We start from the raw sequence: 114,069 nt of genomic DNA, 5'->3' as shown, positions 1-114,069 counted from the left end.
AATGGTTCTGCTGCTGGAACGGGTCAGATGGAAGATGATGAGGAGGTAAAAACTCCTTACAGAGACGCAGAGACACACCTGGACACAGAGACACACCTGGACACCCCAAGACGCACCTGGACACGCAGAGACACACCTGGCCCAGAAGAGGCTGCTGGACTCAAAGCTTCTTGTAAAAACAGAAAAAATAGTTATTAATTAAATTCAAATATTTAAATAAATTCCTTATAAAACTGAATATTGGTTCCGACTCAGTGCTGAATAGAACCACCAGAACCAGCAGAACCACCAGAACCAGCAGAACCCACTCTAACCCTAACTTGGCAGGTGACAGTTTGTCTCCCCCTGCTGGCAGACATAGTCATTGCACCAATGCTGTGACGTCATCAGTTCCTCCATGTTTTCCTTTTATCAGATCTTCTTCTGTGGTTCTGATGATTTAATGTCTGTTTTTTCTTCCAGAACATTTTAGGCTGTTTGGTTTCATGATTCTTGTTTATTTCGGTTCTGTTGCCATCAGGTGATGATGGCGTCCAGCTGTCTGTCCATAGTTCATCCATCAGGGTTCTGGTTCAGTGATGCTAACACTGGCTATGCTAACATAAGTTATGCTAACACTGGCTATGCTAACACTAGCTATGCTAACATGAGTTATGCTAACACTAGCTATGCTAACATGAGTTTATGCTAACACTAGCTATGCTAACATGAGTTATGCTAACACTAGCTATGCTAACATGAGTTATGCTAACACTGCTCAGGTTGTCATGGCAACACATTGGACCAAAATGCCTCATCCTTTCAGTCTGTATATGTATTTAATACCAGAACTCTCTGGATGGTTTTTATCAAAATGTTCTTTATTATCTAGTTTTATTTTCATCTCCAGGTTTCGTTTCATTGCAGCTTCATGAACTTTTATTATTTTTATATTCTGGATGTTTTCTGTTCAGATTTCAGTAAAACTTTAATGTTTTAAACAGAACAAAGTTCACAGCAACATGAGACTAAAACTCATTTCATTGGATGATTCAGATGTTTATTCATTTATGTGCAAAACGTCTGAATGAAGCTTCATGAATATTTAATCTGCTTAGTTTTTATTGAACCTGTTGATCCTCAGAGACACTAAAGACTGAAAGATGGAGGAAATGGAGGTCAAGAGGTCACATGATCCAGACTGAGAGGTCAACACTGTATGTCTGTGTGTGTTATCTATCAGTGTGTGTATCAGTGTGTGTAGGTGTGTGTGTGTGTATCAGTGTGTGTATCAGTGTGTGTAGGTGTGTGTGTGTGTATCTATCAGTGTGTGTGTGTGTATCAGTGTGTGTAGGTGTGTGTGTGCCGGATGCTCCACACGTCTCCGTTCAGAGCGTTCGCCGCCCCCTGCAGGGTCCAGGTGAACAGAGCCAGCTGCCGTCTGAAGCGGTTCTCGTTGAAGTGTCCGGGGTCAGAGGTCAGCAGGGTCAGATGCTCGGTGAGCGCGCTCAGAGTGTGGTTGCCCCGCCCATGGATCACATGACGAAACGGCGTCTCCATGGCCGACACGTACTGAGACAGGAAGTAGTACTCCACCTGGAGGCAGAGGGGAAAGGTCAGAGGTCATACATCTGTTGTGATGAACTGCTGATAAACATGATGATGCTGATGTCATCATGCTGATGTCATCATGCTGAGTCGTCTGGGTAACGACTGATGCTGAGATTTCAGGTCTCATGATCACAATGAATTTCAGCCTTTAATCAGATCTGATTGATTTTGCTGCTGATGGAGCCTCAGATTCACCCAGAAACCTAACCCTGACCCCTGACCCCTAACCTTTACCCTAAACCTAACGCATTAATTTCTGTTGATCAGTATCACGATGCCTAAAGTCTGAGTCCTGGACGGTCGATCAATCGTTCTAATAGAGAGAAAGATAATCAATATTTTCATGTTTTGAAGGTCGTTGATCACAAGGAGTTAATTTTTTTAAAATGACCAAAAAAAGATTAAAGTGGATCAAATATCTGCACTAAAAACAGGAAGAGAAGAAACTAACAAAACTAGTTTGTAGATACTTTCTAATAGATAATGATCCATTGTTTAAATTGTATTTCCAGATATTTTATTAGATAATTACATAGAAAGACAAGAGTTCATATGTAAAATATTATTTTTATTCTCTAACGTTGCTTCAGCTGCACCTCCTAGAGCAGCCAAGGTGTTGAGGGGATCCGTTTTGGTGGTCTCAGGATTGCATCTCTGCTTTTTGCGGATGATGTGGTCCTATTGGCTTCATCAGGTCATGATCTGCAGCTCTCACTGGAGCGGTTCACAGCCGAGTGTGAAGCGGCCGGGATGAGGATCAGGGCCTCCAAGTCTGAGACTATGGTCTTGAGGAAAAGGTAGAGTGCCTTCTCTGGGTCGAGGGAGATGTCCTGCCTCAAGTGGAGGAGTTCAAGTATCTCAGGATCTTGTTCACGAATGAGGGAAGAAGGGAGTGGGAGATCGACAGGCTGATTGGTACAACGTCTGTAATGAAGCGGTGCTGTACCGGTCCATCATGGTGAAGAGAGAGCTGAGTCAAAAAGCGAAGCTCTTGATTTACCGGTCGATCTACGTTCCTACTCTCATCTATGGTCATGAGCTTTGGGTCATGACTAAAAGAACGAGATCGCGGATACAAGCGGCTGAAATGAGTTTCCTCTAAGGCACAAACAAACTCAGCAGCTGCTCAGGATCCCAAAGCCACTGAGGGCCCAGAGTGGAGCTGATTATTTTATTTAGTAATAATTTCTGTGATTATAATAACAACAATACACAATTTCATCATTCAGTGATTTGTTTTTACAATAATATAAATTTGATAATGTATGTAGAAATGCAGTTACAATCATCTCATCATCATCATCACATCATTGATAAAAAAATAAATAAATAAATTGCTCTTGGTTCCCCTGGTGGCCGCAGTAGGTACTGCATGCCTTGCTGGTATCATTAGCTGCAGCCAAACGACCAAAGGTCAGAGGTTAAGTTAGCAAAACTAAAAAAGGATTTATCCTTCAGGGAGGAAGAACAGAAAGAGCCAAGATAAGATTTGTTTAATAAGCCTTTATAATGTTATATAATGTATATAATATAATGTAATAGATTCGTGAAGATGCTAACAGAAATGACCTTGACGACCCGGACCGGTCCAGTCACTGAACCAGACCCGTCCAGTCACTGAACCAGACCCGTCCAGTTCTACAACATTTAAGCTGCATCTTTTAAACGTTAATGAGTTGATTCTCCTGGTGGATCTGAATATTTCTGAGCTATTTTGGCTCAAACTGTTTGATATGAATAATTAAAACTCATCATGTCTGATTTTGTCCAGCTGAATGTTGAGACGTCAGGCTGCAGCTGCTGCAGCCTGACGTCTCAACAGCAAACATTTGCTGTTTGCTGCTGAGAAAATCATTTGGAGGCTCAGAACCGACCCAGTACCAGAACCGACCCGGTACCGGTCCACATTCCAGGGCAGAAAGACTCTCCTGATATAAATGACATTTTAGCTATTGGAGCTGAAGAGAAATGAATTGAATGTGTTTCTGCAGCGATTGCAGTTTTCTGGCCGATTCCTGGTTCCGACCTTTGACCTGCTGATTTTGGCTCATATGAATTTATTGAGTCTGAAAAGTTTCTGAATGTAGCTGCAAAGTCTCTGAGTTGCTAACAGTGAATATTAGCTCTAAATGTTGAGACTGGCCTGGTCTGTCAGTCCAACTGTCTCTGCAGAAGGACAGAGATGATGGACATCATGATGGACATCAGATCAGCTTCAGATCAGCTTCACATGTCAGGATCTGCCGAACACGATGCCCCAAAATGAAGGAAATCGGCTCCCAGAAATCAACGGGTCCATAAATCAGATGGTCAATAAATATATCTCATTATCCATGTAATAAGTTTCAGACTGTTGATTGCAACACGTCCACATTATTAGCATAAGTAGACATTTAGCTTTGGGCTTCATGGAGGCTTGGACTGTATCTGCTGCAATAAGTCCATGGAAAACCAGATGCAGCTGAAATGCAGTTACAAACAACAAGATTCAGGTGAAGCTATGAAAACTGAGGAGGATCTATTGAGTTCCCACATCATCATCATTATCATCATCACCTCCAGCAGTTCATTTAACAAACTGAATCAGGAATAAATCAACATCATCACTCGGAGCATCACTTCTCAGGTTTACACCACATATTCAGTCTCATGCTGAGAAAGCAGCAAACTGAACCAGAACTATATTAAAATGCTCTCATGAGCTAAAACTCAGGCTTACATCACTTCCTAACCGATACTACAAAATAAAATACAGAAAATACAAAAATGTCACCAGTGACATTAACAAACAGAAATGTTTCCCAGTTGGAGACCTGAGAGCTGATTGGACGGTTATAGCGTCCGCCATGTTGAAAGAGGCTAATCTGCTAGCAAGCTAATAGAAATTAATGGACAGAAGTTCATAAAGTGCCGATCTGTGAAGGATTTTAAGTTAATAAATGTCACAATCGCTCACTATCACTATAACTATTAGATATATTAATGAAAAAAATAAAAAACTAAGGGTTAGGGTTATACCCTAGTACCCTAATACTTCAAACTGAGATATTTCACTTAAAATACACAAAATGTGAAAGTCAACAGAGTTTAGTTCATTATAAATGTATTTATATTATAATGGCAACAGAGAGACAGACCGGGGTTCAGTCTGCTGGTTGAACTGGGACCAGTTTGAGACGTCTGGTTAGCCACAGGCTAAAGCTAATGATGATCTAACAATAGAAATACATCCCTGATTCATTCATATTCAGAGAACAATATCTTCACCATATTGGGGCGACTTGGCATCTAAAGACATTGAGGAGATAAACTGTGAAACAAAAGAAAAATCTCTGCAGCTCTGATCTCTATTAACTGATATTATGCAGAGTTATGAATCCTGTCACTGGAGCATCGCTCTAAACTCATATTGATGAGGAAACGGACTGAAACTTTTAAAAATATTTGTAACATTATTATGTTTCTTAACCATGTAAGCCCTAAAACGGGTTTATTTAGCAGATTAATTGAAATAAATACAGTTTTTCAGTGTCTGATGAAAATGTTCTCTGATGGTTTGAAATTCCCAGATTTTTCTTTTAACACCATAAAAGCTTCAAGCTACAAAACAGAGGCTCGTTATGTAAAACATTTTATATCATCCTTAAACTTCTAGTCTACTAATGGTGGGAGATGCAATTTAATTTCTGAGCTTGATAATATTTGCATCTCCTGTCTATTGTCCTGTTGATATAAAACTTATTGCAGTAGCTTAGAGAACAAGAGTCATTATAAAAGGTGAAATCCCTCTAAACTTTTCATGTCTCCAAGTTATGCATATTAATTTCTGAGCATTTTAAAGCAGTATGAATTTTGAGCCTGATAATATTTGTGTAACTGGATCCGATTTGCGTTGTGCTGGTTTTAAATGATCAGGCCGTGATGAATTATAACAGAAGAGCAATTCAACCAGCTTACATTTTCCCAAATTATTCTCCTTCTGGTATGAAACAATACCAGAAGCTCAGAGATCAGGAATGATTGTGTAGAAAAGTGAAATCTTTCCAAACTCTTTATAATAATTTAATGCATTTGTTGTGCATATTTTGGCACAGGAAATTATGGGCTGCCAATATTTTCATGCCCTGTTTTATAAATGAATGATGTCACAACAAAGACAGCAATAAGTGGAACCATCATCAATGTGTCAAGAACCTCCAGCAGAGACAGATTGAACTACTAAAGAGTTAATCTGAGTAAAGTGGGTCTTATGAATATTTCTCACTGTGTTGTGAAATAATGAATGAATGAATGAGAACAAATAATCCACTAACAGGTGAGGAAGGTCCAGCAGTCGCCTCCAAATGATCCTTGTTAGAAAATGCATGTCCTGCAGTTTGAAGATTATGGATCATAATGTTTATATAATGATTATAATGTGTTATTAAATATTGTAGACAATGATATAAATCCTCTGAGCTACTAGAGTCTAGAGTGACTTTCATGTCAGTACGACACTTTGAGCTGATTATAGGTTTTCTCATTAGAAACTCCTTCATTATTAAAACAACACAACATTAAAAAAGTTAGTTTAGCTAAGAAAATGACCAGAGTTGTTAACAATGTTGTTACAAAGAGAATATTTCTCTGTTATTTATAAGTTTGTTTCAGCACTAAATATTCAGAACTGAACACAAAGTCAAGATATTCTGCTCCTAAATTTAACTTGTTATTATCATCTTTAATGTTACCAGTGAAAGTTAAAAGCAGAGGCTCCACTTTGTCCTGTAAAACTGTTTAAACTGCCACTATCAAGATGGCGGCGACTGAAGCAGGACTCAGTTTATATTGGAGCCAGACGTGTATTTCTGGTGTTTGGTCACTAGATGGGGCTGTGGCTCCAGAGTCATTGTTAACATTGTTGCTGTGAATCATGAATAAATGGATTTGTTCATAAATGATTCATCTGACTGGAACAAAGTTTGAATTTGGACAAGAAGAAAATCTTTGGGATCAACTTTATATACGATCAACAGGAAGAACATGAATCACTCAGAACTCATAACAATGGAGCAACGGAGCAACGTTTAACTAGTGCAACTAGTGCAACTAGTGGAGCATTAAAGTGGCTGATATAGAAAACATATTCATGCCTGTTGTCCAATCAGCGAGACATGTCTCACACTGAGACATGTCTCTTCTGTTTTGTTTTTGTAAGTTGTTGAAGTGGGAGAAGAACCTGCAGAAAACAGGAAGGGGCGGGGCTACTGTCAGACTCAGACCTTATATGGAAATGGGACCATTGCTCTCCGGAAGTGTAGGGGGCGCTGTTTCCTATATTATCATATTTTCTTTTGATATGTGTGATATTTTCCACCTTTAGGAAGGATTTTCTCTCTCAGCTGTTGAGACTCTAACTGTGTCTCCTTGCTGCCGGTACCTTCATGATCCTGGTGTTGTAGAACCGGGCCGTGTTCGGTCGTGCAGGTCGCTGTAGTCGACGGCTCTCTGCAGAGTCTCTGCTGCCCGACTGTAATCTCCTCTGGCGCTGAAGAGCCACTGAGGAGAGACGCCTCTGGACTGAGAGACAGACGGACAGGGGGACAGAGGGACAGAGAGACAGAGACAGAGGGACAGAGAGATGGAGGGACAGTGTAGGAGCTTTTTCTCAATTTTCAGTTCAATTTTACAATTTAGACTTTACCTCAAATGATTTAGTTCATTTTTATTTGCTTATTTTCTAGTTGATTTATAATTAGAATGTTTATGTAATTTTAAATACGTTCCTTGGTTAATAATTCACTAAATGAGTTAATTAATTTCAGTTTGGATGTGTTTCATAGTATAGATATGTAGGTTTAGTTAAGTCTTCAGGTTTTTCCTGTCACTAGAGAGAGAACAGTAACAACTGTAACTTGTTAACTTGTTTCTGTATCTGGAAAATGGAATAAAACAAACAAAGAGACACATTTTGACCTTTTTGACCCTTTGTTGGACCAACACAGTGCTCTATAGTGACTATTGGAGTTTATTTCATTTTGCTTTCATCACTTTGAAATTTTGATAGATTAATTTTATTACAAAGTCCAAATTTACATACAAAAGAAAACAAAAATGACTTGAGATTTTTGATTTTGGGAATTTTAGTTTTGGACAAATAGCCAATACAGACACAACCTGTCCTCTACCTGTCCATCTAAAGGACACCATCGTCCTCCTGTTTCTACCTGCAGCTCAGCTGAGTGCTTGTTGAGGTGAGCGCTGAACTGCAGCACCGTCTGAGCGTAGGAAGTGATGCGTAGCGGCAGGATGTGGTCATGGACCAATCGCAGCACCATCCCCCACCAGCTCCGCCAGGCTCCGCCCAGTGACCCCCAGACGACCCCCCAGCACCTCCTGGAGGCGAGGGACGGTGTCCAGCGGCGTGTTGAGGAACGGATAGGCTCTGTCCTGGAGGACGAGACGACAGAGCAGGACAGGTATGTAGACAGGTTCTAGTGGCTCTAGCTCTATGCTTCAGTGACCTGGCAGCCATTATGGTTCTGATGGACCAGAACCGGGCTGTTCTGGGTCCAACCGGTTACTGGACTTTACCTCAGTGAACCTCAGCTCCATGGCAGGAACTCCAGCAAATGCAGTGAAGCTGTAGGCGCCGCTGTTCAGGTAGAGCGGTTTGATGCTGAGGAGAGACGCAGCAGTTAGCCTCTAGCTAGCCTGGAGCTAGCCTGTCGGCCATCTTGTCTAGAGGACTAGAGCTCTGATTGGTTCCTCACATCCTCCAGCTGCCTCCGTCTCTCTCCGCCTGGCTGTAGATGGTCTGACCTGCATGTTTGGGATGCTCCACCTGCAGAGACCCAGGAACAGGAGACACCTGCTGGCTGGATGTGGAACTGCATGCTAGAGTATCTATAGATCAGAGGTGATCAAGTCCTGTAACTATTGATTAGCTGCATCTCTGCTGCAAATCAATCAAACACCTGAATCCCCTCAGCAGAACGAGCTCAGCTGGTAACAAGATGATCATTTGGTTCAGGAACATGCAGAGGGGGGAGGAAGGGGGCTTGAGCCCCTGAACCTCTAAAGGTCTCTGCACGGCCCTGATTGGGTCCAACTTTCAGGGACAAACAGGAAGTGACAGGAGAACTTAGTGCAGGTGAAACTCCTGCACTAAGTTATAATCCCAACATCGTCTGCAGGGAGGAGATGATGTTGAATGATTCTGAATTATAATAATGAATCAAAATAACATTTGTGATCTGAAAAGATCAAGAACTGAAGGAGTCCAGGTACAGATCTCTGTGGATCCCTGTGGATCCTTGTTTCTCGTCTGTAAACTTTTACTGCCTGGTTCACATGGTGAGAGTTTTATGCTTTTTCTCTTTCTGAGGATCTTAAGGATGATTATTGATTATAGATCAGATATCATTGTGTGATGATAATTCAGCTGAATGGAAGAAAACAGAGAGGAATCTACATGTTGATGAAACGGCGGCCATGACAGTCAGAGATTCTGGATCTTTAAATAATCTCATCGTTTCTCATCAGTTTGTTTTTTTCTGAGTTAAAGTTTGAGATTCACTGTCAGGTGAGTTTGAACCAAACACTGTAAAACCAAACCTGTTAGAACCAAAATCATTTATCGTCACGTTTCTGGTTTTTAATCTCTGCAGTTTGAAACGTTTCCTCACCTGTCTGATGGCGGCGTCCAGCAGGTCGACCAGCAGAGGACTGGTGGAGGCCGACAGGTGATCATCACCTGGTGAACAACACATCCTGTTAGCTCTGATTGGCTAAGAGGAACATGAAGCGCTCTGATTGGCTGAGAGCAGCACCAAGCCCTCTGATTGGCTCAGTTACCCATGATAGCCTGATCCAGACTGAAGTAGGCCACGACCTTCAGTGCAGCATGGACAGGTAACCCTGGGGGTCAAAGGTCACAGTCAGACAGAGTTCAGGTCAGCAACAGGCAGAAAGGGATTCTGGGAAAAACCTCGAGCCATTCCGTCGCTCCGACGTTCCCAAAGTCTCCGGCGTCCCAGCTGACGAAGAGGAGACTGCGGCGCGGACTGAAACCTGGAAGAACAGGAAGTTCACCTGGAAGTCCAAACAGGAAGTCCAAACAGGAAGTTCACCTGTCCAGGTGAGCCAGAAACAGGAAGTCCAGGTGAGTCTTACCGTTCTTCACCATGGAGGTGAAGGTTCTGGCCAGCTCCAGCAGGACGGCGGTTCCGACTCCAGACTTCACGGCTCCTGGACCCAGAGAGTCCGCTGGGCTCCCAGTATGACGTACTGGTCTGGGGTCAGAGGTCACTGGTTTACACCTGGGGGCGTCACCTGGCGGTGTGATGATGTCATACCTGGCTCTCGGCCCTCCAGGGAAGAGAAGATGTTGTTGAGCAGAACCGGAGTCATCAGGTTCTGGACCGACAGCCGGACTCTCCGACCAGAACCGAAGTCTGGACCGAGAACGCAGCGGACGTACGGCAGCCGCCCTCTCCAAGATGGCGGACAGGGAGGACCCGACAGCTGGCTGAGGGGGAGAGGAGGGCAGACAGGTAGCAGCTGATCACCTGAGGGGGCGGGGCCTTAATGAGGAGGCGTGTCCTACCTGAGCAGCTTGGCAGCTACAGTAGCGGTGATTGGCAGCGCCGGGATCAGCGGGAGGCCGGAAGACGGGATGGGAGGGAACCGGGAGAGATTGAAGGACGGGAAGCCGGGAGTGAAGGGGTCACCTGACCCCAGGTGCACCTGCAGGGAGAGGAGCTGATTGGTCAGCAGCTCAGGAGAGTCTCAGGTGTCTCTCTCTTACATGTTCAGACACGGCGGTGTGAGCGTTCAGTCCGAGGCGCCGGGGATCCTGCGGCAGGTCGGCGGGGTCAGGGTAGATCAGAGCTCCGCCTCCTCCGTTCCTCTCGGCCAATCGGACCTTCTCAGCGAAGCTGACTCCGCCCCCGACCCGCATCACCACCAGGTGACCGACCACCGACACGCCGACACTCCTCAGCCAGTTGAAATCCTCTGGACGGCCGTAGTGGGCGTAGACCACGCCCCCCTGTGGACAGACAGGTGAGTGGGACTGTGGTTACCATGGAAACCATCACTTCCTGTGCTCCTACCGTGTAATTTCCTGTGGCGCTGTACGGACAGTAATCAGACGGGTTCAGAGGAATCTGTTCAGAAACCAGACCTGCAGAATCCACCAGGTGGAGGGAACTGGTGACGGACCTGCAGAGTTAGGCACCAGGATTAAACCCAAGAAGAAGAAAATGTCCTGAGTCAGCAGATCCTCCACTGATCTCAGAACACCGGACTTTTAAATTATTAAATTTTTACCATTTAAAGTTTTACTTCAATTGATACCAATTTGAAGTTTGTGAAATTAAGATTCTTAAATCATATTTTATAAATAAGTTTAATGAAAGTTTCTGTTAAATATTTAGCTTCAGTTAGTTACAGGAGATAATTAGATGACAGTTTTAATACAATATTTAAAATGTTTCGATTCTAATTGTATAAAATATAAAGCTAATATTTTATTAATCAAAATGTTTCTGTAAAGTTTTTTTCTTTTATTATATGAAGATGTAATTTAATTTTACTGCAGTTTAATTTGTAAAAATTGTTGAGGTAAACTTATTGATTTAATTCAGATTTTATTAAAATAGAATAAATGTCTATTTTCTTATTTCTAACTTCATTTGCATATTAAAAATTTATTATTTATCATATTTTATCATTTTTTAGAAAACAGCAAAGTAACAGGAAATGTTTGTGAATTATCTGCTGCTTCTCCTCATCTGGTTCTGGTTCTGATACAGAGCCAGAACCAGAACCAGAGTGGTTGCTATGGCGACAGCAGGTCTTTAATGTGGTTCAATGATTTATAAGAGACTAAAGGTACACCATGTCATCAAACTCATTTTGACAGGTGCCACGCCCCTTTTACAGGAAGTCCCGCCTTACATTTACTAGGTTTTTTTTCTCACAATCTTTGACCTCTACCCCCCCCCCCGCCCTCACCGCCCTCATTCCCCCCCCCAACACACACACACACACACACACACCTTCCCCCTCCCTCCCTTCCAGATGTCAGGATGTACCCCTCCTTAAATGAACATTTCTTAGACATCTATTATTCTTTGTTTTCTTGAAAACTCCTATTGACTTCTTTTTAAGAGTAATACCAATACAACAACAGTTATTTAATCAAGAAAAATGTATATAATTATATACTATGCCTACTGAAGTTTAAAAAGATCTGGAATGGAGATGTTACTTCTGATTCTGTGCCTGGCCTACGACTGGGGTCTGAGCTGGGGGCTTGATCAATATAGGTACGGTCTATGGGTGCGGGGCCTGTGGGAGAAAACCCTTTGGGGTCGTTCTCAGCCACATCTGGTTTTTCTGTTTTCTGTCTGTTTATTTTTTAAGACAGAAGAAATGTTTTTAGAAAACACCCCCGCTCTCCTCCTGTCATACAATATTAAAACAGGCTTCTGATTTTTACAAGTAAAGCTCCCCAGCTGCACCGCAGGGGGTCAATGCAGAGGGGGAGTGCTAATTGCCTTGTTGTGTGTCTGGGGCAGTCGTGAGGGCAAAAAAAAAAGCCCCTGCCCCCTGCAAATACATACGTCTAAAGAAAACCTGCTATTTAACTACATTATTTATGGTAGTGACTACAAGTTTGTGATTTCTTTCATGCTTTCTCCAAAATAGTAAACGCCGGTTTAAACACATTTGAAACTCATAGATTTTTCTGTAACACTCACTAGTGTGATACATTTCAGTAAATGTTTCTCATTTGTACATGTACTTCTTAAGAATATGTGACTGTTTGTAAGCAGGCCAACGGGAGGTTATTCAAATTAGACTTTTAACTTTCCTTGGTTAAAGAATTTGTCCAGAATTTTCCAAAATTTATCCTCCCATCATTGTAAATGCTACTTTGGTTCCATTTTTTTCCTGCTGCTGAATCAACACTGATCTTCCCAGAGCTTCATGCTTTCTCCAAAATAGTAAACGCCGGTATAAACACATTTGAAACTCATACATTTTTCTCTGTAACACTCGCTAGTGTGAAACATGTCAGTAAGAGTTTCTCATTTGTAAATTTATTTCTTAAGAATATGTGACACTTATTAAACAGACCTTACTGAGACTACTCATATTTAAGTTTTAGCTTTCCCTAGAGTTGAAAGTTTTTTTTCTCTCTTTCTTTCTTTATTTTTTTAACACTGCACAACTACGCTCCGACATGGTAAATTATTTTGTTACCTTTATCATTATCCACTACTTTTGTCTCTAACTTATATGCTGTATGTTTCTCGGCCCAAATGATGCTTTTTTCCTCCATCCATCATTTTACACACTTGAGTGTGTTCAGTAACAAAATATAGTTGTTGAATTTTCCGTTACTGAAGCTTATAAATGATCAATGTAAACTTTCAGTCTGTATTCAGATAGTGAATACAATTTCTATTATCTAGATTGGATGTTTTAATGCATGCACTTGGATTTCTATCGATTTATTGAATAATAGTCTGCGTAAATATTTATCAAACTGAATGGCCATTCAGGTTTCATATAATTTTTTTAGTTTGGTTTTTGTTGCACAACTTCAAATATATGCTGGCTATCAACCAACCATTCAATCAGTGATTTTTTTTTCTTTTTTTTAAAATAACCCCTCTCACATCTTCTGACAACTAGCCCCAAGTTATAATAACATTAACTAAGTTTTGCTAATGGTGCACTTTACCTAAAAACAAATACTAAAAAAATAAAACATACTCACTACACAGCCCTTCTCCCAGAGCTGGTCACAACATGGTGATTGGTTTTATTACTGTTAAAATTATCTACAGCTTTTGTTCCTTGCTTCTCATGATGCTATCTGTTCACTAATGTTCACTAATGTTCACCTCTTGTAAATGATAAGCTTATTAACGAACAATATGAACCATCAGCATGCGTTAAAGAAGATCATATCAGTCAGATGAAGTAAAAATATCATGATACTCAAAGCAATCAAAAATATATTGATCTGAAAGGTAATTTCTCCTTTTCAGGGAGCTTAGACTGAATGAAAGGAATTATTGAAATATACGACAAAATATTTAATTTGCAGAATTCCGATAATAGAACTTCAACTATGAATTGAAAGATTACATTGTATTTATTAACTGAAGATCACTTAATAAATCAGCTGTTAATTAGTCATCATACTATGTAAATGACTAACAAATTTGAACAAACAAGAAACTTGACTACCTCAAGGGATTTCTCACATTGGAGAATCAACTGTCTGATTTTCTTTAGCCCACTAAATTTAACCTTACCAAAGCTCTACAGTAAAGCAAACGGGTACTTAGTTTGAAGCCTGAATCAGATGCCTTCAGACCTTCTGCTGAACCTGGACTTTGGCCGCTCTCAGTGTAAAATAAAACATCAGACTTTTTAAAAAAAAGTCCAAGTGAACATCACTTAATTATCATCAACTAGTTGTTTATACTCATCTTAAACCATTGGCAGGAATCTTTGGATAAAACACACAAACAATTAAAAAAAAAGCTTTATCAGTTAATCTATTTAAATTGAGTCCACGCAACAACTAAAATAAAATAAAAAGTGAACTATCTGAAAGTAGTGAGGATGTTGTGTGCTAAATGTTTAATATTTTAACACGCCCAGCAGACACCACACCATTTCTGCTCAAGCAAACCACAAGGTTTTGAAAAGGACAACTATGTCAAAAAAAAAAAAAAAAAAAAAAAAAATGAGACCGTGTATCTTATTGTATGTAGCAAATATATTGCTGCTGGTGCTGCTGCTGCTGTAGGTAGAAAATAAAAGAAGTTTTTTTGCAGAGAATAATATTCTGGATGAGTTTAAGAACATTCTTTGCCAAAATTACACAGTGTAACTACACTTGTATTTTATATGTTGCAGTAATTGAATCTTTTGAGGCAATTGGTTTGCATAAATTTAAGTAAATCCAACCTATTTTCCTGCTCTACATACTTAGCTAGCAATTTGCCAGTTAGCTTCCCAGTCTGAATTTCTGTGCAACGTCTTTATTCAGTCAACTCTTCTATCCTGTACTCCAATTCTATTCCTGAACTCCGATATTCTACATCCATTTTGTGAATGTTTTGCTTGCTTGTTGATCTTCAGCATGCTCTGAAGGCAGTATCGGGTTTCTCTTACTTTAAACCGCCCAACTTGCACCTGATTGGCACTTTAGCCTTTTGATTCCCTCCCAGTGAGGCGGTGCTTCACAAAGCAAATTGATTGTCAATCTGTTGCTCTCTGCCTGGTGGTTGTTTCAGAAGATGAGGAAACATGGTGACTGAGGTTTACACCCAACTAGCCAGATTATGCAGCTTTTTTTTTTGTAGATAGCGGTCCTAAAACTACATACCTTTAAAATATGAACAAATACGTTCAATTCCTTAATTATTTGATTCATGGTGATACAAGTTTGGTCATTTGGAATGCAACTCAAGGACTGTGGCTTCTTAATGTAAGTATTTCTGCTACTGGACAAGAAACAAGGTTAAAAGATGACAGTTGTATTTACTGAGAGCAAGACTATGTCTAGTTATCAGGACAGACTGAGAGACCTGTAAAACTGCTGGATCCATATGACACAATTATGATCTTAATATGACAGAGGAGGGAACCGGTTATCTGCTCCAACAATGTATTAGCCTTCAAGGAAATCATTTTGGATGCAAAGAGCAGAAATATCTCAACATCAGATTATTATTATTGTTTTTACTCTTATATCAGTGATTTAAAACATTTTTTAAATTTTTGATATCATGCAGTACCATGCAGTACCATGCGGTACCATGCAGTACCATGTGGTCGACCGCAAAGTTGTGCGTGAATGTAAAAGTCAATTATTTTTGTCACCCAAAGAAAATTGTAATGTGTTTATTATGAGTAGGATTAACCGAGCTGAAGGGAAAGAGAAAAGGAGAAATAAATATTCAACGATACAGAATTGACTCAGCAAATATGAACCTAGGAAACTATTGAAACCTTCAAGAATTTTATGTGGCGTAAGATATTTAAGAAAATAATTCTGATTCCATACTCATGAATTTCTTTATCTGGTTGTTATCTCTAAAATACGTTTTTATGTTGAACCCCAGACATCTCACCTCTTTCCCACAGTTTTTTTACACTTTGTTCCACTACTTATAGTCAATGTTTTTAAAAAAAATAAAAAACCCAGTACAGAGTTTGAAGCGATGGAGGAAATTTACGTCAATATGGAACCTGTTGAACAAAGTGCATCTCATCCCACAGGTAAGAACAAAGTTACAGAGAAATATAGTATGTATTTAATTTAATTACATTTTGCTAAGGCTCAGGTTTCTGTTCAGGTTTCTGTTCAGGTTTCTGTTCAGGTAGCAGCAGCTCCAAAGAGAGGCTCTGCCTCGGTGTGGCCGTATCTTTGGGAATCCTGAACGTTTTCCTTTTGACCGAACTCATCGCCCTCAGTGTACACAATGAGTCTTGTTATAGTCATCTTAAAGATGTAAAATGAGTACGTTTTATGTTTCTGTTATAAAAAAAATGTCATTGATTCCTTTCTGAAATCGAACTGATGAATTAGCAAGGGTATAAAAAGAATAAAGCTTGGTGACTCAAAGTGATGCAGAGAGCTGAAACATTACACGATGTTACATGAGTTTGAATTATTTTCAGCAATGCTTGCATTTGCAGCATTTAGGGTAGAATGTCTCCTCTTTTTTTTTTTTCAAACGATTTTCTGTTCAGCGTTACCTCAGTTTAAATTCTACAGCAGATTTTACACCTGATTGGCACTTTTGCCAAAATCATGAAATTATTTTGTAAGTCTTAAGTGAAAATACGATGCAACTTGTTTTTGCAAACACGTTTGTTGATTTTATTTATTTATTTTGTTTCCAGCTCATGACATGACAGCAGATTTTTCTGACATCAGCAACATTCTGACTGAGCAGAACAGCAACAAGTTTCCCTCCGTGAACGCTAACTTCACTGATAACTTCACTGCTAACTTCACTGCTAACTTCACTGATAACTTCACTGCTAACTTCACTGCTAACTTCACTGATAACTTCACTGCTAACTTCACTGCTAACTTCACTGATAACTTCACTGCTAACTTCACTGCTAACTTCACTGATAACTTCACTGCTAACTTCACTGCTAACTTCACTGATAACTTCACTGCTAACTTCACTGCTAACTTCACTGATAACTTCACTGCTAACTTCACTGATAACTTCACTGATAACTTCACTGCTAACTTCACTGCTAACTTCACTGCTAACTTCACTGCTAACTTCACTGATAACTTCACTGCTAACTTCACTGCTAACTTCACTGCTAACTTCACTGCTAACTTCACTGCTAACTTCACTGCTAACTTCACTGATAACTTCACTGCTAACTTCACTGCTAACTTCACTGCTAACTTCACTGATAACTTCACTGATAACTTCACTGCTAACTTCACTGCTAACTTCACTGATAACTTCACTGCTAACTTCACTGCTAACTTCACTGCTAACTTCACTGCTAACTTCACTGATAACTTCACTGCTAACTTCACTGCACTGATAACTTCACTGAAACGGATCTTCCACGAGCTGAAAAGACTTTAAGGTTTGTCAAAACTTTTAAAAACTTTTCCCTTTTGAATTGTAGAGTATAACTACGTAATAACTTTCCTTTTTGGTCTAAACAAATATAATATAATATATCTAAATGAAGACTTTTATTAAAATTTATTAAGTACTCTATCATTTGTGTGCGCTAAAATCCTTCTGTTTTAGACTTTTTAGACTTTGTATACTGTAAATTATGTTGTACAAGATAGTGTGACTCATATCTTTTGCTTCGTAAATAAAAATTAAGATCGTAATTTTTGACAACTGCTTCTTAATATTGCAAGGGATGACCTTTACCAGCTCAGACACCAGGCAATGGTATATGGGAAAATGCACAGTAAATTTTGTAAAGTGTAAATTTTGATGTTACAAAGAAAAACACCAATCTCTGCTTTCATCAACCCCTAAAACATTGCTCATCATTTCTCTTCAGTTGTACAAATTGTAACCTTTCTTAATGTAATTCAGTTGATTTTAAAATGCAAATTTTACGATAGATAATCTAAAGACAGTTTACAAAAAAAAAACCAAAAGTAATTTTCCATTCTACTTATCAAACAGCGCAGCAATTTAAATGTATTATTTAAGTCAGTAAAAAACAAACAAAAGGTTCGGTCAAAAGGAAAACGTTCAGGATTCCCAAAGATACGGCCACACCGAGGCAGAGCCTCTCTTTGGAGCTGCTGCTACCTGAACAGAAACCTGAACAGAAACCTGAACAGAAACCTGAGCCTTAGCAAAATGTAATTAAATTAAATACATACTATATTTCTCTGTAACTTTGTTCTTACCTGTGGGATGAGATGCACTTTGTTCAACAGGTTCCATATTGACGTAAATTTCCTCCATCGCTTCAAAACTCTGTACTGGGTTTTTTTTTTTTTTTTTTTTTTTTTTTTTTTTTAACATTGACTATAAGTAGTGGAGCAAAATGAAAAACTGTGGGAAAGAGGTGAGATGTCTGGGGTTCAACATAAAAACGTATTTTAGAGATAACAGCCAGATAAAGAAATTAATGAGTATGGAATCAGGATTATTTTCTTAATATCTTACGCCACATAAAATTCTTGAAGGTTTCAATAATTTCCTAGGTTCATATTTGCTAACCCTAAACAAGGAACAAAAGCTGTAGATAATTTTAACGGTAAAAAAAAACAATCACCATGTTGTGACCAGCTCTGGGAGAAGGGCTGTGTAGTGAGTATGTTTTATTTTTTTAATATTTGTTTTTAGGTAAAGTGCACCATTAGCAAACTTAGTTAATGTTATTATAACTTGGGGCTAGTTGTCAGAAGATGTGAGAGGGGTTATTTAAAAAAAAAGAAAAAAAAATCACTGATTGAATGGTTGGTTGATAGCCAGCATATATTTGAAGTTGTGCAAAAAAAACCAAACTAAAAAAATTATATGAAACCTGAATGGCCATTCAGTTTGATAAATATTTACGCAGACTATTATTCAATAAATCGATAGAAATCCAAGTGCATGCATTAAAACATCCAATCTAAATATAATTGTATTCACTATCTGAATACAGACTGAAAGTTTACATTGATCATTTATAAGCTTCAGTAACGGAAAATTCAACAACTATATTTTGTTACTGAACACACTCAAGTGTATAAAATGATGGATGGAGGAAAAAAGCATCATTTGGGCCGAGAAACATACAGCATATAAGTTAGAGACAAAAGTAGTGGATAATGATAAAGGTAACAAAATAATTTACCATGTCGGAGCGTAGTTGTGCAGTGTTAAAAAAATAAAGAAAGAAAGAGAGAAAAAAAAAACTTTCAACTCTGGGGAAAGCTAAAACTTAAATATGTAGTCTCAGTAAGGTCTGTTTAATAAGTGTCACATATTCTTAAGAAATAAATTTACAAATGAGAAACTCTTACTGACATGTTTCACACTAGCGAGTGTTACAGAGAAAAATGTATGAGTTTCAAATGTGTTTATACCGGCGTTTACTATTTTGGAGAAAGCATGAAGCTCTGGGAAGATCAGTGTTGATTCAGCAGCAGGAAAAAAATGGAACCAAAGTAGCATTTACAATGATGGGAGGATAAATTTTGGAAAATTCTGGACAAATTCTTTAACCAAGGAAAGTTAAAAGTCTAATTTGAATAACCTCCCGTTGGCCTGCTTACAAACAGTCACATATTCTTAAGAAGTACATGTACAAATGAGAAACATTTACTGAAATGTATCACACTAGTGAGTGTTACAGAAAAATCTATGAGTTTCAAATGTGTTTAAACCGGCGTTTACTATTTTGGAGAAAGCATGAAAGAAATCACAAACTTGTAGTCACTACCATAAATAATGTAGTTAAATAGCAGGTTTTCTTTAGACGTATGTATTTGCAGGGGGCAGGGGCTTTTTTTTTTTGCCCTCACGACTGCCCCAGACACACAACAAGGCAATTAGCACTCCCCCTCTGCATTGACCCCCTGCGGTGCAGCTGGGGAGCTTTACTTGTAAAAAATCAGAAGCCTGTTTTAATATTGTATGACAGGAGGAGAGCGGGGGTGTTTTCTAAAAACATTTCTTCTGTCTTAAAAAAATAAACAGACAGAAAACAGAAAAACCAGATGTGGCTGAGAACGACCCCCAAAGGGTTTTCTCCCACAGGCCCCGCACCCATAGACCGTACCTATATTGATCAAGCCCCCAGCTCAGACCCCAGTCGTAGGCCAGGCACAGAATCAGAAGTAACATCTCCATTCCAGATCTTTTTAAACTTCAGTAGGCATAGTATATAATTATATACATTTTTCTTGATTAAATAACTGTTGTTGTATTGGTATTACTCTTAAAAAGAAGTCAATAGGAGTTTTCAAGAAAACAAAGAATAATAGATGTCTAAGAAATGTTCATTTAAGGAGAGGTACATCCTGACATCTGGAAGGGAGGGAGGGGGAAGGTGTGCGTGTGTGTGTGTGTTGGGGGGGGGGAATGAGGGCGGTGAGGGCGGGGGGGGGGGTAGAGGGCAAAGATTGTGAGAAAAAAAACCTAGTAAATGTAAGGCGGGACTTCCTGTAAAAGGGGCGTGGCACCTGTCAAAATGAGTTTGATGACATGGTGTACCTTTAGTCTCTTTTATAAACTAAAATGATTTAAAGTTTATTTTTGATTCATTTCCATATTTCTCTCATACCTGCAGAGTTTCATGTTCTCTATAGTTCAACCTGCTGCTTTGATCTTACATTCATAAACTTTTTTTCTGGATCATGGAAAATTATACTGAGGTCATGGAGAATCCTGGGAAAGTCCTAGAATGTTTTTATAAATACCAGAACCTCAGTGATCCATCTAGATCAGGGGTGGGCACTCCAGGTCCTCAAGATTCTCCTGCAACTTTTACATGTATCTCTACTTCAACAGACCTGAGTCAAATAATGAGGTGATTAGCAGAACTCTGCAGAACTTGACTGCATTTAGGAGGTGAGTCAGGTGTTGGATTCAGGTGTTGGATCAGGGAGACAAGCAAGAGTTGCAGGACACCGGCCCTCGAAGACCAGGAGTGCCCACCCCTGGTTTAGAGTCTGATGGCCACTGTACCGGATCCAGAGGACCGGTTCTGTTGTTGTAAAAACTTTAAACTGGTGAATATTTTCTGTTCTGAATTTAGTTTCATGGAAACAGGGACCAGGAAGTTATTAATTTATTCTGGATGAGTTTCTACTGGATCGGACCGGTTCTGGTTTTAGACGTGTAAAAGGTTCTGTTTGTCCTTTTGGGTCCAGTTTCAGTCTCTAAGGGAACCTGAAACTCATCCTGTTGGTTCTGATTGGTTCTGATCCAGTTGTGACTCTCTGGTTCTGATCCAGCGGGTCATAAAGTTGAACCTGATGCAGGATCTGGATCAGTCCGGTTCTGTCTCACCTGTCTGGTACCTGCAGCGTAGCGAACAGCGACTCGGTCCAGGTCCGATCCATCTGCAGCTTCCTGAACCGAGCCAGAACCTCTGAGGCCAGAACCGTTCCCTCTGAGGATCCGGGAGGATGATCGGTTCTGCTGACCCGGCTGCAGCAGAGACAGCCAATCAGAGGGCAGGAAGTACTGGTTACCATGGTAACGGCGTCTACCTGACGGTGCTGAGCAGATCTTCATCCTGCAGCATCTTCCTCATCATCGCCCTCAGCTCCCCCAGGTAAAGCTCCGCCCCTCCGTCTGCAGGTCTGTTGGCCCCGCCCCCAGGCTGCTGTAGCCCCGCCTCCTGGGAGCAGAGGCCCCGCCCCCTGAGCACAGCGAGGGCCAATAGGAACGCTGGTAGAGGATGACATGTCAGTCACATGACCAGGTATTGATTTGATCAGGTGATCAATCTGATCTCACCTGCAGTGAAGGCCACGCCCCCACACACACCTAGCAACACACAGCTGCTCCTGTTACCATGGAGACGCCTCAGCAGCCACCCTCTGACGTCACCAACAGGCCCCGCCCCCTCCAGACTAAACTCCTCCCTCTGGGGCGGAGCTTCCTGTTCATCAGACTAGAGAGAGACATTACCATGGTTACAGGACAGAGGGGGCGGGGCTATGCAGGGAGTTACCTGAGTCAGGTGAGCCGTCAGAGTTCCCATGATGCACTGCAGGGAGGAGAACAGAACAGATGGTCCTGATCAGGTCCTTCATGGTTCACCTGCTGAACTGTCAGGTCAACCATGAATCTGTCTCAGTCTCCTGCTGGTTCTGTAGGTGGAGGCTCAGGCATGCTGTGGGTCGGATCTGAACCAGAACCTGCTGGTCTCCATCAGAAGAACCCGGTTCTGGTTCTGGTTCTGGTTCTGGTCCCTCCTGGTCCAATCTGTTCAGGTGGTTCTGATCCATCAGCTGATCATCTTTATGTCAGATCAATAATCATAGATTATCTGATATTCTGTCAGCAGGTCAAAGGTCATAATGTAACCTGTTCTACTAGAGAAACTGATATTGATTATTGATCAGGTATTGATCTGATAAAATCAAGTAGAACCTGCAGAGATCAGAACCTGATTCCATATCAATAGATCTATTATAAAAGTCTATAGATCATCAATCAGAGACAAACTGACCATCAGACTGAGACCTGGTTCTGGTTCTGGTTCTGGTAGAATTTTATAATATGTCCTCTGTTGGTCCAAAACGGTTCTGATCCAGTTCATCTCTGTGTCTACAGAACCACAGCAGAATCAGTCAACAGACTGTCAGGGTCCAGTCTGACCGGTTCTGGTTCTGGTCCAGATCTGAGCAGCAGTTTCTCCTCCTGACCAGCAGGGGGAAATGTTCTGAAACGTCTCAGTCGGTTCTTACCTTCAGATTGGACCCGGCTGCTCTGATCAGAACCAGAAGTGCTCTGATCGGGTCAGGCTGAGTTCTGCAGGGTGACCCGGTTCAGTCTGCTGTGATTGGCTGCTCAGAAGGTCAAAGGTCAGCAGAGAGTTTATCAGTTAACTTTATTAACAGATCAGTAAACAGAAGCTGAGCGGGTCCAGTCTGAGGTTCTGGAGTCTGAACAGGAACAGTTCTGATTGGACTGGAGAAACCTGGACCCGTTCTACAGAACCAGAACCAGAGGAAGAGTTCTGCTGAATCAGCTCTGTAATGGACCGGTTCTGGTCTGGTTCTGTTAGTTCTCATCAGGTTTTATTTCGGGTCACAGTTTAAGTTTCTGTTGAAAAGATGAACTAGAATCATCATCATATCAATAAATATTCACTGGTTTATCATTTTCTCTTTGTCTCCAGCAGCTGAGGGTCAAAGGTCATGTTTTCCATGATGATGTCATAGCATTAAATGAAATTCATGATTCAGGTTCAAATAACTAAATAATTAATAATTAATGATGTTTTAACAATTTAACTTCTACAAACTCTGTTAGACTCAGAGACAGAACCAGAACCTCCAGGCCTCATGTTGGACCTTCAGAACCAGCAGAACTTCCTGTTTGGATTCCTGTCTTGATCCGGTCAGGAGATCCAGTTGATCTGATTGATTCCTCTCTAGTTCAGCAGATGTTTCTGTCCTCTACCTGGTAACTGATGACATCATCACCAGCTGCTCTGTGATTGGCTGGTCTGAAGCTAAACCAGGTTAATTCTGATTGGTTCTCTGATCCAGCTCAGAGTGGGCGTGTCTCGTGTCACATGACCCTGTTGCAGCAAACAGACCAAGACGGCTCCGCCCACCTGCTACAGATGTTACCCAACTGTTGCAGCAGGGGGCGCCTGAGTCCCTGTGTCTGTGATGATGAACAGAGAGAAACTAATGATGTTTCTGATCTTTATAATGTTTATAATGTTAGAATGTTTATAATATTCATCTCAATCAGCTGGTATGATGTAAACAATGAAGCTAAAGATTCAGCAGCACTGAGATCAGTGGCTCACAGACACACAAAGCATGTTTGACTTTCTGCATGAATAAACACAACATGATGATTGTTCTACTGAGATGAGGAGAGATGAGGTAGTCAAACAATTCTCCCCTCCTCATTAAGTCGAAAACTGAAAATATGAACATCATGGTCTCATGAATCAGTCAGCTGCTGCACCATCATCTTCTCTGCTATGATCTCCATGACCTGCCTGGCCGGCTCCTCCTGGCCGGCTCTTGGCCAGATTCTCTTGGGCGCCTCCTGGCCGGCGCCTCCTGGCCGGCGCCTCCTGGCCGGCTCTTGGCCGGATCCTGGCCGGCTCCTCCTGGCTGGCTACTGGCCGGTTCCTGTTCCTGGCTGGTTCCAGGATCATGATATTCTATTAAATCGATTAGAAACTTGAGTTGGTGTTTCCGGTGTCGTACTCAGCTGGATTAAATCTTTCCTGTGTGACAGAATCTTTTGTGTTTCTACAGGCATCTTTAGATCCAAACTGAATGAAATTACCTCTGGAGTTCCCCAAGGCTCCATCCTGGTGCTCCTTCTTTTTAATATCTATCTGCTTCCATTACTTCAAATTATACAAAATAATAACTATGCTGACGACACACAACTGTACATTAGTTTTACAGTCAGGTTCAAATCCTCACAACATGTATTGACCAGATTAATGTTTGGATGAGACATAACTTTCTCATAAAAACAAAACTGAAATATTAGTGTTTGGACCAAAAGAGCACAGATTAAAAATAATCAGCCACCTTCAATCTGTTGGATTGAAAAGCTCTTAAGTTCAGATCATGGATCCTGATCTGAACTTCAATAACCAAATATATCATAAAAACATCAAACTACCATCTAAACAATATAAAATATAAAATCAGACGACTCATGTAATTTCATCTGAGAAATTAGTTCATGCTTTCATTTTTACTGCATTTTTACTGGATTATCATAAAAAGCAATCAGAGCTCCAGCTCCTCCAGAATGCTGCTGCAAGAGTCCTGACTAAAACAAAAAGAGATCAGCACATCAGTCCAGTTCTCAGATCTCTGCAATGGCTGCCTGTTGCTCAAAGAACTAAATTTAAAATTAATAGTTTATAAAGCCAGACTACTTTTCTGATCTTCTACAACCATATAAACCACTGAGACCTTTAAGATCATCAGAATCAAACATATTAACTATTTATAGAGTCAGAACTAAAAACTATTCCAACACTTTAGAATAAACTTCCTGCTCATTGTCAGACTGACCCTGAGTTTATTTAAAACAAGGTTAAAAACCTTCTTATTTACAGTGGCCTATTCTTACATTTTTAATACTTTGTCTATTTTTAATCTGCTTGATCTTTTATTATTTACTATCTTCTTGTTTTATATTGTTTTTAACTCTTGTAGAAACACTTTGAATTGTCTTTATGCTATATAAATCAAGTTTTCTTATTGACTTCCTGTGGACGGCAGCAGCTACAGCAGCAGAGAACTGAACCTCCATCATCCTGGAGTTTGATGGTAAAACTAGAAACATGGAGAGAAAAATTAATTTATAGTAAATAAATCAAACCACAGATTATATTAAAGTTATTATTGGGAACAGAAGGTGGACCATCTTGAATCCAGAGGTTCTGCTGTTGGTTCTGGTTCTGAACTGAATGAATAACAATAAACTGATAGAAATAATTGATCATTTATTAACTGAAACAGTCGATCCAGTTACATAAAAACCATCAGATTAAAGTTTCATGTTTTTATGAATGAAAAGATTTAAACTTTCAAAATAGTTTATATTAAATTTACATCAATAAAGAAAATGATTAAAGTGAAAAAACAGTTTGAAAATGAACATAAATCAGATAAACCATCAACCAATCAGCTTAACCAATCAGCTTCAGCCAATCAGCTCCAACCAGCCAATCAGCTTCAGCCAATCAGCTTTAACCAATCAGCTTCAGCCAATCAGCATCAGCCAATCAGCTGCACTCGTTCCCTTTGATCAGGAAGAAAGTTCCCACAGCGACTCCCAGCAGGCCGATGGTCAGACCGACTCCACAGAAGATGGCCGGACCGGAACCGGACTGAGGATTGTCCATCTCCACATCTGGAGACACAAGAAACATCTGGATGTTTAGATCAATCAGGATCAATCAGGTTCATCAATACATTAAAGGTTCCTGTTGATGCTGGTGGTCTAGTCAAAGTCTCCTCACCCCAGGTTGTGGTCTTTGGTTCTTTCAGGGCCAGATGTTCCACTGAACAGCTGTAAATGTCTCCCAGCTGAGGGACAAAGTGCAGCCTGGAGATCTGGGTGAAGGTCGAGTCTTTACTGGGAAAAGGAACATTGATGCTGGTTCCTTCAGTCACTTTGTCTCCATTTCTGGTCCAGGAGACGTTGACCGGAGGCGGATAGAAACCAGAGACGTGACAGATCAGGATGTTCTTCTCTCCCAGCTCCACATCGTCTCTGGGGTAAATAACCAGACCAGAGGGGCATCTGGGGAGAAACCAGGCAGAAAGCAGGAGAGAAAGCAGGGGAGAAACCAGGGGTTAACTGGAGGAACAAGACCAGATGGAGGAACTGGATCAGAACCTCCCTCTGATCAGAGATCAGATCTATAATGTCAGAGAAGAAGAACTGATTATCTGCTGGAATATAAATCAATAATAGAGGAATGAACTGGTCCAAGGTTAACCCAGTGGTTCTGGTCCAGTTGGCAGCAGAACCAGCAGAACCACCTGAAAGTCCATATTTTGTTACTTTAAGCTGAATTACCTGGTTAAATGTTTCTAGAAGTTTCTCACTTTAATCTAAATCTGTTTCTCCTGCTGAACTGATTCACTATTGGCTGATGACACGGCTGCTGCTTTCTGATTGGTCGGGGGGCGGGGCTAACCTGTTATATTTCTCTCTTCCATCACTGAGGAAAAGAGTTATGAGTTATAATAATACTGCATTCTACTTCTAGTCCAGATTAGACTAGAATTTAATCTGGACTACCCAGAGTCTAATCCAAACTGGACTCTGGATTACAGCCCAGTTTGACTTTAATCTGTTTGTCTAGACAGTCTGATTCTTGGAAAATATTAATGTTAATTTTAATTCCAAAATGAACTAAAAAGTGAATTCTGGTCGTCTAACATCGTTGGTCTCGGTCCAGTTGAAGTGAGAATAAAAACCACAGCAGCTGGAAATGAATCAAATGTTTTTAGTTCCCTGTTAAATTGGTTCCTATGGAAACATGACTGAACAGTTTCCATAGGAACCAACAGAACCGGGTCAGAACCGGGTCCAATCAGCTCTGATGGTCGACTGACAGCATTTATATGATTTGGTTCTGTAAAATTCAGTTGATTTAAAGAAGAATATATTTAAACTCAATATGTCGCAGAATCAGGTAAAATATGTTAAATCATTTAATTTGATAAGAAAATAAATTTGTAGGTTTTTAGCAACAATAATTCCTTTAAAAACCACAATATTAAGAAATAATAAGTATTTATAATAAATAATAAATAGATCAGTAACCAAAACTCCCTCAAAAATAATAATTCTGGGTCAGATTTAAATCTCTCAGATTATGTTGACAAAAAAACAACTAAATAATTAAATGTCCAAAATTTCCTTTTCTTGTTTAAAGTCCCTTTTTCTCACAAAACAAAACAAAAAGTCCTGGAAGTATTTCTCTGTTTTAATCCAAATGAAAAATTATAATTTTTTTACTAGTTTGAAACTTTTGATCAAATTTACTCTGCATTGATGAGATGATCAATGTTTGGTTTTTCTGTTTTCTTTGCTCACCAGTTTTATTTATTTTATTTATTCATTTCAGTCTAAAACCAGTTTGATGCACAAAACCAGTTTAACCAGTGAAATATCAGAAACTGCTGCATGAATCAATTTGATACATTTAATGTTTAATTTATGCAGAACAAAACAAACATTTTGGTGGTTATGTTACATTATGATGTTATAATAATTATTATCATCTTTACTGGGAGCAGTTATTGTTTATTAATTATGTAAAGATGAAACTTTAAATTCCTGTTTTATTTCTAATTATCCTCTTCGACTGGATATTTTATTATTTATTATCATTTTCTTTTATTATTTAATGAATTAGATTAATCAAATGAAAACAGAGATATTAATATTAATTATTTCACATGAAATAAAATGTTTAATTGAACTGAAATATATAAAATCAGATTTTATTTTATCTGCTGTCACATATTAATAAAGCTCTGCATGTTATTAATGATTAAGAAACAGTTAATAGTTATAATATTAGACAAATATAAACTGTAATAAACTGGAGCAAATTTAATTATCATCACATCTCAGATTTTAAACATGATTCCTCATAAACTGGATTTAATTTATTAAACTATTTTAATTTATTAATAATAAACAGTTAATTAATAAATAATCATCTGATCAAAGATGAAAATAAATCAGTTTAAATGATTTTTGATCTTTACCGTTTTCATCTGGAATGTCCTTCATACCAATACGATCATTCTTCAGGTTTGATCTGCAGACCTGTTGATTCGCCACAGCTGATTCATAACCTCCTGGGTAGCTCACATGACCAACAAAAGGAGGTTGAGGTTCGACTCCTTGTTTCTTCTTGAAGTCAGCGAACCACATCTCTTCTCCATCCAGAGCGAACAGCTTCTCTCCATCAGAGTCTGAACATCCATCGATAGCAATGTCCTCATGAAGAACTAGAGACACAGAGACACTGATCAACAACCAGAACCAGAACCTGCACAACCCACTGGGTCCATCAGAACCAGGTCAGAACCAGTCTGGACCCATCAGAACCGGGTCAGAACCAGTGTAACTCACCATCAGCAGAGACCCAGAGGACCCCGCAGAGGAAGAGGAGCAGCTTCATCTTCATCATGTGTGAGACTCAGAGACTCTGAGAGAAACTGAAGCTGCTGCTGGAACCAAACGCTGGCAGCAGCCAATCAGAGGGCAGCAGGGCTCTGATGTCATCAGTAGCCAGGTAGAGGAAGGCTGGAGCTGAGAGCTGCTGGAGAGACCAGGAACTGGTTCTGGAGGAAACCAGTAGAACCAGCAGAACCAACTGATGGTTCTGTATTAATAAACTTTGATTATTTATGAATTATTAAATGTATTAGATCCAGTTCTGATCTGGTTCTGACCCGGTTTTGAACAGAATCAGGTTGTTCTGTCAGTAGATCCAGTTGTTCTTGTAAATTACTTTTTATTTAGTTTCTCTCTGTAGAACCAGAACCGGTCCATTGGACCAGCAGAGACCTGGTGCTGGAACAGAAACAGAACCAGAACCAGAACAGATCCAGTGTCTCTGATCTCTGGTCTCCAGCTTGAGTCTCTTCTACCTGGCAACCAGTGAGTCAGAGGTCATGTGACTCTGTTCTGGTTTTTACAGCAGTTCCCATCAGAACCAGTTAGTTCCTCTGACTGGGAGACACAGAGAGACAGAGAGACACAGAAAGACACAGAGAGACACAGAGAGACACAGAGAGACATAGACATGGTCCATCACTGCTCTGCTGGCTGCTGGTCATCATCACCGTCCACTCTGCAGGTATGATCAATAACTGATAATCACTGTTATCATGATCAATACTCTGGTAGCAACTGATAATCACTGATCAATAAGTTATTATATGGATCAATAGTCAGGATTTAAACTGCTTCAGTCTGTAGAGCAATAAGGATCAATAATGTAATACTAATCAATACTGATCAATACTTTAACTGCTTATCAATCTGTAAATCAGGCTGGATCAATAATCTGATCTCTGATCAATACTATAGCTAATATGTGGATCAATAATCTCCTATTAATCAGTTCTGCTGGAGAATCAATGATCCATAACTGATAAACTGATCAATATTCTGATTAATTATTGATCATTAATATACTAATCAATACATCAATCAATTCAAACGTATTGATTGGTAATCAATGTGAAGTTGATGAAATGAACATATCAGCTACGATCAATAACTGATAGTAAATCAATACTGAGGTTCTGTTCTAGTTCCAGATGGATTCAGAGAAATTGTTGTGACTCGTTGCATCTTTAACTCCACTGATCTGAATGACATCGAGTTCATCAGATCCTACATTTACAACAAGAAGGAATGGGCCCGGTTTGACAGCAACCTGGAGAAATATGTTGGATACACGGAGTTTGGAGTGAAGAACGCAGAACGATTCAACAAAGATCCTTCAATTATAGGATCAAGGAAAGCTCAGAAGGAAGCCTACTGCCTACACAACATTGGTAACGACTACCGGAACGCTCTGGATAAATCAGGTGAGTTGATTGATCATTTCCTCATTGATCCTCTGATCAGTTCTGACTGATGATCAATAAACTGGATCAATCAGTCATCACTTATTGATTAAACATTCAACTCTGATGTCATCAAATGATCAATATTTATCTATCATGGATCTGATCAGCTGATCTATAAGTTATTGCTAAATTATTTACTATTAGAGTTAATCAATATGAAACATTTTACAGTAATAAATTCATCAATATTAAATATATAGAAACATTTTATTTCTATCTGGAAAAAAACAAAAAAAAGAAAATAATTTTCTGTTAATTGATCATAAATATAAAATTTATTAAAGAAATTAAATATAGAAGTTTCGTCTAATTATAGATGAACCAATCTATAACATCCAGATCTATCTGGATTATTATTGATCTGTGATTATCTACAATAATAACTTTAGTTAATCTGGTTTGTTTATGATTATTGAATAATTATAACTATATAAACCTGATATAATCTGTTTGGATCAATAACCTGAATAAACTTTCATTTCCTCCAGTTCTGGTTAAACTGGTTTCATCATCAATAATCAATGATCATATTGATATAATCATAGAAATAATTCCTGTTACATTCAGACATCATGTATGGATTTCTATCCATCCATTCATCCTCTGACCTTTGACCCCAGTGGGGTCAGTACGTTCTACCTCTCAGCAAAGTTCTGGGTGAGAGGCAGGTCACCTGGACAGGTCACCAGTCTGTCACATGTATAGATTTCAATTAATAATAAATCAATAACCTGTTATTGATCTCCCAGTCCCTCCCACCGTCAAGCTTCACTCCAGGTCGCCCTGGTGGCCACCATCCCTCCATGCTGGTCTGCAGAGTTTATGATTCTATCCTAAAACCATCAAAGTTCGTTGGCTGAGAGACGGACAGGAAGTGACATCAGACGTCACGACCACTGACGAGATGGAGGACGGAGACTGGTACTACCAGGTCCACTCTACTCTGGAGTACACGCCCAGGTGGGTCACAACCAGAACCAGAACCAGTAGAATCAGAACCAGTAGAACCATTAAAACCGCTGGGACCATTAGAACCAGAAACACTAGAACCAGAACCACTGGTACTACCAGGTCCACTCTACTCTGGAGTACACACCCAGGTGGGTCAGAACCAGAACCAGTGACAACACTGGGATCATTAAAAGCAGAACCACTAAAAACACTACAACCAGAACCAGAACCTCTGAAGTCTGACCCGGTTCAAGTGTGATCCAGTTTCCTGCTGGTTCTGACCCGGTTCTGTTGGTTCTGACCCGGTTTTGTTGGTGTCTCTCTCTTCAGGTCTGGAGAGCAGATCTCCTGCAGGGTGGAACATGTCAGCCTGAAGGAACCTCTGATCACCAACTGGGGTAAGAAGGACTGGAGCACCTGGAGGAGACAGAGGAGAGACACCTGGAGGAGACAGCTGCTGTCTCACCTGTCTCTACCTGTCTCACCTGTCCCCCTCCTGTCCTAACATGTCCTCGTGTCTCCATGTCCCTCCAGACCCGTCCATGCCGGAGTCAGAGAGGAACAAACTGGCCATCGGAGCTTCAGGACTGATCCTGGGTCTGATTCTGTCTCTGGCTGGATTCATCTACTACAAGAGGAAGGTCAAAGGTCAGAACCTGATCCAGAACCAGAACTGGTTTAGAACCAGACCAGTTCAGGTGTATTTAGAGATGATTTAAAACCAGCTGCTCTCATTTACTGAAAGAGGAAGGTCAAAGGTCAGAATCAGTTTAAAGCCAGTTTAGACAGGCCCATTATAGAACCAGAACACATTTAGGCCCGGTCCAAATCCTCTCTGTCCCTTGTTCATGTTGGAGGTTAAAGGTCACAGTGTGACCTTTAACCTCTGTTCATCCATCTTGGATCCTGTTTCCTCCCTTAAGCATTTTTAGACTTCAGAGAACTGCATTACCCACAATGCATTGCTGCATGTGATGTTTTTTGAGTTAAGTTTATGTTGTTTAGTTTTTTCCATCCAAAATTAAAAGAAAATATTAAGACATTAATATTAAAAACATTTGATTTGATAAACTGATCAGAAAAAGAATAAAAATAATCACAAATTGAGGAAAATAAAACAAAATGTCAGAAATGCAAAACAAATTTCAAAACTTAAATTAAGATATTAACATATTATAAAGACTGGGATTTTATAATTTTACTTAAACACTTTCTAAAAGTAAATGATTTCACTTTAAAACCAAAGGATTAAATATCATAATTTAATTCATCCTGTTAGAATAAATTATATTAAAACTTAAATATAGAATAAATTTATTACACAACATCCACTTTTAAAAACTTTCTAAAACTTCAATAAGTTTTTAATAAAGTCGCAATTGAAAAAATGTTTATTGTCACAAAATGTGTCACAAAAACACAGAAAATTATATTAATTTAGCAGAAAGTCATTACAGGGAAAACTTTATATAGAATTATGAAATTAATTTGTTTTTTGTTGGACTGGAATAGAAAGATGTTTGGTTTTATTATCATGATTTTAAACAAATATTTTCTTCTCAAACTGGAGCAGAAAATGATAAATTTATTGTAATATTTTTGGTTCATAAAGTCAAAACATTCATAGTTTATTTTAGTTTTATGTCGTTGTTAGTCAAATAAATTGATAAACTGATTATTAGAACATTTTAATGTTTAATATCTTGGAAATATGGAAAGATTCAGAGCGATCTGTCTCACAAAAATAGAATAAATTTTTAAAAGGTATAGAAATAATTTTGTTTCTCTATTAAACATGATTATATTGAATTTTCTGTATTTAATAAATCATAATTATCAGCAAAAACTGAGGAAAACAGAAAAATCTTTAAAATGAAATGTTTAGTTTTCAGTTTTTATCAGCAGGATGGATCAACAGGAACCAGTCGGCCATCTTGGATGTGACCTCTGACCCCTGATGAGACTTTGACTGAGCCGCTCTTCACAGGCCGCTGAGTTTTGGACTAGAACAGAACCTGAACAGAACCAGCAGAGAACTGGTTTAAATCCAGTTCAGATCCAGTACCTGGTTCTGACCCGGTCCATTGTTTCTCTTCCAGGTCGTATTCTGGTACCGTCCAGCTGAGCCCGGATGGAGGTTCTGGTTCCGGTTCTTCCTGCTTCCTGCTGAACTGGACCATCTGATCCAGAACCAGAACCAGAGGAGGTTCCAGTTCTCCATGTGGCCCGGTTCTGTGGGTCGGTTCTGGTTCTGGTGGCCCGGCTGCTTCTCTTCATCTTCCTCTAATCATCTTCATCAATAATCAGATTTTAATCTTTGAAATAAAATCAATAAACCATCAGAACCTCTACTGTCTTTATGAACTGGATCAGAACCAGCAGGCCCGGTTCTGATCCAGTGAAACCTGCAGTAACACTTTATACCTGATGGTGGCGCTGTGAGCGACCCAGACTGGATGAAAAACTGGTTCTGATGGTTGAGGAGGATCCAGTGGATCAGAACCAGAACCTCTCAGGTCCGGTTGGATCCTGTGAAGAAGAACCAGAGTTCAGACAGAACCGGGTTCTGAAGGTGGATCTGCCCCCTGCTGGCTGAACCTGCAGCATCAACTGATGACCCGGTTCTGACCCGGTTCTGTTCTCAGAGACCCGACCCGGTTCCATCAAGGGCTGAATCAGAACCAATGAACCAGTGAGTTAGATTCACCTGGTTCCTCTGAGATTCTCATCATGGAGGTTCTGTTCCGACCCGGTTCTGTTCTGCAGCCTTTTGGACCCGATCATGTTAATCAGCTGTGATATATAATTACCTTGTTGCTATGGTTACTCACCATAACAACCGTATCCATGTGAAGCTAAACTATAAATATTTAAAGAACAATTCAGAGAAAATAAAGTTTTAATGAACAGAGAAAATCCAACATGTCGCCTCAGACGGCCTAGTCAAAGACCTGCAGCCTGACAGACCTGATGATATTCAGCCACTGGACCAAGAGCAGTTGGTCACCTGTCCAGGTTTCTGTTTGACTGAGATCTGATATTAAACATCCAGGCGAACTGGTTCAGCAGGTGAACAGGTTCAGCAGGTGAACTGGTTCAGCAGGTGAACAGGTTCAGCAGGTGAACTGGTTCAGTAGGTGAACTGGTTCAGTAGGTGAACAGGTTCAGTAGGTGAACAGGTTCAGCAGGTGAACTGGTTCAGTAGGTGAACAGGTTCAGTGAACAGGTTCAGCGGGTGAACAGGGGTGAACAGGTTCAGCAGGTGAACAGGTTCAGCAGGTGAACTGGTTCAGCAGGTGAACAGGTTCAGCAGGTGAACAGGTTCAACAGGTGAACAGGTTCAGCAGGTGAACAGGTTCAGCAGGTGAACTGGTTCAGCGGGTGAACTGGTTCAGCGGGTGAACTGGTTCAGCGGGTGAACAGGTTCAGGGTGAACAGGTTCAGTGGGTGAACAGGTTCAGCGGGTGAACAGGTTCAGCGGGTGAACAGGTTCAGCAGGTGAACAGGTTCAGCGGGTGAACAGGTTCAGCGGGTGAACAGGTTCAGCCGGTGAACTGGTTCAGGTGAACAGGTTCAGCAGGTGAACAGGTTCAGCAGGTGAACAGGTTCAGCGGGTGAACAGGTTCAGCGGGTGAACTGGTTCAGCAGGTGAACAGGTTCAACAGGTGAACAGGTTCAGCAGGTGAACAGGTTCAGCAGGTGAACAGGAAGTCTGATGTCCATTCCCTCCAGGTGAGTCCGGATCGGATCAGGGTTCTGACTCGGTTCTTCATGAATCCTCCAGCAGCTCCAGGTGAGACAGGTGAGCTGCAGGGGGCGGAGCCTCCTGGTCAGGAAGTCTCTGTCTCCTCGGCTGAAGCGTCTCACCTCTGATGGAGACAGAACCGGATCAGAACCGGGTCGGTCCTCTGGACTGGGTCCAGCAGGTTCTGCTGAGCGTTCCTACCTGCTGATCTCTGATTGGTCGGCTTCCTGCAGGTGAGGGTCATCTGCTGCCCGATGACATCACCGCTGCAGAGGGACAGCAGGAAGTGCAGCAGGACGTCCTCAGTGTCTCCGTCTGTCCTCTGGAAGAGACGCACCAATCAGATCAGAGACTCACCCGACAGCCAATCAGAGAGCAGGCAGCTACTGACCAGGCTCCGCCCCCCAGGGAACACCTGGACGTGACCTCTGACCCTGACCGCCCTCTGGAGCCCCGCCCACTGGGAGCCAATCCCAGCACAGCCTGGACCAGTTGCCCCGACAACCAGACATGAGCTTCAGCCGACCCGTCATCGACCACCAACCTGGAGTCAGAACCAGAACCACGGGTCAGAACCAGAACCAGGACCACGGGTCAGAACCAGAACCAGGACCGGAACCACGGGTCAGAACCAGAACCAGGACCAGAACCGGAACCACGGGGTCAGAACCAGAACCAGAACCAGGACCAGAACCGGAACCACGGGTCAGAACCAGGACCGGAACCGGAACCAGGACCTGAACCATGGGTCAGAACCAGAACCAGAACCAGGACTGGAACTGGAACCACCGGTCAGATGGTTCTGTACTGAGTTCTAACTGGAACCAGAACCAGAATCTCTGGGTCAGAACCAGAACCAGGGGTCAGATGGTGCCGGGTTCTACCAGCATTATAGCCAGAACCAGGAGATTGGGTCGGTACCAGCTGGTTCTCAGGTTCTCACCTGGCTGAGGCCCGGAAAGCGGCTGATCCACACTGAGAGCTGCAGACCTGAGGAAGAGGAGGAGGAGGAAGAGGTTAGTGGTACCACAGCAGGCCAGGGGGCGACAGAGACCAGCTGGTGAACCAGGAGCCAATCAGAGAGCAGGAGTCAAAGTTCACCAGGTCAACATGAGGCTGAGAGCAGAACCAGAACCAGAACCAGAACCCTGATCAGGAAACTGATGATGAAGATATTGATGATGATTGATTAGTAAATCAATAATCCATGAATCAGCTGGAGGATCAGCATTCAGCTTCTATCTACCACAGATCTAGAACAAACTGCAGAAAAACTGATGAAACACTGAGATCCTAAAGCTGGAAATCCTAATCCTGCTGCGTAGAAACATAATAAATTAAAAATTAATCATATTCATGTTTGATTAAACTAAATGTTCAACTGGCTGGAGATTTATTGAAAACTTGATCATTTTATGATTTTATGTTGAAAAGAGAAACTAATAAACTGAAGCTTGTAATATTAATGTTGGCCATAAAAGCTCAAATCCTCCAGATTCATCCAGAGATTATTTATTAATGTTCTCTATCAATAGATCAAATCGTCTCCAGTTTGAGTTCTGAACTGGTTCAGCGTCTGATTCCAGTTTGTTTCTCTGCCTCCATCAATACAAGACGACGGTCTAGTTAAATCATCAAATGATCTTTTTTAATGTATTCTCCATCTCCACCCAACTGGTACCAACCTGACAAAGAATCAAGCGCTCCATCAGCAGCTTCATTTATAAAGTTAATTGATCTTAATGATCAGTTTTAAGAACCTCAAAGATCATGATAGAAATTATTCAGTTTATTTCATTCAAATTGTTTTCAGAAAACAAAAATGGATTTATTGTTTGATCTTTTTATGTGTTTGGAAACAAATTAATTAGACTGTTTGGAGTTTATTTAATTATCTACTAGTAAATTATTAAATCATTAATTGAGAATCTAGTTAAACTTAAAATGAACTTATTGTGATCTGTAATTAATATTTCTCCTATTTATTGGTGGATTTTCAACCTGATGACGTGAACAATGTTTGTTCATAAACTGCTGATGAGATTCAACTAAAGACAAGAAAAAGAAGAAATAAATAAAACGAGATGATCTTGTCTCTTTGAAGGAATCAGGTTTTGGGCAAAAGCTGAATTTAGGTTTAATGTGACAGAAAAACAGAACAAAGATCCTCAGTGTCAGAACATCCTGACTGAGGAGATTCAGGATGATATCAGATTATAATATCAGGCTGTAATCTGATCAATGTTACAGTAGTGAGGGAGTCATTGGTTCATTTGGGTTTTTCTATAATACATTTATAGTTTTTAACCTGAAATTCATATTATATCTACACATCAGAAGCACGCCACGCGCTTGGAGCCCTCAGTCCTCGGTGCAGATGTCGCCGGTTCAACTCCTGGTCCCGGCGACCTTTGCCACATGTCTTCTGTTTGCCCTCTTTCCTCTCTGCCTACTGTGGAAAATATGAGCCACTAGCGCCGGAAAAACTCTTCAGAGAAAAAAAAGAAATCTACACATCTGATTCTCATTTATAGAAAAATTCCTTCAGTCTAAAAGATCCTGGTTATTAAAGAGCCTCAGATTATTATTATCAGTGAGAATAAATTAATGTATTATATATTAATGTCTTCATGTATTCTCACTGATAGTGTTTCTGTTCCTCTTTTATTATTCCAACTTCTGTACATTTTACTCCATTCTACTGTACAACCCACATATGGAGGCTTTAGTCCTTGATGCAGCGGTCGCAGGTTCAATTCCTGGTTTTGGATTAGGCCTGTCACGATAACAGATTTTGCTGGGCGATAAATTGTCTCAAAAATTATTGCGATAAACGATAATATTGTTTGAAGACCTTTTTACATTGATTTAATGGAAATTACTTAATAATACATGTGATTTCCTGCCAAAGATGATACACTTACTTTCAAAAGACACTTGACACTGGGACTGATACACAAAATAAATAAAACAACCAAAACTAAAATAGATTCTCAGTCTCCATTAACAATAAATGTACTTGAATAAAAACTAAACAACATGAAGCCAAAGTGGAAATAAATACTGCATTCAACCAAAAGAGTGCAGATTATGAAGTCTGTATAGTTTATTGGCCTTCAGTAATAATTAGATTTAAATAGAGAAGAATCCGACTGAATGATGCAATAGTTCAAACTACAGGATTTTCTACCCAGAACGACAATCTGAGAACGTTCTTCGTTCTGAGATTGTCCCTTGTGTGTTACAGTAGATAGTTGTGTGTTACAGTAGATCGTTGTGTGTTACGGTAGATAGTTGTGTGTTACAGTAGATCGTGTGTTTTGGTAGATCGTTGTGTGTTATGGTAGATCGTTGTGTGTTACAGTAGATCGTTGTGTGTTATGGTAGATCGTTGTGTGTTACGGTAGATCGTTGTGTGTTACAGTAGATCGTTGTGTGTTACAGTAGATCGTTGTGTGTTACAGTAGATCGTTGTGTGTTACGGTAGATCGTTGCTCCGATCTAAATCAAGGATTTATCCAGACTGGGAGAGTGACGCAGCCTGTTGAATGTGACCGGTAGCCAATCAGAAAGCGCGGATTCTCCTCCTGCTTTCTGAGGGGAAACACGGAGGGAATCCCGAACAGCTGACACGATGCAACCCGAAGTCCAGCAGACATCGGAAACAACATGAATGTTTATTCAACAATTAGTGCAAAGAAAATGTAAATAACTAGGGGAAGAGTTTTTCCTTCCTCACAGACATGAACCAGGAAGGAAAAACATTATTTTGTACCAAAGTATCTTAACCTGCTGGAAAAAGAAGAAACTCATAAACTCTGATCATATTTTCAGATTCACCCTCATTATTATGTCTAAGCAAAGTTACCAGAAAACCTGGTAACTTTTCAGCTGTTCTTCGTTAAGGTGACATAAATAGGTTATAATGATTTTCATTCAGTCAGACTGACACTAGCCGCATGCATTGCAGGTAGATTATAGTAAGGAATTGATTAATGTCTGGTTTCAAAGTTAGTGAACTGGACTTATTATGTTGTGTCCATTGTTGGACACAACACGGTTCGATCGAACCGTTATAGCGAGGATTTCTGTCGGCTAATGTGTTTTGATAAAGGGCGACAATCGGCGACATTAGATGGTGCAGCGCGCTGGCATTACACTAAGAAATAAGGAAGGGAGGGTCAGTGGAGTTGAGCCTTTTTTCATTCAGTGTCATCAACAGTAAGAGAAAAAGGCAGGAAGAAACGAGATAGACGATAATTAAAATGACGTTGATAGTTTTAACTTATTGTGCGATTAATTGATTTATCGTTTATCGTGACAGGCCTAATTGTGATCTTTGGTGTATGTCTTCCCTTCTCTCATTACCTGCTTTCCTGTGAATTAACTATCAAATAAAGGTCACTAGAGCCAATAAAACCTTAAAAAAAAAAGTCTCAGCTTTCTGATGTCTTAGTTTTTCCACAGTTGTGATTTAAGTTTTATGCAGATTTTTGATGGTTTTCAGGTTTAATCCTCTAATTGTTGTCAGTTGTTAGATTTCACTCTAGTAACTGATGCTTTTTGACAAAAGTTTTACTTCTTTGAATAGATATGTTTATTAATTTTGTTTAATAACAACAAGACAGAACAAAAGCTCAGCGATGCAGAAGAGACACAAAGAAAAGATAAGATATGGAGATACATATTTCCATCATTATATCGTCCACATCATTTCTATAAATGCTGGAGACAAGATGGGAGACACGTGTCCTTCAGCATCGTCCAAGAAGGACATCCAATTGGGTCCAAAAGTGTCAGTCTTAGAAGGGATGACACATGTTATAGTTGAGAGGAATATATCCAAAAAAAATCTTCTATCAAGAAATAGTAGGAGATTTATTAGAAATCCTTTGCAACAAAATATTCTTCAAACACAGAAAATAAGGACATTATACAACTTACCCTTATTTTGATTTTGGATATGTTTATTTGGTAGAGCAAGCAGAAGAGAAACTGGATCAAGATCAATATTAGTTTGGATCATTTTCCTACTTTCAGCCAGAATAGATTCTCAGTAAAACTGGATCTTAAGTTTTACGTTTGAACTTTTTCCAGCTGTTTCAGGTTCTGATGTTTGTTCGGCTTTTTCTTGCATTTCTGCAGATCTGAAGAATAATAACAGATGATAAAAACCTTAACCCTTTCACTGCTGTTTCACTTGGATCAGGAATTTTATAGTTTAAATTCAACTTCTTGGCGTCAAACTGCAGATATTCATCAGACCAGATCATTTCTCCAATGATCTCATATTCTACTATGTGTGTTTCCTGTATGTGTGTTACCTGTGTGTATGTGTGTTATGTGTGTGTGTTACCTGTGTATGTGTGTTACCTGTGTGTGTTGCCCCCCCTGGTGGCTGCAGCTCCACTGCAGCTGCAGGTGAAGGACACAGACCACATGACCTTTGACCTGGGCCTCAACATTTGTGCTGGAGGCCCAGTGGGCCAGGTGCATGCTGGGAAGAGGGGGTGGGGCCAACCTGTAACCAGGAGCAACAGAAGGTCAGCAGCAGGTGAGTCCAGGTGAGTCCAGGTGAGTTTATGTTTACCTGCTGGAGGCTCCCAGTGATGTCACTGTGACACAGCCGACAGGTGAGAGAGAGCAGTAAACACCACCTGACCTGAGACACAGGTTAGAGGTTAAAGGTCAGGCTGCAGGTTAAAGGTCAGCTTCAGGGATCATGTGATCTACCTGGAGATCTTCCTGAGGAATCCTGACAGCAGCACCTGGTTACCTGGCAACAGACCAGGTGGGTAGGGGGCGTGGCTTAGGTCCAGGTACACACAGAGGCTCCGCCCACTCCGGTCACACACCGTGAGACGAACACCTGGAAACACCTGGTTACCAATGGATACCTGCTTCACCTGGACAGGTGAGTCTAGTTGTTTTTACCTGAAGCTCTTCCCCTCCTGTCCATCAGACTGACCCTCTCTGTGACCTGACCCTGGAAGGTCACAACCTCTGACCTGCAACACAGAGACCAGGTGAAGAAGCTGCTGCAGTTCCTCTGGTGGCCACAGGGGGCGACGCTGATACCTGCAGTCCAACACCTGGGAGACCGAGAGGATGGAGGGGGGCGGAGCCTGGAGAGAGAGAGACATCAGAACCAGATCCAGAACCTGAGCTTTACCTGCCCACAGTGACCCCCTGCTGCTCTCTAGTGGTTTGCCGATTGATTGGCCATCGATCAATCAGCTGATTTTATGTGTAACTATTTATTTCAAACAGCAGCATCACAGACATGAACCAGGAAGGAAAAACATTATTCTGTATCAAAGTATCTTAACCTGCTGGAAAAGGAAGAAACTCATAAACTCTGATCATATTTTCAGATTCACCCTCAATATTATGTCTAATACAATAAATATTAATTAATTTTACATTTTATCTGGGTTTACATATCTAACTATATACATCCACACACATTCATATGCGTTAGCCTCAGTTTACAGAAACACATTAGTGCCATCAAACATATTTCTGTCTTGTGGAAATTATCTCTTTGTAGTTCCTTTTAAATTGTATTAATTTTTTATTTTAACTTTTCATTTAACTTGTTCCATAATTTTACCCCATGAATTTAAATACAAAAGCTCTTCCTGTTCATGAACCACAAACCTTTAAGTTTTATGTCTTATAAAAACATGTTCTGTCTGAGATCAGGCAGCAGTTTTTTAAATGGCTTAAACATTTAAATACAGAAGCCCTTCAAATTCAAATTCATCCATCCATCCATTTATCTGAGGTCAAGTTACAGGTTCAGCAGCTTCATTGTCCCTCCAGCGTGTCCTGGTCTTCCTCTCCTCCCGGTGGGACATGCCCGGAACACCTCACCAGGAGGCATCCTGACCAGATGCCCGAACCTCAACTGGCTCCTCTCCATGTGGAGAAGCAGCGGCTCTACTCTGAGTCCCTCCTGGATGACTGACCTTCTCTCTCAGGGAGAGCCCAGCCACTCTACAGACGCTGTTTCTGTGATCTCGTTCTTTCAGTCATGACCCAAACCTCATAACCATAGACGAGGGTAGGAACGTAGATCGACCCGTAAATCGAGAGCTTCGCTTTTTGACTCAGCTCTCTCTTCACCACGACGGACCGGTCCAGTGCCCGCTTCACCGCGGACGCTGGACCAATCCGCCTGTCGATCTCCCGCTCCCTTCTTCCCTCATTCGTGAACAAGATCCCGATACTTGAACTCCTCCACTTGGGGCAGGACATCTCCCCCGACCCGGAGAAGGCACTCTACCCTTTTCTGGGTCAAGACCATGGTCTCGGACTTGGAGGCACTGATCCTCATCCCGGCTGCTTCACACTCGGCTGAGAACCGCTCCAGTGAGAGCTGCAGATCATGACCTGATGAAGCCAATAGGACCACATCATCCGCAAAAAGCAGAGATGCAATCCTAAGGTCACCAAAACGGATCCCCTCAACACCCTGGCTGCACCTAGAAATTCTGTCCATGAAAGTAATGAACAGAATAGTGGACAAAGGGCAGCCCTGGTGGAGTCCAACCCTCACCGGGAACGAGCCCAACTTATTGTTGGCAATGCGGACCAGACTCTGACACCGGTCATACAGGGACCTGACAGCCCGTATCAAAGGGCCCGGTACCCCATACTCCCAGAGAACCACCCATAGGGACACGGTCGAACGCCTTCCCCAAGTCCACAAAGCACATGTAGACTGGTTGGGCAAACTCCCAGAACCCTCCAGGACCCTGCTGAGGGTGTAGAGCTGGTCCAGTGTTCCAGAACCAGAACCACACTGCTCTTCTAAAATCCAAGGTTCGACTATCCGATGGACTCTCCTCTCCAGTATCCCCGAATAGATCAGAATCACCTCGAAGCCGTGAGGAAGTTTTTCTCCATGGCCTCTCCGAACCAAGTTTTTACCTCAGCAACCACCCAAGCCGCACGCTACTTCGCCTGCCGGTACCCATCAGCTGCTTCTGAAATCCCACAGGCCAAAAAGACCCGATAGGACTCCTTCTTCAGCCTGACAGCTTCCCTCACCAAAGGTGTCCACCAACAAGTTTGATGGTTGCCGCCACGACAATGGAGGCACGGAACATGGTCCATTCAGACTCAATGCTCCCCACTTCCCCAGAATGTGTTCAAAGCTCTGCCAGAGATGGGAGTTAAAGCCCCGCCTCACAGGGGATTCCGCCAGACATTTCCAGCAGATGCTCACAACATGTTTGGACCTGCCAGGTCTGACCGGCATCCTCCCCCACCACCGGAGCCAACTCACCACCAGGTAGTGGTCAGTGGGAAGCTCTGCGCCTCTTCACCCGAGTGTCCAAGACATACGGCCCAAATCCGATGAAACGATGACAAAATCGATCATCGAACTGCAGCCTAGGGTGTCCTGGTGCCAAGTGCAGATATGGACACCCTTATGCCAGAACATGGTGTTGGTTATGGACAATCCATGACGAGCACAGAAGTCCAGCAACAGAACACCACTGGAGTTCAGATTGGGGGGAGAGTTTCTCCCAACCACGCCCCTCCAGGTCTCACTGTCATTGCCCACGTGAGCATTGAAGTCCCCCAGTAGAACGAGGGAGTCCCCAGTAGGGGCACTCTCCAGTATCCCATCTAAGGACTCCAAGAACGGCAGGTAATCTGAACTGTTGTTTGGCCCGTAAGCACAAACAACAGTCAGAACCCATCCCCCCACATGTAGGCGGAGGGAGGCTACCCTCTCGTTCACCGGGGTAAACCCCAACGTACAGGCGCCGAGATGGGGAGCAACAAGTTGCCCACTTCTGTCCAATACCTCTCACCGTGGGCAACTCCAGAGTGGAAATACATCCAGCCCCTCTAAAGGAGACTGGTTCCAGAACCAAAGCTATGCGTCGAGGTGAGACCGACTATTTCTAGCAGGAACCTCTCAGCCTCACACACCAGAGAGATGATGACATTCCACGTCCCAAGAGCCAGTTTCTGTAACCGAGGATCGGACCACCAGGATCCCCTCCCTCGGCCGCCACCCGTCACACACTGCACCCGACCTGTTTGACTGCTCCCACAGGTGGTGGGTCCTTGGGAGGAGGGACCCATGTTTCCTCTTCAGGCTCAGCTCAGCCGGGCTCCATGGGTAAAAGCCCGGCCACCAGGCGCTCGCCATCATGCCCCACCTCCAGGCCTGTCTCCAGAGCGGGGCCCCGGTGACCCGTGTCCGGGCGAGGGAACACGAGATCTAATCTTCTTATTCATCATCAGTGACTCCAATCCAGTGTATTTCTTTATATGTGTAAACATCACACTGGTGACGAGATTTGAAAACTGAGACAAAGAAAGAAAGGCAGACGTCTCCCCAGACAGCAGCTACACATCAACAAGCTAAGTACCAGCTAGCAGCTAGCTAACCAGCTAATGCTAATGACACAAGCTAATGACCCTGGTGTAGTTGTATGTAAACACCATGTTGATTACAACTACACCAGCCCTTCCACCGTTTGATAACAACACAGAACCCAGTTCAGTCGGACTGCACTGGACAAAATGGATACAGAGGTTTGAGAACTACACAGCTGCTTTCAACATTTCGGGTGACGGGCGGCTGAAAGCTCTACTGTTGCACTTACCTAGTGAATGTGTACATATTTACTACACCTTCGCAGCGAGCTCAGATAGATGTAAAATGTGAAAACGAAGCTCGAAACGTATTTTACACCGAAGAAAAAAGCAGTTCAACATCCAAGTGAAAACCTAGACACATGCTGCACAACTATCCGAGCAACACGCATGGAACAAGGAGCACTTGTGTCTGTGAACGCCATACAGCCAAAAGGTCAACTGAACAAAACCTATAAAGTTACAACCACCAACAAATCAAACAACCAGTGCAGATATTGTGGTAGGAAATATCCACATGAATGGGATTGCCCTGCACGAGGAAAAGCAGGGCAATCCCATTCATGTGGGAATGGGATTACCCATTCCCACATGAATGGGCAAAACCACAAACCCTAACCACAGGCTTTGTGGTTTAGCTTACCACAAAGCCTGTGGTAAGCTAAACCATTTTCCCAGACAATGTCGATCGAAACAAAACCTCCTGTCCAAAGCTATGACACAAAGCCCAAAGTGTAGCTTAAGCATTACAAAACCTCTAAGAAAGTGTTCTCCAGCTCAACACAAGGTAACAAAAACGATTCATCTAGCAGAGGTGATGAATATGCATTTATCACAACTGCTGTAGATAAGAAAACAGCAAAGTCTCATATTAACTATGAGGCTTTAAGATCTCAGTGATACTGGATTCAGGCGCCACAGTGAACATCATCAGTGACTCTGTCCTAAACCTCATCACCATAACCACAATCAGTCCCACCTGATGCTAATGTTTTTTCCTATGGCTGTTCTACTCCGCTACAACTAGCTGGTATGTTTGTATGTGAAGCAGAAGCAAACAACAAAAAGACCAAATGCTAATTCTATGTGAAAGCAGGTTGTGTCATGTCCTATTCCCTGTTAGGAAATGACACAGCTAATCCATTAGGCCTCATCAAAGTGGTAAACAGTGTCTCAGCTACACCAGAACCCACAGTGGCAGAAAGACTCAGACAGCCACCCAGAACCTTTTCAAGTCAAGCTGAAGGACTTTCAAGTCAACCTCCACATGGACACTAATGTTCAGCCAACATGTTAGACACACAGATGTGGCCCGTTTCACATCCGTCAGAGAGTAGAACATGGCTGGCTACCAACAGCTAGAGCTCCACCCTGACAGCAGGTACGTTACAACATTCAGCATAAAGGTCTGAGGAGATACAAGCTTCTGCAGTTTGGCATATCTCAGCGGCAGAGGTATCTCAAAATGCCGTCTGCCAGGCTCTAAAAGGAGCGAAGGTGTGAAGAACCTCAGCGATGACATCATCATGCATAGAAAGACACAAGCAGATCATGACAAAAACCTCACATCAGTGATCCAGAGGCTCTTACTCTTAATAAAGATAAGAGCTCAACAAAAGATTAATTTTTTGGATTCATCTTCCAAGCTGGTGGTATGTCTGCTGACCCAAAGAAAGTCACTGCAATCCAGGAAGCTAGCGCACCGCAGTGAGAAGCCTGCTAGGCATGGCGACATGCAGCTCATGTTTTATTAAACACTTTGCTTCTATTTCAGCAACACTTCATGAACTGACCAAGAAAGACACACAATGGTGCTGGGAATCCAATCCAAGCAAAAGCCCAGAAAAACCTGAAAGACAAACAGTTTAACCATTGAGATTGATGTGATATATTGACCCTAACAAAGATACAGAACTGGCTGAAGACAGAAGCCCTGTTTGCATAAGAGCTATTCTTTATCAACTTGGAAAGGAGACACTGTAGCATAAGCTAGCCTAGTTTGTGAGAGACACTCATAAACAGAATGAGAAGCATTGGCAGTAGTGTGGAGCTGTGAACATTTACATCTCTAAAGACGCCCTTTCACTTTAGTTGCTGGAAGTTATATGGAACAATCCTCATTCAGAACCACCAGCAAGAATTGAACGATGGTGACCAAGGCTTCAACCATACGACCAGTGAGTAGACTACAGGAAAGGAACGGATAACCCAGCTGACTACATGTCCAGATGTTGCTCAGGTCTAAAGTATGGTTCCCTAACAAGGACCAATAAGCAGAGCTTGTAGTTGAGAACTGTTCATCCTGCAGGCCAACATCCCAGTAACTCACCTTAAGCCGCTCCAAATGCCAGAACTATCAGAATCACCGTGGAGTTCAGTCAGTCAGCGCTGATTTCTATGACCCACTACCATCTGGAGAGAACTTGCTAGTTACAGTGGATGAGTGGATACACTATCCAATAGCTCAGGCTGTTAGCTCTATTATTCTTGTCCTGGACAAAATGTTTTCAATGATTATTGAAATTCCCAGACGTCTCTAAACAGACGATGGACCTTCCTTCAACAGTGAACATTTTCCAAGGTTCCTGACAGTCCTGGGCTGATAACACCATAAGGCCTCAAGCAGACAGAACAGCAGAGCGATTCATGTGTTCATTGGGAAAAGCAGTCAGAGTGTCACACTGCCAGGGCGTCGCCTGGCAGCAGACATTAAACTCATTCCTCTGTGAGTACCACTCTACCCCACATAGCACCACCTGCAGCAGATCTCATGTTCCAGCAGAAGATCTACATTCAAATCTGTAACGTTGTGGAAAACACCAGTGATCAGAAACTGGACTGCAAAGGCAAAAATGAATCTTAATGCAGATGTAAATCATCATGCCAAGCCCAATGCTCTCCAACTGGCGACATCGAACCGGCAACCAAAACGCAGCAACCTGGCAACATCCAGCAGCAATGGACATTCGATCAGAAGAAACTCCTTCTTCAAAAAGATCAGTGCAAATTTTCTTCACCTGATTCTGGAAATAAAGATACAGACATTATTGTTCCATCATCACTACGGGTCCAAACGGCACCACAGGCCCACAGAACTGAAATACATAAGAGCTGGAAATGATATAAGGACTAAAACTTTATCAATGAGTTACTTCAACAGTTTGTGTTCGACAGTAATTATGGACTAATTTACATTTTGATTTAACAGTTCACACCAAATAACACTTGGATTAGTTTAATCTCAGCTGCTGCTTTGTGTTGATTGTTAGGAAATATTGATGTTTTGATCCTGTGATGCATTTCATCACTGAATGACATCAAGTTTGTTTTAAAAGGAGAAGTTAAAAAAAGAGTGATGTAATTTATACAGTGGTGCTTATGCATTTATGTTACAGACTGTCAGTGAACGCACCAGGAGAAAGACTGATCTCTGTGTTATAGAAAACAGATTGTAACCATGTATTGATCTATCAGAACCATTTCCTATAATTGATTAGTAAAGCTTCATCGACTCCAGTTTATTTCTTCATAAATGTAAACATGAGTTTTGTCTTCATTCATTTGGAAAACATCAGATCTACAGTTACAGGATGTGTTGAAACAAGGAGCTTCTGGAGACCGTTATGGCAGATCTGAACTTTGACCTCAATATGAGAAACTTCAGCCTGACAGGAAGAACCACAGAGCTGTGAGGTTAAAGGTCATCTTGTGAAGTTGGGATGTTTTTTCCAACAGGATCCAGAAGAATCAGCTCAGATGTTGGACTGGATTTCATTTCAGTGTCTTTAGTGAATGTTGCTCCTCATTTCAACAGTGGAGATAAAAAGGCTTTTATTTTGGAGAAACTTTCATCAACATCAATATTTCAGCTAAATAAACATGTTTGATGAAGGAAAAGCATCTCAGACTCAAAGCAAGATGGCAGAGAACTAAACTTATTAAATATTAGACAATTTAAATTCACATAATCATGGTGGTAGAAACCATTTGTTTATTAAAACTTAATCAGTGTATTTGTCTTATTTGATGTTTGTTGTGACGTTTACTGCAAACAAACGAGGTCATCAGTAATTAGTCCAAGTTTATTGTTTATTGATCGTTCAGAAAATCCAGCAGCTGTAATGAACCACAACAAAGGTCAACAAGGTGAAACAACTTAAACAGGTGATGAACTCAAAACCACTCGCACCTTTTTATTCTCCGTCTCTCTATCCTTAAACACACCCGTTGCCATGGCAGCCGCCTGCGCCCCGCAACCCGAGCAGAGATTAGATTAAAACATTCAGTCGTTATGATATCAGGTTTCCAGGCTTGATATTTAATGACTGATTATTGATTAGCCTCTCATGAACACGGCGGCGTCTGATTGGTTCATTTAAACTCCTGTTGCTCTTTGAGTCGCTTTTTATTGTTAATGGAACCGAAACGCACTTTAACAATAATTACTGAGAATATTGATTTGAACATGTTTTTTATTCTTTAATAAAGTTTAAAACGTTTTGGATCTTTTGATAAGTACATCAGAACAGGAAGTGCTGGTCTCAGTTTATCACCCCCTGCTGAGATTTAAAGTGTTAAAAACGTTACATAATATCTGTCAGCCGTTCTTATCTTATGTTGAAAGTTTCAGCAGATAAATTTATGCAAAGGTCAAATGTTGGTTTTTCATTTATGCACAAACCTGAACTTTACATCGACTGACGTATGAAGACAAGCTGGATTAGATCTGGTGCAGGAGGGGAGGGAGGGATTTCTGTTGTGTGTGTGTTTCATTAGGTCTATGTGAAAAAAAACAATAATGAGACTTTCATCAAAAAAAACAAAAAAAAACTGTTTTATGTCCCAACATAAAAAACAGTCGTGTGTTTTGTTTTACACTTTTTAAAATCTATTTATTTTAAATTAAAGTTTGTTTAATGTCCTTCCTTTCCCCCCAAAAATCAGCCATTGCCCCCCGGGCAACACTCCCCTGGAGCCGGTCCAACCAGAACCAGAACCAGGTTACCTGAGTCCAGGTGTGCGGCAGCAGCAGGGGGCGGGTCAGAGTGTGGAACCTCCAATCAGATCGCACCTGGAGGGAGGAGTCAGCATGAAGCTCCACCCCCTTCTGCCCAGCAACACTGCAACCAATCAGAACGCTGGGATCCTGTTGGACACACAGAGGACCAATCAGCTGCAGGGGGACGGAAGTAGATACCTGATACCTGTCCATCAGAGGACAGGCTGACCTGGACCAGAGTGAGTGAACCATGAAGAGCTCCAGAACCAGAACCAGTAGAACCGGTAGGACGAGTAGAACCAGTACATCCGGTCCAGAGGTAACTATGCACCAGTGACATCATCAAGGTGTTTTACCTGAGTGTTTGGTGCTGTGAGTCTGTAGACAGATCCAGACTGGAGGAGAGGAAACCATCGACAGGAAACACCTGAGAACTGCAGCAACACCTGGAGACACAGAGAGCAGAGACAGGGACACCTGGTGGTCAGGGTAACCATCAGGTAACTTCCTGTTTCTCCTCACCTTTTCCTTCCTCTCTGGCTCCGCCTCCTTCTCCCTCATTGGCTGGTTCTTTGGGTCCCGCCCCCAGCTGACCACTGGACCAATCAGCAGAGCCGTAGCAGAGAAGCCCAGCTGAAGCCCCGCCCCCTCATCACTGCCACCAATCACAGCGTTCCTCCAGGCCACGCCCCCTTTGGACTCCATCCTGATCACCATGGAAACGCAGGGATGGGGGGGCTCATGAGCTGTTACCATGGCAACGGAGGAGGAGAGCTCTTCATCACATGAGCCTTCACCCTCCTCATCCTCCTTCTGGTTCCTCTGGATGTCGTCACTTCCTGGCTCCGCCCCCCTCATCCTCAGGTGTGTTGCCATGGTAACAGAGGGGCTGAGGATGAGCAGGTGATCCAGAGAGAACTGCAGGTAAACTCTGCAGAAACACAGGAAGTCAGATTCCCCTGCAGCTCTGAGCATGCTCAGTAGAGCCCCTGATGGTTCTGGTTCTGGTACCAGACTGGAACTGGGTCAGAACCAGCTGGTTCCAGTACCTGCTGGTTCTGTTGGAGAGGAAACTGTTCTGGTGTCGGCAGGACGAGAACTCTGATTGGAGGAACCGCTCCGTTACCATGGTGAAGCTCTGTACACACACCAGGCTGCCTGAAACACACACACACAGTAACACACACACACACACACACACATGTTTATGCGGCTGTCTTTGTGGGGACTTTCCATTGACTTCAATACATTAAAGATCTGCTGTTGTTGTATCAACCTTCCAGACTCTCAGGTTCTGGTTCTGGTTCTGATCTGCATCCAGAACCAGAACCAAGAGAGAAGAAACAGCTTTTAGCATCTATGCACCAAACATCTGGAACAAACTTCCAGAAAACTGTAAAACAGCAGAAACCCTGACTTCCTTCAAATCTCAACTAAAAACCAGCTGATTAGAGTTTTAATATGTAACAATGTTTTGTTTATTATATGACTTTGTGTTTATGATGTAAAGCACTTTGAAATGTCTTGCTGCTGAAATGAGCTATACTAATAAAATTTGATTTTGTTTTGATTCATTTCTACATCCTAACCTTTAACCTTTACCCTTATCCAAACCAAAACTCAATTCACCCCTTAGTCCTAACCCTGACCCCTGACCCCAAAACAACCTTCCCCTTGTGGGACCACAGGGAGCAGCAGGTCTCCACAATGTATTCGTTCTGGATCTCCACAGTGAATGACCCGGTTCTGGTTCTGGTTCTGGTTCTGGTTCTGTTCTCCATGGTGGTTGGATTCACTCAGCAGTTCATCATCTTCATCATCATCATCATCATCATCATCTGGTAGCTTATTAATAAACAGTAAAATGTTTTAATGTCTAATGAAGCAGCTCTACAGGTTTGATCTCCATCAGAGGATCAATGATGCTGATCAGCTGATAATCTGACAGATTAATTTATTATGACAGGATTAATAATCTGCTTCTGATTTAATGCAGAACTGGAACCAGGTCTGAGTTGGGAGCTTGGATTTCAAGTCCTTTGAAGTCATTTTTATAAATAATAAACCAAACGATGCTCTCATTGTAATGAAGCCCAGTGGTTTTGAATTTGGATGAGATGGTAGAATAAATATCTGTCAGTTAAATCTAAAGCCAATTTCACATCTCAGTGTTGATGTGCTGCTGTCAGAGGAGGGGAGTAAAACTACATGCCAGAGCCGCGGGGGCAGGTGGGAAAGAAACTGTAGGTAAAAACTGTTTCACTCAATTTTTACCCTCCATCCTGTGATGGACCCGGTTCATCTTTATGATGGGACAGAGAGAATCTCCTGAGTTCAGGTCCAGAACCTGGTTTCTGATTTGGACCCGGCTCACGAACACGCTGCACATTAACATGGATACGACTGAACCACCAGATTTATACAGCAAGACTCAACATAGCAGCATCACCATGGTAACCCAGAGTCGCTAACGACGTTAGCTAGTCAGTTGTCTCAGTAAAATAAAAGTAAAACTCTTTATGAACTTTAAATACCATACCAAACCAACTTTATTTATAAAGCACATTAAAACAACCACAGCTGATACAAAGTGCTGTACATAAAATAAATAAAAACAAATAAAAACTCTTAGTTTAAAACAAACAAACATACAATATAAAACTAGATCTCGCTGGAGTTGAAAGCCAAGTCAAATAAATGGGTTTTAAGACGAGCTTTAAAAGTGGACAGTGAAGGGGCCTCTAACCTGCAAAGGCAGGTCATTCCATAACTTAGGACCCCGACAGAGAAAGCTCTGTCCCCTCTGAGCTTCCTTCTAGATCTCGGTCCCTCCAAGAGACCGATAAGGTATGTAAGGGTGAAGAAGCTCAGTGAGGTAAGCCGGGGCAAGATCATGCAGCGATTTAGGAATTTTAAAACGGATCCTAAAATAAACAGGCAGCCAGTGAAGTGAAGCCAAGACAGGGTCACATGCTCTCTCTTTCCAGTTCCTGTCAAAAGTCTTGCAGCCGCATTCTGAAGCAGTTGCAGACGTGAGAGCAGTGACTGACTGACTCCCAGATATAGAGAGTTACAGTAATCCAGTCGAGTTTAAATAAAAGCGTGGATCACTGTTTCAAAATGCTGCCTTGAAAGAAAAGATTTCACTGATGCCAATCGCCTTACATGATAAAAACTGGACTTAACCACGGCTCTAATTTGGCTGTCCAATTTAAAATCACTGTCCACTATTGGAGAAGGGTGGGGCGCAAAACTCTCAAATATATGGATAACAAACAAACCACAGAGACGAGTTCTTACTGCCAGCCACGACGGGTTGGGAGATTTATTTATACACTCTACCACGGCTACATCGTACAAAACAGTTTCTCAAATCTCAAAGTCTCAAAATCAAAAGTCCCCAAAATCTCTCCGTTCTTTGTCTACAGACATTCTTATAGCTTCCAATGACGTCGGCTTTGCGTCAAGATTCTGGCTGCCCATTGACTGAGTGTGTTGGGAGTTTCCACGAATTTCTTACTGACCTCTCATCTGAACATCTGCTCCATCTCAGAACTGCAAAACAAGTCAATTAATAATAATTGTTGTTCTTATCTATCTAAACAGCTTACTTTCCAACCCGAGTTTTGGTCTAACATTTTGTACTTTCCCAGACAAAATCAGGTCAATTTGACCTTTCTGACACCAGATATCTTTTCCCTTAAAAACAACTCTTAGGAAGTATTTCTGCTCTAACACCACCTTAAAACCAAGATCTGTAATAACAGGTTTAAAATACACCTCCAAGGGTCCCAGATCAACAGAGGAGGACTCACAGGAGCCACTGGGTCCGAACACCATCACCTCTGTTTTCTTTTCGTTAAAATGTAAAAAGTTCAAAGCCAACCAAGCTTTAACATCATCTAGACATGCCAGGAGATGTTTGATTGACTGGACATCTTTCTGCTTCAGGGGCACACCCCCATCCTGCCAGACCGACACTGGCTTCCTCAACGAGCTCAACAACTTCTTCGGAAGATTTGAGGAGCTGAACAATAATCCTGCGAGGAAAGCGACGCCACTCCCCGATGAACTGGCGCTCAGACTAGAAACATCAGCAGTGCGGAAGGTTCTGAGGAAGGTCAACGCGCGGAAAGCTGCAGGTCCGGACAACATTCCAGGTCTGCTAATCAAGGAATGCTCGGACCAGCTGGCCCACGTGCTCACCGACATCTTCAACACGTCCCTGGACCAGGCTGTCGTCCCACGGTGCTTCAAGTCTGCCACTGTCGTTCCGGTCCCGAAGTCAACCACCATCACATGCCTTAACGACTTCCGCCCCGTCGCACTGACATCCACCATCATGAAGTGCTTCGAAAGACTTGTTAAGGACCACATCATCTCCACGCTCCCCATCACACGACCCTTTCCAGTTTGCATACCAGTCCAAGCGCAGTGCTGAGGATGCAGTCTCCACTGCTCTCCACCTGAGCCTGGACATCTGGAGGAGAAGAACACCCACGTGCGGATGCTGTTCCTGGACTTCAGCTCAGCGTTCAACACCATCATCCCCCAAGACCTGGTGGGCAAACTGGGCCCCTTAGGAATTAACACCCCCCTCTGCAACTGGCTACTGGACTTCCTCACTGACAGAACCCAGGCTGTCAGAATGGAGAACAACACCTCCGATGTCATCACCCTGAACCAGGCACCCCTCAGGGCTGTCCTGAGCCCCCTGCTGTTCACCCTGATGACCCACGACTGCCGTCCACACTTCAGATCCAACCACATCCTGAAGTACGCGGACGACACCACAGTGGTGGGCCTCATCCGGGACAACAACGAGACGGCCTATAGGGAGGAGGTGCGGCATCTGGTAGACCGGTGCAGAGGAAACAACCTGATCCTGAATGTCAACAAGACCAAGGAGATCATCATAGACTTCAGGAAATCCAGACCCACCCACACACCACTCCTCATCAACGACTCAGCAGTGGAGGTCGTCAGCAGCACCAAGTTCCTGGGGGTGCACATCAACGAGAACCTCAGCTGGTCTCCCCACATCTCCTCACTGGTGAAGAAGGGCCAGCAGCGCATGCACTTCCTGCGTGGGATGAAGAGCATCCCTCCCGCCCCCCATCCTTCAGACCTTCTACAGAGGGACCATCGAGAGCCAACTGACCAGCTACATCTCCATCTGGTCTGGGAGCTGCAGGGCCTCTGATGGAAGTCTCTACAGAGGGTGGTGAGGACAGGGGAGAAGATCACGGGGGCTCTGCTCCCCTGCATCAAGGACATCGCAGAGAGGCGCTGCCTAACTCGCGCTCACCAGATCCTCTCCGACCCGACCCACCCCAACCATGGACTGTTTTCCCCCTGGCGTCTGGCAGAAGGTTCTGCAGCATCTTGTGCAGAACAACCAGACTACTGAACAGTTTCTTCCCCCGGGCCATCAGACTGCTTAACGCCACATAACACACACAAACACACTCACACACACACTCACACACACACACACACACTCACAAACCAAATCACCCCCCATGGACATGGTCAATACATGCACTTTAGTTTAGTTTTTTCACAACACTGAACCGAGTGTATTCTATGGCACTTGTATTGTATTTATTTATTTATTGTGTTTTAAGGTTTTAGCTCTGCTACACTGGTAGCCAAGTAACGACATTTCGTTGTCAAGATTCACCTTGAGTTTTTTTTGTACAATGACAATAAAGACAATAAATCTTAGACTACGTCTAAGATTTACTTAGACTTAGTCTAGGTCTAAGTAAATCTGGCAATATTCAGCATAACAATGAAATGAAATCCAATGTTTCCTGAGGATAGAACCCAGAGGCAGTAAATAAAGACAGAAAAGCAGTGGGCCCAGAATTGAGCCCTGTGGTACACCATATGACATTGAAGCAGTAGATGATTCAGAGTCTCTAATATTACTGGAATGTTCTGTCCTCCAGGTTGGACCTGAACCAATTAAGAACAGTGTCATCAATACATACAATAAGCTGTAATCACGATATTAAAATGTCGTGGTCGGCTGTATTAAAGGCAGCAGTGAGGTCAAGTAAAATCAGAACAACATGATTACCAGAATCACATGCTGAAAGGATGTCATTAAAAACTCTTATTAAAGCAGATTCTGTGCTATGAAGAGTTTTAAAACCTGATTGGAAAACCTCCAGAATACCATCCTCATCTAAAAACTGTTTCTGATGGTATACAATTGTTTCTAAAACCTTAGAAAGAAAAGGCAGCTTCAAGATGGGCTGATAATTTGCCAGAACAGAAGGATCAATGCCAGGTTTTTTAAGCAGTGGCTGCACTGCTGCATGTTTAAAACTAGCAGGGACCACACCTGAGGACAGACTGCTATTTATAATTGCACAGACAGTCTGCACTATGCTAGATAAAATATCTTTAAAAAGTCGTGGAGGGACAGGATCACGGGGGGAACCTGCTGGCTGAATATGGCCAACCACATCCTCTAAACGTGAGACAGTCAGGCTCAAACTGAGTGAAAGCAGCAGAGCGAGGGACCGAAACGGAGCGAGGGACCGAAACGGAGCGAGGGACCGAAACGGAGCGAGGGACCGAAAAACAGAACGAGGAACCGAAAGGAGCAAGGGACCGAAACGGAGCGAGGGACGGAAACGAACGAGGGACCGAAACGGAGCGAGGGACCGAAACGGAGCGAGGGACCGAAACGGAGCGAGGGACCGAAACGGAGCGAGGGACCGAAACGGAGCGGGGACCGAACAGAACGAGGAACCGAAACAGAACGAGGAACCGAAACAGAACGAGGAACCGAAACGGAGCGAGGGACCGAAACGGAACGAGGGACCGAAACGGAACGAGGGACCGAAACGGAGCAAGGGACCGAAACGGAGCGAGGGACCGAAACGGAGCGAGGGACCGAAACGGAACGAGGGACCGAAACGGAGCAAGGGACCGAACGGAGCGAGGGACCGAAACGGAGCGAGGGACCGAAACGGAGCGAGGGACCGAAACAGAACGAGGAACCGAAACAGAACGAGGAACCGAAACAGAACGAGGAACCGAAACAGACGAGGAACCGAAACAGAACGAGGGACCGAAACGGAACGAGGGACCGAAACGGAGCAAGGGACCGAAACGGAGCAAGGGACCGAAACGGAGCGAGGGACCGAACGGAGCGAGGGACCGAAACGGAACGAGGGACCGAAACGGAGCGAGGGACCGAAACGGAGCGAGGGACCGAAACGGAGCGAGGGACCGAAACGGAGCGAGGGACCGAAACGGAACGAGGGACCGAAACGGAGCGAGGGACCGAAACGGAGCGAGGGACCGAAACGGAGCGAGGGACCGAAACGGAGCGAGGGACCGAAACGGAGCGAGGGACCGAAACAGAACGAGGGACCGAAACGGAGCGAGGGACCGAGGGACCGAAACAGAGCGAGGGACCGAAACGGAGCGAGGGACCGAAACGGAGCGAGGGACCGAGGGACCGAAACAGAGCGAGGGACCGAAACAGAGCGAGGGACCGAAACGGAGCGAGGGACCGAAACAGAGCGAGGGACCGAAACAGAGCGAGGGAGCGAAACAGAGCGAGGGACCGAAACGGAACGAGGAACCGAAACGGAGCGAGGGACCGAAACGGAGCGAGGGACCGAAACAGAGCGGGGGACCGAAACGGAGCGAGGGACCGAAACGGAGCGAGGGACCGAAACGGAGCGAGGGACCGAAACGGAGCGAGGGACCGAAACAGAGCGAGGGACCGAAACAGAGCGAGGGACCGAAACGGAGCGAGGGACCGAAACGGAGCGAGGGACCGAAACGGAGCGAGGGACCGAAACAGAGCGAGGGACCGAAACGGAGCGAGGGACCGAAACGGACGAGGGACCGAAACGGAGCGAGGGACCGAACAGAACGAGGGACCGAAACGGAGCGAGGACCGAAACGGAGCGAGGGACCGAAACAGAGCGAGGGAGCGAAACAGAGCGAGGGACCGAAACGGAACGAGGGACCGAAACGAGAGGGACCGAAACGGAGCGAGGGACCGAAACGGAGCGAGGGACCGAAACGGAGCGAGGGACCGAAACAGAACGAGGGACCGAAACAGAACGAGGGACCGAAACGGAGCGAGGGACCGAAACGGAGCGAGGGACCGAAACGGAGCGAGGGACCGAAACGGAGCGAGGGACCGAAACAGAGCGAGGGACGGAAACAGAACGAGGAACCGAAACAGAGCGAGGGACCGAAACGGAGCGGGGGACCGAAACAGAGCAATGGACCGAAACGGAGCGAGGGACCGAAACGGAGCGAGGGACCGAAACAGAGCGAGGGAGCGAAACAGAGCGAGGGACCGAAACGGAACGAGGAACCGAAACGGAGCGAGGGACGGAAACAGAGTGAGGGACCGAAACAGGGGGGTCAGAGTCAGGAGCTATGGTAAGAGCCCTGGCACTACCAACCTTCTCAATAAAGAAACACAGAAAATTCTCACACATGTCAGGAGAAGCTTCCAAACAGACATTCTGTGGAGTATTAAGCATAGAGTCAATGGTGTTGAATAAGACACGTGGGTTATGTCTGTTTGAGGAGATAATATTAGCCAAATATTCCCTTTTTGTCTCTGTAACTGTGCTCTGCTAGAGTCGCCAACAGTCTGTTAAAATTTGAAAAGTAACCTGCAGTTTATCCTTCTTCCACCTGCGTTCAACACGGCAACATTCCTTCCTTACAGCACGAGTTCTGTCATTAAACCAAGGCTCAGGTTTAATCTTTGGTTGCCTAGTTTTTAATGGAGCAACCGAGTCCAGGATTGTTTGACAGGAGGAACAGAACCAGGAGCAGAGCTCTTCAGTATCAAAGTGGAGGAAGTCAGATAATCCATGAAGTTGAAGAAAAGCAGTAGAGAACTGAGTGGCCGTGGAGGGGTTAATAATCCGCTGAGCTGCAGCGCGGGTTTTAAACTAACCCTGAATAAAACAGGCAGGTGATCTGAGAACACAGAGTCACAGATTTCCAGGTGATCCACAGGCAGACCGCAGGACATAACCAGATCCAGTGTGTGTCCGCGCTCATGTGTCGGGCCAGATACGGCCTGTACCAGGTTAAAGGAGTCCAGAAGGTTTAAAACGTCCTTTACCAGAGGCTTATCAGGACAACACACATGTATATTGAGATCTCCAACAATCAGAACATGATCATAGTTAGTTATAATCCCAGCTGAAAAGTCAGAGATAAAATCCTTATTATATTGGGGGGCCGGTAAACCACAGCACAGAAGACAGGCTTTCCGTGTCTCATCTCAAATGACGTGAACTCAAAGCTGGGGAATGGCGTCTGTAGAAAACACTGCTTACATTTATAGTCCTGTTTGGAAACAGTCGCTGTGCCTCCTCCTCTCCCTGAAGGTGAATTAAAATAAGAACAGTTCGCTGGTAGAAGCTCAGACAGAGCACTGGACTCACCAACATTCAGCCACATCTCAGTCACACACAGGAAATCCAGGTTTTGGTGAATGAAAAAGTCCCAAAGAATAAAAGTTTTGTTCGTAAGCGACCTGGCGTTTATTAGGCCAAACCTGACAGGAACTGGAGCATGAGCTTCAACAGGTTGGGAGACCTGGCACAGCGGTCTCAGGTTTTGAAGACACAGCCGGCGCATATAGAGCCGGGAGGGGCAATGGCGGCGGTGCAGAGGGGCTTCAACTCCAGCCACAGGCACCAAACAGACATCAACAGGATCCAAAAAACGCAGAGGCACCGAGAGCCTAGAAATAGTCCATGTGATGATCGGGTAAAACAAGGACAGTGCGTCAGAAAGAACTTCAGCTTCACCACTTGAGTCTCTGCCTCTGCATCAGTGTTTGAGTTTTCACCTCATTCCTGTTAGATAAAGGATCTGATGAATGAATGAATGAATGAATGAATGAAATCAGGTAGGGTTGGTTTAACCCTATTCAGTAGAACCAGATCAGCTGGTTAAACCAAACTGGGTCCAGTTAGAAACTCTGATCTGGACCTGAACATGATGTGTGTGTGTGTGTGTGTGTGTGTGTGTGGTTCCTACCGATCCAGGCGGTGTTGAAGGCTGACCTCTGACCTCCATCCACCTCCTCTGCGGTTTCCGTGACGACACAGCTAACAGCTGCTGTAGCGTCTCTGAGCTCCAGGCTCTGTATGAACTCTGACCTTTCAGAGGGCAGCTGGAGGACGCCGACCAGCAGGAGGGGGCGGGGCCTAACAGGAAGGACACCATGAGACACTAAAGGGGGCGGAGCCTAACAGGAAGCAGGTTCTGATCCACTTCATCCCGATAGTCCTGATGCTGCTGAGTTTACCTGAGACTGTCTCCTGTCCTGGGGTCAGAGGTCAGCGTCCTGCAGGACCAGGAGAGAGGAGAATTGACCTGAGAGGAGCCGAGGACACCAGGGGGCAGCAGAGAGCTGAGAGACACTGAGGACCAGCAGGACGACCGGAGGGACTGGAGGAGATCTGAGACACTGAGGAGCTGAGGGACAAACGGGTCCATCTGGTACTGAGGACAGAGAGACACTGAGTCCATCAGAGGACAGACAGAGGGATGCCAACACAAGTCCACCTCTCTGCAGCAACAGGAAGGGGGACGGACTACTGTCAGTCTCAGACCTGATATGGAAATGGGGCCGTTGCACTCCGGAAGTAAAGGGGGCGCTGTTTCCTTTATTATCCTCCCATTTTTATTTTCTTTTTATATCTGTGATATATTTTCATCTTTATGAAGGATTTTCACTCAGCAGGTGTTTGAACTTCTCTGTTATTTACTTCAGTTCACAATTTGTTTTTTTTATTGCTTTTTAGAACTACATGTAAACATCAACAAAAGTAAACAAAAACAACAAATCAACAAGAAACTCAGCACCGTCAACATAAAAAAACAAAACATACAAAATAACCAGGCCTGGTTTTAAATAGTCAGAACTCTATAAACATCCAACTGAGTGATAATATTGAATGTAAAGAAATAAAAAAATACAGATTACAGTCTCTGTAAGACAGACTGCAGTGGATCTCAGATCCTCCACAATTTGTCCGACTTTTCATGAAGGTCATGAATCAGTTATTCCACTGAAACAATAGCAGAGATGTTTGGTTTCCACATATCAGCTGCAGCCTGCAGTGCTGAACGTCTCAGTAATTTACATTTAACAGAAATAAGATGATCACAAGCAAATGTTTAGCATCTGCATGATTAAAAAGACAGAAGGAAAGAGTCACAGAATAATTTATCAATAATCTCTTGGAAAATCTGAATATAATTCCAAGACCAAAACAAATAAATAAATGTGTCTCTATGTATTTTACATTTATGACAAAGATCTGAAGCATCAGGAAACATCCTCCGAAGGTGAACAGTGTAGAATAAGTTTGGAGGAAGAATTTAAAGTTCTGCTCATGCATAGAGACTCGGGTCCAGTTGGAGAAAAGCCCATTACAGATTTCCTCCTGATCTGCTGATCCAACATCAGAGCAGATCAGTTTTAACAGATCCTGTGTCTTTCTGTCTTCTTCTAATTCTGCTCCTTAGTTGCATATTATCACCTTTATACTGCCTCTAGTGGCGTGGGGAGGTAACAGAACTAATATAATTATATTATTAAATCAGAATAGCACAAAGTCTTTATTATTTATTATTAATTCTGGCAACATAACAGATAAATTATCTTAGGGTTAGGTTTGGGAAATCTTAGTGGCATTTTCCAAACCTCTCATGCTCCACTAAACAATCCTCAAATCATTACCTGTGCTGCTCATACCTCACTATTCCACTAGAGCTATGTATATACATTGCTGTATGTCAGTCTGATTTTGGCTGAACGGAGAATGATACTTGGTATATTGTCTGCTGATAACTGTAGAGAGAGAAGAAAGAGAAAGAAAAACTAAACACACACACTCACATCTATATCACGACTAAACACACACATCTGGACCAACTTTCCCTCTAATGTTTCATGTGTCTGGGCTTCCTGAACACACTGAGGACCACTGTGAGCATCATCAGTGTACACGGCGTGGCCACGCACAAGTATCATAAATCTGGGATCATATAAAGTTGCATGGCTTATTAAAAAATCAAATTACATCAGCAATTTTCATTCGTTTGCTTTTAATTTAAGGGATTTGCTCAATTAAAAAAAAAAAGAAAGAAAAGAAAACATTGCTGTTCATGAGATGCATGCTATAAGTAAGAGTCCTGCTTCAGCCAGGGTGAGAAATGAGACATTACACCTTTCAGACATAAATATTTGTTCATATTAAAACATTCACGTTTTGCACAATGAAATGTTTTCTGTAGCTTGTGATGCAGTATAAATTCTTGTAAAATATTTAATTAGTTTTTTTATGTCTGCCCTTCTCACTTCTCCAGTGGTTGTTCATTTAGCCCAGGTTGATGGTCAGTCTGCTTCTTGCTTTATGTTCTTGAATTCAGCATATTGACTATTAATGGCCTCCATAATCTGTGGGTGGAGGAGAATGGCCTCATACTTCTTTGCCAGTGTACAAATGTCTGCTTATCCATAGTCAAAAGTCTGAACTCAACATTTCAGTATCAAATGCAGACCATTCCTTTCATTTGATTTGATTCCATTTGATCTTAGAAGAAGTGCATTTCTTTTTTTTTAACTTTGGCTTGGTGAGTGGATGTCCCACTAGACATGATCAGCTGATGGCTTTCACGTTTCTTAACTCTACCGCTCTATTCTCACCTGCACGGCCATATGACCAAGGCACGTAACCCACGTAGCGAAAGTGAACCGTATCGTATCATTGGCTGGATTCCTGTCACTCACTGAGTTCGATCACAAAGTAGTATGGAAAAAAATTATTGGTCCATAGTCAAAACTGATGTCTGAGCTCAATGTCCACTTTACGTTGGACTTTATTTTATGCGCTACATAGATTTTCTTGTGCGCTGAGAATATGTGAGCAGTGGATGATCTGGACCTAGACCCCTTTAAAGAAAAACTCAAATGTACGTGTCCATCTCACAGCCGGGCATCATTTAGATCAGGTGTGTCAAACTCCTTTTGGTTTTGGGCCAAATCAAGGTTATGAAGGCTCTTAAAGGGCCGGTTGTGCCAGAATGTGTTCATAAAAGTTGTTCACAAACTGTTAATATGTCAATGAATTCTTAAAATTACATAATATTATTGAAGATCTTTTCAGTCCCTTCAAGAACTAATAATAAATGCGACTGTTTATTTACTCGCTGTATAAATCATGGACTATAATCAAACATCAACTAAATTCTCAAGAAACTGGAGGGACTGATTGATATAAATTGGCAGTAAACAGATAAAAACTGCATTGATATGATTGATAATATAATATTTAATCACACTTAGTGTTTAGTCTCGTCTGTAGAGGGCCACATAAAAAGCTACGGCGGGCCGTATTTGGCCCCCGGGCCTTCAGTTTGACACATGTGATTTAGACTAACATTTTCCTCCTAAAATCAAAATGGTCACTTGTTAGAGGGCAACCAGCTCAGACCAGACAACCAGAAATTCAAACAATGCAACTTAGAAGAACTTCTGAAAAAACTCCATAACTTAGTTAAATCAATGTAATAACCTAATACTCCTCAAGATTAATATACTGGATCTGAATGAGTAGTTTATTGGTCATCATGGTTTCTAGTCCAGTCTGTGTGACAGTAATCAGGTCCAGGACTCATTTTAGTTGTACAGGTTAATCGAAAGAATGATAAAGAAATTCTAGAGACAGTTTGCATTAAACAAGCTAATAAAGAACCGTCTGAGTTCTGGAAGTGTCTAGATTAATACCACAGATAAACCACTTGGATCCAGCTAATAATTATTGCATTGATGGGTTCAGGCTGGGTGGTGTAGTAGACAGTCGATATAGTGGAGAGAGCTGATGTAGCGCTTGGCTTCCTCAGGTGAAGCCAGGAACCTTGGACTCCTATTCTCTGTCATGATGAATGGTTTGTCTGGGTAGCGCAGAGCAGCCTGAGACCTTGATCAGCTGTTAGCATGTGGTCAGTTAGCATAGCAGTTAGCTCCGCCATGATGTTTCCCTTGTCCTTTTTCTGCTCTTCTCTTTTTGTTCTGCTTCTCATCATTAGACTGACTGATCGCAGTTCCAGTGAAACTCTATAGTTACTGTTGGATTAACAAACAGGAAGTGAAATTTAACAGAGTATTGATGTTGGAGGTGGGAGCTTCGGAAAAAGTGTCAACTCCATTTTGGAGTTGATGCTTTCCTGTCCAACCGGAAGTCGTGACTCACTTTCAACCCAGAAAAGGAATTAGATTAGTGACTGTAGCTTATTTCACCAGAAACTGTAGAATATTCACTATTTAGATGCAGAGACCAGAAAACCAGAGGAAACTTCTGGATCAACATTGTTAGATTATTTTTAGACTCCTGTTCTTCCAACCCAGAAATGAAATCAGACCAGAGGAAACTTAGAAACCCTGAACAGGAGCATCGAGTTAATATACTTTAGATTATTAGATTATTTATCTTCTTTTGCTCTGTCCTTTAGTTTGTTATTTTGTTTGTATTTCTTTTTAATTCCTGTAAAGCCCCTTGTATCGCCTTGTTGCTGAAAATGTGCTGTAGAAGTAAAATTACCTTTAGTTCCTTCATCTCCCAACCTGAACATTTTCCACCAATCAGAGCCGCGAATGAGACGGAAACTGAAGAGGAATCAGATAAACTAGTTTAGTTCTGAACAGATGGATCAATACTTTGGTTTGGATTTTATATGAAGGATGTCCAACAAAATGAGGTCATTTGTGAAACATGTTATCAAACTTAAAGGTTGATCCACAGATTTATTCCCCTATACTTTTCTTTACCTGCTGTTCAGCTGTTAGAACCAGAAACCTGGAGACACAGATTGGATTCATTTAGTGACATAACATGGAGAAGAACTCAAACTTCTTTTTCTTTTTCTTGTTCATGTTGGTTTTATGATACTCATGAAGCGTCTGCATCTAATTCTGCATCCAACAACAAGATGTTGATGTCAAATGTAACTGACAGCAACCCAACTTTATGTATCAGGATTCAGGACCAGAAACTCAAACATTTCCCACATAGAGCAGAACATTCAGTTATAGTTTTGGGTTTTTAGGCTCCATGTGTATTTTGCTTTTTTTGCTTTTATTGATAAGTGATCTCTGTGATCGGTTAGCCACCGCTGCTATTAGCCATGCTGACAAAGCTAATTTAAATACCTGCTTTACTGATGATCTGTCCAAAACTCATCTTTTTCCACATCACATCTATTTAAGTTTGTCAAAGTCAAGGATAACTGACCTACTTCACTTTACCTCCATATTTTTGTTCTTAGTTAAATCATGAGTGGGTGACGTCCTGCTGCAATGGATCTATAGTTTAAAATGACATTGGAGCTCATCTAAGAATATATGATATATATTATGTTTCGTAATATAGCAAAATATATCAGGATATTAGATTTTCCTCCTATCCCCCACCTCTATTACCACCCCAACCACTAGAGGCAGTAGTAGACCCAAAAAGATGCGACTAAGGAGCAGATTTAGAAGAACAAAAAGCTACAGAATTAGTTAAAAACTGTGAGCTGAGCTGAAGTAAATAATAGAGAGAAGATCAATACATGCTGAGAGTGAAAATCCTTCCTAAAGGTGAAATAAAAACAGCAGACTGTGGATAATATAGGAAACAGCGCCCCCTTCACATCCGCAGTGCAATGATTCCATTTCCATATAAGGACTGAGACTGACAGTAGTCCCTCCCCCTTCCTGTTAGCTGCAGCAGGTCCTTCTCACCTGGTCCAGAGGACAGCAGTGAGGCCTGTCCAGCATCTCAGAGTAGATGTCTCTCTGTCCTCTCTGTGTCCACAGCATCTCTGATAGTTTCCAGGACAGAAGACAGACGCAGTGAGGAAGAGGAGGATGAAGAGGAGGACGGGGGGGATCAGTGGGGACCAGACTGGAGACAGGGAGAGGGGACAGTTAGTGGGACATGTTGGAGACATGAGACAGAATCTGACAAAGTGACGCCGTGTTTATTATTAATGATGAAACTAGAAAAGATCCAAGAGTTTCACAGATCAGGAAACATTTTAATTTATGTAATATCAAGGAAGCAGGAAGTAGATCAGCTCTGTTAGCTTGGACAGCATTAGCATGTAGCTGAGCTGCAGTTTGATGTTTTGGTTCATTCATCACTAAAATAAGACGACACACACACTCAGTTTCTCTGTCTTTGTGGGACTTTCAATGGTTTCCATTCATTTCTACAGTCAAAACAAAACTCAGTTCAAACCTGAACCCAGAAAGTTTTTCCTCATGGGGCCCAAAAGATGTTCCCACAGAAAATGTTCCCACAAGGAGCAGGAGGCCCCAAAAACATACTGTACACAGAACAAGGTAAATACACACACACACACTGATCCTCAGCAGATGTTTAAATGATCATCACTTAGATAAATGATGATTAAATGTTCTGTTTGGGTTTTTTACTCTTTTCCTGTTTGATGGTTTTGTGTTGATTTCGAATTATAAAGTCAAATTAGAATAAAAAGAGAAAAATAGAAAAATAGTCAAAAGGAGGAAAGGACAAGAAAAGACGCTCTCACTGTGTTTTACAGACAGTAAAAAAAGCAGGAAATCAAAACAGGAAGTTCAGCGTCTCTCTGATCCTGGTGGATCTGCAGATGGTCAGGCAGAAACTGTTTATGAGGTCAGAGGTCGCACTGTTCTGGACCCGACCCGTTAACACCTGGTGTAAGTCATGTTGGACTGAAGAATTGATTGTATTGACGAAATCTGGAGTTGATTGATTGGTGATTTTTATGATTGAACTGATTGTTGAGAGTTTGGCTGATTTGGTGATGATAGAAATTCATCTATTAATTTATTGAGGATTAGATTAAGAAAAATAATAACTTGAAGATATTTATCAAATAAATGAACATAATTGAGGAAATTCATGCAATGCAGAGACTGAACTTTTCATTAAGACTTGACACTAATAAATATAAAATATCCTGGAGGAAATGGATCATCATCAGTCTGACACCAACTGGATAACTGATGAAATTACCTTTTGGTTGAGTTTCATTCAACTACTTCCTGTCAAACTAGTTGCTCTGTACATTTTGTTAGAATGTCTTTATGTGTTCTTGGGAAAATACTAAAATGATAAAAATAAAGTTTAAAAAACTAAAACAGTCCACAGTCCAAAACAGCACAGCTGAAGCTCAACACAGGAAGCAACGGGGAAAACAAATGAACCAACAAGTGATGAGAGACGATCAGGATCCAATCAGAAACAGGTGGGGTTAAACACACTGAGGGTAACCATGGAAACAAGACACCTGGGAAGAATCAGGAGGAAACAAAACAACATGGAGACTCAGAAACTCAATATGAACAGTTAGAAACAAATTATGACACTTTAGTGGTTTGAATGAAATTAATCTATGATAACTTATGTACAGATTATCAATACTTATTTATTTTATTGTTTAAAGGTTTTAGCTTCTTCTGGACCAAATGTAAAACTATATTCTGACTCTCTGATGAATAAATGGAGAATAAATGAAGGAAACTGTTTGGTCCTCTGAGTGAAATCTAGTTGATAAAATCTACATAGATCCATTATCATTTCACCTGGAGAAACACAAACTACAGGAGAATCAGACAGTAATAATATTAGAAACTAATATCTGAGGGTCAGAGGAGCAGACGGGTCATGTTGGTCATGTTGTTATGCTACCACAGGTCTACCATGACTACAGGTCTGCGTGTAGCAGCGCGACACAAAGAGCAAGAAAAAGCAGAATATAAATGTTTAAAGTTCAGCTGTTTATCAGTTTATTTTCACGTTGCCGTGGTGATCTGTAGCGGCTATAATCTATAAACTATAATAAACAGAATCTGGACTAAAAACCTCGAATGTCTGAAGATCATGGATCATTTATCATCATTAATAGGAAGAAATATTTATAAACAGCAGCAGCTGTTAAACTTTAAACTAATTTTAACACCATCAGTTATGAAAACATCATTATTTAGGGCAGCGGAACCATCAGAACCTTCAGAACCTTCAGAACCTTCAGAACCCAGTAGAACCCGATATACAGGCTGAAAGCGGGTCGGACCGGTCCGGTCCAGAACCATCACCTGTGGGCCAGCTGAGAGGCCAGCCTGCAGGTCCAAAGGTACTGGTCCAGTCCTCTGATGCTCTGCAGCAGTAACCGTGGCAACACTCCGTCTCCAGGGCAACCGGGCTCTCTGGAGGCCCCGCCCACCCGGCTGAACGCCGACACCCTGAGGGAGGAGCCAAGGCAGCAGCAAAGCATGCTGGGAGGGAAGTCAGGGCTCGGCCGGAACAGGAAGTGGACCTGATGCATCTGGAGGACGGAGAACAGATGGTCAGAGGTCATATCAGAGGTCAGGGGTCAGATCAGAGGTCAAGGGTCAGATCGGAGGTCATATCAGAGGTCAAGGGTCAGATCGGAGGTCAGGGACCAATCAGTGTCCAGCAGCAGCTCTCACCTCCACCTGGTCTCCGGGTCTCAGTTTCCTCCTCGCTGGCGGCTGATAAGCCAGGCAAAGCCCCACCTTCCCGTCCAGCAGGTAAAGCCCCGCCCCCTCACTCACCACCTCCGTCACCGTGCCCTATCAGAGGAGAGGGGCGGAGCTTAGCTCCCAGGTAAACACTGCAGCTGTTTCATTGCAGGACCAGAACCGGGACTGGAGCAATGGGCTGTTACCAGGTTCATGGGACAGCCAATCAGAGGCCTGCTAGATAATAACCAGGACTGATTCTGATTGGACCTGCACTACATAAAGATCTGAACATTTAGCATTAAACAAAAATCACAGCTTGAAAATTAAAGGCAGAAAAATAATTTCCTAATCCTAAACCTGCCGGAGAAAATATTTGTTATATTTAAATGTTAAACCCAGTGGAGTCTCTGGAGGTCAGGGTTCATGACCCCTGACCCTCTGGTGGAAACAACTGGTGCAGACAGACATGATGCTGTAGTTGTGTTGGAACTGGGAAATTCTAACTTCCCATTTTTAAAATCCTCAGTAACACAAGTCAGATTTTCCAGTTGGAAACTGGGAGCTTTGACTGACCCAGTAACTAATTACAAGACTCCATGCTTCAATATGGCCGCTCCTTTCATTAACAGTTCAATATGGCCGCTCCTTGCATCAACACAGGAAGCTGTGTTAGTACAGTATCTTTAATACTATACTAACAGCCAATGAGAAGCCTCCTACCTGGTAGCTGATGACTCTGGAACATTTAATTCTCCCTCGTGATTGGACAGGAAGCTCCTCAGGCGCCTCCTCGTCCTCCAGCAGCTGGTCAGAGTGGGTGGGGTCAGGCGCAGAGAGGGGGAGGGGCTCCGGGTCCTCTGGGTGTGTGTGTTCCAGTGTGTGTGTAGCCTCAGAGTGTGTGTGTCCAGGTGTGTATTGAGTGTGTATCTCTGATCTGTCGGTCACACACAGCACGCCGTTTCCTCTCCATCCTCTGAGAACACCACTCTGAGAGCCGTAACACACACTGTGACACCAACACACACACACTGGGCCCACCACAGCCTGCTGCCCTGCACACACACACACACAGGCAGAGATATACACACACACACACACACACACACACACACAGACACACACATATACACACACACACACACATATATTCAGTTATGTTCATAATAACATCAGTGTTTAAAAAGGTGATCAAACCTCAAAATTCTTCAAATAAATTGTATTTTAACGCATTGAGGACATTTTATTTCAAAGCAAAGAGGTGAAAAAATTAATTGAATATTAACTACATTTTACAGAAAGTCAAGAAACATAATGTTCAAAAATAGCAGTGCTGAAAACTTTCTTTACAAACTCAAAATAAACCAAGAAATGCAGAAAGATGAATCTTTCCTGAGAATCATAAACTAATATTTAGCTGCATAAACACAGTTTCCCTGCTGGTTCCGGTCAGCAGGTTCTGCAGGTTCCAGGTCAACTGGACCTTGTTCCTCAGTTCCTCAGTATTTTCTAGTTTTGCCTCATGAACTTCATGTTTCATGTCCAGTTTTCTATGATTCCAGAGGTTCTGCTGCCTCTTCATTACTTTCTGTTGGTCTGATGATTTGCTGCCTGCTGAGGGTTTGGAGTCGTCATCTTGTTGAAGGAAACATTTAGCAACACGACTTGTTCTGTTGAACTCAAGCTGATCCATGATCCCAACACCATGAGAAACATCCCACATCATGATGTTTGAACCGCCGTGCTTCATCATCTTCACTGAGGCTTCAATTCAGAGTCTGACAGCAAACTGTCTGTGGCCCTTAGAACCAGAAAGAACAATTTTACTTATCAGTCCATAAAATATTACGTCATTTCTTTCTATGCCAATCAATATGTTCAAGTTGTAGCTTCAGCACGTCTTTATTTAAACAACAGGACATTGTGGGACCCCCTGCTGGCACAGAATTCACAGCCAATCACAGACCTTCTCTGATCCTCCTGGAGCTGATCACTGGCTGATTATTGGTTGATCCTTTGTCATTTTGGTTATTCTCTGGTCCATCAATATTTATTTTTCTTTCTCAACTTTTTGTTTTTTTATTGCCATTTTAAACCATTTGATATCATTTTAGCTGAACAGCCCATCATCATTTTCTGAACTTCTTCATAGGTTTTCGTCTTTGTTGGATCTAAACCAGAGTTAGCAACTTGTGGGCCAGAATGGGTTGTAAAATCTGACAAAGGGGCCAGGAGCATTTGGACACAATGTAATTTATTAAACCTGGGTATTGAAATGTATGAAAAACACAAATGAAGGTGTAAATTTAAAGAAATTAACATTTAGTGGAAAAAGATCAATGGAATCACTTTCAACATTCAGAACATATTATAATGATGCTAACACTGCAGCTGTAGTTCCGTCAAACAGGATTTATTAGAAATAAGAATAGGAGCTGCTATTATTACGGCTGCAGCTCCTAACAAGCTGGTTCACTCCCTGACAGTTCAACCGCCTTGCTGCTCCTCCTGACCTCTGACCTCTGACCCCCCACCTACATGACAGGCCTATCACGTGTGAATGGGAGTCAGCAGTCAGACAGCGGAAGTACATAACGCTACATGTAACAATAAGCAACACAATGTCACTTTTAACACATAACCATGTGAACCCCAGCAGAACTAAAACACAGAATCGTTACAATATTATCAGCCAACGAAAGAAAGGGGTATTTAAAATGAGAGCGATGATCGGCATGTTAGTTAAGCTACTGTACCGCTGCCGCGTAAATGCTAAAGTTGCTATTTTTTTCATCAGACAGTAAAGAAACTCATATCTCAGTGGGAACAGTGTTGTTGTTCTCCTTTTTTTTTTTTGCCAGTGCATCAAAGTCTGGAGTTAGTTTCGTTGTGGCGATTCTCAGAATCGATCTGAGGTGTTGGTCAGTTAACCGGATCTGTGACGGGATTTGTTGATGTTCATGACGCTGAAAGTTGCTCACACACGTAGGTGCAGCCAAACAATACCAGCATCTTCTATGCCATCCTCCGGAGGTTTGGAAATGTGGCTTCGAAGCATAAAAGTCATTCAGTTTAAGATATCTGAACTTCTCTTTTGAGACGGAGTCAGACTGGAGATCGATCAGCTCCAATTGCACCTCATGAAGTGCTGTTTCAGGGTCTTGTGACAGGGGACAGGAAACCTGCTGAAGTGACTTTTCAATTCTTTCACAATCAGTGAACCGACGGCAGAATTCTCTGTGCATGTCGTCCAGTGACCTGCAGTATTTCTTCGTGTTTTGTGTGGCCTTCTGCGTGGCCAGTGTGGGGAAATGAGCGAAAGATTTGTTTGACATTTGCCTGGAGAATAAAATCAGCTTAGATTTGAAGGCTCTCACATTTGTGTACATGTCATGCACAAACTGATCTTTCCCTGCAGTTTAACGTTCATCTCATTCATGTGGGACAATATGTCCACAGCAAAGTCACAAAGCCAGTCCTCGTCGCTCAACTCAGGGAATTCGTCAGATTTCCCCATTAGGTCCAAAAACAAACAAATCTCCTCTTTGAGCTCCAACACTCGTTGGCACACTTTCCTCAAACTTAACCAGCAGACAGAGAGTGGTGACGTAAGTCCTGGTGATCCGCATCGGTTTCCTCTAGGAACTGACGGTGATTAAGTCCCTTTGCTCGTATGAAGTTAACAAGTTTTACTACAGGATCCACAACATGATTAAGCTGCAATACAGACTTACACAGAGATTCTTGATGCAGTGAAGAAAAATAACATCCTGGTCAGGGTTTTCTTCTTTCACTTTATCTTGGACTCTCTTCAGCAACCCGATGTTTTTTCCAGTTAAACTTGGCGATCCATCTGTGGTGACACTGGCAGGTTTACTCCAAGGCAGCTTCGTTCTCTGGATGACAGCAGACACCTGTTCATATAAGTCTCTCCTCGCGTTTTCCCCTTCAGTGGTTCCATGCTCAAAAGCTCCTCTGTTATCTAAAAACTGTCATTTATCCCTCTGAAAATGAGGAGCTGAGCAGTGTCTTTCACCCAGTGCTAGTGAATAGAAATTAAAGGACTCCGCCTTTTTGTTTAACTCGCTGACTAAATCTCCATCAATCAGTTCCACACGCCGAGTCACTGTCCTGCGTGACAAGCTGATTTTTTCAAACTTGCCTTTGCTTTCTGGACACAAGAGATCTGCTGTGTCTATCATACATTCTTTCAAAAACTCACCTTAAGGAAAAAGGCTTGCTAGCCTTTGCTAACTTGACCCGAACCCACGCAGTATTTTCAATAGATCTTTTCTTGGTTTTTAAGACTAATCAACAGGCTAAAAAGCTGTGATATCGGTACTACAAACTTGTCAGACCATTTGCTAGTAAACTTAACACTTAACCTGAATGCCAGACCAAAAAAACATATGGAGACTAAATACAAGTTTGCTAAAGGATAAAAATGTCAAAAGAAATACAAACAGAAATAAAAACTTTCTAGAAGTGAATGACAACGGGGAAGTCAATCCTAATATTTCATCGGACACGTTGAAGGCAGTTATAAATTTATATCACCAAGTACTGCTATTAAGAAAGCTTCAACTAAACAAACTGGAGACTAAATTAAAACAAGTGGAGAACATGCAAATCAAAAATCAACTTGATTATACCAATGCACAAATCCAGGAGACAAGGAGTAACATTTTGAATATACATAAAAGAGAGGAAGAAAAAATATATAAATAATCGTTTTATGAAGCTGGGCCAAAGGCAACAAAACTACTTGCAAGAAGAATTAGTAAAAAACAAATGATGTGGTCAATTTGTTCCATAATTGATCACAGACAGGAATAGTAGAAACAGTTTGGATGGTATTGACAAAGCTTTTCAAACATATTATAAAGCTTTGTATGCACAACAAGAACAAAGCAAAATAGATGTTAAAACATTCATCAAGTCATTGGACCAAACAACAATTGGAGAATGTAAGAACAAAAGTTTAACTGAGAACATCACTGAAAAGGAGCTGATAAAGACGATAAAAAAGAAATTAAAAAATAATAAAACACCCGGTCCTGATGGTCTTCCAGGCGAATGGTAGAAGATATTTGAAGAAGAACTATCCCCTGTATTATTAAAATCATTAAATTGGACATTAGGAAAAATGACTGCCATCATGGTCTGAAGCAATTACAACGCTAATACAAAAAGAAAGGGGAAAAACAAAATATTATGCAGGTCATAGACCAATTTCCATCCTTAACCAAGATTATAAGCTAAATGCATCTATCTTGTCCAATAGGTTGACGGGGACCGAACCGGGTTTGTCTTTGGCCGACAAACTCAGGATAATTAATACAAGACGCTCGCTTCACATAATTCAGAATATTCAGACTAAAAATCATACAGCAGTAATGATGAGCTTGGATGCAGAAAAGGCTTTTGATTGTGTCAGTTGGGAGTTCTTATCTCTAGTTTTGGAACTATTTGGTTTTTCACATACCACAATCAACCTGATAAAAACATGATACGCGTCACCCACAGCTTGGATCCAGATAAATGGCTGCTTGACAGACACAGTAAAGCTGGAGAGATCCACTGGACAAGGCTGCCCCAACACTTCATATAGAGCCTCTCGCCAGCCAATCAGGGAGAACAATGATATTCACAGTATAGAAATGAATTCAAGAGAACATAAAGACTTAGAGACTTAGACTACATTTATTGTCATTGTACAAAAAAAAAAACACAAGGTGAATCTTGACAACAAAATGTCGTTACTTGGCTACCAGTGTAGCAGAGCTAAAACCTTAAACTACACAATAAATAAATAAATACTATACAAGTGCCATAGAATACACAGGTTCAGTGTTGTGAACAAAACTAAACTAAAGTGCATGTATTGACCATGTCCATGGGGGGTGATTTGGTGTGTGTGTGTGTGTGTGTGTGTGTGTTAGTGTTATGTGGCGTTAAGCAGTCTGATGGTCCGGGGGAAGAAACTGTTCAGTAGTCTGGTTGTTCTGCACAAGATGCTGCGGAACCTTCTTCCAGACGCTGATGACATCCTTCTATATCTATATCTAATTCAAATGGTTTCACAAGCTTACTCCAAACCTGACAAAATCACATTTTCAAACTTTATCAGGGATTGTTGAGATCCAAAGGAATGTCAACAGATGATGTTAGGAACAGATGGGAGGAAGAGTTGAATACTGAAATATCACAAGATCAGTGGGACAATATGTGTGAATCTGCTGCTTCAACCTCCTCCTCAAACTATTGTTGTGAGTTCAGTTGGGAAAACCTGTGATGTTTCTGTAGATCACCAAAGCAGCAGTTTTACAGAAACCCAAATGCTTCTGGGTGATGGATGGAGAGGATGCAGGGACACAGAGGCAAATCACTCCCATATTTCCTGGTCCTGCATAAAGATCAAGACTCATTGGAAGGACGTTTTGGAGAAGATTGAATTAATTTGGGGTCTTAAACTTCAACAGCCTACCATGTTATTCTGCTCAGAGCCGTTCCTGAGGGTCTGAACATGAATATTTATTAAAAATCTTCAGTGCTACAGCTAAAACATTGATGACTTGGGAATGGCTTCAACCTGACCCACCAACACTAAAGAACTGGCTGGAACTGGTGGAAGAAAGGCACAAAACGGAAACGTTAACGTTCATGTTGAGACTGCAATCGGACCTTTACATACAGAGACGGAGCGAATGGACTAGATTTCTAGAGAACAATAACTGAATCATTTATTGTCACTAAATGCTGCTCAAAAAACTGGAAAAGTAAATCTGTCTGCTGTTTTCAGCCTGTATCTGTTCATCTGTCAGAATGTCAGTAATTTCCTTGTTGACAGTTTTGTTCCATTCTGTGTTTCTGTATGTGATTGATAAATGAAACACAATCAATAAACATAAAGTAAAAAAATAACAACAAAGTTCTTTATTGTCTCTCTGGGCCTAAACTAGAGTTCTGGTCTTTGATCCATTCCCCTGCAAGGTGTCAAGCTTTCTCCAGAGTAGCTTCTGTTTTCCATTAGTGTGTCTTATTAACTTTCTGATCAAAGATCGTTCTTCTTCTGAACATGTTACTCTGTGACACATCCAGCAGCATCAGTTGCCTTGACCTCTACATTAGGGTCACCTGTTCAACACCTGTTTATTCACATAATCAGTGACCTCACTGATTGATCTCAGCACTGCTATTTTTTATAACAGTCCTTCATCAGCAGTAAGAACATCAGGCGTGTTGGTTTTCTACTTTTACTAAACTTCTAGAAACTTCACAGCATCAGAAAAATTCCCTTCTCACCCACCGCGGGTGGTTCTTATCCTCTGAGCTCGGGTCCTCTACCAGAGGATATATAGATCTATCTATATAGATCTATATATCCTCTACCAGAGGCCTGGGAGCTTGAGGGTCCTGCGCAGTATCTTGGCTGTGCCAAGGACTGCACATTTCTGGACTGAGATGTCTGATGTTGTTCCTGGGATCTGTTGTAGCCACTGCTCCAGTTTGGGGGTTACTGCCCCGAGGGCCCCGATGACCACAGGCACCACTGTGGTCTTCACCTTCCAGGCCCTCTCCAGTTCTTCCCTGAGGCCCTGGTATTTCTCCAGTTTCTCGTGCTCCTTTTTCCTGATGTTGCAATCACTTGGTATTGCTACATCTACCACAACGGCTTTCCTCTGATGTTTATCCACTACGACAATGTCTGGTTGGTTCGCCATTACCATTTTGTCTGTCTGGATCTGGAAGTCCCACAGGATCTTAGCTCTGGCGTTCTCCACCACCTTTGGGGGTGTTTCCCACTTTGATCTCGGGGTTTCCAGTCCATATTCTGCACAGATGTTTCTGTACACTATGCCTGCCACTTGGTTATGTCGTTCCATGTACGCTTTCCCTGCCAGTATCTTGCACCCTGCTGTGATGTGCTGGACTGTCTCAGGGGCCTCCTTGCACAACCTACACCTTGGGTCTTGTCTGGTGTGGTAGATCTGGGCCTCTATTGCTCTGGTGTTTAGGGCCTGTTCCTGGCGGCCAGGATGAGGGCCTCTGTGCTGTCCTTGAGTCCAGCTTTTTCCAGCCATTGGTAGGATTTACTGATATCAGCCACTTGGGTTATTTGCTGGTGGTACATCCCATGTAGGGGCTTGTCCTCCCATGATGGTATCTCTGGCACCTCAACCTCCGTTCCCTGTTGTCTGAGACATTCACTGAGCACATTGTCTGTTGAGGCTTTGTCCCTGATGTATTTATGGATCTTAGTTGTTTCGTCCTGGACAGTGGTTCTCACACTCACTAGTCCTCTGCATCCGTCCTTGCGGCTCGTGTACAGTCTCAGGGTGCTGGATTTGGGATGGAACCCTCCATGCATGGTTAGTAGCTTTCTAGTCTTAATATCTGTGGCTTTCATCTCCTCCTTTGGCCAGCTGATTATTCCAGCAGGGTATTACAGGCAGGGCATAGCTGTTAATCGCACGGATTTTGTTCTTGCCATTGAGCTGGCTTCTCAGGACTTGCCTTATTCGTTGGAGGTATTTAGCTGTGGCTCCTTTCCTTGTGGTCTCATCGAGGTTGCCATTTGCTTGTGGTATACCTAGGTACTTGTAGCTGTCCTCTATGTCTGCTATTGTTCCTTGTGGGAGTGAGACTCCTTCTGTGCGGATCACCTTCCCCTCTTTGTGACCAGCCGACCACATTTCTCTAGTCCGAATGACATCCCAATGTCAGTGCTGTAGATCCTGGTGGTGTGGATCAGTGAGTCGATGTCTCGCTCACTCTTGGCATACAGCTTGATGTCATCCATGTAGAGGAGGTGACTGATGTTGGCCCCATTTTTGAGTCGATATCCGTAGCCAGTCTTGTTGATAATTTGGCTGAGGGGGTTCAGGCCTATGCAGAACAGTAGAGGGGACAGAGCATCTCCTTGGTATATGCCACATTTGATGGACACTTGTGCAAGTGGTTTGCAGTTGGCTTCAAGCGTGGTTTTCCACAGCTTCATCGAGTTTGCAATGAAGGCTCTCAGAATCCTGTTGATGTTATACATCTCTAGGCATTCAATGATCCAAGTATGGGGCATTGAGTCATAGGCTTTCTTGTAATCGATCCAAGCCATGCACAGGTTGGTGTGTCGGGTTTTGCAGTCTCGGTCAACTGTGCGGTCTACGAGGAGTTGGTGTTTGGCTCCTCTGGTATTTACACCGATACCCTTCTGTGCCGTGCTCATGTGTTTATCCATGTGTTTGCTTATCTTGGCCGCTATGATGCCTGACATGAGCTTCCAGGTTGTGGAGAGGCAGGTTATTGGTCGGTAGTTGGGTGGGACTGGACCCTTTGATGGATCCTTCTGGATTAGGATTGTCCGCCCTTCAGTTAACCATTCAGGGTGAGTCCCACTTTGTAGCAGCTGGTTCATTTGGGCTGCCAGTCGCTCATGGAGAGCAGTGAGTTTCTTTAGCCAGTAGGCATGGATCATGTCAGGCCCTGGTGCTGTCCAGTTTTTCATACCTGAGACTCTTTCTTGAACATCTGTCACAGTGATGATTACCGGGGCTTGCTCAGGGAGGTTGCTGTGGTCCACTCGTAGAGAGATCAACCACTGTGCATTGCTGTTGTGGGACGCCTCCCTTTCCCATATGCCTTTCCAATATTGTTCAGTCTCCAGCCTTGGTGGGTCTGCTCTGTTGTTATTACCCTGCCATTGAGAGTACACCTTAGCTGGTTGAGTGGAGAAGAGCCGGTTAATCCTTCTGGATTCATTCTCCCTTGTGTATCTCTTTAGGCGGCTGGCCAAGGCTTGGAGCCTCTGTTTGGCAGTTTCAAGTGCTTCAGGTATGGGCATCTGTCTGTACTTTCTGGGTACTGGTCTTTTCATTGTACCCTTGTGGAGCTTTGACAGTTGGCTCACTTCCCTCCTTGTTACATTGATTTTAGCCTCTAACCGTCTTTTCAATGGTGGGTATTGGGTCTCATGGTTGCTCTTATAGCCAAGTATCTCAAGGATCACTGATGCTGAGTTGTAGATCATTCACATTCTCAATGAGACTTTCTGATGGTACTTCACTCAGCCGTTGTAATTGGCGCCGAGAATTTCACTCATTGGGGCCGTGTATCCCCTCACTGGGTGGGGACTTGTAGTTAAGTCCCCACAGTCCTGACATCCGGGTTCCTCCCTTTTGCCGTAGCATTTGTGTTGTATCTCGTCAATCTCAAGTTGTGATAGCAGTTGCCGTTTGCGGATGTTGGAACACTGAGCTACTAGTTGTTTAGCGCTTAGTGTTGACTGGGGATGTCGAAGTAACCATTCCTTCCCCAGTCTTTGCATGTAACCTCTCTCACTAGGGTTACTTGAGTAGTAGCATTCCAACAGATCCACATTTTCATCTCTCGCCCATTTCCGTCTTGTTCCAGTAGCCCATTTGTCATCAAGGTGCTCTGGTTCCCCAACACCTGACGCAGACCTTGTTTGGCCGGGCGACGTCTGAGCCGGCATGTTACGCAACTTAGTATCTCACATGGTATGAGGTAGGCAGTAGCTTGAAGGGTCTTGCCTAAGGACCCAGACTGGATTCGAACCCTGCCCTCTCGGGTGATATACTGATGCCTTATGTATTGAGCTATCCAGTCAGCTATTATATATATATATATATATATAATATATATATATATATATATATATATATAGCTGACTGGAGCTATCCAGTCAGCTATATATAGCTATATATATATATATATATAGCTGACTGGAGCTATCCAGTCAGCTATATATATATATATTAATATATATAGCTGACTGGATAGCTCAATACATATATACATATATATATATATATATATGTATATATATATACATATATATATATATATATATATATATATATAGCTGACTGGAGCTATCCAGTCAGCTATATATATATATATATAGCTGACTGGAGCTATCCAGTCAGCTATATATATATATATATATATATAGCTGACTGGATAGCTCAATACATAAGGCATCAGTATATCACCCGAGAGGCAGGGTTCGAACCCAGTCTGGGTCCTTAGGCAAGACCCTTCAAGCTACTGCCTACCTCATACCATGAGAGATACTAAGTTGCGTAACATGCCGGCTCAGACGTCGCCCGGCCAAACAAGGTCTGCGTCAGGTGTTGGGGAACCAGAGCACCTTGATGACAAATGGGCTACTGGAACAAGACGGAAATGGGCGAGAGATGAAAATGTGGATCTGTTGGAATGCTACTACTCAAGTAACCCTAGTGGGAGAGGTTACATGCAAAGACTGGGGAAGGAATGGTTACTTCGACATCCCCAGTCAACACTAAGCGCTAAACAACTAGTAGCTCAGTGTTCCAACATCCGCAAACGGCAACTGCTATCACAACTTGAGATTGACGAGATACAACACAAATGCTACGGCAAAAGGGAGGAACCCGGATGTCAGGACTGTGGGGACTTAACTACAAGTCCCCACCCAGTGAGGGGATACACGGCCCCAATGAGCGAAACAGAGCTGAACGAGACAGCTGCTGACCTGAGAGAGAGAATCATGACCCGAATGACAACCAGGCCTCCCCGGCGCCAATTACAACGGCTGAGTGAAGTACCATCTGAAAGTCTCATTGAGAATGTGAATGCAGCATTGAGAACGATCCCTACCAACACATAACAGAAACCAATGAGCTGATCTACAACTCAGCATCAGTGATCCTTGAGATACTTGGCTATAAGAGCAACCATGAGACCCAATACCCACCATGGAAAAGACGGTTAGAGGCTAAAATCAAGGTAACAAGGAGGGAAGTGAGCCAACGTCAGAGCTCCACAAGGGTGCAATGAAAAGACCAGTACCCAGAAAGTACAGGCAGATGCCCATACCTGAAGCACTCGAGACTGCCAAACAGAGGCTCCAAGCCTTGTCCAGCCGCCTAAAGAGATACACAAGGAGAATGAATCCAGAAGGATTAACCGGCTCTTCTCCACTCAACCAGCTAAGGTGTACTCTCAATGGCAGGGTAACAATAACAACAGAGCAGACCCACCAAGGCTGGAGACGGAACAATACTGGAAAGGCATATGGGAAAGGGAGGCGTCCCACAACAGCAATGCACAGTGGCTGATCTCTCTACGAGAGGACCACAGCAACCTCCCTGAGCAAGCCCCGGTAACCATCACTGTGACAGATGTCCAAGAAAGAGTCTCAGGTATGAAACTGGACAGCACCAGGCCTGACATGATCCATGCCTACTGGCTAAAGAAACTCACTGCTCTCCATGAGCGAATGGCAGCCCAAATGAACCAGCTGCTACAAAGTGGGACTCACCCTGAATGGTTAACTGAAGGGCGGACAATCCTAATCCAGAAGGATCCATCAAAGGGTCCAGTCCCACCCAATTACCGACCAATAACCTGCCTCTCCACAACCTGGAAGCTCATGTCAGGCATCATAGCGGCCAAGATAAGCAAACACATGGATAAACACATGAGCACGGCACAGAAGGGTATCGGTGTAAATAGCAGAGGAGCCAAACACCAACTCCTCGTAGACCGCACAGTTGCCCGAGACTGCAAAACCCGACACACCAACCTGTGCATGGCTTGGATTGATTACAAGAAAGCCTATGACTCAATGCCGCATACTTGGATCATTGAATGCTTAGAGATGTATAACATCAACAGGACTCTGAGAGCCTTCATTGCAAACTCGATGAGGCTGTGGAAAACCACCCGTGAAGCCAACTGCAAACCACTTGCACAAGTGTCCATCAAATGTGGCATATACCAAGGAGATGCTCTGTCCCCTCTACTGTTCTGCATAGGCCTGAACCCCTCAGCCAAGTTATCAACAAGACTGGCTACGGATACAGACTCAAAAATGGGGCCAATATCAGTCACCTACTCTACATGGATGACATCAAGCTGTACGCCAAGAGTGAGCGAGACATCGACTCACTGATCCACACCACCAGGATCTACAGCACTGACATTGGGATGTCATTCGGACTAGAGAAATGTGGTCGGCTGGTCACAAAGAGGGGGAAGGTCATCCACACAGAAGGGGTCTCACTCCCAGAAGGAACAATAGCAGACATAGAGGACAGTTACAAGTACCTAGGTATACCACAAGCAAATGGCAACCTCGATGAGGTCACAAGGAAAGGAGCCACAGCTAAATACCTCCAACGAATAAGGCAAGTCCTGAGAAGCCAGCTCAATGGCAAGAACAAAATCTGTGCGATAAACAGCTATGCCTTGCCAGTAATCAGATACCCTGCTGGAATAATTAGCTGGCCAAAGGAGGAGATAAAAGCCACAGATATTAAGACCAGAAAGCTACTAACAATGCATGGAGGGTTCCATCCCAAATCCAGCACCCTGAGACTGTACACGAGCCGCAAGGACGGATGCAGAGGACTAGTGAGTGTGAGAACCACTGTCCAGGACGAAACAACTAAGATCCAAAATACATCAGGGACAAAGCCTCAACAGACAATGTGCCAGTGAATGTCTCAGACAACAGGGAACGGAGGTTGAGGTGCCAGAGATACCATCATGGGAGGACAAGCCCCTACATGGGATGTACCACCAGCAAATAACCCAAGTGGCTGATATCAGTAAATCCTACCAATGGCTGGAAAAAGCTGGACTCAAGGACAGCACAGAGGCCCTCATCCTGGCCGCCCAGGAACAGGCCCTGAACACCAGAGCAATAGAGGCCCAGATCTACCACACCAGACAAGACCCAAGGTGTAGGTTGTGCAAGGAGGCCCCTGAGACAGTCCAGCACATCATAGAAGGGTGCAAGATACTGGCAGGGAAAGCGTACATGGAGCGACATAACCAAGTGGCAGGCATAGTGTACAGAAACATCTGTGCAGAATATGGACTGGAAACCCCGAGATCAAAGTGGGAAACACCCCAAAGGTGGTGGAGAACGCCAGAGCTAAGATCCTGTGGGACTTCCAGATCCAGACAGACAAAATGGTAATGGCGAACCAATCAGACATTGTCGTAGTGGATAAACATCAGAGGAAAGCCGTTGTGGTAGATGTAGCAATACCAAGTGATTGCAACATCAGGAAAAAGGCACGAGAAACTAGAGAAATACCAGGGCCTCAGGGAGGAACTGGAGAGGGCCTGGAAGGTGAAGACCACAGTGGTGCCTGTGGTCATCGGGGCCTCGGGGCAGTAACCCCCAAACTGGAGCAGTGGCTACAACAGATCCCAGGAACAACATCAGACATCTCAGTCCAGAAATGTGCAGTCCTTGGCACAGCCAAGATACTGCGCAGAACCCTCAAGCTCCCAGGCCTCTGGTAGAGGACCCGAGCTCAGAGGTTAAGAACCACCCGCGGTGGGTGAGAAGGGAATTTTATATAGCTGAACGAGACAGCTGCTGACCTGAGAGAGAGAATCATGACCCGAATGACAACCAGGCCTCCTCGGCGCCAATTACAACGGCTGAGTGAAAGCCTCATTGAAAATGTGAATGCAGCATTGAGAACGATCCCTACCAACACCATAACAGACACCAATGAGCTGATCTACAACTCAGCATCAGTGATCCTTGAGACGCTTGGCTATAAGAGCAAGCATGAGACCCAATACCCACCATGGAAAAGACGGTTAGAGGCTAAAATCAAGATAACAAGGAGGGAAGTGAGCCAACTGTCAGAGCTCCACAAGGTTGCAATGAAAAGACCAGTACCCAGAAAGTAAGGCAGATGCCCATACCTGAAGCAGTTGAAACTGCTAAACAGAGGCTCCAAGCCTTGGCCAGCCGCCTAAAGAGATACACAAGGGAGAATGAATCCAGAAGGATTAACCAGCTCTTCTCCACTCAACCAGCTAAGGTGTACTCTCAATGGCAGGGTAATAACAGAGCAGACCCACCAAGGCTGGAGACTGAACAATACTGGAAAGGCATATGGGAAATGGAGGCGTCCCACAACAGCAATGCACAGTGGCTGATCTCTCTACGAGAGGACACAGCAACCTCCCTGAGCAAGCCCCGGTAACCATCACTGTGACAGATGTTCAAGAAAGAGTCTCAGGTATGAAAAACTGGACAGCACCAGGGCCTGACATGATCCATGCCTACTGGCTAAAGAAACTCACTGCTCTCCATGAGCGACTGGCAGCCCAAATGAACCAGCTGCTACAAAGTGGGACTCACCCTGAATGGTTAACTGAAGGGCGGACAATCCTAATCCAGAAGGATCCAACAAAGGGTCCAGTCCCACCCAAACTACCGACCAATAACCTGCCTCTCCACAACCTGGAAGCTCATGTCAGGCATCATAGCGGCCAAGATAAGCAAACACATGGATAAACACATGAGCACGGCACAGAAGGGTATCGGTGTAAATACCAGAGAAGCCAAACACCAACTCCTCGTAGACCACACAGTTGCCCGAGACTGCAAAACCCTACACACCAACCTGTGCATGGCTTGGATTGATTACAAGAAAGCCTATGACTCAATGCCGCATACTTGGATCATTGAATGCCTAGAGATGTATAACATCAACAGGATTCTGAGAGCCTTCATTGCAAACTCGATGAGGCTGTGGAAAACCACCCTTGAAGCCAACTGCAAACCACTTGCACAAGTGTCCATCAAATGTGGCATATACCAAGGAGATGCTCTGTCCCCGCTACTGTTCTGCATAGGCCTGAACCCCCTCAGCCAAATCATCAACAAGACTGGATACGGATATCGACTCAAAAATGGGGCCAACATCAGTCACCTCCTCTACATGGATGACATCAAGCTGTACGCCAAGTGTGAGCGAGACATCGACTCACTGATCCACACCACCAGGATCTACAGCACGGACATTGGGATGTCATTCGGACTAGAGAAGTGTGGTCGGCTGATCACAAAGAGGGGAAGGTGATCCGCACAGAAGGAGTCTCACTCCCACAAGGAACAATAGCAGACATAGAGGACAGTTACAAGTACCTAGGTATACCACAAGCAAATGGCAACCTCGATGAGGTCACAAGGAAAGGAGCCACAGCTAAATACCTCCAACGAATAAGGCAAGTCCTGAGAAGCCAGCTCAATGGCAAGAACAAAATCCGTGCGATAAACAGCTATACCCTGCCAGTAATCAGATACCCTGCTGGAATAATTAGCTGGCCAAAGGAGGAGATAAAAGCCACAGATATTAAGACCAGAAAGCTACTAACCATGCATGGAGGGTTCCATCCCAAATCCAGCACCTGAGACTGTACACGAGCCGCAAGGAAGGAGGCAGAGGACTAGTGAGTGTGAAAAACCACTGTCCAGGACGAAACAACTAAGATCCATAAATACATCAGGGACAAAGCCTCAACAGACAATGTGCTCAGTGAATGTCTCAGACAACAGGGAACGGAGGTTGAGGTGCCAGAGATACCATCATGGGAAGACAAGCCCCTACATGGGATGTACCACCAGCAAATAACCCAAGTGGCTGATATCAGTAAATCCTACCAATGGCTGGAAAAAGCTGGACTCAAGGACAGCACAGAGGCCCTCATCCTGGCCGCCCAGGAACAGGCCCTAAACACCAGAGCAATAGAGGCCCAGATCTACCACACCAGACAAGACCCAAGGTGTAGGTTGTGCAAGGAGGCCCCTGAGACAGTCCAGCACATCACAGCAGGGTGCAAGATACTGGCAGGGAAAGCGTACATGGAGCGACATAACCAAGTGGCAGGCATAGTGTACAGAAACATCTGTGCAGAATATGGACTGGAAACCCCGAGATCAAAGTGGAAACACCCCCAAAGGTGGTGGAGAACGCCAGAGCTAAGATCCTGTGGGACTTCCAGATCCAGACAGACAGAATGGTAATGGCGAACCAACCAGACATTGTCGTAGTGGATAAACATCAGAGGAAAGCCGTTGTGGTAGATGTAGCAATACCAAGGGATTGCAACATCGGGAAAAAGGAGAAACTGGAGAAATACCAGGGCCTCAGGGAAGAACTGGAGAGGGCCCGGAAGGTGAAGACCACAGTGGTGCCTGTGGTCATCGGGGCCTCGGGGCAGTAACCCCCAAACTGGAGCAGTGGCTACAACAGATCCCAGGAACAACATCAGACATCTCAGTCCAGAAATGTGCAGCAGTCCTTGGCACAGCCAAGATACTGCAGGACCCTCAAGCTCCCAGGCCTCTGGTAGAGGATATATAGATCTATATATATAGATCTATATCTATATATCCTCTGGTAGAGGACCCAAGCTCAGAGGATATATAGATCTATATATATAGATCTATATCTATATAACCTCTGGTAGAGTCCCAAGCTCAGAGGATAAGAACCACCCACTGTGGGTGAGAAGGACATTTATTTTATGTTATATATATATATATATATATACAACCATACAACCACAGGTGGTCTGACATCCTGTCTTGATGATGTCATCAACTCTGGTAAACACCTGAGAGGTTAAAGGTCACAGAGTGACAGAGGCTCAGAGGAGGAAGGAGCCAGTCATCATCATCAGTAGATCTACTGGTTCTGACTGGTAATCATGGTTCTGATCGCCGCCAGAACCCGCTCCCAATACTGGCCCACCCGGTCGGGTCGCCTACCTTCACCAGAACCGGAACCGTCTGCTGTTGGTCCTCCAGACAGAAGAAGAAGAAGCAGCTTCCTGAAACCTCCAACAGGGGGTGCACTGAGCCCACCTGACCCCACACTGACACCTGCTGACCTTTGACCCTGAGACAGAGAGGGACAGAGGTAGAGAGGCTGGTTAGAACCAGAACCAGCAGAACCGATTCAGAAACCTCCATCAGGTGATGAAGCTGATGATGAAGAGGACAGAGTGATAACACTTGATGCTGCTGGACCAGGAGAGGAAATATTCAGGGTTCTGATCAGTTATTGATCTGCTCTATAACAACCTGATTGATCGATGTGATCACTGATAACCAATAACCTGATATTTCACTCAATAATCAGAGGATGAAGGAATAAAACTGTTCAGCATCATCATCAATGTGAATCAGACATTAATATTCAAATCATTATTTAATATCAGATAATAATACCTGAAACCTCCAGCAGGTGGCAGCCTGTGGATAAATGGATCAGCAGGTGAATCACTGATCAGGTGTGATGATCAATAAACAAGCGGTGATGCAGAAATTAATGTTGATTCTTCTAAACACTGAAAACATTGAAATTTATTTAAATCTGTAATTAAATATCATAATTTAAATATCTATGGTCACTTTGGTGAGTTTTAGTCATCAATCAAGATCAATAAAGTGGATGTTGCTTTAAATTATTATTTTCTCTTTGATCTTGTGGAATCAGATCAATTAGCTGAGGTTATTAATAAATCATTAATTTTGAATTTATTCATATTTAATGTGACGTAAACATAATTTAATAAAAATTGTTTCTATTATGTTTTCCAACAACCATCAGATAAAGTTCATTAATCAATTATTATTATTTATGAATTTTATTAGTGGATTTATTTTTATTTTACATTTTGTTATTTTTATCTGGTTCTGGTCCAATGGGCTCTTTGCACCTGCTGCGCTGACGTCACAACTGCATGCCCAGTTTATTCCGCTTTCAGTAACTATGACTGAAACAATGAAATAGTTTCCTCATGATGACCAACTGCTTTGACTCTTTCCAATGTGGTTTTCGTGCTCACCACAGCACAGAGACTGGCCTATTCAAAGTATTCAATGACATTCATATAAATACAGACTGTGGGAGAACCACAGTGCTGGTTCTGTTGGACCTCAGTGCAGCTTTTGACATATTACTGAATGGACTGGAGAGTTGGGTTGGACTCTCTGGTTCGGTGCTCGACTGGTTTGAATCTTACATAAAGAACAGGGATTTCTTTGTTTCAATTGGAAATTTCTCATCAAAGAGGTCAAAGGTCACATGTGGGGTATCCCAAGGTTCAGTCCTAGAACTCGTCTTATTCAATATTTATATTCTCCCACTAGCTCAGGTCATAAACAGGAAATAATATTAGCTACCATAACTATGCAGATGACACACAGCTCTACATTACGATGTCATCAGGTGACCTTTGACCCCATCCAATCACTGAATAAATGTTTAGAACAGATAAATGTGTGGATGTGCCAAAACTTTCTCCAGCTGAACAAAAACAAAACTGAAGTCATTATTTTTGGACCTAAAGAGGAATGATCTAGAGCTATAGATCTAGAGCTATAGAGCTAGAGTTATAGATCTAGAGCTATAGATCTAGAGCTATAGATCTAGAGCTATAGATCTAGAGCTATAGATCTAGAGTTATAGATCTAGAGTCAATGCACAGCTTCAGTTATTACAACTAAAAACTAGCGATCAGCCTGAAACCTGGGAGTAGTGATGGACTCGGACTTGAACCTCCAGAGCCACATAAAGACAGTTACAAAATTAGCCTTCTATCACCTGAAGAATATCTCCAGGATTAGAGGACTAATGTCTCAGCCAGATCTAGAGAAACTCATCCATGTGTTTATCTTTAGTCTCATTGATTATTGTAACAGCGTCTTCACAGGCCTGTCCAACAAATCAATCAAACAGCTGCAGCTGATCCAGAAGCTGCTGCTCCTGTTCTCACTAAAACCAGGAAGATAGAGACATAACAGCAGTTTTAAAGTCCCTCCACTGGCTCCCTGTAGCTCAAAGAATAGATTTTAAAATACTGTTGTTAGTTTATAAATCACTGAACGGTTTAGCACCACAATACATCAAAGATCTGCTGTTGTTGTATCAACCTTCCAGACTCTCAGGTTCTGGTTCTGGTTCTGCTCTGCATCCCCAGAACCAGAACCAAGAGAGGAGAAGCAGCTTTCAGCATCTATGCACCAAACATCTGGAACAAACTTCCAGAAAACTGTAAAACAGCAGAAACCCTGACTTCATTTAAATCTCAACTAAAACCCAGCTGATTAGAGTTTTATTTTAAATGTAATACGTATGGATTTGTATTTGTGGATATGTATGTGATTTTTTATGTTTTCTTTTTTTTTCCTGTTGTGGGCAACGGGGCCCGGCGAATACCCGTGGTTAAACGGACGGCGGAGTCCGGCGGTAACAGGCGCTTAAATTCCGTGACAAAAAAAAAAAGAAAAAAAAAAACACGTGGTATTTTATTCTATGTTGCATGACTTTGTGTTTATGATGTAAAGCACTTTGAAATGCCTTGTAGCTGAAATGTGCTATACAAATAAAATTTGATTGATTGAGTAAGACAAAGTCCTACTTAAGACACAAATAAAACAATACTATGGACTTTGTTTAAGTTTTCATGGATTTCCAAGCGATCCTCAATTAAGACGGCTTGTAAATATTCGTTGCTACCAGTTAAAGCTACCAGTTGAAGCTAACGCCGCACAACACAGTTTGCAGCCTTCACTTCACTCCGGATCAGCTTCTTCAGCCTAAAGACGAAGGTAAAGGAGCCGTCCTGTGTTATTTACATTTAATCGCTTCTGTATTCACCCTGAAAGAGCGAGTGTTTGGGAACGAGAGAGCAAAGCTGGACAGCCGAGCCACTGATCCGCATAACACCGCTATAAACACCGTCCTAATGAGCCCTTCACAACAAGCATGCAAAAGTAATAAAACGAAATAACAGAAACCTTAAGCAACACGGCCATATTTTTCTAAAAGTAATAACTCTGAACCTGAACAGTCAGTGTAACCTGGTTAAATTTATCTGTTGTTATAATTACTCAAAATGTTTTTCTTTGGTTATTTGTATGGGTTCCTACCTGACTGAAAATCTCGTTATTGTTTTAACTGTGTTACTTTAAGAGTGGAAGCCCCTCCCCTTTTGTTCTTCTTCTGTGGTATCGTCTTTAAAATGTTTGCGTCCCTTAGACCCTCCCCTTTGTCATGTTGTCCTGTGGGAGAGGTGTGTACTATTTATTTTGTATCTAAATACATCCAGTTTATTTATAGATTTATTAAGTTAATTTCTGTTATGTACTTTTGTTTATGGAGGGCTTGGAGCGGGCAGCCGGTAACACGGTTATTTCTATTTGTTATTCTTGTCAGAATAAACCCTTTTAAAGGTGAACCACGGCCTGGTCATTTAAAAACAGCACAACGCAGATCGGATCCGGTTACATCAGCTGAACTAGAACTCAGATACCAGAACTGCTCTACTGTTACTGGGCTCGTTGTGCTTCGTCAAGATTCAAGCAAAAAGTCTGAACTGTAATCTGTCCCCCCCCTGCAGCGTTTATTATAGTTAACAATAAACACGTAATATGATTGACAATAAGGCACAAACATTGTCCGTTACAATGGCTGAGAAATGTTTAGATAATTAAATAGCAGATTTTTACAAGAATAATGTCGAGAATAATGCCTGCTAGCACAAGCTAAAGCTAACGTTAGCCACAATGAGCTAAAGCTAATGTTAGCCACAAAGTTTAAAGAAAGTAAAATTCACCTTAGTATCTGTGAATGTATAACGAGGCGAACATCTTAAAACTTTTCTCCGACTTACTTGTTGGGGCTTCAGATAGATGTACATTATTAATTATTACCTTGGAAAAGCTCTGCAGATACCCGGTAAAGTAAACTACCGTTTTCAATAGATCAGAAACATTTGAGCCGTTTTTCCTGAACGCGAAAGCTGAGGTGCAAAGAGCCCATTAATGACCCACCTGGTCCTCAGAACACCTGCAGCCTCTCTGACGCTCAGCACTCTGTCAGGCCCCGCCCCTCCCGGTCCAGCAGCCAATCCCAGCTCAGCATTGGGTCCCAGCAGGTCAGGAGAGCCAATCAGCTCCAGGTGTCCTCTGTCTTGGTCCCGCCCGAGGCATCATGGGGGATGTGGTTCCAGTGAGGCAGGAAGACGAGACGGTTCATCCACTGGGGGGACGGAGAGGTCAGCTGGAGAGACAAAGGTCAGAGGTCAAACAGAAACACAGAGGTCATTTAGAGGTCAGAGAAATGAGGCAGAGTGGAGTCCATCAGGGTCAGAGGTCAACTGAAGGAACCAGAACCTCTGACCATCAGTCAGTTGAAGGTTCTGCTGGTTCTGATGAAGAGGTTCTGGACCAGAATGTGAGATTATTCAGAGATTAAACAGAACCAGATGATAATCCAGATGATAGAACATCACCATATAAAATAATCTGATTTAATCTGTTTTAGTTCAGGTTTATTTGTTAGAGAAAATTATAATAATCTAAAATGATGTTTTACTAAAGGAACCAGCAGCTGCAGCCTCTGCTACAGGATTAAGATTAAAGTTATTAATAAAGTTTCATAACAACATTAAAACCTTTTGTTACAGAGTTTATCCCAGTATCAGCCTGGAGAGCAGCTACTGGTCTGACTGGGAGGAACCAGCAGCTCCTCCCAGTGAGGCAGCAGCTCCATTACAGCTGGTGTCAGCATGCTATGTTAGCATGCTAACAAAGGGTTCAGGATCCAACAAACAGTAAGACATAGTAACTTTGAAAAAGTAACTTAGTTACTGATTACTTGATGAGGAAAGTAACTAAGTTACATTCAGGGTTTACTGGATCCTGGGTTTGTTTATGTAGAAATTAATTCCCATTTTTAAATCATCCAGACTGCAGGCGTCTTCACTGCAGAGCCTGCAGTGAATTGAGATAAACCTCAGTTTGTAGATTTTATAGTCGATGCATTGAGAACAGGGATCAATCACTGCTGGCGCCTCGGCTTCATCTCTGCAGTTTACATCTAATAGTCGAGCAGGACTCTGGCTTAACTTTATTACTTCTATTCTGTTTTATTTTGCATCATATCAGATGCTTTGTCCACTTACTGATGCAGAGTTGATGTCTGGATATCAGGAAATGAAGCTCAGGCAAACAAAACAGGATGAGTTTGCGGTTTCTCACCCGCCGCTGGCTTGTTCCACAGAGAGCGATGTGCACGGTCAACCTTCAGTGGATGTGGGAAACTCTGTTTGCCCAGTAGTTCAGGGATGAGCTTAGTGACAAACTCAGTTGGTCTCCCTTCTACTGAGTTTTCTTTTGTGCCAACAATTTTGAAGTTTAGTCTTCGGGAGCAAGCTAAGGTTCTGGACTTGGAGGCTCGTTCTCCAAGTCCAGAACCTTATCTTGCTGCTGGGTTATGAGCTTTGTGAGCTCTGCACATTTCATTTCCGGTTCCCCCAGGCGCTCCTCGTGTGCGCTGATTGCTAATTCTTGGCCAACCATGCGGTTCTGCAAGTCGGTCTGTGTAGCTAGGACAGATTGGAACTTAGCTTCAAGGACGTCAAAGTGCTCATCTAATTTCTCAAGAATTGACGCTGACATACTCTTACAAATTTCTGGACACATTTTTAGCATCTGAGTTTTATCACCCGACGCACAGTCCCTGGGTTCGCTCACGGTTTCGCTGGCAATGCTACTGCTAACATTAGCCTCGTTAGCATGAGCACCTCCAATGTATCTTGTTTTTCCTGGAATTTGTGGCTTTCTTTGAAGGCGACATGACGCCCGGTGACTAGTCAGGGCTGCAGTATCAACAATGCCAACTCCTAGGTGCGTTAATCGTGGTATTTAGGAATTTATTAAAAGTTGTGGTGGAGAGCGCAAACAAACACATCTATACCTTACAGCTGCGCACTAGCGCCCCTGAAGGTGTTTTTAACCAGAACTCACCATAGGCTGCCGCTGCTACTCCAGCTGTGGTTTCAGACCCAGTTTCTTGCCAAGCGGCCATTACTTCAACTGCCGCTTCTGTTTTTGCTGCTCTTATCGAGCTTCCAGAGTTCTGGCAGCACCATCCAGAACCATGGTTCCACCATCCAGAACCACGGTTCCACCATGTGGAAGCCCAGTTGGATCTCCATGGGATAACCACAGATGAGACCAAGTACTTCCATGTTGTTGCGTTGGACTCTGTTTCCACCAGCCGTCTGATGGTTCTGCTGAGGCGTTAACAAATACAACTCAAGGAGAATCTGCTTCTGCTCTACCAACTTAGACGCAGGGCAGCTGGTCAATTCCTTACATTCAGGACTTTTCTGCCCGCCTGGCTGGAGCAAACGTTTTCTCTAAGGTGGTCTTGGTGCGAGGTTATCAGGTTCCAGTGCATCACTTGGATGTACCCAAAATCGCCGTTATTACGCCTTTTGGTCTTTATGAGTTTTTATGGATGCCCTTCGGTCTCAAAGGGCTAGAAAGTGCAGACTTTCTAGCTTCGTCTATTTGGACGACATATTGGTGGCTAGTTCCTCTGCAGAAGAACACACGGTGCACCTTCATCAGCTGTTTGTTAGACTCAGTGAACTCAGCCTGATGGTGAATGCAGCTAAATGCCAGTTTGGTCTTCCTGCTGTTGAGTTGCTGGCACACAAAGTGTCTTCTCAAGGTGCGGTTCCCCTTCCTGCAAAGGTTGAAGCAGTTTCCACTTTTCCCTGCCTTCCCTCAGTGAAGCCCCTGCAGGAGTTTCTGGGGATGGTAAACTTTTAGAACCGTTTCATCCCACAGGCAGCTCACCTCATGCATAAAACACTTAGAGGCACAAAGGGACCAGCAACCCTAACCCTACAGGCATTCGATAATGCCCAAAAGGTCTTGGCTAATGCTGCACTTTTGGCCCGTCCATCTCTAGTGGCTCCTGTGGCTCAAACAACCGATGCCTCTGAGTCCCGTTGTCATGGCGGTAGACTCAGTGTTGTAACCGGCTGAGAGGAAACGTTCACATGCACCTGTTAGCATCTGTTAGCACTTGTTAGCATCTGTTAGCATCTGTTAGCACCTGTTAGCGTGCGACACGGAGCTGGTGAGGTGAACCAGAGAGACTCAAGACGATGAGAAAAAAACATTTTAACAATTTAACTCTTGTAAATAATGATAGACAATTGATCCCAGAGCTTCATAGAGTTTAATGTTGTGATCTTTTAATTTATGGTTTCCTGTTGGTTCCTGTGATCAGGAACCAGAGACAGAGTATTTTAGTAACCTGGGCTTTGACTAGGACGTGGTGGACGGGTTGTGTTTGTCTCGCTAATGAAGACTTGTCCTGGTTGCCAGGACAACCAGTGTGTCTTTCTGTCCTGCACTAACAGCTGCTGCCCTGAAGGAGGCGCCACTAGCTCCTCCTCGTTAGCATGAGCATGAGGCGCCATTAGCTCCTCCAGCTAGCTAGCCTCCATGAGGATTGTGGGAAATGAAGTCTTCAGTCAGGAGAAATGGAGCCAATCAGCTGGATTATTTAATCCCAACTGAGCGCGCTCAGAACACCTGAGTACGACTCTGCCTTTAATCTGCCACCTGGACAAGCTCCCCTGTGCTAAGCCCCGCCCTGCTCCTCACCTCACATCTGACGCTGCCGCTGCCATCTTCCAGCCTCCACTCTCCGCCCCGCCCGGCTCTCAGCCAGCCAATCAGCAGCAGGTTGACCCTGGTCAGCGACCTCTGACCCGGCAGGCTGAGCTCCGCCTCCCTGACCCAGGCTAGATGCTGATTGGTGCTCCAGGACAGGTTGCTGACGCAGGCCAGGTGCTGCTGGGTGAGCAGCTCTGAGATGCATAGAGGCCTGGAGAGAGAGAAACCTGTCAGGGGGCGGAGCTTAACTATCACCTGTAGGTCTGTATAGATCAGGTCCTGATGGTTCTGGAGGTTCTACTGGTTCTGGACCCACCTGTAGCTGACGGGTCGGCTGCTCCTCAGGCTGCTCCTCTCCTGGATCTTCTCCACGACACACACTCAGCTCACACACACCTTGGTCACATGACACACCTGCAGCAACACACACATTACCATGGAAACAGACTCCTATTCCAGGTGGAGCAGAGAAATTGTCTTTATTCTAGTCAGATAAAGATATTAATGAAAGGTTAAAGGTCAAAAGGTCAACCGCCCCCAGCCACTGTTTAAAACAAAATGACCTTTAACCTTTCATCAATATGTTCAAACAAAAGCAGCAGAAACAATTGATTTAAAAAAGCTGGATCCAACTTCACTGTTTCTCCAGAACCAGAACCAGAACCAGGTTCTGGTTCCACCATGGAGGACAGGAGAGACACCTGGACCTGATGATCAGGAACTGGGTCAGAACCAGAACCACTAACCTGCAGCCAATTGGCTAGCAGCAGCAGAGGGGGCGGGGCCTCCATCAGAGTGGGCGGGGCCTCCAGTTGTTCTCAGGTGTTGGTGGATAAAGGTGAAAAGGTTCTGCAGCCAAATGGACTCCTGCAGAGACAACAGAACCAGAACCACTCAGAAAGAGAACCAACCAGGCCCAGACTGGTTCTGTTCCAGTGATCGGGTGGTGAAGACCAGCTGGTTCTGATCCGATAGGTAGAGGCAGGTCCAGACTGGTTCTGTGGACCAGCCATCTGGTTCTGCTGCTGAATGGACTGAGCAGAACCAGGGTTTTTCTGTTATTGGTACCAGAACCTTAGCTGGACAGAATCATCATGTTCTGGTCCAGTTAGTGACCCAGATGGAGGTCAGTGGTTCTGGTTCTGTTTATTTCAGTCCCAAACTCTGATGGTTTACCTTCAGAACCAAGGAGCAGAAAGGTTCTGGTCCGGTTCTGTCCCTTTGGACCAGTTCCGGTGAGCAACCCGGTCAGATGAGGTTCTGACTAATGGAACACAGAAAGAACTTTGGACCCGAACAGAACCAACCTGTTGTCAGTCTGAGGAACCAGTTGGTCCAGTTGGTTCTGATCTGAACCGGTCTTCCACAGCAGAATTATTGTTATAAACACATTACCATCTTATCAGAACCGGTTCTGGTTCTATTTGACCTCCTCTCAGTTTAACCAAATCCAAATCCAGAACCTTCACCTGGTCACTGACAGAACCGGTGTTATAGATGAACTGGTGGCGGCAGCTAGCAGGTGTTTGTGTGAGCGTGGGTTTTTAGGAACTCTTTTCCGAACCAGGAAGTAAACAAGCTTAAAAAAGCTTTAAAAAACTACATATTTTTTCAAAAATGCTCTCCAATGCAGTAAGACACCCATTGAGATCTCAGGAATAACTAATTAGAAAGACTTTTATTATCCCCCTTTTTTTTTTTACATTAATGTGCAAAATCACCAAACATGTAAATGAATCACTTGTCCTGATTTGCTTCAGAGACTGAAACTCATCAAAGGAAGATGGAACTAGATCTCAAGATGCCATAAACAGATTTCACAGATTAATTCCTGAAAGACACATAAATGTTGAAGAGCTTTCCGGCGAGGGTACATGAGGTCCAACGATTCCTTCCATCATTGGGGTCTTCAGGCTGGGCTTTGTCTGGTCCCTCACCAAAGACCTGTCCTCCTTGAGTCACCCTACCAGGGGCATGAAGTCCCAGAGAGCATAGCTCCTAGGATCATTGGGTCCCTCAAACCCCTCCACCAAGATAAGGTGGCAGCCCGAGGAGAGGCTACTGGAACTCATCAAAACTGTCAACCGAAGGACAGTGGGATTCGGTCAACATCGTTTTCATGCAGAAACAGTGAATATCACTGTCGTAACCAGTGATGTCCTTTTAGTGTTTCACTGGACCACTTTCTTCAGTAACCAGTAATCTAACGCATTGCTATTTTAAATCCAGTAATCAGATTATAGTTACCTTTCTGAATCACTTTGTTACTGTCTTCTTTTGTCATTTAATTGTATTCCCGCTACATGTCTTGTCAAGTGACCAACGTTTATGTGACAATATCAGCGACAGAAATGTAAACAATGGAAGGAGATGCATTTTGTTGGTGGAAAAACAGGAACTATTTTGAGTTTCTGTCTCCAAGTCTAACTATTATAAGAGGTTTTTTTTTTTTAAAGTACTTGCAAATTTAAAGATTCGTGCGTTTCGCCTTTTTGGGCTCGTTTTTAAATGTGAAGTTGCTCATTTGGGCTTGGAAATAAGCAGAGACTCACAATAAACCCCAGAATTTGTCTGACATCCAGTTAGTTTTAGTCCATCATTTCCCGGATGATCCGTCCTGCTGTGTCTTTGTTAATGTCAGTGAATATTTAACCTCTGAATGACGTCCAGCTTTGTGTTGCAAACATCGAGACTAATATGCACAGCGCAATAAATTTGAAAACAGCCACAAATAAACGAGTCCGTAAAGTTATGCAACTGGACGCAATTATAATAATTAATATTAAGACAAGTGTCACTAATCTGTGCAGACATCTGAGCTGAGGAGCCGCAGGAGGAGATCTGCACTCTGACAGCAAACACAGGGCCGTAACACAAAAAATCTGGAGACCGGGGCAGGGTGGGGGCTTTAAAATCCTTCTTAGAGTTTTCCGGCAATAGAAACACAAAAACATACAGAAATTGCTAATGATTTTTTTTGTACTGTTGTAACCATTAAACAATTTTCCCTTCAGTTCAACCATATAAGTGGAGACACACTGTGTCATGAGGTGGTGGTAATGAAGCTATGATGAGGTAGATGCATGAGAGCCAGATGAAGTGACAATGACGGTTTAATGAAGAAATTCAAAAATCCAAACACAAGAACATTCCTATAACCAGGCGGCACGGCTGAGTGGAGACCAGGGCTCAACACCAGTAGCAACCATGAAAGGACAAAGATGACGAACTGAGCCACACTATGGCAGATGCCAAAATGAGACGAGGACCCGACGAAGAACAGGGGACACAGGTGGTGTTAAACACACTGAGGGTAATCATGAAAACAAGACACCTGGGAATAATCAATAGGAGACGAGACAACATGGAGACTGGAAGACACAAGAACTCACAAACACAGAAAAAGACAGAACCTGACACATTGTTGGTGTTATTTTCATAAAATAGTTTGCAATTAAACTTTTGACAAAGCTCAATGTAATTTCACTGGTGGTGGAGCGTTGTTGTTAACACCTGATGAAACTCACTAAAAAGTTACTTTTAATGTAACTTAATGCATTTTCCGGACTATAAGACGCTCCAGAGTATAAGTCGCATTTTTGAGGAAATATATTTGATAAAATCCAACACCAAGAACAGACATGTCATCTTGAAAGGCAATTCAAAATAAAAATAGAATAGAGGCAACAACAGGCTGAATAATTGTACGGTATGATAATGTTACACAACACTCCAAATAACTAAATCTTCATCTTCGGTGTGGCTTGTAAACAACTCCACTAACTCCGGAACTTATCAACACATGCCTAGAGCGCCTTCTTGCAGTTTGGAGTGAAAATAACATGCGATATAATAATGTGCTAATAATTTCACACATAAGTCACTCCGGAGTATAAGTTGCACCCCTGGCCAAACTATGGGAAAAAATTGTGACTTATAGTCAGGAAAATACGGTAGTTACTGTCCAAATCAAGTAGTCAGTAATCTAACTAAGTTACTTTTTCAAGGAGTAATCAATAATCCGATTAGTTACTTTTTCAAAGTAACTATGCAATCACTGGTCATAACAATAAAATGGAAGGAATTTGCTCAAAACAATTGAGGCTGAAATTAACCTTCTGGAGGCAGAAAGGAATCGCTGGAGAGACGTGCTCACACGCTTAATTAGCATCATCCAGTCACTGGCCGAAAGAAACCTGGCGCTGAGGGGATCGCTTGACACATTACGTCAGGCCAACAACTGTAACTTTCTAAAAGACGTGGAGCACATGGCTAAATTTGATCCTGTGCTAAAAGAGTGGAGCATGTCACATACTTGGGAAAACCATACAAAAAGAGTTGATAACCTGTGCAAGTGATAAAAAAAACAGGAGACAATGGTGTCAGAAATAATGGATTCAAAATACTATGGTGGTGATTGGCTCCAGTGGTGGGGGAGGACTCCGATCAGTCCTTGCAGGCCCAAACATGTTGTGAGGGTCTGCTGGGAGCTTTAACTCCCATCTCTGGCAAAACTGAACACGTTCAGAGGGAGGCGGAGGACATTCAGTCTGAGTGGGGGCTTATTGGACCTGTGGTCGCAAGGTTGTTGGTGCCTGTTGCGGCAGCAATCCTCAAACCCGTTGGTGGACACCTTCATTGAGGGATACTGTCAGGCTGAAGAAGGAGTCGTATTGGGCCATTTTGGACTGTGGGACTCCGTAAGCAGCTGATGGGTACCGGCGGGCGAAGCGTCTCGGGTGGTTGCTGAGGCAAAAACTCGGGTTTGGGAGAAGTTCGGAGAGGCCCTGGAGAAAGACTTCCGCATGGCTTCAAAGCGATTCTGGTCCACTGCCCAGCATCTCAGGAGTGGGAAGCAGTGCAGCACCAACACTGTTTATAGTGGGGATGGTGTGCTGCTGGGACATTGTGGGCAGAATACTTCAAAGACCTCCTCAATCCCACCGACATGGTTTCCATTGAGGAAGTTGAGCCTGTAGACTCTGGGTCGGGCTCTCCAATCTCTGGGGACGAGGTCGCCAAAGTGGTTAAAAAGCTCCTCGGTGGCAGGGCCCCGGGGGTGGATGAGATTCGCCTGGAGTTTCTTAAGGCTCTGGATGTTGTAGGGTTGTGTTGGTTTATGCAATATCGCATAGACATCAGGGGCAGTTCCCTTGGATTGGAGGACTGGGGTGGTGGACCCCCTGTTTAAAAAGGGGGACTGGTGGGTGAGCTCCAATTATAGGGGCGTAACACTCTTAAGCCTCCCTGGCACAATCTTTTTGGGGGTCCTGGAGAGGAGGGTCCGTCGGATAGTCAAACCTCAGATTCAGGAAGAGCAGTATGGTTCTGGTTCTGGTTCTATACCCTCAGCAGGTCCTGGAGGGTTCTGGGAGTTCGCCCAACCAGTCTACATGTGTTTTGTGGACTTGGAGAAGGCGTTCGACCGTATCCCTCGGGGTGCCCTGTGGGGGGTTCTCCGGGAGTATGGGGTACCGGGCCCTTTGATACGGGCTATCAGGTCCCTGTATGACCTGTCGTGAAAACTGGTATGAGGAGGTGAGATCTGTCCAGGGTTCATGCAGAAAACAGATCATAACTGGCCTAAGACACTGAAGTAATCTTGCATGTTGATTAAATGTTAATTATGGAAAAATGTGTTGTGTTGAAATATTGATGATTATGAAGTAAGTAAATTCTGAAGTTGATTGTTGAGAATTATATAAACCAGTTACACAATAAAGTATAATCATGCTGAGTCAGAATCAAAAGTAATGAATACTAAGAAGTAATGATTGAAGAAATGTATTAACCATGATTATGTTGATGAGTTATATGTCAGTATAAGCATATCAAAAAGTTCAAAATCAAAAATAAGTAAGAGTATAGTGATAGTCTTTGGGTGCAGAGACAAGCCTGGACATATTCTGGCAATGAGTGGAGGGGCCTGGTCTGACTGTATTCTGGGAAATTAGCCAGGAACCTATAATGTAATTATGCCAGAGCAGAAGGGAGCAACTGATGACCAAATATGGAAGAACATGGAGGGGGTCACGTGACCGAGATCGAGATGGCAGCATAGTGAACAGCTCCAAGGACGGTGTTCCGAATTTTCTCTTAAAACCCTTGTAAAAGCAGTAAGGAAGGCTCAAAAGATACGACACTGATATGTCTAAAGCTTCGTCTGTGAAACAGTGCGAAATTTTCTCAAAAAGACGCAAGACAACCACCAAAACAGCACCGAGTTCAACGTGCCGCGAAGACGCTAATATGGCTAGCATAGCTGAAGTACCAGAGGAGCTAAAGTCACTCCGGTCGGATTTTGGAGTTAAGCTGGATAGTATAGATGAAAGACTGACTGGAATGGCGAGCGCTATGACTGCACTGGAGACTAAGGTGTCTGAGATTAAACAGGACCTATTAAACCAGGCGGCTCATATGGAGGAGGCCGAGGCTCGCATTGCCGAAGTAGAAGGCTCGCTTGAAAAAGCAGAAGCATCGTTGACTTCAGCTATGAAACGAATCCTGCTCCTTGAGGCCAAAACAGATGACCTGGAAAACCGGGGAAGGCGAAAGAACCTGCGTGTCTTTGGCATCCGAGAAGGAGCAGAAGGAAGACAGTCGCTTCTCGACTTTATTAGCAACATGCTACCGAAGTGGCTGGAACTCGCACCGGACAAGTCATTCACATTGGAACCGGTTCACCGCACACCAGCCTCCGGGAAACCAAACCAGGGCAGAGCGGTTCTGATTCGCTTCTTAAAGTTCCCGGAGAAGGAGTTTGTCTACCGAGAGGCAAGGAAAAGAGATATTATGCAAAACGGGGCCAAAATCACGTTTGCACAGGATCTATCGGTACGGATCAGACGCGGGTTCCACTCGGTAGTGAAGCTGTTTGTCGACATCGGTGCATTTCGCGGATTCCAGCACAACCCCTGCAAACTTCGAGTCCTCCACGGTGGAAAGATCCATGTCTTCTCAACACCTCAAGAAGCTGAAGCATTTTACAAGACTCTTCCAAAATAAACACAGCGGATGCCTCTAATCAGTGAGTCATGGTTAAGAAACAGGTAAACCGATAAGACATTTATGTGACTGTTCCTCAACAACCGGATCAGAATCAGGATACATAATGGGAATTCATATAAATATAACTGACTGCTCATGTGCTCACATATTCGAAGTCTAATCTGAACTGTTTTGGCATTAATGCTAAAAGTTGAGCATTAAGCAAGTTATTACCGTTCTATCAAGGGTTAATGGTATTATTTGATAGCTAGACACTGTCTGCTTTGGTGAGGTCATGTTGACTAGTTGCTCCTCGGTGATGTGGATCAACGTCCTCCAGAAACTGGGTTCAAGGGGAGGGGGAGGCATTTCAGATAAAGAAATGCAAAAGTTCTTTTGGGGATTGTTCATAACTAGTTCTGTGTCTTGTATGGTTGAATGTGTGAATGTATGTGCAAACCTGCATTTTCTGTACTATTTTTGCATACTTTATTTTAGTATAACCGTAAATTAACCTGATATGGAAAAAACAACCAAAGGAAATGGTTTGAATATCAAAATTACAAGTTGGAATGTCAGAGGAATACGAAAACTAACTAAATTGAAACAAGTATTAGACCGACTAAAATATTTGAAATCTAAAATAATTTTTTTACAAGAATCTCATTTGATTGAGCCGAAAATACATTGGATAATTAAAAGATGGCAGGGTCAGATATATCATTCTTCTTTTACCAGTCATGCCAGAGGAGTTATTATTCTTATACATAAGTCAATAACATTTCAAATTATAAGGACAATCAAAGACCCATATGGGAGATATATTATATATGTGCAGGGACATATTTCAACATTAAAACTAAATTTGATAAATATTTATGGACCTAATAATGATAACCCATCCTTTTATGAAAATTTATTCTTAACCTTGTCAACCTTGGAGGGATTTTATATTATAGGAGGGGACTTTAATTGTACCCTTAACCCAAGCCTGGATAAATCTACTCAAATTGATACCAGTCATTCACAAACCAGGAAAATACTCCTTAATTATATAAAAGATTTAAGAATAAATGAAGTATGGAGAACAAGTAATAAGGAATTTTTATGTTATTCAAGCTCACACCAATCCCATTCACGTATTGATTATTTTCTTATCTCAGTGGAGTTATTGCCTCATGTGGAGGACTGTTGGTACAATAGTATTGTAATTAGTGATCATGCTGCAGTGTCCTGGAAATTAAAGTAAATAAGATTGATCAAGGGATGAAACGATGGAGGATGCAGACACATTTGCTAAAAGACCCAAAATTTGTTACATTTATAGAAACTTCCAATGATCAATATTTTGAAATAAATAAAGATGAAACAACAGCTAGTATTAGATGGGAAGCTTTTAAAGCTTATATTAGAGGAGAAATTATCAGTTATAGCAGTAATAAAAATAAACAATACAACCAAGAATTAAAATTATTAGAGAGACAAATTAAATCCAGCGAAGCAGAACTTTATCAGAGCAATGATCAGACAAAATTACACATTCTGAATGTTTTAAGAACCAGATATGATAAATTAACAACAGAGAAAGTGGCAAAAAACTTAATGTGGACTAAGCAAGCATTTTATGATCAAGGAGAAAAGGCTGGTAAATTATTGGCTTGGAGAATAAAACAGATGCAAGCGGAAAGAACAATTAACAGCATAAAATCAAAATCGGATATTTTAACCACAGACCCTTCAGAAATAAATGAAAATTTTAGAGAATTCTACAAAAACTTGTATAAGTCTGAATATTCTGGAAACGAAGACGCACAAGCTGCGTTTCTTAATCAATAAAATTTAAAACCCTTTTAGAGGAAGAGAAAACAACTCTTGATAGTCCTTTAACAATAGAAGATCTCTCTGAAGCAATAGATAACATGAATAGTGGTAAAACCCCAGGTCCTGATGGACTTCCAATAGAATTTTATAAAACATTTAAAAATAAATTAATCCTGCCACTTCTCAACATGTATGAGGAATCATATGAAGCTGGAATACTCCCAGACTCACTGAGGTTAGCTACAATAACTCTCTTGCTAAAGCCAAATAAACCCTCCACTGAATGCTCCTCTTATAGAGGAATCAGTCTTATGGGATGTGATACAAAGGTTTTGTGTAAAGCCCTCTCTAGGAGATTAGATAAGTACCTGCCCAGTTTAATAGTAGATGATCAGCAAGGATTTATTAAAACAAGACAAGGCTACCATAATATAAGACGGGTCCTTAATGTATTGCATGAAAAACATAATTGTAAAGACACAGCAATGTTATCATTGGATGCACGTCAAGCTTTTGATAGAATAGAGTGGATTATCTGTTTGAAGTGCTCCCCAAATATGGATTTGGTGAAAGCTTTCTAAAATGGATACGACTATTATATACTGATCCCATAGCACAAGTTTTAACTAATAATAACATGTCAAAACCTTTTAATCTACAACGGTCAACTAGACAGGGTTGCCCCCTGTCACCACTACTTTTTGTATTGGCAATAGAACCTCTGGCGATGGCTGTTAGAGCAAATTCAGGAATATCCGGGATTCAAATTGGAGGAAGAGATCATCTCATTTCCCTGTTCGCGGATGATATCATATTTTTCTTGAGTAATCTGAAAATCAGTATTCCTAAATTATTACATCTAATAAAAGAATTTGGTGAATTTTCAGGATATACAATTAATAATTCTAAATCAGAGTTAATGTTTCTTAATGAAGAAGAAAGGAGAAGTCCTATTGTAACTACCCCATTTAAAACAACAACAAAAGGTTTTACATATTTGGGCATTAAGGTCACCCCATCTCTTAATGAAATAATCACAACAAATTATGATCCCCTTGTTGAAAAAGTCACAGAAATGCTAAAGAGATGGTCAAACCTGCCTATATCCATGATAGGCCGAATAAATTTATTAAAAATGACAATCTTGCCCAAATTTTTGTATTATTTCCAAACACTTCCATTGCCGCTGTCAGAGTCATTTTATGACAGTCTGGACAAACTATTTAATCAATTTATTTGGAGTAACAGAAAAGCAAGACTCCGTTTAAAAAACTACTCTATCTGCCCTATGAAAGAGGTGGACTTCAAGTCCCTAATCTCAGATGGTATTATATGGCCGCCCAAACTAACATCAGCTACCCATTACTTTTGCCCGATGGCACCTCCAGCCTGGGTAGACATTGAACAACAATCTGTTCCAGATTTCCCCTTAAATACCTTTCTATATTCTTCGGATCTAAAGACATTAAAAAGACCACAAAAAATCCTTTTTAAAAAAATACGATTACAAACTGGCATGCAGCACATAAACATGTAGCTGAGCGACTAGAGTATCACAATTTACCCCTATTTGGGGTAATGAAAGGTTCACCCCAGGAAAAAATGATGGAGGATTTAAAACTATGGAAAACTAAAGGCATTCAGAAAATTAAAGACCTATATGTTGATGGCATATTACTTACTTTCAATCAGTTATGTAAGAAGTATTTAATACCCCCAAAACATTTTTTTAAGTACTTGCAATTGAAAAGCTATATGTCTTCAAAACTGAAACGAATAGTTGACATTCCACCCTTAACAAACATAGAAGAGGTGTGTGTTGGGGATTTAAAGGGAAAAGGTTTTGTTTCTGTCTGCTATAATTTGTTGATGCTTTCCTCAAAGGATTCAGCAATAGATAAGTTAGACGCTTGCAGAAGAGATATTCTCAAAGATATCGATGAGGAAGACTGGAATCAGGCCTGTGTAAAAGCACAAAAACACACAATAAACACATGATTTAAACTTCTGCAATATAAATGGCTTATGAGAACCTACATAACACCAGTTAGGCTTCATCACATGTCCAGTGATATTCCAGATGCTTGCACTAAATGCTTATTTGAAAAAGGAACCATTGTTAGTGGGAATGTCTTAAAATTCTGAAGTTTTTGAGGGATGTTATTGGGTGTCTATCTGAATTGTTTAAGGTGAAAGTCCCATTAGAGGTTAAAATCTGTGTTCTAGGAATATACCCAATGGAATTTAAACAATCACAGATGAAAACTAAATTGATAGACTATGGACTTCTTCAAGCCAGAAGATCTATAGCGTTATGCTGGAGGGGCATGGACCCACCCTCCCTGGGACTCTGGAAGAAGGAAATTGCAAATTCGCTCGGACTGGAAAAACTAACATACATCACCAAGGGTAAACAACGGGACTTTGAGAATCTCTGGGAGCCATAAATGAGGACCATAGGGACTGAAGGTGGAACTTATTAGTGGATGTCTTGTCTATGGTTTCTATTCATATATTGTTCTGTTATTCTTCTTTGTCTTTTTTCTCTAATCTAAAAAGTTCTTGATATTTTTGGAACCAAACAAATGCAGGTTTGAAGGGTGAGTGTGGGAGTGAATGTAAGAGTGTATAAGTACATATTATAATGTTAAGTTTGTTGTGTGTGAATTTGTTGTGCCAAAAAAGAGAAAATTCAATAAAATATATTTGAAAAAAAAAAAAATATGGAAGAACATGGAGTCTGGTGTGAGGTAATCGCATACTTGAGAAATCAAATAATCTGCTCCCTGCACACAACAACGGGAGAGAAAAGTATAAATACCCAAAGGAACAGAGAGCTGGGGTTCTTCGTCTTCAGCAAGTGGAAGGAGCAACAGCGGGCCAAGGACACCGAGGAGCTTCACCCCGGACCAGAGGGAAGACAATCTACACTTTGCTGAGAGAAAAGACGGGACCCGACACCCAACAACTGGACAAAGATCACAAAAGTGAAGAAGATTTGGGACGTTTGAAAGATAACTACCAACTCTGCTTTGTTCCTGTTCGGATGAGGATTCGTCGCACCAAGACAAGATTCTGCCCAAGGACATTGACACTTCTGCTGCCGAGATCCCCTGTCATCTGCGTATGAGTTGCCTGCACCCAAAAAGCCTTTTTAGTAAATTGATGGCACTGTTAGGGAAAGGTGTTAGGATAGGTTTATGTTGATTTTATACAAAATTAAAGTCTTAATCTTTAAACTTAGAATCATTGAATATTAATCTGTTTGCCATTTACTCCTGCTTAAAGCTTGCTCAAAAAAAAAAAAAATATATATATATATATATATATATATATATCAAAATTCTAATGAGCTTTGTGAACATTGAAATTAATTGAGTCATCTTTTCAGTTTTGGTTCTCCTACTTAATGTAAAATCTATGCACATGGTTCTAGAAAAGTGGTGGTTTCGGACTTTCCTTTAGTTGACATATAAAATAATGACCCTGGTACTTACAAAGTTACTAAAATTATTCTAGTCGGTAACAAGTGCTCGTTATTCTTAGAGAGGGGGCTATCGTTAACAGGAGTGGTTATTGGAGTTAAGCAGTTGCGAGGGCTACTCAACTGATTGCTCCTTAACTGAAGAGGGTCATAACTTCTGGATAGTAGGTAGTTAGAGCTAGACGAGTCTCTCTCCACACCAGCTTAGACAGATTGTTCCCCTCAGACCTTCTGCAGGGTAATACCCAGGTTTCAGGAACTTTCCGGACCCGTTAGACGGAGAGCTGGTCAGTAGTCAGCCCAGAGGAGTTGAGGATTAGGGCGGGGTTGGCTATTGCGTAATAACCAACAGACCGTGTCAGAGTCTACTCCGCATTGCCGGCAATAAGTTGGGCTCATTTCCGGGGAGGGTTGGACTCACCGGAAACGAGTCAGTCCAACCCAGACTCACTCGTCCGGGTTGAGTCTGGACAAGTGAGTCACTCATTACTGAACTGATTCTGAACTGAACAGAATCAGTAATGAACACTGATTCTGTTCATTACTTTTATGGACAGAATTTCTAGGCGCAGTCAAGGTGTTGAGGGGATCCGTTTTGGTGGCCTTAGGATTGCATCTCTGCTTTTTGCGGATGATGTGGTCCTGTTGGCTTCATCAGGACATGATCTGCAGCTCTCACTGGAGCGGTTCACAGCCGAGTGTGAAGCGGCCGGGATGAGGATCAGGGCCTCCAAGTTTGAGACCATGGTCTTGAGCTGGAAAAGGGTAGAGTGCCTCCTCCGGTTCAGGGAGGGTGTCCTGCCCCATGAGGAGGACTTCAAGTATCTCGGGATCTTGTTCACGAATGAGGGAAGAAGGGAGCGGGATATCGACAGGCGGATTGGTGTAGCGTCCGCCGTGAAGCGGTGCTGTACCGGTCCGTCGTGGTGAAGAGAGCTGAGTCAAAAAGCAAAGCTCTCGATTTACCGGTCGATCTATGTTCCTACCCTCATCTATTGTCATGAGATTTGAGTCATGACCGAAAGAACGAGATCTCAGATATAAGCGGCCGAAATGTTCCTCCGTATAGGGTGAGAAGCTCAGTCATTCAGGAGGGTCTCAGAGTAAAGCCGCTGCTCCTCCACATTAAGAGGAGCCTGATGAGGGGCATCTGGTCAGGATGCCTCCTGGACGCCTCCCTAGTGAGGTGTTCTGGGCACATCCCAGCGGGAGGAGGCCCCGGGGAAGACCCAGGACATCCTGGAGGGATTATGTCTCCCGGCTGGCCTGGGAACGGTTTGGGGTTCCCCCAGAAGAGCTGGAAGAAGTGGCTGGGAGAGGGAAGTCTGGGCCTCTGATCTGAAATTTCTACCCCAGCGACCCAGGCTCAGATAAGAGGAAGAAAATGGATGGATGGATGAAATACAATGCAATAATCCTAGATTGCACCCCAGATGTGAGAACAGATGTCTGTTGTTGTGCGCACTGCAAAACTTGGTAGACACCAGAGATGAAGGAAGACTTCTTGGGATTTCTTTTAGCTCCTGAATCCACTGGTCAAGGCTTATCTGCACTAATTTTCACAAGCTTGAAGAGTTCAATATCCTCTTTGAAGACTGTAGGGGACAATCCTATGACAACAGTTCAAACATGAAAGGCGCAAATAAAGGAGTTCAGACAAGGCTTTCAAAAATAAATCCACATGCATTTTATGTGCCCATCGTTTAAAGCTGGTGGTTTCAGATGCCGCTAAGGTGTCCTTGGATGCAACTTGCCTTTTGGAAATGTGGAAAAGTAGTACAAGCTCTTCTCAAGTTCCCCTCAAAGGTGGGCTATCCTTAAGAGGCACTCGAACATCACTCAAGTCTTAGAGTGAAACATGATGGGAAATCAGAGTTAAAAGCATTGAACCATTATTTTACCAATCAGACAAGGTGAAAGAAGCTTGACTGGAAGTCAGAAAATAAACTTCTGATCCCTTGATAAAAGTTGAGACCCACTCACTAAGAAAGGGGTCATTCAGATTTTCTGTGTGGTTTGGTATGACATTAACACCACCAGCAAACTACTTCAGTCAGCTAACATGCAGTGGCTCCAATCGAGAAAAACAAAGAAAATGTAATCAGTTAGGAGGCAACTGGTTTTAAAGATGCAAAGAACTCAGCAAAAAAGGTATGTGAAGAAATTTATGTTGAAGCAGGACTGAAACAGAAGAGGCTGTGAACTAGGGCTGGAGGACATGAAATCACAATACACAATATACAGTCTTGTTCATCGTTATTGGCACCCCTTCATGTTTTGCATAGCTGAGTGAATATCTTCAGAAATAAATGGAAATGTTCAAAACTTATATCAGCAGAATCTTTCAAATTGAGGTCTAAAGTAATTTAACAAAGACAATTATCATTTCAACATAAATATTTTAATTCCAAAGGACAAAACAGAAAACCAGCATGTGCACCAATATTGACACCGCTCCTTAATATTTAGTTGCACAGCGTTTGGCAGCAATGACAGCCTCCAAACGTTTCTTATATTCATCTATAACAGGGGTGGGCACTCCAGGTCCTTGAGGGCCGCTGTCTTGCAACTCTTGGATGTCTCCCTGATCCATCACACCTGAATCCAATCGCTGAATCATCTCCTAAATGCAGTCAAGTTCTGCAGAGTCCTTCTAATGACCTCATTATTTGACTCAGGTGTGTTGAAGTAGAGACATCTAAAAGTTGCAGGAGACCGGTACTTGAGGACCAGGAGTGCCCACCCCTGATCTATAAGCTTCTTGCACTTCTCTGGTGGGATTTTTTCCTGCACTTCTTTTGCAATATGCTCAAGCTCTTGTACATTTGCAGGGTTCCTTTCTCCAATGGCAGATTTGAGCTCCACCCAAAGATTTTCAATTGGATTGAGATCAGGACTCATTGCTGGCCATTTTAAAACAGTCCATTTTTTCCCTTTGTGCTTTTGGAGGTGTGTTTTGGGTCGTTATCTTGCTGGAGGACCCAGGATCTTCGCCTCAAACTAAGTTTTCTTACACCTGGCAAGACATTTCGCTACAGAATTGCTTGATAATCTTCTGATTTTATGATGCCTGTGATGCGGTCAGGGCCTCCAGTACCAGATGCCGCAAAGCAGCCCACGGCATTATGGATCCTCCACCATGCTTGATTGTTGGTATGGTGTTCTTTTCTTTAAAGGCTTCATTGCGCCGTCTGTAAACATACGGTTTGTGCGAATTACTGAAAGGCTCTACTTTTGTTTCATCTGTCCATAAAACGTTGTCCAAGAAAGCTTGAGGTTTGTCCAGGTTCTCTTTTGCGAAGATCAAGCGTCCTTTTTTATGTCTTTTCTGTAGCAATGAGGTTCTTTCTTGGCCTCCGGCCATAAAGCCCCACTTTGTTTAGTGTCTGGCGTATAGTACTTGTTCAAACAATCACACCAGACTGCTCCAGGTTGGTCTTTAGATGACGTGGTGTTTTTTCCACCATTCGCACCAACCATCGAAGACATCTGTCATCAATTTTTTTCTTCCCCCCACGTCCAGGGAGGTTCTTGACCGTCCCATGCCTGGAAAAGTTCTTAACATACTCACCATTGAAACAGGGACACCAAGGTCTTTGGAGATGGCTTTATACGCTTTGGAGGCCTTGTGCTTACAAATCATAGCATTTCTGGTGTCCTCAGACAGCTCCTTTGTCTTTACCATTGTCACGTGACGATGTACTAACAGATGGCTTTTAAAGCAACAACATGATCATTCATTGGTTAATTCATGTCACATGTGTGGAGGTACTTCATCACAAGTGGACTCTCTTTGTGATTTGCAACAGGTGAGCTGAATTGGGTTTTCATACTGATTTGCAGCAAAGGATCCCAATACCATTGACATGGTAAACATTGTTTTTATTTGTTTCCCTCATAATGTTTATCTTTTTAAACGTTTTTTTATCATTTGGTGTTTTTCATAAAGCAAAAGCTATCAGCAGTTAAATGTTTCACTTGATGAATTTCATTCAGGAAATATTCCATTATATATACTTAAACTTCCTGGGTTCCAATAATGCTGAGCAGGACATTGTATCACAATGTGGGGAACCAGTTGCCCCCCCTCATTGAAGTGTGATTCAGTTTTGATCAGGCGCTGAGGGCAGCCTGGGTCCTAAGTTGCGAAGTTTCTAAGTTTCTGTATTGTTGAAAAAGGAAAGCAAAGGAAAAACCACCGCATGTCTCAACATCATTTTGTGTTCGAGTGTGCAACAACAATATTCTTGAATGAGCTCCAAGAATATAGATCTATAGATCCCTTGCAGCAGAAACGTCACAAACGCAAAACTACGATTAAAATATGGAGGCAGATGGAAGTAGGTCAGTTATGGTTGACTTTGACAAACTTAAATAGATGTGATGTGGAATAAGTTGTGTTTTGGACAGATCATCAGCAAAGCAGGTGTTTAAACTAGCTACTGTATTTTTATGACCATAAAGTGCACCATACTAAGAGGCGCAGTCTCAATTATATGTGCCATTACTGTATGTAACATATACATAAAGGCACCTGATTATAGGCCACAGGTTTTATATACAATCCACGCCCGTGCTGGTCCCCTTCTTCTCCACAGTGTGACTCACCGGGATGTGGAAAGTGAGCAGCACCTCGTCCATGTTAGTGATGTGGCTGGATGTGTTTGTCGGCGACCCTAACGCTTCATTATAATCCGCTGGAAGTTGCTGCGCCACCATAGTCCTGGTCTGGAGGGAAAAATGCCATTTAGTCAAACGGTGACCGTCAAAACGCTTCTCCCATTCGTTCTTTGCTCGATGATCCACTGCTCGAGTCTTTCCTCCAACCTTGCCTTATGTCCGGGAAACTCAGCTGCGTCTTCTTGACCTGTCGAAGCTCATTTTCCAGGCTTCCTCAACTTGCGAACCATCGATTTATTAATCTTAAATTTACTCGCAGCTGTTCGATTTCCATGTTGCTTCACGTAGCTGATGGCCTTCAGTTTAAACTGTGCTTTATAAGCGTCTCTTTGCCATTTTCAGGGTTGTTAAAACAACGATGTTCTGCATAACGCACATACCTGTTCTTTTATATATAATCAACGCCCACACTTCCCCCTTTAGCGTTCTCATGGTGTTCTCTACTACCACACACAGGGCGCACTGCACTATAGGGCACACCACACATTTTGAAGAAAATCTAAGACTTTCACTTATAGTCACGAAAATACAGTAATCAAACACGACTGTGTTAGCATGACTAATAGCAGCGGGCCTAAAAACCCAAAACTGTGACTGAAGGTTCTGCTCTATGTGGGAAATGTTTGAGTGTTTCTGAATCCTGATACATAAAGTTGGGTTGTTGTCAGTTGCTATGGCAACAAGTCTGTATGTATTGTAAAGCCGACAGAGCGAGAAAAAAAAAAGAGAATGAGTTATTTTGAGTTATTTTTCCATTGCATATCACTAATGAATCCTCCCTCCATCTCCAGGTTTTGGTTCTACCGGCTGAACGGCAAGTAAACAACAATCTGATTAGGGAGAATAAATCTGTGGATCAACCTTTAATAGTTTGATAACATGTTTCGCAAATGACCTCATTTTGTTGGACATCCTCCATATAAAATCCAAACCACTTCCAGATTAGTGATCCAGCCGTTTCTCTCCGGAACTGAACTAGTTCATCTGATTCCTCGTCAGTTTTCGTCTCATTCACAGATTAAACTCTCCTGTCACCATGTTTGTTTTCTCTGCGCAGCCTGATTGGTAGAAAATGCTCAGCTTGGGAGGGTCTGGTGATGCATTCACAGGGTGTCGGATAAAACATACTACCAATAAATTTGACAGTGAAAGTTTATTATTTAAACAAGTTATACACATTGGTTGCGATACAGCCATTTTAACTATCACAAGCTGAAAATATCGCGATACATCGCCCAGCCCCACTGCGAACCACAAAAAAGCTCTTTACCCGGATTAGTTTCCTTTTTTAATGCTGTGGTCGGCGGTGCCTTCCAGTCTTTGGAGAATCGCTTTCAGTCCCTGGAAGAGCTTTTGAACTTTGGCCAGCCTGACACACAAATGAAGAAGGACGAGTCTAAAATTCTTCAAGACAAAACTTCCCTTTGGAGACCAGTCTGTAACCAGTGTGACCAACACTGGTAACCAACACTGGTTACAGAGACGGAAAACCTCCCTGAAGCACAGATGACCCCATATGAACTTCTCAAAATGAGATCTGTGAGTTGTACCCAAATCTGTGGATCATCTACGGATAACCTGGACTCTCCCTGTTCCATCTGCAGAGAAGAGCTTTCCAAGCTCAAACTAATAAAGAACTATTTGAGATCTTCTAAAGCACAAGAACTCAGTGGACCAGCAGTGATCAGTATCAACAATCAGATTTCTTACAGTGATGTCATAAATAACTTTGCAACCAGAAAAGCCAGGAAGATGGGTTTTAAAAAGTTTGTGAAGTTCTGCATAAAAAGTGACATAAATCAGTCAAAAGTCTGAGAAACATTTTGAGTTCAGCTTTAGCAAACTGTTGCATACATTTATATATAGTAGTTTTAAGAACTAACTATTCAACTATATTTTTAAACCATTTTATGTGATTTCAAGTGATTGTTCATTTACATTATTTAATTATGTTCTTGATTTTTAATTTTGTCTGTTTTTGCACAATTTAATTTATTTTTATGTATGCAAGTTATTTTTTATATTGATCTTGCACTACAAATTAATTTCAACATTATTGTTGCAGATCTATGGAATCAAAGATAATAAAATAGATGCCACTTTTGCAATAAAATATGTTGCATGCTTTTGGGTTTTTTGTTGTGTTGCTGTTAGCATCACTAGCTGCATATATTAAACTCATAAATAATTATTTGGCCCTCTAACTCATAGAGGGCCCAAATAAAGAGAAGTCAAAGAACACAGTTATGAGCTTCAATATTACTTTATTTAAATCAAATCAGTTTATATGTTTTCAATGCCATATTACTCAAACATAAATATTTAATTTTTAGAAAGTTAATCAGTTAATTGATAGAAAGTTTTATTAATAAATTCTGCCATATCTGGACTTTAGAGGACATTAATCTGATCCAATGCAGTGTTTTCAAAGCGCTCTGTAGAAACTTATGTTTAATGTCACATTTTCACATGCAACATATTTGAGTCATTTTTTTACAGTAAAGTTTTACAAACGGTTTTGTCTTACAGGCAGCATTTTAAACAGGCATCAGCGCAGCCACCTAGAATCAGAAACATCAGCCGTGCTTTGCATCAGCCACCAGTTGATCTAAAACACCCCAACCCTGCTCCGTTGGTACTGACCGCTTCACTGCTGGGTCCGAACCGGTCCAGGAACCGCTGCAGGGAGCTCATCCTCAGCCTCCAGGACCGAACCGAACCGGGCTGGAGGAGCTGTGTGTGTAGAGTCTGGTTCTGCTTCCCTTTAGCCCGAACAGAACCGGGCCGAAGAGTCCAAACCTCTGCAGAACTCTGGTTCTGGTTCTGAAAGTGGCGCTAAAACTTTCGTCTGATTCTGTGAGCTGTTTGAGTGAAAATCTTCTTCTTCCTGCCTGTCATGGCGGCTGGCGGACCAGCTGCAGGTTCTGTTTCCGCCCCCTGCTGGAATGGAGGGGAACTGGTCTTGTGCGAAATTCAACTTGTTCCCCTGTGCAATTCTGCCCCCCTGTGTCAGGAGCGCAGATTGCAGCCAGCATTGCAGGCTGCAATCAGTTCTAGGCCTGTTCTAGGGGCGCTTTAGCACCCATAAGACTTTACCTTGAATAGTGTAACATTATCACGTTTCTTAACCATGTAAGTCCTAAAACGGGTTTATTTAGCAGATTAATTGATATAAATACAAAATTCAGAACAGAATTCAACTTTAACGTCATTGCACTGTCACATGTACAGAGCAACGAAATGTAGTTTGCATCTATCCAGAAGTGCTATACAGGATATAAATATTTATAAACAGTTGTACAAAGAGATAAACAGAGAATATTGACGCGCTATAAATGTTTTGTACAAATATAAATATGACAGCTGTGTACATATCATACAAATGTACAGTTTTTCAGTGTTTGATGAAAATGTTCTCTGATGGTTTGAAATTCCCAGATGTTTCTTTTAACACCATAAAAGCTTCAAGCTACAAAACAGAGGCTCGTTATGTAAAACATTTTATATCATCCTTAACCTTCTAGTCTATTAATGTTGGGTGGATGCAATTTAATTTCTGAGCCTGATAATATTTGCATCTCCTGTCTATTGTCCTGTTGATATAAAACTTATTGCAGTAGCTCAGAGAACAAGAGTCATTATAAAAGGTGAAATCCCTCTAAACTCTTTATTTCTCCAAGTTAGCAGGGGATGCATTTTTTGGTAATATGGATTTTCAGGCTGCCAAAATTTGCAACCCCTCCATTTTCATCAAATATTATTCAATTGATATTAAATTCATAACAGTATTTCATAGAAGTGCTCTGGTTATGTAAAAAAGTTATATAACTCCTAACTCTTTATTTCTCCAAGTTAGCAGGAGAATGCATTTTTCAGCAATATAGATTTTGAGCTGCCGATATTTGCATGCCCTGTTTTTCAGCTCAAAGTGTCGTACTGACATGAAAGTCACTCTAGACTCTAGTAGCTCAGAGGATTTATATCATTGTCTACAACATTTCATAACACATTATAATCATTATATAAACATTATGATCCAAAAGCTTCAAACTGCAGGAATGCATTTTCTAACAAAGATCATTTGGAGGCGACTGCTGGACCTTCCTCACAATCTTGGACTATTTGGTTTTATTTGTTCATTATTTCACAACACAGTAAGAAATATTCATTATGAAT

At 42.6% G+C, this 114,069-nt stretch overlaps 3 protein-coding genes and 1 pseudogene across 3 annotated transcripts; 1 reads left to right on the top strand and 3 right to left on the bottom strand.

The window, feature by feature from the left end:
* Positions 1 to 1,301: 1,301 nt before the first annotated feature.
* LOC129355251 (transferrin receptor protein 2-like) lies at positions 1,302 to 22,561 on the bottom strand (annotated as a pseudogene).
* Positions 22,562 to 25,539: 2,978 nt separating this feature from the next.
* On the bottom strand, positions 25,540 to 28,503 carry LOC129355260 (RLA class II histocompatibility antigen, DP alpha-1 chain-like). Its single transcript, XM_055024784.1, has 4 exons — positions 28,446 to 28,503; positions 28,065 to 28,321; positions 25,807 to 26,086; positions 25,540 to 25,697 (listed from the first exon to the last, which is right to left on the bottom strand). Exons 1-4 carry the CDS (start codon positions 28,501 to 28,503, stop codon positions 25,570 to 25,572), a joined length of 723 nt encoding a protein of 240 aa, XP_054880759.1. The 3' UTR covers positions 25,540 to 25,569.
* Positions 28,504 to 29,093: 590 nt separating this feature from the next.
* On the top strand, positions 29,094 to 33,252 carry LOC129355259 (HLA class II histocompatibility antigen, DQ beta 1 chain-like; the record flags this gene model as incomplete). The annotated part of the gene is given in 8 exon segments (XM_055024783.1): positions 29,094 to 29,175; positions 29,636 to 29,914; positions 30,706 to 30,739; positions 30,741 to 30,781; positions 30,784 to 30,916; positions 31,238 to 31,305; positions 31,442 to 31,555; positions 33,007 to 33,252. Coding segments are annotated over 8 exon segments (777 nt in total), but the record flags the coding sequence as incomplete, so codon positions are not given.
* A 1,424-nt stretch (positions 33,253 to 34,676) lies between these two features.
* LOC129355256 (CST complex subunit CTC1-like) lies at positions 34,677 to 112,764 on the bottom strand. The gene is given in 30 exon segments (XM_055024779.1): positions 34,677 to 34,705; positions 34,708 to 34,776; positions 34,854 to 34,974; positions 35,044 to 35,120; positions 35,123 to 35,196; positions 35,596 to 35,642; positions 40,026 to 40,173; positions 40,243 to 40,314; positions 40,386 to 40,521; positions 40,587 to 40,660; positions 40,731 to 40,777; positions 49,060 to 49,200; positions 49,410 to 49,499; positions 49,576 to 49,984; positions 50,103 to 50,211; positions 59,104 to 59,273; positions 59,375 to 59,571; positions 64,862 to 65,024; positions 67,223 to 67,452; positions 67,598 to 67,720; positions 68,333 to 68,595; positions 68,598 to 68,664; positions 85,203 to 85,332; positions 89,274 to 89,427; positions 89,430 to 89,502; positions 92,910 to 93,132; positions 93,238 to 93,303; positions 93,305 to 93,317; positions 93,668 to 93,788; positions 112,537 to 112,764. Coding segments are annotated over 30 exon segments (3,687 nt in total). The 5' UTR covers positions 112,588 to 112,764.
* Positions 112,765 to 114,069: the final 1,305 nt, after the last annotated feature.

This window comes from Poeciliopsis prolifica, unplaced genomic scaffold (assembly GCF_027474105.1).
Source record: "Poeciliopsis prolifica strain line A6 unplaced genomic scaffold, Auburn_PproV2 SCAFFOLD128, whole genome shotgun sequence".
Taxonomy (NCBI): Eukaryota; Metazoa; Chordata; class Actinopteri; order Cyprinodontiformes; family Poeciliidae; genus Poeciliopsis; species Poeciliopsis prolifica.
This window is presented reverse-complemented; position numbering and strand designations above follow the sequence as displayed.

Coding starts and splice junctions, on each gene's coding strand:
- LOC129355260 (XM_055024784.1), bottom strand. CDS start 28,503: ATGATGAAGATGAAGCTGCTCCTCTTCCTCTGCGGGGTCCTCTGGGTC. Junction 28,322..28,445: donor CCTCTGGGTCTCTGCTGATG/GTGAGTTACACT, acceptor CTGTGTCTCTAG/TTCTTCATGAGGACATTGCT. Junction 25,698..25,806: donor ACCAAAGACCACAACCTGGG/GTGAGGAGACTT, acceptor TTGTGTCTCCAG/ATGTGGAGATGGACAATCCT.